Source organism: Mus caroli, unplaced genomic scaffold, assembly GCF_978045245.1.
Source record: "Mus caroli unplaced genomic scaffold, Mus_caroli_1 scaffold_4, whole genome shotgun sequence".
Classification (NCBI taxonomy): Eukaryota; Metazoa; Chordata; class Mammalia; order Rodentia; family Muridae; genus Mus; species Mus caroli.
The window spans coordinates 93,244,479-93,388,657 of NW_028227259.1; the positions used below are offsets into that span (position 1 = coordinate 93,244,479).

Consider the following 144,179-nt stretch of genomic DNA (forward strand, 5'->3'; position numbering starts at 1 on the left):
TATGCATCCCCTCAACTTCTCCCACCTTCCCTCTCTTCTTCCCCTCTCCCCCCCCAATCACTACTTGCTGGACTGAGTCGGTGCTGACTGTATGTGCATGCATATAACTTGCCATCTGTTAGATAGACAACATAGTATCAAACTGCCTTCTAAATACTTCACCACACTCCTACAGATGTGTGCAACCCTCCTTCCTCATCAGAGATGCTTATTAATACAGCTGATTCCAGTTAAATACAGACTCAATCTAGTCAAAGCACAGTGACTGTGAGTATTCAGGCACACATTGAACATCTATATCATGCTCCACTGCCCCTTCCAGGGCTCAGGGAACATTGCAGAACCAGAGACAGAAAAACAGTAAGAACTGGAAGCCAGGGAAGATGGTAATGAGTGCTGTTTTCTAGACACAACAGGGCTGTTGCATTCATGAATGAAGTCACAGCAGCTGCACAAGATCAAACAATCAATCATGGAGACTGAAGGAGGTCACAAGGTGCCCTAGCTGAGGCTCGTAGGCAGCTGAGGGACATGGAAGGAAGGAGAGTCAGTTTTTCTTCAGTATTTTCATGACTTAAATGTGAAAGTCCTTGATGATAGACTCATGTGTTAGAGTACTTGGTCAGTTACTGGCACTATTTAAGCCATTGTGAAGTCTTTAGGAAGTGGGAAGCAGGACCTACTGGAATGTTACATCCACCCCAGTAGTGACTCCAGTGATAGGTCTAGAAACCTGGGCACAGTCCCGAGGTGAAAAGTTCACAGAAACTTAGTCTCCTGGAACCGTGGCATCCTGTATAACGAATGCTCCAATAATTTCCTTGCTTTAGTCGGTGAATGGATCTGTCTGCTTTCCCTCAGTATTGTTTTATTATAGGTGTCTCCAAGCAATGAGTTGCCAAATACCTAAGCAAAATTGAACTTTGCTTCCTGGCCTTCACCGATGCCCTAGGTAGTCCTTGAGCTGACCCTGAGCTTAGAATTCAGTAAGAATGTTGCCTATTCAGTGACATTCAGAATTGCCTCTAGTGTTATAAGAGAGATAGTGAAAGAAATCAGGCATTACTATCTACTACATAGAGTTAGAAATCTCAGGGCAAGCTTAGCAAAGTAAGTTTAGAATTCTTATTATAGTTATATATAACAGACTATATTACTTAAGAAGGAAGATTGTGATCTAAGAAGGAGCTAGAGTAAATACTCAGAACAATAGATAGCTGAGTCACTCCCATACACAGAAATTTACAATGGCCTAGGGGGGAAGGTGGACTATATAATAGACTAGAATTGGAACTATGGCAAGGGCATGAAGCCTTGGCTTCTGGCCTCTAAGATTAAGCTGACATTAGGTGGGGCAGCTTTTGATCCCAGTTAACATTGATTTTATCCCAGTTGGTTCCTGTTAGCTTTTATGTATGCATTCCTCTGTTTCGTTGTAAAAGTAATTTTGCATCAGATAACTTCAATGTACCTTGGATGCCATTAATGTATCACTTAACTTCTTTGTTTTCTGTAATATTTAAGACTGATGCTCACTTTGACACATTACATTCAGATACAGCACACTCCCTGTGTCCGTGTCTGTTACCCTTCTCGCTGACTCCCTGTTCACCTGTAACCGGAACCCTGATTTCTCCCACGGATTGAGGGGGGCCAACTGAGGCTGGTCCTTGGCACTGGAAGAATAGGTTACTTGGGGTATGACTTTGAAAGTTATACCCAGTCCCAACTCTCTCTTCCTCCCTCCTTCTCTCGCTGTCTCTGTCTCTGTCTTTCTCTTCCTCCCTCCCTTGCTCTGTCTCTGTCTCTCTCTCTGTTTCTCTCTGTCTCTCTCTGTCTCTCTCTGTTTCTCTGTCTCTGTCTCTTCCTGACTGCTGCGATCATTATTGATCTGTCATACCACACCAGTGATGATGGACTGAGTCCTCTGAAAACGTGTAGAAAATCTATCCTCCTCATGCTGTTTCGGCAGGTCATTAAATCAGACCAATGAGACCAAGGGCTAATATTGGCCTTCTTTTTATTTCTCATGTGGCAGAAACAGCAAGAGAAGTGTTGAATGTTTTCTATTTTTAATAAAGGTGCAGCCTCAGTCAGGGATGTTTGAAACAGCTTCCACCAGACTTTTGTTTGCTCCTTGTTTTTTGAGACTTTTGCTGTTACAAGCCTCCGTGATATTTAGGAGATTCCAAGAACCTTGTCCTTCTTAGCAGAGGGGAATTCCCTGCTGGCGGTTTGGAAGATGACCTGCTGCTACCAGCTGTAAACAGCAAGGTTGTCATTGGTCCAAATCAATGGCTGTGATTGGTCCAAATCCTTGAATTACATAAACAAGCTACTCAGGCTTATTGGGTTGCTGGTAGGCACTCTCCTGCATCTCCTCCCGTGATGTTCCAACTCAGCACAATCAAAGGCTCTCTCCAATGTTTTCCACCACTTTTCGTAGTTATGGCCGATCTTGTAATCCAAAGAAAGAAATCACAGGAAGTTGTGGCTGTGGTGACAGCAGAGGGTGTATAGAGGGAGCAGGCCTTGAGCAGTAAGCAAGCAGAGCTGTAAAAGCAGTAAGGCAGCCAGCTGCTAAAAGTGGAAGAAGCCCCCAAACAGTTCAGCAGCACCTGGAGATGATCTTTACAAGAGAGGATGGAGAACTGAAGCCAAAGAAGGATAAAAGTCTATAACAGAACCAGAGAAAAGAAAAATGCAGGTCCTGGTCACCCAAAGTTATAAAATGTAGTCAAGTTTGCCATGCCAAGGGTCTGGTTCTGGGCTGAGTTTTAAAGGCAGTTGCTGCCTGTTCTAAGGATCCTGATACCCAAGTCTGGCTGCAGAGAGTAACACTTGTAGGAATAAAAATTATAAGAGGGGGTTGGGGATTTAGCTCAGTGGTAGAGCGCTTGCCTAGCAAGCGCAAGGCCCTGGGTTCGGTCCTCAGCTCTGGAAAAAAAAAAAATTATAAGAGGAGAAGTCTGCAGGAGGGCGGGCACCCTAGAGGGAGCTCCTTGCTGTTGCTTCTATCTGCCTATCTGCCTATCTGCCTAGATGCCATTCCAAGCTGCTAACAAAAGCTGCCTGAAACCAGCACTTAATGGGCTTCTCCTCTTCCCCTCTGCAAGGCTCTAATTTCTGCCCATATATCACAAAAACCATTCAGGCAGCTGGGGGGTGGTGTGCTGAGTCTCTCCAGTGTTCTGTGTCAGGCTTAGCGAACAGGTACTTTCATAGAGTATAGCATACTGAAGCATCAGTCATGAGTGCATCCATTAGCAAAATGGGTTAGAGAGGATCTTCTGCCCTTCTTGCACTCATATATTTAATTTTGTGTGAGTGGATTTTGTCCTAAGCCACTTACTGCCCCCCCCCTTGCCCACAATTAATAATACCTTACTCTGTGCTAAGCAACACACTCATGGTTCAATAGTAACCATTTATTTTTAAAAAGCAACATTGTTTGCCATAGTAGAATAGAGATGACATCAAAGTATTCTAAAAATAAGATTTCCTTGAGGGAAATCTTAACCTCAACAGGGTTACTTGTAAAATGTCACTCCAAATTTTAAATATGATAGCAGATACATTATTAAGACAAATGGACTAGAGGTGACAAGTTCATAACCAAGACTAACTTCTACGTGTGCAGGTAGACAGTGGCCACCAAAATACAATATTTGTCCAATGTCTACCCTAATAGGCTTGTTTGTTGGCTCTAGAAACATCTTACTCTCTATTTTTTTTTTTTTTCAGAACGGCAGGCCTAGGAAGCTGTGAAGTTGCTATACTCCCTGTATCTGTAATGCTATCCTCTGGATACATCCCTCTGAAGAGTTCATGGGGCAGGCTCTGTGGATATCCGTCTTAATCCAAACTGGTTAAGCTAACTTTGTTTCTTCATTACATTAATTTCTTTCTTCTGAAAAACAAAAGACTTAAAAAAATTGTGTATGAGTTTCTTTTCTATTTTTAAAATAGAATTGTTTCATATGCTATATTCTGATTATGCATTCTCCTTACCCCAACTCCTCCTAAGTCCTCCCATCTCCCGAATCCACACCCTTTCTATCTCTCTTTAGAAAACAAACAGGCATCTAAGTAATAATAGTCAAGTCAAATAAAACAAAAGACAAACAAACTGGGAAATAGGACAAAGCAAACAAATAAAAAGAAGAAAAAGAAACCAAACACAAGAAACCCATATAGACGCAAAGATACACACAGTCATGCACACAGGAATCCCATAGAAACATAAACCTGGAAGCCAAAGGACCTGAAAGGTAAAGGGGGAAAATAAAACCTGCCAAAAGATTATGAGACAAAGTACCTCCAAAGATGCCACTGAGTTTATTTTGCATTGGCCATTTGGGACACAGGGCTTGCCCCTAAGAGTAGGATGTATACCCAATGAGACTCCAATTGGAGAGAACTAATGTTTAATTTGCAAGTAGTTATCAGTGGGCTATAGCTTCTGGGTTAGGGATGTGTCCATTTCTCCCCGCAGCAATAGGACCTCAGAGTGCAGACCTCTGCAGACCCTGCACATTCTGTCTCTGTGAGTGCATATATACAATGGTCCTGCTGTGTCCAGAAGGCCTGTTTCCTTGGTGTCCTCCATCCCCTCTGGTTCCTACACTCTTTCCTGATTATTCTTCCACAGTGTTTCCTGAGCCCTGAGGGAAGGGACTTGCTGGAAACATCCCATTGAGGGAAAAGTATTCCACTGTCTCTCTTTGTGTACATTGTCCCGCAGACTCACACTGCAAGTCTTCATGTTTGTTTCCTTGGTGAGAGGAAGCTTCTGTGATGATGGCTGAGTAAGATCCTGGTCTACTTGGATAGAAGTCAGTTTATGGCTACATTCTTTCATCAGAGCAGTAGTATTTGGTATTCCCTAGGGTCCCGACCTCTCCGGTCTCAGGTACCATGCCATCTGAGCCGTATCACAGATCTCTATCTCACTCGTGGAATGTGCCTTAAATCCCATCAGATACTGGTTGGCTATTCCCACAAGCTTTGTGCCCCCACTGTAGAGCAGCTCATCTTTGTAGACTGAAGAGTCTGTAGCTGGGTTGGTGTTTACATTAATTTCTGTAGCTTTTGAGAAGCAATTATTACTCACAAAAAAGATTTTAGAGTATAACTAGATAGACTGTCTTCATGCTCTTTATAGCAAAGGTGGTATAGTTTTAGCTTTTCTATTTTACTAAATCTATGACTGTAGACCTAAGATTCAAACCAAGGTGGTTTCTGTGCCTTTACACATAATTGTCTGTTGATCTATAACAAATGGTACTCCTGTTCAAAGCTAAGCCATTTTCAAAATTCCTGACACTAATTTAGCATTTAGCACATATTAGTGCCATTATTTATTTTCTTCCCTTGTGTTCCTGTAAATAAGTGGTTCTGTTGATGTGAACTACTCAACGACATCCAACATCAATGTTGCTTGATGCACTAAGTGCTCAGATAACAAAACAGTCCTCAGAGTGGCACCTCTGGGGAGTCTTCCCTGGAAGAACCTTGCTAAGTACTTCCAGAGTGCCTCAATTATGTCTGAGAGGGTTAGAGTTACTCACTGCTGCCATCTTAGCACTAAGGGGGAAATCTCATCATGCTCACTATATCCTGTAAAACCCAATAAATGTTCAATAGTTCTTGCTGAGTGAACAATACTGACAGTTTGAGGAGTCAACCATTGTTGGCTTAGCTGCTGTTTACCCACTAATTCCTGATAACTCCTCAAACTACTTTTAAGATGAGCAAAGAATCAGACATCTTTGTCTATATGCTTATTCATTGACCACGTATGTACGTACAGAGATTATGTTGCTGCCTGGCACTTTGCTAGATTTCAGGGATTAAAAACAAGAGTTTTAAAGTCAGAATTTAATGTGCCAATCAATACTGTTTGCCCCTCAAATAAGGCCTTAACTATTTTTTCAATAAAGAAAAATCTAGTTAAATCTCACAAATCCTTGAAAATGTTGTGAATCTGCAAACAAGCACACAATGTTTAGTTCCCCACATATCTATAAAGCCTTAAGTAGCTAAGTTACCCCTTCCTTGTTCTACCTATGTGAGCTAACTTCTTTTGGTCTATGTAGAGCTAGGTAAGCATAATGGACCATCCCAAAGGATTAGGGCTCAAGCAGATCTGAAGGAATGAAGTTGTGTGGCTTTGAGGAATTACCAACTTCTAAAAGAAGTTGTTACTTAAAATGCAATCAATAGACCAGTGGTTTGTGTTACTTTTGAGTTTATAAAAGACAAAGGCGGTTCACATACCACAGAAATACTGAGAAATCTTGCACTAAAATGGCCTTAAAATTTGAGAATCATTACTACAAACCATAGTTTTTCATCTGTAAAAAATAATGTAATAGGAGGTTTAAAAAGAATCCATTTTAGGGCTTTTATTAAGATTGAATGGGGGAAATGATTATAAGGGGCTCAACATAGCTCAGGAAAGAAACAGCCAAAATTAATAATTAGTAATAATTTTCAAAAACACCTTTTATGCTTGTCCCAGTGTAATAAATATTACTTCTATTTTAAGAAAAATATGTGTTAGTAAGCTTGACAAATTCTTATGATCTAGTAACTGAAGCCACCAGGGCATCAGCCCAACAGCCCAATTACATGCTTATACAGTAACTGATTCCCAATAGCACAGTTACATGCTTACATAGTAACAGATGGACAAGACAATATTGCCCTCTGGTCTATGACTGGTAGGCAGTCCTTCATAATAGGAGGGGCTAGAGAGACAAAGCCTGGCTCCCGAGTTTTCATAACACGGAAGTCTAGTTTTGTTTGAATAAATCAAAGCATTGTGTTCAATGTGTTTTTCTCACACTCCTGCTTCCAGCTATGATACTATCTTGCATTTTGAGATCAAAGGAGAAATCTCTCTCTTCCAGCCAATGAGGATTAGTTCTGCTACTGTTAGCAAAAACCAACCTCTGGTGGCCTGTTAGAGGAGTACATCAACCCCTGTGGCCAAGTCCTCTGGCTGTGTAACTCTTAGAAGCCTTATCCTCACCTAGGTATTCAGAACCTCTACCTTTGCCCAGGGAGATTATGGATTAATTTCATTTTGCTTCATCCCACGCACAGCTTTTAGGGAATGAGGCACAAGACTCAGCTGAGCAGCTCAGTTCCTCGAGGGTGGTGTTGGTTGCTGGGAGCTTTTCATTCAATGCACCGAGAGTTCCTGACAAGGAAGTGCAGAAGCTCCTCATGTTGCTGATGTGAAGATAGTTGTAGATCAGTTACGCTACATTGTTTCCTAGTGGTAACAAGTCTTCAAATCCTAAAACTTTCTTCTGTCTTATATAGTTGCTGCGTTTGCCAAGCTAAGCAAAGAACTGTTTCCACACAAACCTCAGTGTTCCCTAGCTCCATATTTTCCTGCAGCATATCTTTTGCCTAAATTACATCACCCACTGTCTGACAGGCCCAAATGTTCCTTATTATTTAAGTAACAAAAACAACAACTGAAATACCTTGTCCTTGTTCTTTTTTGGAAGTAATATTTCTGTATTGATCGTAACTTTTGGATGTGGACTTTGTAGTAGAGTCCTAATAGAGAGAATTAAATGAAGGTAATGATTGTAAAGGGCTTTATGTTTTACAAACCAAACTCAACACTTTCCTTCCAAGCACTTTGAAGTGCTGAGCATGGCTGTACATCCCCACAATCCTAACACTCAGGAGACAGAGGCAGGAGATCTTGAATTCAAGGCCAGCTTAAACCTGAGAGTTAGACACAAAGACCATGTCTCAAGATAACTGAAGAATTTAAAGTGGGAAAAATACTACTAAAGAATGGAGGACGAGTCTTCTAGTCCATGGCTACCACCCTCTCTATCAAATCTTTCCCAATGGCAGTGAGTGAACATCACTAACTAAACTATTCACACACAGAGAGACTACAAATCGGTGGATGGAAAAATGGAAGAAGATGATTTGCTAAACATAGTAAAACATGAACTGAATACTTTGTTACACTTAAAAAATGGAGGCTCATGAAAGTAAAGGATCATAACAGGTAAGAATGAGTAGACGTTAGAATAATAATTATTATTATTTATAAACAACCATCAAACTTGAGTTAAAAGAACGACACTGGATAAGAAATGACCACAAATATGGTTATGGTTCTTTCTGCTCTTCCCTTCCATTGCTCTTTCCTCCATCTGTCAAAGCATCCCTATGTGGGTTACAATCTTCTCTCTTTTCTTCTGGGCCTCATTACATAAGTTCATCTTATATGACTTAGGAAATGCTCCCCAAATTGAAGTACCATCACTGTAATATAAGAAAACTTAAAATGTAATATGGACAAATGCTTCAGGAAATTTATAACATCTCTATTTTAATATCTATTAATAATCCATTTTGCTTTTGTACCAAACATTACTGACTTTCCACTTATATGAGGAATACAGATAGATGTTTGCCATTCAAACAGATTTAGAAAATAGCATTGCTAGGTAATTGAGGGGACTACCTTAGAGTGCACAGAAATAAATTTAGACAGTCTAGGTCAGTCTGTGGCATGTCCCTTGATCCACTCAAGAGAAGACATAAACCTGAGCTAAATGAGACTACTGTCACTGAAGCATTGGAGAGTTTTACACTATACTTTTTAATAAGTAGAAGGAATAAACTCTAGTAACAAGCAATATGATATGATAGTTAATACATAAACCAGGAACATAAGTGTCCATTTTGCCAATTTCCTGTGCTATATGTAATTGTGTACACTATTTAAGAGCCTGGCAGCAGAGTGGATTTATTTATACCAGCTCTACCACAGGCATATCAGTAATGTACTGTGTTGTCACAATGGAAGAGAAATCAAACAATGTGACATTTTCAGTTCCATTATACTCTGATGGATTACAGTCCCTTATTGATCAAAATGTCTTTATTAAATAGACATGGGCACCATTTCTAAACACTGGGCTTCCCCCCTAGAAGTGTAAGGTCCAGGCAGAACCAGAGAAGCTGTCAATGACTGAGTTCCCCCTTGTCCTGCTTCTTTCTCTTCCATTGTTAGTGCCTGTTGTAGAGCCTACATTATGCTCTCATTTGGTGATTTAGGTCTCACCATAATTAACCTAGCACTGAGCAGAGCAGATAGTAAGATCACGAAAGAGCTGTTAAATGAGCTTTGTGAAGGCTGTGAGCTGGTGTTTACATGTGCTGAATTTGGGGTGATGTTGAGCTAGACTTTGGCCATGTCAAGAAAAGACCATGTGCAGAATAGATGTCCTTTACAGAGAGGTACGGTGGTGAGATCCGTGCATGCTTTCATATGCTTACTGGAGGCTACTGATACAATGAGAATGGTCAGAAAGTTAGTATAGAATTAGGAGAGAGAGAAGCAAGTCTGGCATCCCACCGGGCTGTAAAGGAACTTTTGGATTACAAAAAGGTCATGAAGGAAACAGCAAAAAACACCAAAGGATAGAAATGGAGTTTTCAGAGATTCAGAGTAAATAGTCAAGCAAAACAGGGCAGTATTGTGAAACTGATGCCAAGAGTAAAAAACTCTTTGGAAAATCAAACTGGCCTGAAGTGAAAAATGTCCATTGCATTTATCAACAATTGAGCTAAGTGATCATTCCCACAGGATCGTTCCTTAGAGGTTCAAGATTTTGGCTGGAGCAGGTGGGTGACAAGGGAGTGAGGTAAGGAACCATGACTCACAGAATAGACTGTGCTTACAGAGGGGCGAGGAGGGGAGAAACTAGGAGCAAAGCTGGAAGCCCTGGAGATGGGGAGGCAAAGTGGTTAAAGTGGCCAGTGGGGTGCATAGGATGGCACAGCCAGGGATGTTTTCATCACAGACCTGCCTGCTTCTCGGACATGCTCTATGGTTTCCAGTGTGGGGGTTCCTGGGGCACAGCTTGTACTGCATTGCTGTATAAAATATACACAAGCTGACTCACTGCTGATCTGATTATTATGTACGGTGTACAGTTTTTACAGTTTGAAATGAAATTCCTGGAAGCTAAACATTACTCACAGTCTTATCAAAACCTGGTTGTTGGTGCGGTTCACTTTGGGGGAGCTTCAGTTTTCGGCAGTACAGGGATTTGTGTGGAATGGCCCACCTTTTCCTCCAGTTTATCACTTTTTATATCTCAGCATTCTCAGACTGACAAATCATCTCTCCAGTTTCATTCCTTTTCAATGTTAACTCTCCAGAGACCTGCCTCCTCTCAGCTATCTATCTGCCTTTTAGTCCTGGTAGAGATGCCAGTTCCTCCATAGCTTTTAAATTCTCTCAGACCCTGATCTTGAACTTGTAAAGAATTACTTATTTCTACCTGGACTCTCAATTTACTTACAACTGGGATGTAAACACACACACACACACACACACACACACACACACACACTGCATGCAAAGAGAGAGCTGCGAGGGGGGAGACAAAGAGGGAGGGAGGGAGGGAAGGAGGGAAGGGAAGGAAGGGAGGGAGGCAGGGCTTCTCAAAGCTGTTAGTGTCTTACCCACCAGACTCGCACCCTTGATCCCCTTGATCGTACCCCTGCTACTCCTTGAAAGAGCCTTTAACTTTTTCATTCACCCTGTGAATCTCTGAATTAATACATCCTATTTTAAGCGTGACTTCTCTTAGCCATTTGCAACTTCGCAGAAATTGTGTTAGTGTCACCGCAGGGCTCTCCTTGTCTCTCCCTATTGGTGGCTATGAGGATTCACACTTCCAGAATCTCAGCGAGATCTTTCAAGCTATGAGGACCAAGAGAGCAGTGGAGGTGAGGATTCATTTGTAATCTAAAATGGAATTCTCGCTGTTATGAGGACTTAACAAAAATTAGCGAATGATTAATATGTACCATGACCATTCTGGCATACTTAAGGGTGGCTACCCGTTTAGTTCTTAAAGAACCTACTAAGATTATCACCAGTTCTCTTTTTGCAGCAAAAAGAAACAGACACCTAGAGGATTAAACAAGGCAAGCCTTCCCAGGAGGCAGTAATCAGAGCGGCTTCCCTTCTTTCTCAGCGGTGCAGCAGAGATTCTGAATTCACAAGCTACCCAGCCGCCCCTAAGCAGGCTGTGAGTAGCTGCGTTGTGACTAACCAGCAGCTGACCGACCAGTGCAGTTCTGAGAGTGAAGCCCTGAGCAAGAGCCTAGAGTGCAGAGCCCGCCAGCGCCGCCAGCCCCGCTGCAGAGGGAAGTGGCTAGCCAGTCGCACCTAGGTCACCTGGTAGAGCAGAGCCCGCGAACCAGACAGAACCTGTTGCTCAGGCTCCGCTTGGCTTCTGCTTTCAACAGGGTTGGGACTCTGTCCTTGCCCAGGAACAGGTGAGGGCATGGGGGAGACTGCCTGGGCTCTTGGCATGGGTGGGATTTCCCTTCTCAGGGTCACCACTAGTCTCCGTGACACATGATAGCATGTGGCCTTTCCCTAGAGCCTTTAGGCTCCTTGAGCTCTCTGAATACTATCCCAGGAGCTTTGGTGTGGTCCCAGGCCAAAGTTTATCCTGGGGGTTTCCCTGCGCTGCTCCGCCCTTCCCCCTGGGCGTCTGAGTTCTTCAGAGAGAAGGGACCTGACTAGGATGGCGGTTCTTTCTCATCCTCGAAGTTCCCCAACCCCTCTGCAGGTGAACACTGGCAAACTTGTTGAATCTCCTTAGGAAGGTAAGTGGATCTCCTTGGAGATGCTAACAAAAATGCCCTTCGCGGTTCGTTTGCTTCACCAGGATGATGCTTAGCAGTGGTCTTTATGGACCAGGCTTGGTTTGTGTGGCTGGGTTCGCCAGGAAGACTATAATATACGCAGGACAACACACGGGGCTAAGTGAAGACATGTGTCAGATCAGCAAACAGTGCCAGTGCAGTCCTGGGACATTGAGGGATCTGGTAATGAAGTAGAGGAAAACACTCTCCTGTAATTAGAACCAAGGCACAAAAATACATTTACTTCCCATTTCTCTACAGCCAGGATGGCGGTATTTCAAACATTCATTTTAAACAATATTAAATATAACGTGAACAATGAAAGGGTTTCTTTTAAATCAAGATATTCAAATTTCTTTGAGCGGAGTATCTGAATTTTCTTTACAGCACATATCTAAGCCATTTGCAATTGATAAGAAGGAGAAAGGATGAACAAATCAATGTGTGAAGAGCTGTGGAGGGTATATTTTTGTTTCTTGCTTGAACCAATTGAAAATAAGTTGGGTAAAAGTAATAACATCATGAGTTACAGCTGAATCTGCAACATTTCCATAGAATGCTCAAAGATAAGATTTATCAATAGCACAATTGAGTGACCACTGTGCAAACTTTAAGTTTTCCTCTTAAGAACTGTTGCAAGCCGGGCATGATGGTGCACACCTTTAATCCCAGCAGTTGGGAGGCAGAGGCAAGTGGATTTCTGAGTTCGAGGCCAGCCTGGTCTACAAAGTGAGTTCCAAGACAGCCAGGGCTATACAGAGAAACCCTGTCTCGAAAAGCCAAAACAAACAAACAAAACAAACAAACAAAAAAAGATGCCTGGTTTAATAAAATATCGCCATCACTGCTCACTCTTGAAAGGCATGTGTTACTATTAAAACATGGGTGTTATTAACCTGAAATGTGTAGAGTATACAGATTCAAATTCACCAGACACAAATTCACTCTAAGCCAGCAAGCAGTTTGTGCCTGGAGAACTTACTGCAGTTTGCTGGCTGCAGTTGCTATTGAACTTGGATTCTGGAGTGGGGTTGGGGAGGCAAGCTTGCAAATGCCTCTGCATCGAAATAAGGATTTCCAGCTGCATTTCAGACACCGACTAAGAACTTAGTTTCTATAAGCCCCAGAAACCAGCAATTATTTATTTTGTAGCATGCCTCTTTAATTGAGAGGTGGAATTGATTTTGGGTGAACACTGTCATGCATGTTTGAAAACATTAAATAGCATTAGTAATCTTAGCAGATTATCCCCTGGACAATTCCATGCTTAATAATAATTTGATAATAACAGCTGATTTTTTTCTTTTCTGTTTGTGTTTGCTTTTTAAACTCTAGCATTGTGGGATTAAAAATGGCTCTTGAGAGACTTTTTTTCTAGCTGCCCTGAAATTGAATATTAAAGACTCAAGAAACCCCTCAACCCTTGCCATGGGTTACAGGGGTCGCAGAAGATAGTTTCACATCCTTCCTGTGGCTTGTAGAGCCTGAAGCACACACTTCCAAGCCTAGAGACAAGCTCTCTCACTTCAGTCTCACACTGCCCCTGCCCTGCCCCCTGCCCATTACTTTCTGCCTCAAGCAAGTAATTTGCTGTCTCTAATGCTGTTTAAAACACACAAGGAGGTTAGACTCAGACCACTACAGTCCTTTTAGGCTTTAGAAATCCTTGGTTTTCCATGGGAGAAAGGCAGAGATTATAGAATAAGAGGGCTCCTCTGACCTTGCCTTGCCACTGAAGAGGCAATGCCCTCGGGAAGGTCCTAGAAGTCATTAGTTTCTTTATAGAATGGTCCGTTGGGAAGATCTAATGGAGTGATCTATCTGGCTATGCTGGTTGCAGCCTCTGGTACAAGTCAGATGCATTGTGATCTTCTCCAGAGAGCCAATCTCTGACAAATCAGAGGAGATCTCAGCCTCTGGCAAAATGGAGAGGTATTCTTCCAGGTACTGGAGGCTCATGACCAGGACAGCCACTACCATAGAGTGTGCCCAGAAAAGAGCGAGCCAGAGCCTCTTTGTGTTGAGTGTGTATTTATTAACACCTTGCCCAGGAGTTTCTCCCCCACCTTCCACAAATAAAAAAGCACCATGGCTCTGGAAAGCACACATATTAAATGTATTTCACTGATACACAAAACTGAGAAAACATATCTTTGTTTGTTTGTTTGTTTGTTTTTTGGTTTTTCGAGACAGGGTTTCTCTGTATAGCCCTGGCTGTCCTGGAACTCACTCTGTAGACCAGGCTGGCCTCGAACTCAGAAATCCACTTGCCTCTGCCTCTGCCTCCTGAGTGCTGGGATTAAAGGTGTGCGCCACCACACCCGGCTTGAGAAAACATATCTTAAGTCAGCTTCTCATATCAAGTTCAGCTTCTTTTCCTCTAAGCAAACCAGATAGGATCAATAATAGCCATCAGGAATAACCACGGTCCAAACCACATAAACCCACAATTGAAACTGTGCCAACGGTCTTAAAAAAACAAAAACAGCAAAAACGTTTCCTTTAAGTAATTGTTGCCACATAAAACTTTAATTTCTAAATATTATCAAGGCATGTCCTCATTTATTTTCTCCTTGGGCTACAGAAGGGGCACCTACTTTTGTGTCTGGGCTGTTTCCCCCCCCCCCCACGCCCCAATCTCTGGACCAAAGCACTTTCCATTTGAACGAAGGCTCCTTTCTTCTATCTCTCACTCTAATTGCTCTGTTTTTAGATCTCCAGAGGATTAACCAAGCAGACCCATGCATTTCCAGCTGTTAGAAGTCTCTCCAGGGTCAGAAAACACTAGCAATTGCCCAAAGTCAAATGAAGTAGTACTAGTCAACCTTAGGGAATAACTCCCTGTCTATGATCCCATTTCACCTTCATGATTTTAGAGATTGGAAAGAAACACAGTTCTTAATTTGTTGGATGAAGGTGTCAAAGATTGCCCAAAGTAAACACATTTCCTGGCATAAGGACCAGGATTAATGAAGTCATGATCTCTTCCAGCCACATTTAAATTCTACACTGCAGAGTTTACAGCAGTTTCGGGTTTATAATTCAAGTACCGACTTCTGTATGTGTCTGGCAGGCATTTCCATGTTCTTGTTAACCAAAGAGTCCTTTGTGCAGTCTTTGCACACACTCGGCTCAGACTAGGATCGAGTGGGCCAGAAGCTGGGATTGAGCTTATGTATGCCCATGATCTTCCAACAGGGAAAAAATAACAGTCCCAGTTCATACTGATAATTCGTAGCAGTCCACAGAGTGTCTGGTAGTGATATTCTGTGGGAAGTCTTGGGTATGGATTGGGCATACACAACAGACCCACAACAGACTAAAGCAATTATCCAGTTCAATCATAATAACTAGGGTTTGTTGATTGTAGAAAGTCCTCTGCCAGGTGAGTATGCGCTAAACAAGTAGGTTAGTTGTAATCAATTAGCTGGTTGATTGACTAGGCTGCAGCCAACGAAATGATTTTCTGTGTGATCTACTTGTCTTTTTACAAATGTTGTCTGATGCCTTTGGCTGGAACTGCCTCAAGGGCTCTTGTTCTAGGAGGTACCTGACTCATGAACTGTTTTGTTTTGCTCAAGTAAGCTTTACAAATTTAATTGGTATAAGGATTTTTTTTTCCTTCTAACATAGGATGTTTATTTAGAGGAAAGCTAAAGAAACAAGATTTTTGTAATTTAGCCTTACCAGAAAGCCAGTAAAATCCAATAGCTGTCTATATTAGAGTTTACCCCCTGAGAACCAAAATTCAATGAGGAAAACTTTCAAATTAAGTTTGCTCATGACCTCGTGATTCTTGTGTCCTGGGGATCGAGTAGGGAGCGACTCTTAACTGATTATACTTTCAGAGACTGCTCTCAATCACCTTGTTAAATATAGACAACAAAACGTGTGCCCAAAGCACTCAGAATTTCTCAGAAAATTTCCACTTAATTTTTCCCTTAAAGTAGAGACTTTTTTTTTATTGAAGTTTTTGCTTCATTTAACGCTCTCCTCTCCCTTTCCCTTTCTTAGTTTTGCATAGTTAGTGCACACTGCCACTAGAGTAGATTGGAGCTCTTTCTGGTAAGAACTCCTTGTAAAGCAAGTACGTTACCAGTAATGGGCAGCTCCCTCAGCCTTTCCCTTGTGGTCTTGCCACTCACATTAAACAGGAGTTTTATCTGGAACCTGTGTACCACAGGTCTACAGGGGAATTTGTCTCTGGGCTGCCTCTTCATCTTATCATGGTTCTCCTTCATGCTTTAAAGTCAACTTCCCTCAAGTGGAAAAGCTTCCTTAAATATTTTCTGAACTACACAGTGTTCCCCGCTTCCTTATACAGCAGCAGCCCTGGGCTTGACCCAAGTACTGAAGGAACTCAGGAGCCTGGATTCAACCAGGCACCCTGAGCTTGTTTTCCTGTGGAGATTTAGCAATTCTTCTAGTTTGCAATATTGTACAAAATCATTGCTGGCTGATACTCCCACAGCACTCAAGGGCCTGCAAGCTCAGGACCCATCCTTAGCTATCTCTTTGTGGTATTTTTCTTCCTCAATCAACCCAGGCCATTCCTACTTACAGCTTTTGCATTTACTGTGTTTCCAGCCTGGAAATCTAGCCCTCAGGCAAGAGTCTCTCATTCTGGCATTTGGTGTAGGTTATCACAGTATTATCTGATGGTAAAAGATCATTGCAACTGCCTCCAAAATGGGTTGACTTGTTTTTGGTTTTCCTCTCCCAAGTGAGACTCCAAAGAGATGGTACTGTGTGCTTCCATGTTAGCTGCTCCCAGCCTCAGTGCTTCGAGGATTCTGGTGCAAAAACAGCAACTCAGCAAAAAGCCACCAGAAAGCAAGCCACTTCTATCCCATCAGTCACTTTTGTCCTTCCACATCCAGACCTGATGCTAAGGCTTAATCTGTTTGCATCCTTCCTTTCGGCTTTCCCCCCTTCTTTTCTATCAATCCTATCACAATGTAAAACCCAGTTAGTATTTACTCTTTCCATTGTGTGGAAGAAGTGCTTGTTTATTGCTAACCATACTCTGTTATTGCATGTTCTGTAGTGCCTGTGTCTGGTGAACAAGAAAAGGCTGTCCAAGCTCTAGGAAAAGCTAAATAAATGGCTACAACAGTCACATTTAATAATGCTAAATCTGTCTAGTCTATTATTTTCATTAATTGGAATTTTCATCTTTAATAGCACCCACAAGTGCTTAAACTAAATTATAGCGTGTTATTTGAGAAATAATTTTAAATTATATCTACTTTTGGTGTACGTAGATGTATAGTTATTTTGTATGCGTTCATGTGCACACATATGGAGGTCAGGTACAATTTGTGGGAGCTGGTGCTAACTTCTACCATGTGGGTACCCCAGGATCAGATTTGGCAGCATGTACCTTTGTTCACTGCCAGTCCATTATTTTTAATTTGTTCTTTTTTTCTTAGTTGTCACTACTTACTTCTTCATCATTCTGTTTCTATGTCACAGACAATGCATATTAGTGGGCTCCACTATTTTATATCCCTCCCTGCTCTAAGAGCTATTTATACACATATGGCTACTCCTGTGCATGTGAGTGTCAGTGCACTGATAGCATTCAAAGAAGAGTCTTGCATCCTTACTCATCGCCAACTTCTAAAAGGCCTTGGTGTCATCTGCTCTATAAATGATGGTATAGCTATATACTAGTCTATAATATGAATAGTAATGCATAACACATTTAGCTATTCTCTGTCTGGTAACTACTTACTTTGAAAGTTTTTGATTTGGTTGAGTCACTTAGCAATACTTAGCTGGGTGCGGTGGCACACGCCTGTAGTCCCAGCTACTCGGGAGGCTGAGACAGGAGGATGGCTTGAGTCCAAGAGTTCTGGGCTGTAGTGTGCTATGTCGATCAGGTGTCCACACTAAGTTCAGCGTCAATATGGTGACCTCCCAGAAGCAGAGTGGGGGACCATTAGGTTGCCTAAGGAGGGATGAACCAGCCTAGGTTGGGAACAATACTTAGCAAATGTGTATGTGCATGTGTGTGTATGTATGTGTGTGTATGTCATATATATATATATGCATAAATACACACATAGATACATGTTTGTGTGTATATATATATACATATATATATATAAATAAATCTGAAAAACAAAAATTACTTCCAAATTTCAATATCTTTTCATAATGCTTCCAAAATAATACAAACAAATATGTTTGCCAGAAAACTGTAAGATAATTTAAGTTCCTATAACCACCAGTGTTAAGACTCTGTTTGCAGTTGTTATAGTAATTTGAATCACAGACCTTTCCATGTTTGGGCTTACTTTCATGTCTTCTTTAACAACTACAATCTTCATTTCTGCTGTCACTTATCTTCTCTGGTAAATTTGTGTTCTTATGCATATTGCCTATATTTATTCTGATGTAGACAGTTACTTATTTGTCATATTTTCTATAACTTGCTATACACATTCAAACTATTTTCATGACCAATATTCCTAGTTTTAATTTGATTGGGGATTGTAGCATTAATTTGAACTTTGTACTTTTATTGGATATGTAGTATCCTAGATTATTTTGAAAGTCTTCAGATCCTAGAGTGGCTAACTCAAACATGTACCTATGTGTGTATTTATGCATATATATTTACATACCAGTTCACCTTTTTAGTTACTTAGGTAGATTTTTTTTTTTTGACAGGGTTTCTCTGTATAGCCCTGGCTGTCCTGGAACTCACTCTGTAGATCAGACTGGCCTTGAACTCAGAAATCCACCTGCCGCTGCCTCCCAACTGCTAGGATTAAAGGCGTGTGCCACCACTGCCTGGTTTAGGTAGATCTTTATCTAGAAGTGTCTGTGTGGGATTATTAGCTTCATTTCTGTTTTATAACTTTTAAAATTTACTGGTAAGTTTCAAATGTATTCAAATAAATACTAAGCTCTATTAGTTTAAAATAAGATTCATAAGTTAAAACTGCACATGTTGTTTGAGAGATATTCCATATTTTCTTTAACTTTGATGTTCTCGATTTATTTCTTACTTTAAATAATTTCATGTTTTCTTTTTTGATATTGTATTTGGTCAAAGGTTGATTTTAAAGAGTCTTGCTGATTTATAAGTTTTAGGATATGCTATTTTATATTTTTGTTATTTAGTTCTTTGATTATCAAATGACCAATGTGAAAAATGAGAGAAGCATCCAACCATTTAAATTAAAACAAGGTGGTGTTGGAAAATCTCTTAGAAAGTCTAGTCTGGCCAAGTGACAGTGTAGAACATATTGAACTTAGTCAGTGTGCTCCCTGTGGAATGAAAACCTATACTGAATGATTAAAATTGATATGACATACATGCTCCATAAAACATTATTTCTAACACGATAATGAAAGCAATTAGTTAAGGGCAGGACACTTCCTGTGTGGCCGTTAAGTGATGAGTATTGCATCTCATTGTTGAAGGCTGTTATCCTGCATGCTAGGAATAGAAAGTCCTTGGATGATCTTATACCATGTTATAGCTTTCAGCAATTATTTATCCCTTCTTGTTTTCTGTTTTTGTAACATGTAGCTAATAATGCTTTCAGAGATTGACTACAGACAAAATTAATACACATAAAATGTTTAGAAGTATGGCTCAGCTGTCACCCAGGGCAAACTCACAGGATGCTGGATGCCAATTATTATTCCCGAGAATAAGACTATATTCTGTCTGTACCAATTCAAGAATTTTAATAAAAGAGCTTTAAAATATTAGTAAAGGAGCAGTCACTTTATCAATAATCATATGCGCATTCTTTGGTATGAAAAACCTCAAAATCATTGACCTCTCAAGTAATTAATTTAAAAAATTGATACAAATGAGTATGTTTAAGCATGCCTATAATCCCCAGACTCACAGGTGGGACAAAACTGATAACAAGATTTAAGGTACACTGATGCTTCCAGGTAAAATTCAAAGACCCGGGAATTCCATGAACAGAAACATCTAACATTATTCCTTACAAACACATATCTGACAGGCATTGCAAAGGAGCAGGATGAATCTAGTTGCTTTGTCTTTGCCATATTTTTATGTTATTTTTCAATCTAATAACATTGTTGCCTCCTATTCACAAGAGCACCATGATTAAAAAAAAAAAAATTGAATTTGAGTAGGGCCTGAGTAAAAATAGTTGCTAAAGGATTGCCCAAGAATGGTGATCTACATTAGCATGCCAGGACTCTAATTTGGTTGTGCAGATAACATTGGGTATATCTGAGCCCAGAAATAACAAGTATAACTAACAGCAGGAAGGTAGTAGTTCAGTGAATATCTCTTATGTCTGAGCACAAAATGACATTTATGTCATTGCCGTCAAGTTAATATGTGCTGAATTAGAAAACCTCCATGAACAGTATATTCAGTCTTGTTCACACAAATTTAAAGTTCATTGCCCACAGGATACTGTCAGGAGCCATCTAGGAGAGGCTAAATGGTAACAGGCATCTTCCAGAGACTTTTCACTCTGGAGCTATGATGAATGAGGCCTTGGAGGTGAGGCCCAAAGGACAAATCTTAGTTAGGATTTGATTCCTGCAGCTGATAGGCCTTTCCTGTCCTTATAAAATTAATATATAATCCCCAGTTATTAGCCCAACCTCTTGGGCAGATTTTCTGCAGATCAGCAAAGATACACTGTCTTGTAGTGATGCAATACAGACACATAGATGGTTTCTTAATTCCTTTTTTAAAAATTTTTAATATTTTTTATTACATATTTTCCTCAATTACATTTCCAATGCTATCCCAAAAGTCCCCCATAGCGCCCCCCCACTTCCCTACCCACCCATTCCCATTCTTTTGGCCCTGGCATTCCCCTATATTGGGGCATATAAAGTTTGCAAGTCCAATGGGCCTCTCTTTCCAGTGATGGCCGACTAGGCCATCTTTCGATACATATGCAGCTAGAGACAAGAGCTCCGGGGTACTGGTTAGTTCATCATGTTGTTCCAACTATAGGGTTGCAGATCCCTTTAGCTCCTTGGGTACTTTCTCTAGCTTCTCCATTGGGAGCCCTGTGATACATCCAATAGCTGACTGTGAGCATCCACTCCTGTGTTTGCTAGGCCCCGGCATCGTCTCACAAGAGACAGCTATATTTGGGTCCTTTCAGCAAAATCTTGCTAGTGTATGCAATGGTGTCAGCGTTTAGAAGCTGCTTATGGGATGGATCCCTGGATACGGCAGTCTCTAGATGGTCCATCCTTTCATCACAGCTCCAAACTTTGTCTCTGTAACTCCTTCCATGGGTGTTTTGTTCCCAATTCTAAGAAGGGGCACAGTGTCCACATTTTGGTCTTCATTCTTCTTGAGTTTCATGCATTTAGCAAATTGTATTTTATATCTTGGGTATCCTAAGTTTTGGGCTAATATCCACTTATCAGGACTTTTTAGAGTTCAATGAAAATGAAGCCACAACATACCCAAACTTATGGGACGCAATGAAAGCATTTCTAAGAGGAAAACTCATAGCTCTGAGTGCCTCCAAAAAGAAACTAGAGAGAGCACACATTAGCAACTTGACAACACACCTAAAAGCACTAGAACAAAAGGAAGCAAACTCACCCAAGAGGAGTAGACGGCAGGAAATAATCAAACTCAGGGGCGAAATAAACCAAGTGGTTTCTTAATTCCTAATGATGATTCTGTAAGAATTCCTAAAATTATCCTAGCAATTATTAAGTCCTTTATAATTAGGGATGCAACCAGAACTTTCCCTGATATAAAAACTGTAAGTAGAACTCTGCCAGTCTTCACATCACGTGAGTTAAATGATTCTGAGATGGAAAACAGACATTCATACAAATTTGTGATTTAGGAATAACTAACTTCTTTAGAGCTGTAAGACAATTATCCAAAAGTCATAAAATGGAACAAATGACTTATTATAGGTGCAAGGACAGAAGATAAAATATTGACTGGGTTTATCTATACACAACTTCAATGTTAACTTAGACACAAAAATTATAGTTTTAGACTCTCAGTGAACCCGTGGAGCTAGTGACAGATAATAAGTATCTAACTAGATAACTAGTCTTAATGAGAATACATGTAAACATCTCTGTTGTAAACTTCGTATTCAGTTTATGATTTTGATTTATGTTTAAACTTATGGTGAACTTTTGAAAAAGATACCATGTGATGTATTCTCCTAAAAAAAAGTACAAAAAATTAAGAACAATGACATTAGGGGAGAGAGGAGAGTTAGGAGGAAGAAGAGAGCAGCATGCAGAAAGGAGGAGCTGCAGAGAGAGTAGAAAAACAGGCAGGCTTCTCTTTACCATGGGATGGAACAGGGTTTTTCTTACCAGCAAGGCAGGCTTAGCATACAGAAGACAACATCTTTTCCTTATAGTCTTGGGTTGAATTCATTTAGTAATAGAAGGGTAGCTTTTTCTTTCTCTATGCAATAAAGGTTGAAGCTTATTTTTCATCCAGAATGAGTGAGTTCTTTATACACTGGCACTTGAGTTTTTGCTCCAAGTGCATGTGTAGGGATGTGTGTAACTATGTAAATATAAGTAGCTGAGCCCAACATGAGTGTATGAAGTATGTGTGCATGAATGAGTATATGAATGTATGTGTTTATGCATATTTGCCTGTGTAAAAGTTTTTCCTTCTGTGAGTGTGATAAAACAAAAGTTAAATGAAAGTTTATTACTCCAAATCTCCCTCCTGCCTGGCAAGCAAGAGGCAAGAGGTGCAGCTTCTGGGCAAGAGAGAAAGAAGTCCTAGCAATTAATCCTTTACTTAATCCCCTGCTGTGAAGCAAGAGGTGTTAATCTCGAAAACCAGAAGTTTTTAATCCCAGAATAAGCAAGAAAGTTTTTAGAATTTTTAAAGAAACCATCAGCTTCAGCATCCAGCATAGTTAGAGAGTTTAAAAGCCAGAGATGATCAGTCTTTAGTCCTGTGTCTAACACTGTGTCCTGCTTCAGTGTATCTCAGGCCACACAGGCTCCTGGCAGGATACCATCCTGATCTTATACTAGCTTAAAATGCACTTTTCAGTTTGGTCAATACTTACATTCTAGCCTTCCTTTCGGCACACTGTGAACTGTCTATCCCCAGGCTGTAGCCACTGTGGACCTCTGCCAGGCTCCTAGCTTGCTGCATGAAAATGCTCATAGTCCTCACTAACCTCCTCTCCCAACCTGTTCCCACTAGGCCTCCACCCAATTAGTCCTTCCATTTAACTTTCACTCCTGAACCCTACAAATCTGTGTTAAAACTTTTAAATATACTTTGTTCCCCCACTGTCCAGTTTTGCCAATCGTAGCTTGTCTTCCTTATAAACGTAAATTTTTTTTAACAAGGTTGTTAACCTGAGCTTAAGTCAAGTCAGTGAACTTGAGTGTTGTGTTAAATTCACACCAAAAAAATACTGAATGAGTGAGTGAATGAATAAATAAAACTCAAAGATGCATGCATATCACATGAATAGTAGTTTGTCTTGTAATTAAAGTTGTGTCCTTCCCATCCCCCAACTTTGGAACTCCCCAGAGATAGGTACACTTAGAAAGATGCACATCTAGAGACATCAAAATGCCACCTTTATTACTAACAAACTGCCATTGAAAGGGTGACTGGGAGCTATGGGCAGGAGGACCTGCAGCTATGTCATTTCTATGCTGGGCAGAGTTTCCTGCATGATCTCAGGGTTACAAGGAGGCACTGAGTTCTTGCTCCGTTTTGAAGTGATTAGATTAGAAAGTAAATGAACTTTATAAGCAGACGGCTATAAAAGGAACGATGCAACAAAGTTCAGTTTCTTCTCTCACAGAGACAGAGAAGAGAGAATGCAGAACCAGGGTGGTTAACTTAAGCTGTCTCACTGTGGAAATAGTAGGAGTAGGGAACGTGTTCTCTCTAGAGGTAGTCATTTGGGTGTTAAATTTCATTTCCAAAGGCTACATTTTCCAATAATTATGTTCTATCTTAAAAAAAATTCATTACCAAATAATGTTGGAACTACATTTTTCTTAACTATTCCTGTTGTCACAAGTATTAATTGTGCCAATTTGTAATAGATAGACATCCATATCAAATTCTTATTCCACATGAGGGAAACAAATAACTAATAGAATTGAAAACGAATAAGGTGTTTAAAATAAGTAAAAATATTACATTAAGTATTTGTAACTACCTAGAAATGACCACTTGAATGAGAAAGTGGTGGTTTAGATGAAGGGACTGGAATACAAAGTTTTGAGTACCAAGGCTCCTTTACGATATTTTAATAATATGACTGGAATGGGAAAAATGAATCTTTGTCTTTATTGCTGTTTTTGCAGGATTTTTATGTTAACAGTTAGTCAAGAGTTTTGTTAGCATTATTGTAAATGTTTAGAGCTGGAAGGAACAGAAAATGTTTCCTTCTAATGACCATCCAGAAACTACCCCATGTGGGGATCCATCCCATAAACAACCACCAAACCCAGACACTATGGCAGATGCCAACAAGAGCTTGCTGACAGGAGCCTGATATAGCTGTCTCCTAGAGGCTATGCCAGTGCCCGACAAATACAGAAGCGGATGCTCACAGTCATTCATTAGATGGAGCTCAGGGCCCCCAATGAAGGAGCTAGAGAAAGTACCCAAGGAGCTGAAGGGGTTTGCAGCCCCCTAGAAGGAACAACAATATGAATTAACCAGTAACCCCAGAGATTCCTGGGACCAAAGCACCAATCAAAGAAAACACATGGAAGGACTTGTGGCTCTAGCTGCATATGTAGCAGAGGCTGGCCTAGTTGGTCATCAATGGGAGGAGAGGCTCTTAGTTCTGTGAATGTTCTATGTCCCAGTATAGAGGAATACCAGGGCCAGGAAGTGGGAGTAGGTGGGTTGGGGAGCAGGAGGAGAGGGGACAGAATAGGGGATTTTCAGAGGGGAAACTAGGAAAGGGGAAAGCATTTGAAATGTAAATAAAGAAAATACCTAATTAAAAACACTTAAAAATATATCCTTCTACCAAATTCAATAGATTATCAACAAAATGTACACAATCTGTCATGTGGCTCGGTAAGAGCCAACATAATGGGTCAAATTTCTTTCACACTTGATGTATTTGACCTTTAGAAAATTGCCAGCTATCATAATTCACAATGTTTGAAATGTTTGAAGATCCTGTAAAGAAAGAAACCTAAGAGAGTCTGTAACAACAACAGATACAGCAACAAAGAAAATGTTCGTCCTCCAAAAAAAAAAAAAAAAAAAAAAAAAAAACCCTCTAAGCAAAGCATCATGGGTAGCAGCTTCTCGGGGCTGAGTTACTTGCTCTCTGTGGAGCATGTTTCTAATGTTGAAAACAGTTACCTATTCTGTTCAAATATTTTAGAAATCTGTCTTTTCAACCTAGTATTCAACAGTTTCTGTGCTCTATTGCATACCCGAATTGCTTTATTTTGTATATAAGCAGGTAGAATGAATAAAACTTTACAAAACAGGAGCGCTGGAACTCAGAGTGCATCCTCTTAAAAGTATTATTTGGATTATAGGACACAAAGCACATTTATCACATGAAATAGTTTGAACTCAATTTCAAGGCTGAGTTGGAGTTTTAATTTAGCATCCCCATAAAAACAGTCCATGTATTTCAATTTATCCTGTTTGAGCAGAATTTTTATCGCCTCAAGATTATAGTGCAATGTGACTTTTTACTTTTTTTTTTATTTATTTTATTTTTTTGAGGATGGTTGTTTTGTTGAAAGTTTATAAAAGGAGCCCGAAAGTGCTTGTCATACTGGAGAAACTCATGAGTTTCGTCTTTGGATCCATGTAACATCAGGCAGAGCCACACGTGCCTAGAATCTCAGACCTGAGAGCAGAGACAGGCAGATCCTGGGGTCTCGCTTGCCAACTAGTATAGTGGCCAGAGAATGCCAATTGCAGTGGGAGCCCTGACCCAAATATACGGTGATGGAGGACACCCAAGTGCTGCGCTCTGGCTGCCCCATGCAAGTGGGCACATGATCACACCCAACTCAATGCAGACACACTCCTCTAACCCAAGCAAAGTTTATTTAAAGGACGAAGAGATGACCTTCAAACTGGAAAACTGAGTGTTGTGATCTCACGTAATGCATTTAGCTCCCCATCCCGATTCTTGCCTCCCCTGCTTCCGGTTAACTGGAGTCAACTATGCTCCATGAGCAGTCAGGGGAAAATTGAAAAAAAAAAACATGAACTTTTAAATAAATTTATACTTTGTTTTAATTTTTTTATTGTCACTTATCCCTCATTTTTTTTTTTACATATAAATTGAGCACTACACTAGGTGTGTGTTTAAAAAACAAGAGATTGTACATTCATTCCAGGGCACATACAGGAGATTTTCTAAGACATCTGGCAAATGCTAAAGTCTACATATGCTCAAATCTCTACTATAAAATGGTGTATTACATGTAGTAATATCTTCCCATATACTTTACACCATCTGTAGTTTACTTATATATAATACAATGTAAATAATTTGAAACAACCGTTACACTATATTATCTAGGGAATAATGATACCAACAAAAGCCCTTACATGTCTAGTGCAGGCAATTATTTTTCAAATATTTTATTTAGATCCATGACTGGTTGAACCTGTAAGTGAGGAATCTGAAGATATGAAGTGCCAATCATTCATGAATATGAGCAATTTATCACACATACAGTTACAAATCAGTGTTTTACACGAAAATTATACCTAAATGGAATTTTCAAAATGCAATTAGTTGTAGTTGAATAAGCTGTAAATCCAAACCAGAAATATCCTTCCTTTGGTAGATGTCAGTTTATAAGTACAGAAAAAAATGTGGAATTAAACATTTACCATTTTGTTGCTAATATAATTGGCTCAGGTGAGGAACATTAGTGAAGTCTGAAGTGTTTTGCTGACTTAACACATCCTAGCCCTGGGATAACAAACATGGAGGCTTTGAAAAGCAAGCTGAAAGCTATTTTTCCATAGTCTGGAGTCAGAAATCTCATCAGAAGGTACAGACATGCCTGCAGTGCCCCCAGAAACCACTGGAGGGAACCCTTCTTATGCCACCCATTGTGAGTCTACTCATTTCTGTGGCTTTGCTGGCAGAAAGAACTCTAGCCTCTGTCTGGTTCTCCATTCAGGTTTTCTTCCCTTGTGCCTGTGTCTGAGTTCCATCCACCCTTCCCTTAATTCCCTTGTCCTTATATTTAGGGCTTTACCCTAAAAACGAGATGACTTTACTTTTGGATCCTTATTCTTTTTTTGGGGGGGGGGGCGGGTTTATATATATTTTATTACATATTGTCCTCAATTACATTTCCAATGCTATCCCAAAAGTACCCCATACCCTCCCCCCCACTTCCCTACCCACCCATTCCCATTTTTTTTGGCCCTGGCGTTCCTTATTCTTGTTTTCAAAGATTCTCTTAATAAATAAGGTCACATCCCCTGTCTTCAATATGTTAAGGTAACTCTTTCTCTGAGTTAATTTAACCCACTACAATGAAAATCAGATATATTATCTTAAAGCATATCTTAAAAGATGCATATTAAATAACAAGGGAAAACTAGAAACTTCACAGAGATGTAGGAAAACAGGGCCACTGTCATTTCACAGTACACTCTAGACATTTCAATACTTTTATACTCTGGGGAGTACACACTGAAGGACTTAGGGTCACAGGAGCCTTATATCAGTAACTTATTGTCTTTGGAAACTGCTACTACAGCTATAAAGATAAAAATTTGTTGAAGTATGGTATTTGGAGAATGCTATGAGATTCTATTAGAATAGCATCTGATAGCTCTGTGTATCGCTGCTTTATAATTTCTGTAGGTCTGAAATTACTACAAGGTAGTAAGTTTCTGGAGAGATGGATCAATGGTTAAGAGTGTGTGATGCTCTTCCAAGGATCCAAATTCAGTTCTCAGAATGTCCATGCATCTTTACACACATGCGCACACCCACACGCACATGCAGACACACAAGCACATGAACATATATTGGATGTTTCACAACTGCCTGTAACTCTAGCCCTTTTCTGATGCCATCTTCTGGCATCTGCAGGTACCTGAACATACATGGCAAACACACACATACAATCAACAGAAGTCAAAATAAATCTAAGCAAAAATAAGTTAGAAAATAAAAGCTGTGGAGAAAAACATTTTCTTATCCCAGGGAGTCAGAGCTTAGGATGTTGCTGTGACTGGGATACTGGTGATTTTATCTATGTACACTGGCCTCTGACTGTAGATTTATTGATTTAACAGTTTCTAAAGTAGCAGTGGCTAGAAAAATTTATAATTATATTTCTTTGTTAGCCTGTGAATAAGTTTAGGACAAAACTTTAAACCAAACTTTTGGACTGTTTATTACTTTACTTGTGTTATTTGAGTTTTCTATTCAGAGTTTCACCAATTTGATAAAGATTAACTCTACAATGCAGTTAAACTTGATTACTTCAGAGTTCAAGGACCAAATCAATAGAACAACATGTCTGTTGGTGGCTTATCACATGAATCACAGAGACCTGACATTTCAGTAACTGAAAATGGCTAGCTGGGCATGAGGTTCATCTTACTTCACATCATTAGTGTTATTTCTGAAGATACCTTGTAGTCTGAGTTGTAGAGTTACATGCATGTAATGTATAAACAAAGATGGTGTCTTGTGGCTCCCTGGAAAAAGTGTCTGTGGGATATGTAGAGCCATGTTCTTAGCATCATCCTGACTAGCAGTGGCTTTAGGCATCTGGAACCCTGAGGTAACTTAGGATTTTCATAGGCATAATTTGGATAGGATGCAATTCCCAGATAAAGGTTGGGGAAGTTCTATGGGAAGGCACATAAGGCTAAAAGAACTAGATTTTGGGAGTGTGTGGTGTTGCTGTATTGAAAGCTACTAAAGTCCTGGGTAATTGTTTTTGTCCCCTTTGTAGCCCTGCATCCTGTATACAAACGGGAAAATTCAGGGAAAAAAATGTCCATTACAAAGTTAGTTCATTTGTATAAAGCTTTGAAAAATCGTATTTCTTCTCCTGTCACTTTATGCTTTGCAAGGGATAAGTAGATTGTAGCCCAGTAAAGTTCAGTGCCCCACTCTCATGGACCTGCAGAGGGGTCTCTCTATCACTGACAGGACCAAAGGTCAACCTGATGTCAAAATGCTATCATTGAAAAAATTTTTCAACTAAAATTGAATCAGGTTTTCTGCAAAGACAGTCTCCTATTCATATAAATAATGAATAAAACCTGGCTTGCTCTCACTCTCTTGGAAGAAGAACAAAATGCATTTTTAATTTTAAGAAACGAACCAAGGTATTTGTCTTTAATGTCACAAGTGATTAAGGTGTTTTCTTACATCAGGAGCTAGCCATAATAGGAAATTACAAATGTAATTTTAAAAATTTGAATAAGGTAATAGTTCTTAGCCTGAATTATCCTTCTTCCTTTGTTCATATGATATATAAAAGAGAAAAGGTTGGGAGAATATCCAGAGACTGAGAGAGAGCTATTAGATGGCTCTGCTAATTATCAGCAATTTATGCTTCTCATGCTCACTCTTCAGGCTGGATCTGAAGAACTGGACACATTCTAAAGGCTCTTTTCATGCTTTATTGATAAAACACATTTAGTTGGAGGAAGGAAATAGTGTGTTAATGTAAAATATGAGTAGCAGAGGGCTGTGCTGAATATAAGCTTTGACTACTAACAAGTGACTTTAGCAAGACACAGTCAGTTGTAGCGACAAGAGACAAATTGATGTACATCAAAGATTGGATGGAGACTGAGGACAGGAAAGGAGGCAAGCTTGAGGGTGACCAGGCCACGTGGCATAAACTCAGGATAGTGTGGACAAGTCATAAGAACGTGATGGTTCACGTGCTAGTCACCCTTCATGGTTGGCCTGGCATCTCTCACGTTGTGCTGCACAATGAGTGCATATGTAATATGGTGCTACAAGATAGTTGAAGAATATGTCTATGTAACTATAGTGTGCAATATCATAATGATTAGTGTCGACAGCCATAACACTTTCCAAAGAGTGGTAAAAAATTATTCTTTTTATTTGTGAAATAAACTATTCAAATGCATTTTTGCCATCTGTTACTCAAAATTAGACTTCTCTTTGGCTGATAACAACTCAGGTATTCAGGATAAAATACTGTTAAAATATCTGTTGTGGCCCATGTCATGGCTCATGCTTGCAATCCCAGAATTCAGGAGGTTAAGACAGGAATATTGTCATGAGTTTGAGACCAATTTGGACCACATAATAGGACTGTGTCTCAAAAATATGCTGGTATTTTCTACCATGATATTGATGCTCATGATTCAACTTGCTTCCTCAACCTCCCGCATGTCAGGCATCCTCCAGGGTAATCTGTAACCAGGTAACCTGTACATGTTAGTCCAGTGCTCTGTGCGTGTTGGTATTTGTTAGGTGGCACAAACTCATCAGAAGTAAATGTCCTTACGTTACTATTATAGAAATACTTGGTGCCACCTCCATCCACTTTTTCAGAGCTGTGGGTTGATCAGGGAAGAAACAAGTCAACCACTAATTCTAATGAAAGGTAGAGTTAAATATAAGAAGGCACATGTAACCACTCTGCTACAGATCTGAAGTTTCTTGTTTCCTTTCCTTCAGATGACCTGAAAATGAAGGGAATGCAGAGTGTCTACCTCATTCATAAGCAAGTTCCAGCCTAAAGAAGTCTTATGAACTCTGTAAATTTTGATAAGAGTTTTATAGAAGAGTCTAACAGTTTATAAGCAACCTTTAAAGACCCTTTAAAACACCATTTAAAGAACATTGAGTTTTCTGTCTTTACTGAAATTAGAATTATTACAAATCTTGATAGGCACTGGCCTTAAACTCATTGCTCATCAAACACAAACCCCATCAAACTCTAAGGTGGGTCTTGTTTTTTACAGCAAACTTTCCCCAGGGTTTTAGTTTTCCTTGAATGTACTTGTCTCTCCTGTTGTATCCACTCTCAGATGCTTTGGCTAGTAGGGGTTAGTATCAACTGTAAGATGCTCTTATAAACATTGGGTTTTTCTCAGAGATTTTTTTCTTTTTAACTTGGAGTGAATAGTAGGTTATTTTCCCAGTCCTCGTGTAGAGACTTTAAAGACTATGTTGTATGTACATGCTTTGGGCTAGGATTGTGAAACCATTTCCTGTTTGTATGTAGGCATGCGTATGTCTCTGTGTGTGCAAGTGTTCACAGAGGGCAGAAGGGAGTGTCACGTTCACTGAAGCTGGAGTTTCAGGTGGTTCTGTGACACCCTATGCTGATGCCAGGAGCCACACTAGTGTCTCCTGGAAGAGTGGGGAACACTCTTATGTACTGAGCAGCCCTCCAGCCCCAAGCCATGTCATTTTAATATTTTACATCCATAAATTTATGCATGTAACATTCTTACATAACAACAAAATATAATTACTGTCATCCTTAGAAGTTTACTTCCAAATACGTTCTCTTAATATCCCATTCACTTGTTCTATTGTATCTCCCTAATAATTCTTCAACTGTATTAAAGATCACAATCTAAACTTTACAACAAATAATGCTGAATTAGTATGCTGTAGATGAAGGAATAAAGCTCAGTCCATATTTAATAACTACTACAAAAAATTAATTCTAAATGTTTTCAGAGACTTTAATGTAAAACTTCCAACAGAAAGATGAAAAACCTTCATGACTTTAGTTAAGAAAAGATAGAACTGAGGTTTGTAGAGATGAAATGACTTAGCCATTAAATGCATTGACTGGTTGTATAGTGGACCGGGGATCAGTTCTTAGCACCCACATGGTGGTTTGCAACCTTGTAACTACAGTAACAGGGGATCTGACACCTTCTTCTGGCCTATGTAGGCACATTGTATACTTACATGCAAAAGCATATAAAATTAAGATAATAGGGCAAAAGAGATAACGTTCATGTCTAGTCGCTCCTAAAAGTAAAGCTATTTGATTTCTCCAAAGGTAGTGTTGAAAGAAGGGGGAAACCCTCAAATTAGGAGGTCTTCTCAGCTACACTTCTAAAAAATGGGAATGGTTAACTTGATCTTCAGGGAAATGAATGCCTGAAGATCTAAGCGCGGGGTCTTGAGAGAAGTAAAGCAAACACCTTCTCTCTTTGTGTTTTCATTCATTGCTGTTCACGGGATCTGAGACACTTTCCACAGGAATCCTCAGCTCACGGAAGATTTATTATCCAACAGTTGCATTGTGCTCAAACAAGTCTCTCTCTACCTCCAAGGCAGGTGGGGGCCTAAAGATAGAGAAGGCTAATTTATTTGCTAGACTGTCAACTTTATTAAACTGAGAACAGTTCTCCCAGACTCTCCTTAACCCTTAAATACCCAGTTGTGCATTGAATTAGAGAGAAAAAGCTCATGAAACAAATGGCGAGTGTTGCATTCACAGGGTCCTCAGGTCGAGACAGTGATGTACATGCGTGCAGCCCAGCCGGGTGCTCAGATTTACCTCATTTCTCATCTCATGGTCTTTTCCCCAGATGCTGACCCTAAAGACTGAGAGTGTTTCCTAGCCTGCCCCCAGATGCATTTCATAGGTAGTCATACTGAGACATCTTCTCCAGGCCCATCAGAGCTCTCTCTCTGTACCCCTTGTGAGCAAGGTAAACTTGCTGGCTTTTCCTGACGCCATCCACCAACTCAAAGCTGTCCTCTGAGCCAAGGCCTCAGAAGAGCTGTTTGTTTCTTTCCTGTTACCCATCCCCATATCCCTCTGGCAGTCCACTTCTTCAGAAGCTCGCACCATCAGGCTTAGTCCAAGTTTATTCAGCCTCCTATATGCCTCTTATTATTTCTCATAGTTCTAAGATCGCAGTCATCCCAGTTTGCTGCTGGCTACGGCTTCTTCTTGCACAACAGAAGCAGCGAGTTGTTTGTCAGACTGATCGGCCTGCAAATCTCTGATTTTTCACTTGACTCTTAACAGGAAAGGGTGTGGGCCTCTGGTGGAAAGTGTAACCCCAGTATCCCATTAGTGTCTTCCCTTCCTGACATGATGGCTAATAATTGATTTATTAATTGTAGTTCATCACACAGTACACACTGCTAGAAAGATCTAGGGAGATTGGTGTGATGAGTAAGGTGGAGATTTGGTGCAATTGCATGGGTACTTGCCTAGCATAGATGAAAACCTGGATCTGCTCTCTAGTACCACATAAAACAGGGTGTGGTGGCATGCACCTCTAATCCCAGCACTCAACAAAGGGCAGGGAGAGTCAAGAGGGTCAAGGTTGTCTTCCCATTATATCATGAATTTAAGGCCAGCCTAAGACCTTGCCAAACAAAACAAAAGAAAACAAAAGCAACAACAAAAATCCTAAAAGAACAACAATAAAAATGACTGTAGTGAATAATTGGAATGCAACAGGTAGATTGTACCTAATTACAGGTCTACTGTGTGGGTGCAGAAGGGCTTTGAGAAGGCCACCATACATCAGGGTATATAGTCTTGCAAGTGACTCAGAGTTGAGGAGAAGAGCCTGGCTGCTATTGACAATGGCAGCAAGGTAGATGACTTTGTGCTTGGAAAGTGACTGTACCCGCACCATGAGGTCAGAAAAGAGACACTGGGAGGTCAGTCTCCAACCTGACCTAGAGACAACAGCATCACTTGATAAATAGCAACGATCACTTCCAAAGCAACTTTACACGGGCAGCAAAGTACAGAGCATGACTCCTGAAGTTCAGACCAATCAGGCATTCCTCCGAACTACTCTTACCGTTAGTTGTTCATCTTGTCACTATAGCAAAATACCCAACAGATTCAGTTAAAAGAAGGAAGGGTTTAATTTAGCCCCCAGTTTTAGGGGACATGGCTATCATAGTGGAGGAGTCATGGCAGCAGAAGCATAAGACACACTGTGTTTGTAGTCAGGTGCCAAAGAAAGTCGGGTGCTGGCGCTCAGTTTGCATTCTCCCAACCCTCCCAACCCATTGAGCCTGGGATCCTGGCTCTTATATGAAGCTGTGCACACTGAGGTTCTTCCCTTCTCAGTTAAACTCTGTAAACAGCCTTGCAGACATATCCTGGAATTTTAAATCAAGTCAGGGTAATAATTTAAACTGACCAGCTCACTGGCAAAGATAAACTAGTCTACTGAGCCTAGATCCGGTGGCTCCCCTTAGTCCTCTCTTAATTTCTCAGCAGTATTTACATATTTGACATAGTTGACTACTGCTTGGAATCTCCTATGCTTTCAGTAACACTAGCTTCTCTTTTGATTTTGTTACATCACTAACTTCTTTTCAGTCTCCTTGGATGGTTCTCTATCCTCCACCTAACTCTACAAGTCAGAGGACCCTGAGCTTGAGTCTACTATATACAGTAATCCTGTATGCCTACCTGTTTCTATACCTTAAAATACCACCTGCAAGCTAGTATTTCCTAAACTGTTTGCATTAACCTTTGTCTTTTCTCCCTGCCCCCATTCATAAACCCAAGTGGTTGACAGCTCTATTCAGCCATCTAAAAGGCATCATATTGTGTACTTATATGCATGTATACATATTCATACAACTTACAACAGTATTACTAAATTAGTAAATGTTGCTATATCTCATTTAGTTCTCATACCCCAATAGAGTTTATTTCTTTTCTTTTTTTTGGACCCTTATTAAATCACACCCCCAATGCATTAGCAAGTGAAGTTCATGGGGCCATTGCTTTAAGTGCCCAGAGCATTGGTCTCTCTGCATTCACAGCACCATCCCTGACTCTAAGTGATTGCCATCTTTCCTGTGGGTTACTAGACAAACCACAAAGTGAACTTTCCACTTCTGCTCTTAGCACCAACCCCCTCTGCTCACTTTAGTCTAAATTAAACCACCAGGAAAATACTAAAATATAGAGCAGAAAACACTCTCATTTCAAATATTTTCTGTTAGAATAAAATTTACTCTTTTAAGTATGGCATATAGGAATCTATCTGATTTTGATTTTTACTTCAATTCCAGTCTGATCAGGAACCTGTGTTATGGAGAGGAAAAGAGGCTTCAGGGTGGCTGAGGACAAGGGCCAGCGTTTGAAGATGTGAAGGAGGAGACTAGGAAGTTTCATCTAAAACTAAAACTGAGTTTCATCTTAAAAACCCAAAACTAGGAAGGATCAAACTCAGAAGGCCCAAGAACTGGAAGCTTGGATGGTTATCAAAGCGTTTGACTAATAAGATGTCTAGATCAAAGGGTACATAAGTATTGCAAAAGGCAGTGGGTTGTAAGAACACTTAGCTTTGCCTCTGTTAATGATATTTTAAACATAGCTGAGGTTCCTTTCATCAGTGGATATTTCGGGTGACCTACTCCTCTCGTGAAGTCTTACGCTTTCATCAGAGCTACTGTGGGCCATGAAGTAACCCAAGGGCAGCAGCAGCTCCTGTGTCAAAGGCAACTTAGTGCTTCCTTCTTTCGGGGTTTTCCTAGAAGGTACAGATCTCTGATCCTGAAATTCAGATGGGTGTCACAGTCATTGGGTGGGTGTGCTTGTCTCATGCTAGGTATCGTCTTGAGGTGTTTACACAGAAGCCCTCTGTGCCCATCTCCATTTTATTCCTTCACATGTACGTGACACTTTTTGGATTCTTTCATCATAGAACTTCTCAAATACACTATTGGCACCAAACTCCTTGCTTTATAGTCTCTCTTAAAGGTGGAATTTAAAACTGATAATCATTTGTTCCTTTATTCAAATTTATTAAGAACACCATACAATGTGCCAAAATAGAGTCTTCAAGACATTTCAAGATAAGGATGAAAGGCTGGGTTTGAACACAGGATGTGATCATGTGCACACACATGTGCAGCCACACACACACACATACACACATGTGAAGACACACACACACACACACACACTCAAAACTCAGTCATTTCATGATGAAAAAGAGGGATTAAAATCTGAGAAGGACAATTAGAAATCTGTGAGAAAGATAATGATACCAACAATTATAGATACTTTCTACACTCTACAGACATGGCATTCATTTACTTATTATAAACAATAAGAGGTGACTCTCTGGGAAACTGCAGAGTTGATAACATGATTTGACCTTATCCTTCTTGCCATTGCTATCTCAAGCTTCTTTGAAATAATATTCATTTGGGAGAAGAGGGAAAGTCTATTAGAACCATGGACTAAAGACGTGGGAACTTGATTATTTTCATGTTATATATCTGTCTTAGTTTGCCTTTTCCTTCCTGTGATGAAATATCCCACTAGAAAAAACCTGAGGAGAGAGAACTTGTCTTGTGTTATGGATCCAGATATAGTTCAGCATGGTGAAGATATGGCAGCAGGCATGGATGGCATAGTGGCAGGAATAGTCACATCAAATCCACACCCAGGAATTAGAGAATGAAAAGAAATGGGGGTCAGGCTACAAAACCTCAAGGTGTGACCCTATGACTCACTACCCCCAGCAAGGCTCTAACGCAAGGTTCCACAGTCTTTCCTGCACAACACCACCAGCTGGGGCCAATTGCCAAGTGTTCTTACATATAAGCCCCTAGGGGCTACTTCAATTTAAATCATAGCAGACCTTAATCTATATTTTTTCCTTTTATTTGACTAAACCTGTAGGTTTTCAAATTCATCACATCACAGTGCATTTCATTTTAGAGTCACTCTTGGGAAACTGCCCAAGAAAGCAATTATTCATGATCAAGTTCTTTCTGTTTGTATTGGCATTGTTGGTGATTAAGGAGGGAAATTATTGATATCTCATGTGATTAATTAGGTTACTGTTCGGGGGAGAAAATTCAAATATAGACATATGGAAATGTCTAATTTAAAAAGCCACTGAACGTTTTGTTGATTACCATGCCGCTCACTCTGAAATCTGTCACTTTTCAGAAAACCAAATTTGTGAAATGAAACTAATATGTAAAGTGTAAATGGTCTTTTGGTAATTCTACTGTTACAAGTTTGTTACATACATTTTGCAATAATGCAAACTCCAAAGTCAGCAATGAAATATGGGAATGCAGATTTTTTTCTCATCTTATAGACTGAAAGATTCAGAGCTGTAACATACTTTGCTTGATACATTCTATGAAGATGCTCTGCTGCTTCTGTCCTTAGTGCTGTGCTCTGATAAGGTCACTGTGGGCAGTTTTCTTATTAAATTCTGTGTATGAAAATACTCTGGGCCAAGCACATAGTTGAAATAAATATGTTTTCCTTAACGTCCTCTGTTCTTGCTTAATGATCCACTGAGCAATCATTGGCCCCTATCTGAAACTAAAAATACCTTTAAAATAACCTAAGAACTAGTTCAAGCAGGAGATAAAAAGGCTTTAATTTTTTAGCTTTATGCTGTGATACACGTTTCAGCTTTGTGAAGTCCTCAGTGTCCTTAGTAGGTCATAGCCTGATTATCTACAACATGGATACTATTCATGATCCTGTGTTTCTAGGCAGAAACTATATTATCTATCCTATTTTGCCATCTACAGTGTTGTATATGTCAACTTATAGCAATCCTTTAACACCTATCCCCCCCACAGCAAATAAACAATCCAGAAAAACAAAAACAAAAAAACCCAAAAAGCAAAAAAACAAAACAAAAAAATAAAAACAATTCAAGTTGTCTTCTAACAGAGCCTGTAGGAATTGTTTTTCAAAAGCCTGGTTGTGTGATAATATGCTAACTTGCTGGAATGTAAACCCAAAGAAAACATCCAGAAAGACATATCCACAACTCCCAGTGCTTTCTCTGGAAGTGTGGGCACACAGCCTTCCATGGCTCATGTACAGAGATAGATATAAGAAAGGAACACCAGGCTAAAATCATTATACAAAGAAGACCCCCAATTTGGAACTCTGCCAGTTGTTTGAGTTGGCCAGGATTGTGAATACTGTAGACCATTGGACTATATGGCTCGTATCTCTTCAGGTGATGAGTGTCTGTCTACCTTGTGAAGGATGTAGTCCTTCAGTGAAGTAGGCTACCTTTATGAGTAACATATTTATAGGAAGCTGAAAATTCCCCAGACAAGGCTGAGAGTTCAGATGTATATTTCACACGGACAAGAACTGGTGGAAGAAGAGAAGACTGAGATTGGTTTCTGAGTAAAACCTCATTTATGGTACATTCAAAATTTGTAAATATATTAATAAATTGAGTGAACTAAGACCTGTGATCTATATATACAAGATTTGACTCATTATTTCTTCTCCAATTCCCAGATTGACAAGCTTAATTAGAATCATATATTTCTAAGAGATGACAACTTTCTTGATTTTGCTTTGACTTTTTATATTAAAAATAACTGACCCAAGAATTTTAATTAATTATACTTTTTAAAACTTTGTAACATCAACAACTACTTATATCAATCAATTACAATGTGTATATAATTTTATATTAGCTCATCATTATTTTCTAAGTATCTATAGTATATTTGAACACTTATATAATGAATGTATATTATAAATGAGGCATACAGTATTGCTGTAGAATGTAAAAGCTGACCATAATCCTATATCAACATTTGAATTTCCAAGTGCTGTTTCTCCATTGTATACATGGTTGTATACAATGCATGGTATAAGTTGTACACTTGCATTTCTTAGCAGCATGTTAGGCCCAGGTGTTCCCTCGTGACAGTCCCCTGGCTTCCTGCCTTTGTACGTGAGTCAGCATTTAACACTTTCCTATCCCTTCCTTTATTCTCAGGCTTTCCAGTAACCTATTCCCAGTCCTTGGATGACTCTACCTCATCTGCTTCCCTTCCTAAGACTATAATCTAGTGGAGACTAACTCACAATGTGACTGAGGTAATTGGAATATGAGATTAATAAGTTACATCTGACTGAAGGTGGAAGACAGATTTGTATAATAAAATCTTAGCCTTTTGGCTTTATTCCTTTCCTTTCTGCTCCTCAGTTTTTGGATTGAAGTTGATCTCTGCATTTTTACATTTAAATAGCGACTTCTTACCTTGAAATAAAATCCCATTTATAAATGACATACAATGTTAGGACAATAAAGCCTTAACATGGAGAAGAACAAAATGCATCTCTAATGCAGAGCCCCGATGCATCTCTAATAGGTACTTAGTTCACAAAGGCTGTGTAAAATATATAGCTCCCTCAGATATACATGTGGGAATTGCACTTTCAAATTGCATTACTCTCTGTTTGTTGGGGATCACTTATGATCCCCAATAAAGCGTTAGGGTTATCCCCAAAGTGTATCAACAACTGATACTGCCATAAGTCATTTCTCAACTTTCAGATAGAGCTAACAATTATTTTTTATATTCTTCCTAACCTTTGATTTATGACAGTCCCATTTCTTTGTTACTTATATTTGTGTGTGTTTGTATAATGCATATATTATGTACATTATACATATTAATATGTATTATTCGTAAAAGTGTGTGATTTGTTTATTAATTCCAAGTAAGCCAACTAACATAAAGGAGGGGCTTAATTGTTTTGTATTGAATAGATGAATATTTCCTTTATAATAGGGGAGATTATCTGTATTGTGTCAAATCTAGGGATGAATTTAAGTAAATAAGACACATTTGTGTGTTGAAGACCACAAATATAAGTATGATATAAGCTTTTACTGTAAAAATTAAACAAAGCAAAAAGAAAGAAAGGAAGAAAGAAAGAAAGAAAGAAAGAAAGAAAGAAAGAAAGAAAGAGAGAAAGAAAGAAAAGAAAAGAAAAGAAAATCTACATTGTGTGTGATCGCTTTCCATTGCTTTGACAAAATGCCCAAGGCAAACCACCTAAAGGAGGAAAATGAGTTTTGCTCACAATTTCAGCCTGTAGGCATATGGTTCTGCTGATGGCTAAGAAGCAAAGACAAAACCAGGAAGGAGCTTAAATTCCCAATACTGCCTTCAACAGTGTAGCCTGATGGTGTCAGCATAATGACACCCACTAGCCCTCATTTCATAATGTTCCACAGCTGCCCAGTGCTGCCACAGGCCTTTAGAATATGGTCTTTATAGTGATGCTGACAAGCCAAACCATGACCATATGGAAAGAGAGATGAGGTGGTAAACATTAGTTTAGTAAACTGTAGTTCTGTACCAGCGGGTAGGCCAGTATGTGTAAGAAGCTCATCCTCCGACTTCCCAGCTTTTGGGCTTCGTTTCCTACTTTCTCATGTTTGATGTGGGTCTAGCAACTTTATTTACTCTCACCGAACATGACCCAGGAGACCTGGCTTAGTCTTTATGTGTCAGCTACTCAGAGACTTTGGGTTGTTTCTAGAGAGGGATGGGAGGGAGGATGTGTGTGTGTGTGTGTGTGTGTGTGTGTGTGTGTGTGTGTGTGAGTGAGTGGGTGGGTGAGTGAGGCCACACTTTGAAAGGTATGTTTACTCTTATAGCAACATTCCTTCTACCAATGTCTTACTTCTCTCTCTAGATACATGAGTTTCTAAGTTCATTCATCCTCCCTACCTAGAAAAAGGCAAAAGTGATCTTATCATGTTAGCATATTAGCACAGTAGCCAGGGAATAAGAAATAAATCAGTGTGTAGGTAATTCAAAATATTTCATTTGTGTTGCACCTCAAGTTATTTTCTTCATTATATTTAAAAGTGTTGATTTTGTCAGTAAATTTATTAAAGATTACTTTTGTATAAGAGAACATACTCTGTTGTGAACTGGCCAGGGGCTCACATGAACTGGGTTTCACCTAGGAGGCAAAGTGGGGCTGAAAGAGAGGAAAACTAGGTGGACAAGAGAGAGAAATGGAACCAAGACAGTATTCTGATCAAGGCTCAAATGTTTAATGGCGGACACACTTCATAAAGGAGCGGGGAGGCCCATTCCTGACAATTCATCCTTGGAGCCCAGCTGCAGGTGACCATGTGCAGGATAGGATGTAGTCTCCGGAATAGCTAGGCCAACTCCCAGCAGGTAGCAGCAGCAACACTGTCTGAAAAATAGAATGATCTAGGGAGGAAGTCTCCACCCTAGGTAATCTCCTTAGTGGCAGCAAAGTCAAGGTCTGGCTCAGCCTGCTTCAGGCTTGTGGGAGGTTACAATACTCTACTAAATAGACATGTCTCAGTCCTGCTGATCTCATTGTCTCCTCTCTGCATCAGTCTATATCTGAAAAGCCTATCAATGTCTGTTGACATGGAACAACCTATTCATAATAGTATTCAGAAGAAAACACATGCAGCCACTGAGCTGTCAGAGGCTTACATGATCCTGTTCTTTGCCTACCATTATTAATAGACTGATTAGTAACACAGTACCAAAACTGACATAACTTTTTGAATGTGGTTGAAAGATAATAATAAAAAGTGTCCTCTGAGCCCAGCACAGGTAATGTTATTGGAGACATCCAAAGCTAAAAGGTGATGTCACTGGGCACATCCAAAGCTAAAAGATAAAAATGAGGTAGTCTTTGAAAATTTCATTTTAAAAAATACCCACTTTTGAATAAATGACTAGCAAGAAGAAGTTGATTTATTTAAGGATTCTTATCCTTCCAAAGCACCTTGGTAGAAGAAGGACTAAGGACTATCTTTGTATTCTTCATGATGTAATTTCATAGTGAGAGAAATAACTCTCTCTTCTTGGTGTGATGCTGGCCACTTTCTAGAATGTAATTTACTTGAAAAGCAGTTTGAATTAATTCTCACTTTAGAGGGAAAAGAGCTATGCTATTTATATTTACATACTAAAAATAAAAATTTTGTTTCTAACTTCAAATACTCGGTTGTGAAAATATATCTTCGTTTCTGCTTCTTATTCCATTCTTTCTTCATTTTGAGACAAAGCCTTGCTCGGTAAGAGGCCCAGGCTGCACTGGACTCAGTAAACCTCCGCTCCAGGCTTTTGATGGTGATATCACAAGCTTGCTCCATTGTAGCCAGTCTTGACCTATCTAGGTATCTTGCATACTATACAATTCATTTGTTTCTATATGAACACTGCTCCTTAAACAGTATATACTTAAACCTACAACTCCTTGGCCCTAAAATAAGATCAAAATCAGACACAAAGTATGCATGGAAGACTAGACTAGGTCTAGTGTTCTGAGGGTAACGGTGGTTTGAATAGGAACGGCATAGGTTCCTGAAATGCTGTATGCCCATGCACTTAGGATTTCGTAAATGTGATCTCTGCTTTTGAAAATCTTAGGTCATTATGAATTGACATCTCTGTGCCAATTGATAGTCCTTTTACTCCTTTCTTCCAGCTCAAGTGGGTACAGATTCATTTTCCTTAGCCATTTGAGTCTTCACAGAAAAAGCTGAGCATCACAAATTGAAGGAGCTAAATGGATGAGTTCAACTGGGTTCCATCTGTGGAAAAGCTTGAGTATCAGGCTAATGAGTTTGGATAGCATGGTAGCAGAGAAAGGTCTTTGAATAGTCCTTATGACTGAAAAATACAAATATATGTATATATATATGTATATATATATATAATTTTATATTATATATATGTGGAAGTTGATAGACTGAAGCCAGTTCAGATATCTGGATAAGCAATTACTTAGGCAATTGTGCCAGTTCTGTACTGCGATCCCCCAAAATGTTTAGGCTCTCTCCTTCTTTGCTATTTCTTAAAATGCAGAGGACTCACTTCTGTAGACCTCACAATGATTATTTTAAAAATCTCAAAATTATAGTCAAAGAAAAACATCGGTGTTGTCTGTAGGAACTAGGGAAATATAAAGGACACTAAATAAGAAGGACCTTGCCACACAACTTCTAAATTATGATAATCAATAATATTGTCTAGTACAGTATATCTTTTGGCTTGTTCCCATCAGAAAAATGCACCTTACAAATACATCTTATTGAAATCATTCAAGGAATGCAGTGACTTTTATATAAGAAATTAAGTCAGACAAAGCTTTTGTAAGTATTAAATGTTAAGCAAAGCATCACACAGTGTTATGAAATTGTTCTCGAATAGTTAATACATAGCCCAAAAGGTGATAATGTTTTGGGGGATTAGCATTCTTGATGGAATTTTTAATGAACAGCTAGGTTGCATTTCCCTGGGAAGATAAAAAGGCTTAGGAATGCTAAATACTGTAGGAATAATGAAGAGGCTTGGAGTGATAAATACTGTGCCTCCAGTAACTCTCAAGGATGCCCATGCTAGAGCCCTCAGTGAAAGGCAAGTGAAAGAGGTGGGGGTGGCAATTCTGACTTGCTGGAGCAGGAACTGGAAGATTTCCCAAAACTGCTTGGTCCATGGAACACTCCTGCCAACATGAGAGGAAGAATCCAGACTTTCAAGTTTCTGCCTTAAGTGGTTCTTCTGTAACTCTAAAAGAAGGATATTTGTGTCCTTGGGCAGCAGAAAAGCAAACAGGCAATTTAAATTTAATTTTATATGGAGACTGATCCTATTTATAAATGCTTCATGTTGACTTATCACCTTCACAAGACTCCTTAATACTCCACGCATTTGGGAGCTAGGTTTCAATATAGGGATTTGAGGGGTCTCATAATGCATTCAGGTCATGGCAGTATTTATTGGTAACTATGAGCTTTATAACAGGTTTCAGCAGCTAATTAATTTTGTGTAATAGAACAGTTCACATATTCCAGTCCTTTCTTGCTCGAAGTAAGCCCTGTTCTGTTTTCCATTTCTGTGAGTTTAGGTATTTCACATATTTTGTGTAAGTTAAGTCACGTAGTCTCTGTCCCTTTGTAGCATATTTCACTTAGCATAGTATCTGTCTTGCAATAGCCCAATTTTTACAGCCGAGTTTGAGGGATTCTTTTCCTTGTGGTGTCCCTTCTTGTCCCATTAATCCAACAATACAATCTTGATGGTCTATATGACTACTCTCTGCAGGAGCTAAATAATGAGTTCTAGAAATCTGGCTAAAGCATGTGCCTTATTGTTGTAAACCTAGTCTTAGGTGGCAATTGGTTGTGACAGACAATCATGTACATAATATAGTTTAAGTCCAAATTCTCATGAGAACTCTTTTCAATGAATACCCACTTCCTTGAATATATAGCAAGGCCACTGGCTGTAGATGAAGGGTATTTGAGAGGATTCTATTTAAGCTTTTCTCAAGTGCACCGTATATCATGAATGACTTACTAGCAATAACAGGTCCAGAAATGTTCAACAAGCCATTTGGCTTCTTGTAGTCAGCTGTGAGCTCATTTTTAGGCAAAAATCATGCACAAATGGGATCAGAGAGGTCCTCTGGATGTTTCATTGTTGATCCTATAGTCCTTGAAGCAAGCCTGCTCTTGTATGTAGTGATGGCCTTCCACGAACTTGCTCATCCCTGTGTTACCCAGTGCATTACTCTTTAATTCATGAATAACTTGAGCTATAAGCTTGATTAATAGTTGAATGCCTCTGACTTTACCTTGGTGTCCTAGCTCCAGAATTGCCCCATATTCTTCTAAGTTATGGGCTAGGCCAGTACACAGATAGATGACAGCAAATGACTTCCAACCCTTTATGAGGAATAGAACTTTTAGATGATTTTTGTGCTCAGGCATAAGAACTAGTTGTTAGTTATAGTGTATATTTCTGGTCTCAGATATATCTAATGTTATATGAGCACAGAGATATCCAATGTTAAATGAGCAAGCAAATTAGAATCGTAAGATGCCATTGTAGATCACCATTCTTTGACAGTCATTTAACAAATGTTTCCACTTAGTCCCCTACTCAAATTCAAATATTTTTGGTCATGCTTTGGTGACTAGGAGTCAATATGACTCTTAGATTAAAAAATAATAGACGCCATGGCAAAGTGAAAGCATCCAGATCCATCCTGCTCGTTGGAAGTGCCTGTAGGATGTGTATTTGTTTGGTTTGGGGAATGACGTTCATTGCTCCAGTCCATGTAATTCCCAGGTCTTGGAATTTTAGCTGGAACTAGTAGGTTGCCTCTGTCTGTCACATGAGCCGCTGTAATACTTAACACCTCTGACCTTCTCCTCAATTGAGGAACTCTGATAATAAAGTCAAAGCAATCTACTACCCTGCTTTGAATGTTTATTGAATCAAAGTCTCATCTCATGAAACTACAGCAGTTATGTTGGCAAATTCAAGTTGACTATGGCAGTGTAGTAGATTTGCACTGATAGTGCAAATTATGTCCACTTGTTCATGGAAATTATCACGAAAAGGAAGGCTATAGCTTAGTTTGTGACAAGGGGTCCCCTCCGGCCTGGGGTACTTCCCTACAGGAAAGACATCCTGTAATGATCCTTCCATCTCTCACCCTGCTTCTCACCTTTGGCCCTTCCACATGGCATCTTCCAGGCTTCTTAGTTTCCCTGTGGCCATCTCAGAACATCACTGTCTCCAATGAGTGCTCCAGAACATGGAATACTTCTCTCCAGTATAGTAATTCTAGGGAACTATGCCAGCTGGTCCCAACTTGTTACCCAAATACACTCACAGAGCCCTGGGTCTTGCTTTAGCAGTTTTAGCATCGTTCATTTGATCTCATTCATGCATTTTTGTTTTTATCCATGGCAATAGATTCAGGCTGGTGCTCAAGTACTTCTGTTTGTAACTTTTCTAATTTGATTAGATTTTTTTTTTCCAGACTACAGCCCTTATAAACTTTTTGGTGACTGTTCAAGAGAGATGGGAAGTTCAAAACAATACCTCACCCTCCAAGTGTTAATATTACTGCACCATTTCTTCCTGGAGCTGCACTTGACACACTGGGGTTGCAGCTCAGCATTCCTCTAGGAGTCTAAGGTGAAAAAAAAAGTATTAAGTTGAAAAGAGAGAGAAGATCAAGGGATTGGGGAGGGTATGGAGGAACGGTTCAGACTATGTTTAATACCATTTATATTACAGAATGGATGGATAGGTGATGATCCCTTCCTTTATCCCCATTTCTCTCCTCACATCCTTCTCTCTCTCTCTCTCTCTCTCTCTCTCTCTCTCTCTCTCTCTCTCTCTCTCTCTCGTTTTGTTCTGACCATTTGTTATTATGTAACACCTTATGTTTATTTGGAGCCTGTAATTTCATTTGTGTCTCCTGAATATTATTTTTTCTTGTCTTCCCAGGAGCTAGATTATGTAAGAGGCCAGGAGAAGTAGTTCCTTCTGATTACAGCATCTTCTCTCATCCTAATCAGAAACAGTAAGAGAAGTATTTCCCTAGTCTTCAAAAAGCCTATAGCCCCAAAACTTCAAAACTACCATTAGCCCCAGGGCTGAGGCATTTGTGAGACACAGAGAGCATGCAGCTAAAATGCATTAGAGATTCCCTGTGTTCAAACCAGCCACTGAAGTTGATCATTGTAGTATGGGATAAATCTCAATATCTGTAGGGGCAATGCAGTTATAATATTCCAATAATAAATAATTACTGTATTGAGTTTATTTGAAAATTTATTAAATATGAATGAAATAACAGTAGAGTGGAACATTCATAGCAATGTATTTTTTTCTACTGACTTCGTTTCTGTTTTGGAATCACTCACTTGCTAAGTGTGTGGAGACACAAAGCATAGCTTTCACCTTAAAGGGAATATAGAGAGAGAGTTTATATTGGAGCCAAATTTGAGTAACCATGGCCTCAGAAACAGAATGTTGGGTTATCTCAAATTCATTGTCCCAATGTGGAGATCCATAGAGGTTTATAGTATTAATAATACAGAACAAAATAAGAAATCAATAAACATTGGTGGGCACATCAGAAAAGTGAGTACAGCAAATTGGAGGTGCAACTGTTGCTCTCGATGCTGTCCTCAGTGGAAAAGATGTGGAATTTGAGTGGAAAGAACAGTCTGCATCCTCCAAAAGTGTTTCAATTTTTGCGTTTATGGGGGAGGTAGCCACAGCTACAAAATATAAAGAAAATAAGAAAGAGCCTAAAATATTAGAAAAAAGGAGGAAATAAAAAAGTACCGTTAATACATGGTTTTAAAATTATTCCCCTCTTTCAACTATTTTAATGTCTCAGTATCTAGTTACTTTCCATTATATTAAAAAATGTAACCATGAAAAAAATTGCATTTTTTTTTATAACTTAAGAGTGGGGATGCAAAGGCAAGTTGCTGGGGCAAATGAAAAAGTTTATTTTAAAAACTGAGGATGATAAAGACTCGTTAGCAGATGCCATCTTGTCTTTAGGTTGCAGGCACAGGGTCAGCATTGGGAGCTGTGGGGGAAGTATGTCAGAGAGGAAGGCGCCACTGCAACTTACAGATGTCATGCTTTCTGTCTTTCTGTGGCTTGAGCTGTTATCTGAAGCTTATAGAACAGTAGGGGTCTGTAAATCTAAAAGAAAATGACTGTGAGGGTGGGGATGGGGTGAAGAACTCTGGGAGAGGGGACCAGGAGGGGGCATGTAAATAAATATAATAACTAATATCAAAACAAGAGAGAGAAAGAAGAGAAAAAAGGAAGAGAGAGGGGGGAGAGAGGGAGAGAGGGATAGAGGGAGAGAGGGAGAGAGACTAATAGGTTCTACACAGGCGGCTTTTCTGGGAGGAAGGCCAGTACTACATGGAATTAAAATGACTTTCAGAGCCTCTGTGAGAGTTTCTTGAATCACATTTTATTTTCATTTTAAAACCCAATCCTCCTCCATTTATATGTTAAATTGAAATAGAACACAGGAATCAACTAGACCTCCAGTTCATATTGTAGTTTTTGATAAAGCATCTTTAAAACAAATAAAAAAATATGAATTAGATGTAATGTGTTCATGTCGGACTCTCTGAACTGGACTAAGTGTAACTCAGTGCACAGGTTTTATGCCTAGGTGCTCGATAAAATATGGATAAAACTCTAGCTGTGTGTAATCCAAAGCCAAGGCACATCTGCCAAATACAGGTATTAAGGAAGTGCTCATTTAAGTAGTGAGGTATCATTTTCTTTTCCTAATCTGAGTGTGAAGTATTGGGGTGACTTTTCTTCACATCGTGGGGAGGTGTGTCTTTGTATTTTCAATTGTTAATTCTGTATCAGCAGAGAACTAAATGCTGGCAGGGTTTTGGTATTGTAATTCCTATGACTGACTCATCATTGGGTTTTTACTTCTGTAAATATTCGTTCTTCCTCAACTGCCTAAGGCAATCTATAATTATATCAGAGGTTGTCTCGCCACTGAGTGGTTAGAATAAGGAGCGGACGGGCAATAGCTGGACAGGAAGGGGAGGGTAGAACTTCTGGGCAGAGAGAATGAAGATGATGTAGGGAAAGAAAGCTGAAGCTGGAGATTCAGAAGTAAGACACAGAGGGGAACAGGCATGGACTGCAGAGGAACAGAGAAAGGCATAGAGCTAGCTAGCCATGTAGACAAGATAGTCACAGTTGGGTAAAAATAAATGAGGTAGCTGGAGATTGTCCCATCTAAAGGCCTAAGCTTTAAACCATATAAATAAATAATAAATAAATAAATAAGCAAATAAATAAATAAATACTGTCATAGCTAATGTATTTGAGTTCTTTTCCTAAGACTAGTTTATTATACATTCAAATGTTAGTTTATTTATTTACAAATGCATCCTTTTTCTGAGGAAAATGCCACAAAAATGCTACATCTCTTTTGCATGACCAAGGAAATAGAGTAACAGGATCTCACCCATTCAATGATTTCATTCAGAAGTATCATCTGTAACACAGCTCCATTGAGAAATTAATAATAACTTATTCATTTAAGTTATGTGTGACTCTCAAATTAGTATTGGTTCAGAGTTAGGTAGAAGCAAGTGAAAGTAGAGGATTACTAAGTCAATATATAAACAAAAGAAATAGCATCCAAAATCAAGCATCAGATATGTAATACATAACTCAGTTCCTACTGTAATATTTACAGGACAAACATGTCTCACCCAACAATACATGTATACTTGCCAAATGTCCAGAAGAGATTGTGAAAATCACTAATTGCCTCAAAGGTTTTCAGAGTGTGATCTTATCAGTTAGTAGTTGATCCACTCAAACTTACATCTACCAACTTAAACTTCCTAACATTTCTCTTAAATGTGAATATAGGAATTTGATTTTATCAGTTTGTTTAAAAACCAGAATACCGAGGAGGTTTTGCATTTTCAAAACACACATAGAAATAGTCCCGTGTCAGATTACTAGACAACATAGAGGCTCTTCCGATGTCCACCTGTCTTACAAGAACAAGTGGGTTTTGACAGATAAACTATGTTCAGAAGTGAAATATAAACTATAACAGGGAATCAACTCTAATGATTGTTATGTATGGCATAAGGGAGTAATTTCAAATACTTCCAGTTAAAATCCTAACAAGATAAATACCATACTTATAATTCAGGTCCATATAAAACTGATAGATTACTGAGAGCTCATTGGAAAATTCAGTGATGTTGAGAAAATGTTTCTCTTATTAAACTTAAACACAGATGTTACATTCTACCAAAATTGTACTAATCTTTTTTTTTCCATCTTCTCCTTTGTTAAGGTCCACCATGAGTGAGAAATGGGACTCAAACTCTTCAGAAAGCTGGAATCACATCTGGAGTGGCAATGATACACAGCATCACTGGTATTCAGATATCAACATTACCTATGTGAACTACTATCTCCACCAGCCCCAAGTGGCAGCTGTCTTCATCAGTTCCTACTTCCTGATCTTTGTCTTGTGCATGGTGGGAAATACTGTCGTTTGCTTTATTGTGATAAGGAATAGACACATGCACACAGTCACTAATTTCTTCATCTTAAACCTTGCCATAAGTGATTTACTGGTTGGAATATTCTGTATGCCTATCACATTGCTGGACAACATCATAGCAGGTATGTTGGCTTGTGTGCTGTATAATGGTGATCTGAGAAAAGTTTCCACACATACCTAGAGTCCGAGCAGAGTCATTCGTTCATTGGCACATACTGATTGATGTCCCAGAAGTGTTCCAAGTATCGGTCTTCACAAGATGAACATTCTAAACAAAACATGTAATAAACAAATAGATATAGTTTGAGAATAAGAACTTCTCTCTGACATGTCTGGGCCCAGGTTATCACTTTGCTGGTACCACCTTACATTTCTAGAGGTGCAGGGCAGTGCATTTCCTAATCCCAGTAAGGTGTTCATTCAGAGTGTTGATTTAATACTGTGCTATGAATTGAGAAATAACATTTGAAATGTTCATCCCTATCTATATAAGAAAATAATTAAGTCATCTCAGCATATTAGAGTTATCCAAAGTAGGACAAGCTATATTGAGGTCCATATCTGCTCATGTCACTCAGTTTTCTGCCATAACTATTTTAACTTAAATGGCTACTTTACTATTTTGCACATAAATGACCGCAGTGTGCCGTTGATTTTGCTTCCCAATGGTTAGCGTCTTGGAGAATCTCCTGTCTTTAGTTTTGGTAATTATGACCGTATATCTAAGTAATATGCAACTAATGTAATTTTTTGTTTTTCAGCTGCATAAGACATAAATTTCATTTTGGTAATCCACCATACAGACACAAACTTGCATTGATGTGCTTCACCACCCCTATTGGCCCAGGCTAGGACTAGCTTGGCAATTGCTAGGTCTCCCCACTAATGCTCTCTCAGGGCTCTCCCCTACTCTTTGTCTTTGGTCCTCTGTTTTCTGGATGCACAACTTCATCTACTTTATTCCTTCCTAAGAAATAGTACATTGTGATTGAAACATTTCTGAGAACTTACATGTCCGTAAATGTCTTTCCTTCACCCACAATCAATTATAGTTAGCTATGTGAACAATTCTGGACTGAACTTTTTTCTCTCAGAATTTTAAAGGAATTGCTCTCTTAATGCTTCTGGGAAATGTTTGAAAAATTTGACTCTTGCTGTCTTTTATTTAAGTTGTATATATATATATTTTTTTGCCCTGAGAGCTTTTTCAGTTTTCTTTATCCCTCAGTGTTCTGAATTTTATAAAATTAGGGTTGGGAGTTGCTTTCTATAGTTTGTTTATTGCACTGGATTCAAACTACTGCTTTCAATCTGGAAACAAATGTGCTTCATCCTGGAGAATTTTCTTGGCAAAGTCTTTTCCCTTCTTAGGATATATTCTTTGCATGAAAGAGGTCAGGGGTCCCCTTTCCATTATGTCTCTTGTTTTCAAAGACTTGTGTGTGTGTGTGTGTGTGTGTGTGTGTGTGTGTTGGGCTGGGGTATATACCTATAATATCAACATATTAGCAATCCAGGCATGGGGGCTAGAGGTTAAAGTTCAGTGTGGTCTACATAAAGCCACTGTACCCAAAATCCAAGAATTTGAGACTGAACAGATTGCTTAATGGTTAAGAGCAGTTCCAGAGGACCTTGTTTTAGTTCCCAGCACCCTGTGTTGGTTGGCTCAAAACTGCCTATGACTCTAGCTTCCAGGAGATTGGGAACCTTCTTCTGGCTTCTGTGGGCACCTGAACTCACCAGTGTATACCTACACATAGACACACTCATATTCATGATTTTAAAATTATAATAAGTCTTCCTTTTAATCCAAGAGCAAAGTATGTAGCTCAGTGTCAGCATGCTTGCCTAGCCTGTGTAGGGTCCTGGGGTCAATCCGGACACTGTGGGCAGAGAGGAGTTTCCTCAACTTTCACCTGAGTTCTTCTATTTTATTGTCTTAAATCACTTGCCCTTATTTTTGTTTGTTTTCTGTATGTATCTTTACTATCACTTTATATTTTTGAGATTACTGGTAACATCTTTATTCTGTTTTGTGTGTGTGTGTGTGATTTCTAGTTTTCTATATCACAGTCCTCTCTTACATTCCGTTAATTTATATTTGAGGCTTTTTTAGTATTAAAGACCATTTAGTGGGGATCCCTATGTATTCAATAGACTCACCGAGGAAGATAATTTTATGATCTAGACTGCCTGGGAGGCTGAAGTAGGGAGATGTGAGTTTGAAGCCGACCTAAGGAACATGGTGAGATCTTGTCTCTGAAAGCGAAGTGAAATAATCAGAAAAGGCAAATTCAAATAGGGCCACTGTTAAAATATGTACATTTGTTGTAATTGTGCTAATAGAGATTAGATATAGATAACATTTTTTTAAGAAACTATAAGTTTTTTGTTTTTGCTTTTTTAAGAAAATAGACTTTTAAGATCTAAAAACCAGAGTTTAGGAGAAGTTATGTTTTTTTTTTTTAATAGCTAATGAGTATTCAGAAGGTCAGACTGTTTTGATAGCTTTATTGATTTCTATTAGAAATGCCCTAGTCACTGAGGTTTAGGTAAGTAACTGAAATAGATGACTGCTATTCATGCCAAGGAGTCTCTGTTATTCTGACTGTGGTGTTAGTCACACACTGTGCATACTCGAATCATATGTAATTCCCAGTACCTCATAATCTATGGGGTGTATTTCCAAATAAGTAAATTAATATTCTGGCTATTTTATTCATTTAAAGCAATGCTTCTCAACCTGTTGATTGTGACCCCCTCCCCCACCCCCACCCAGGGGTCACCTAAGACCATTAGAAATATCAGATATTTACATTATAACTCCTAACAGTAACAAAATTAAGTTATGAAGTAGCAATGGAGATAATCTTATGGTTGGCTCACCACAGTGTAAGGGACTATTAAAGGGTCACAGAGTTAGGAAGGCTGAAACCACTGGTTTAAAGTACTGCAACATAAGGTTTGATAGCTTGCACTCTGGATACTTACCTAGGTTTAAATATTGTTAAGTCGTCTGGAGCAAGGTGTATAGTTGTGGTTTTTACCTCGTGTAGAGATGCCATGAGTTAGAGATGAGAGCATTCAGAATCTTCCCAGGGGATTAAATACGGTAGCAGGGCTAAAGTGCTTCTTATAGTACCAGGGATGTAAGCAGTACTGTATAAGGTCTTGCACTGAGGAAGCTCATTCTGTGTGAAGATATTACTGAAAATGCCGGCATACATTATTCTACGGAAACTTTCATTTCTTGACTTTTGTTAATATGTGCCATAATATGTGTTAATACGAGGTAAAATTATTGTCTCAACGTCTATTCTATTCCCCATCCAGGATGGCCATTCGGAAGCAGCATGTGCAAGATCAGTGGGCTGGTGCAAGGGATCTCAGTTGCGGCTTCCGTCTTCACCTTGGTTGCAATAGCTGTGGACAGGTAAGTCAGCTCCAAACCTTGAGTCCCAGAAAGAGTTAATGACGTAGTTCCTACACCTGGTTGCCACTACTAGATGGTACTGAATATACTCCTACAACTATGCACCTGCTTGCATTACTACAACCAAGGGATGCCACCCCCAAATTATTGCTTCACTGAATATACAAATTACATAATTCATGTAATTACATTATTTTTTTCAGTTCTTAAAGGGTCAATGTTTTCCATGCAGTTACAGCTTGGGAATATGAAGCAAGTAGGTATTTAATTTTAGAATCATTGATATATTGTTTTTCCTCTTTGCAAAAATTATATAACAAGGCCAGTTGGACCTTCCATGTTTGTCCTTATAAACCACATCACTTTTTTAGTAAGAAATATGTGATTTTTGTGTGTATACTGACTCACAATATATATCACATTCCTAAGAAACACATTAAAAACAAGGGTGTCCTACAAATGAATGTTATATAATAAGCAGGGATCTCTACAGTGAATGAAAGCTGTATTATCAATTGATATTTCTACTTCATCCGTAAGTTTAAAAAGTTTACTTCTACCTACAGTTAGTACTTAAATGTCCTTAAATGCTTTTGAGCAATATTTCTGATATGACACTTGAAAAAAATTAAAGCATTGGCCCTCTTTATTTTTCTTTTTATTATTATTATTTTTTTAATTATGTATTTTCTTCATTTACATTTTCAATGCTATCCCAAAAGTCCCCCATCCCTTCCCCACATCCCCTACTCACCCACTCCCACTTCTTGGCCCTGGTGTTCCCCTGTACTGAGGCATATAAAGTTTGCAAGACCAATGAGCCTCTCTTTTCACTGATGGCCAACTAGGCCATCTTCTAATACATATGCAGCTAGAGACACGAGCTCTGGTGGGTACTGGTTAGTTCATATTGTTGTTCCACCTAAACGGTTGCAGATTCCTTTAGCTCCTTGGGTACTATATCTAGCTCCTCCATTGGGAGCCATGTGATCCATCCAAAAGATGACTGTGAGCATCTACTTTTGTGTTTGCTAGGCCCTGGCATAGCCTCACAAGAGACAGCTATATCAGGGTCCTTTCAACAAAATCCTGCTAGTGTATGCAATGGTGTCAGCGTTTGGAGGCTGAATATGGGATCAATCCCCGGGTATGGCAGTCTCTAGGTGGTCTCAGCTCCAAACTTTGTCTCTGCACTCCTTCCATGGGTGTTTTGTTCCCAATTCTAAGAAGGGGCAAAGTGTCCACACTTTGGTCTTCGTTCTTCTTGAGTTTCATGTGTTTTGTAAATTGTATCTTGTATCTTGGGTATTCTATATTTCTGGGTATTCTAAGATAATATCCACTTATAAGTGAGTATGTATCATGTGAGTTCTTTTGTGATTGGGTTACCTCACTCAGGATGATGCCCTCCAGGTCCATCCATTTGCCTAGGAATTTCATAAATTCATTCTTTTTAATAGCTGAGTAGTATTCCATTGTGTGAATGTACCACGTTTTCTGTATTCGTTCCTCTGTTGAGGGGCATCTGGGTTCTTTCCAGCTTCTGGCTATTATAAATAAGGCTGCTATGAACATAGTGGAGCATATCCTTCTTACCAGTTGGAACATCTTCTGCATTTATGCCCAGGAAAGGTATTGCTGGGTCTTTTAGTAGTACTATGTCCAATTTTCTGAGGAACTGCCAGACTGATTTCCAGAGTGGTTGTACAAGCTTGCAATCCCACCAACAATGGAGGAGTGTTCCTCTTTCTCCACATACTTACCAGCATCTGCTGTCACCTGAATTTTTGATCTTAGCCATGCTAACTGGTCTGAGGTAGAATCTCAGAGTTGTTTTGATTTTCATTTCCCTGATGATGAAGGATGCTGAACATTTATTCAGGTGCTTCTCTGCCATTCGGTATTCCTCAGGTGAGAATTCTTTGTTTAGTGCTGAGCCCCATTATTTAATGGGGTTATTTGATTTTCTGGAGCCCACCTTCTTGAGTTAGGATAGGTAAAGATCCTTTCCCAATCTGTTGGTGGCCTTTTTGTCTTATTGATGGTGTCTTTTGCCTTACAGAAGCTTTGCAGTTTCATTAGGTCCCATTTGTCAATTCTCGATCTTACAGCACAAGCCATTACTGTTCTATTCAGAAAAATTTCCCCTGTGCCCATATCTTTGAGGCTTTCCCCCACTTTCTCCTCTATAAGTTTCACTGTCTCTGGTTTTATGTGGAGTTCCTTGATCCACTTAGATTTGACCTTAGTACAAGGAGATAGGAATGGATCAATTTGCATTCTTCTACATGATAACCACCAGTTGCGCCAGCACCATTTGTTGAAAAGGCTGTCTTTTTTCCACTGGATGGTTTTAGCTCCCTTGTCAAAGATCAAGCGACCATAGGTGTGTGGGTTCATTTCTGGGTCTTCAATTCTATTCCATTGGTCTACTTGTCTGTTACTATACCAGTACCATGCAGTTTTTATCACTATTGCTCTGTAGTACAGCTTTAGGTCAGGCATGGTGATTCCACCAGAGGTTCTTTTATCCTTGAGAAGAGTTTTTGCTATCCTAGGTTTTTTGTTATTCCAGATGAATTTGCAGATTGCACTTTCTAATTCCTTGAAGAATTGAGTTGGAATTTTGATGGGGATTGCATTGAATCTGTAGATTGCTTTTGGCAAGATAGCGATAATATATTGACCCTGCCAATCTATGAGCATGGGAGATATTTCCATCTTCAGAGATCTTCTTTAATTTCTTTCTTCAGAGACTTGAAGTTCTTATCATACAGATCTTTCACTTCCTTAGTTAGAGTCACACCAAGATATTTTATATTATTTATGACTATTGAGAAGGGTGCTGTTTCCCTAATTTCTTTCTCAGCCTGTTTATCCTTTGTGTAGAGAAAGGCCATTGACTTGTTTGAGTTAATTTTATATCCAGCTACTTCACTGAAGTGTTTATCAGGTTTAGGAGTTCTCCGGTGGAATTTTTAGGGTCACTTATATATACTATCATATCATCTGCAAAAAGTGATATTTTGACTACTTCCTTTCCAATTTGTATCCACTTGATCTCCTTTTGTTGTCGAATTGCTCTGGCTATGACTTCAAGTACAATGCTGAATAGGTAGGGAGAAAGTGGGCAGCCTTGTCTAGTCCCTGATTTTAGTGGGATTGCTTCCAGCTTCTTACCATTTACTTTGATGTTGGCTACTGATTTGCTGTAGATTGCTTTTATCATATTTAGGTATGGGCCTTGAATTCCTGATCTTCCCAAGACTTTTATCATGAATGAGTGTTGGATTTTGTCAAATGCTTTCTCCGAGTCTAACAAGATGATCATGTGGTTTTTGTCTTTGAGTTTATTTATATAATGGATTACATTGAAGGATTTCCCTATATTAAACCATCCCTGGAATGAAACCTACTTGGTTAGGGTGGGTGATTGTTTTGATGTGTTCTTGGATTCTGTTTGCGAGGATTTTATTGAGTATTTTTGTATCGATATTCATAAGGGAAATTGGTTTGAAGTTCTCTATATTTGTTGGGTCTTTATGTGGTTTAGGTATCAGAGTAATTGTGACTTCATAGAATGAATTGGGTAGGGTACCTTCTGCTTCTATTTTGTGGAATAGTTTGTGAAGAACTGGAAGTAGATCTTCTTTGAAGGTCTGGTAGAATTCTGCACTAAACCCATCTGGTCCTAGGCTTTTTTTGGTTGGGAGAGTATTAATGACTCCTTTTATTTCTTTAGGGGATATAAGACTGTTAGATCATTAACCTGATCCTGATTTAACATTCAAACCTGGTATCTGTCTAGAAATTTGTCCATTTCCTGGATGTTTTGAGTTAGGATCTTTTTGCATTTTGTATTTTCTTTGATTGTTGTGCGATGTTCTCTATGGAATCATTTGCACCTGAGCTTCTCGCTTCCATCTCTTGTATTCTGCTGCTGATGCTCGCATCTATGGTTTCAGTTTTCTTTCCCAGGGTTTCTATTTCCAGCTTTGCCTCACTTTGGGTTTTCTTTATTGTGTCTACTTCCCTTTTTAGGTCTAGTATGGTTTTGTTCATTTCCATCACCTGTTTGGATGTGTTTTCCTGTTTTTCTTTAAGGACTTGTAACTCTTTAGCAGTGTTCTCCTGTATTTCTTTAATTGAGTTATTAAAGTCCTTCTTGATGTCCTCTACCATCATCATGAGATATGCTTTTAAATCCGGGTCTAGCTTTTCGGGTGTGTTGGGGTGCCCAGGAACGGCTGAGGTGGGAGTGCTGGGTTCTGATGATGGTGAGTGGTCTTGGTTTCTGTTAGTAAGATTCTTACGTTTGCCTTTCGCCATCTGGTAATCTCTGGAGTTAGTTGTTATAGTTGTCTCTGGTTAGAGCATGTTCCTCTTGTGATACTGTTAGCCTCTATCAGCAGACCTGGGAGACTATCCCTCTCCTGAATTTCAGTGGTCAGAGCACTCTCTGCAGGCAAGATCTCCTCTTGCAGGGAAGGTGCACAGATATCTGGTGTTCAGACCTGCCTACTGGCAGAAGATGAAGGCCCGAAACAGGGCCTGTCCCAGAAGCTGTTAACTTTTGTAGTCCATATTCTCACCTGTGTAGACTAGTCTTGGCAGAATCTGGGAACCAAGATGGCTCTCCTGGGTGCTCCAGCAATGCCCTCCTGGGTGGGGCAGACACCTCTCCTCTGGCAGGGAAGGTACCCGGATGTCTGGAGCCTGAAATGGGGTCTGCCTCAGAAGCTCTGTGGCTTCTGCCTGTCCCAGAACTGTTAGCTTCAGTAGTCAACACTCACCTATGCAGACTAGTCTCAGTGGGATCCAGGCCCTCTTTTTTTTCCAAGGTAAATGACATTAAAATCAAGCAATTTATGCTGTTTTTTAGTGGTTAATGTTTGATTAAAATGAATGATGCTGGACAGCATAAAAGTCCATAATTCGATTTGTGTACATTTCAAAACTGAATTCTGCTGGAGAGATTGCATAATTGTACACACAATATGTGAAATCTAAAAACCTCCAGATGCTGGAAAAGCAGAAATGCATACACAGGAGGAGTGACTAGCAACTTCAGAATGTCTCTGCAAACAGCTGGAAAAGCAGAAATGCATACACAGGAGGGGTGACTAGCAACTTCAGAATGTCCCTGCAAGCAGGAAGATAAAGGCATCTGGGGAGCTGCCAAGAGGACTGCAGCTTCAGCTGTAATGTTTCCTGTGAGAGTGCATGCTGTAGGGAAAGAGAGATAGCATTCCTTTGGTCTGGAAAACAATGACACTGAAGGACATCATGTATTTTCTTCTACTTTTCATGCTTGAAATTTTAATTAGGTTATTTAACAAATGAATGCAAAGTTGTTTTATTCTTTTGCGTGGTACAATGCCTTGATCTTCAGCAGGTTATTGACTTTTTGATTGTATATTTTACATATATCCTGTGTAGTGCTTTGTCAACCTTATACAAGCTAACAAGCTAGAGTCATCTGAGAGGAAGGAGTTTCAACTGAAAAAAAAATGCCTCCATAAACCCAGCCTGTAGGCAAGTCTGTGTGAGGGGGTTCTTGATTAATAATTGATGTGTGTTGGGGGTTGCAGGTCATTAGGGGTGGTACTATCCCTGAGTGGGTAATCCTGGGATAATTAAGAAAAAAAATTGTTCAAGCTAGTATGCAGCACTATTCCATGGTCTGTGCCTCCTGGGTTCCTGTCCTGACTTCCCTCAGTGGTGGAGTGTGACATGAGAATTATAGAAATAAATCCTTCCTCCCAAATTGATTTTGGTTGTGATCTTTTGTCTGCTGTTTTATTTTTTGAGACAGAGTTTCAGTAGGTAGCCTTGGCTGGACCAGAATTAACTATGTAGACCAGGCCAGTCTCAGACTCAAAGAGATTCATCTGTTGCAGCATTTTGAGTTCTGGGAATAAAGACCTGCACCACCATACGCTGTCTTGGTCATCATCTTTATCATGGCAATAGACACCCTAACTAAGACAACATTATTGCGTGAAATATTAAAAGTGATCTCCTGCCCTGCCATGCCATGTTTCCGCTCTAATACTGGCACTGGTGGGCCACAACACTATGTCCCAGTGTTCTCGCTGCCAATCTATTGTCTCCCAGCTAAGCCCCACAACACTTGTCCCATCACTACTATTTCTTACTCAGCCATAACCCATGTAGATGGCGATCCTACATTTCAATAACTAAATGTATCTGCCAACCTAGCAGTTGCATCTCACAGCACCCAGTATCCTGGTAGAATCACGATTCCCAATGCTTAATTAACCAATCAGATTTATGTATCAATAATATCACAATTTACATGATGCCAATATAATAATTTCAGAGACCATTAATAGTAATTAAAGCTCTATCCCAATATTTCTAACCTTGTGAAATCATAGCTAGTTGTGGCTGATAAATGCCACACACATACATCTCCTAAGCCATCTTGATTCTTCCCCCTACCCTCTGGCAAGCTCCCTTTCTCTGCAACTCTTAGCTCTGCCCCCTTTTCCCTGTCCAATCACAGACCTCCTCTGCACTAATATAATTGGACAGGGAAACTCCTGTGACACAGCATTTGTTGGAAGTTTTTTTCACAGTTATAACTTTAGTTTCATTTATTTCATTTTTAATAATCCAGAGAAGGGACCAACATTACATAATAATATCAAACTATCACTCTTATTTTATTAATACATTTTATTCTTTGACAATCTCTTGCATGTATGTGATTCATTCTGATGACTCTCTCACAGCCTCTCTTATCTCTGCTCCCACCACTGCCAGCATCCCTTCCTTCTTTCCTACAAATCTCTTCCCCATACTTATGACATGCTATTTTGTTTTGTGTCACATAGAGTTTAATGAGACTGTTTACCTAACCATGGCTTTGCAACTATCTTAGAGCCTTCTGGGCTCACCAGTGGGTACACAGTAGATGCCAATTCTCAACCACTTTCAGAATGTGTTAGCAGAATATATTCAGCAGTAAGTCACATGGCTCCATGAGCCCCATCTCCATGCACAGCTCACTGCTTGATGGGCTAAACTTGTATAGGCCCAATACTGCTAGATATAGCTGCTGTGAGCTCATGATTGTAGTAGCCATATCACAGCCTTTCTCTTTTGAAGGTAACATTTCACAGCCTTTCTCTCTGGCTCCTGAGCTTTAAGGAGATAAAGCATATGTTTTCTTAGGTTCTGAGTCTTCAACTCTCAATTATTCTTAACATCTTGTGAAGCTATGGCTATCTGCATTCATCAACATTCGTTGAAGAGGACCTTCTCTAAAGTTAAGGTTGAGCATAGCTGTCATCTGTGGTTGTAAATTAAGGTATTCAAAAGTACGATTGATGCTATTTCACTTTAGCTAAGTGGCAGTAAAAGATTCCTCCCTTGAGCCGGAAATCTCTTGAATCAGGGTATTTGACTTGGTGTAGAGTACTAGGCAAAGTTCCGTCTTGTGGAGCAGACTCAGAGTCAGTTCCTTAGGGGAACTGGTTTCACCCCTAATAGCTGTGTCAGTTTCCCCAATGAGCACATCTTGCCTGGGAGACTGGTTAATAAGGTTCACAGCTGAGTAAGAACATTTATATCCTAACTGCCTCTGGTACCCTTCAGAGCACCATCTGGCACTATGTAAGCTAGTCAGAAGGGAGAAAGCTTCCAGCTCAGTTCTTGCTTCATTTCTCTGTATCTTGCATGTAAGGTATGTGGCATCTTCAGCAACAGAGTCTTATCGCATCTTTGTTTAGTTACAATGTGTCACAGAAGTTAATTTGGAAGTTCTATTCAGCCATTACTTTCTTTATCTGCATATCTGTTTACCACAGAATAAAATCTGCTTTAGAATCTCACAAAAACAAAACATATATTAAATAGATGATAATACCTAAAATGATCATATTGCATAAGAGCACATACATATTACATTTATTATAGTGCACGTCAAATAATAAGAATCACAATGACAAAAGCGGTAAAAGTCCTTAACGGAGTTTGAATCACCATGCTCAACAGGGAATGGAGAAGGAGTCTTCATCAGATTTCATAATGGTGCTTCTCAGATCCATATAATTGTGAAATATCTAAAACCACCTTTTGTTGTAAGGTGTTAATAATTTATTACTCTGGTGATTCTGTGGGCTGAGTGAGCACCGCTCTCAGTCTCCTGCTGCCTGGATCACTCACGCTGCAGTGTTACTCTCAATTAAATTGAGACTGATGTATCTAATGTTCCCTGGGGCCTTTTCCCATGTGCTTCTCATCCAATTTAAGTTTCCTGGAACCCAGAAGCTGCATTTTCAGAAGAAGCATCCAAAAGGGCATTCCTGATGTACATTCTTGTTAATGTCTACTAGCCAGAGCCCATTCCATGGCCAAGCACAGAAATGAAATATTGGGAACATTAAGAACCTGAGGGGGAATTGGTTCATGGATTGCTACTGGTGAGCTCTCTCCTGCAGTACAGAGATCTGGCTGTCTACTGAACCTACTGTTCTGCAATCCAGCTGCTTGGGTTGAAATAACGCATAACAATAAATACGATTGTAACATTTCCTGAATCTTCATATTTAGAAGGATATCTCATGCAAGGCCATGGGACTAAGAGTTCTAAGGGACTGTCTATAGATGAATAGAAAATATTCAATATATTCTAATGTGAAATGATTACCACCTTTTCTCATTAATAGCATCTGAATGGCTATGTGCATTCATGAGATCGCATGAAATGAAACAGCATTCATTTACTTTGAATTAAAGCATATCTTCTGTCAGTTCCATAAGTCAGCGAGCCATACTGCATTACCACAGGTGCTCACTTTCTGTGTTTTCAAAGAAAATGTAGATGGATGCCCTCACCCTTGTTGACACAGTGCCGCACTCATCTGTACCTCTCCTTGCAGATTCCGCTGTGTGGTCTACCCCTTTAAGCCAAAGCTCACTGTCAAGACAGCCTTTGTCACGATTGTGATCATCTGGGGCCTGGCCATCGCCATTATGACTCCATCTGCAATAATGTTACATGTACAAGAAGAAAAATACTACCGTGTGAGACTCAGCTCCCACAATAAAACCAGCACAGTCTACTGGTGTCGGGAGGACTGGCCAAGACATGAAATGAGGAGGATCTATACCACAGTGCTATTTGTCACCATCTATCTTGCGCCTCTCTCACTCATTGTTATCATGTATGCAAGGATTGGGGCTTCCCTCTTCAAGACGGCAGCACACTGCACAGGCAAGCAGCGTCCAGAGCAGTGGCATGTATCCAAGAAGAAACAGAAGGTCATCAAGATGCTGCTGACTGTGGCCCTCCTTTTCATCCTTTCCTGGCTTCCCCTGTGGACCCTGATGATGCTCTCAGACTATACTGACCTGTCTCCTAACAAACTGCGTATCATCAACATCTACATCTACCCTTTTGCCCACTGGCTCGCCTTCTGCAACAGCAGTGTCAACCCTATTATTTATGGATTCTTTAATGAAAATTTTCGCAATGGTTTCCAAGATGCTTTCCAGATCTGCCAAAAGAAAGCCAAACCCCAGGAAGCCTATTCCCTGAGAGCTAAACGCAACATGGTCATAAACACATCTGGCCTGCTGGTACAGGAACTGGTGTCTCAAAACCCAGGTGGGGAAAATTTGGGATGTGGAAAAAGTGCAGACAATCCCACACAGGAATCCTTGATAGAGGAAATGGGAGAAGCTACTAACAGTACTGTGGCTTAAAAAGATAGTGTGGACCCCAGTACTACCTGATGTCATATAGTATTAAATATTGCTGCTTGTTGTGGCTTTTCATTTCTTATAGTCTGATGAGAACATTTACTGAAAGCCCTCTTTGTCAAAAATAAAAGTATGAAAGTGGTCTTTCTAGCCAGGCTTATGGTACATGAAATATTCAGTGACTTTCATGTTTGCCTGAAGTGTTTCAAAAGTCTGACTGTTCCCATTTTAACCATTTATTTTATATGATTCAAGTAAATCAAGCATGTGTGTCTTTCTCTGTCTGTCTCTCTACCCATCTATCTTTCCTTCTGTCATCCATCCTCTACCTATCTAGAACAGGAGCTCTCAACTTGTGGGTCACGACCACTTTGGAGATCAAACGATCCTTTCACAGGGGTCACCTAAAACCATCAGAAAATGCATGCATTTACATTATACTCATAACAGTAGCAAAATTGCTGTTGTGAAGTTGCAATGAAAATGATTCAATAGTTGGAGGTCACCACAGCATGAGGAACTGTATTAATGAGTAACAGCATTAGGAATGTTGGGAACCAGTGATTCAGGACACACATCTCCCTAAATTATGCTGGATATACTTTGCATGGAAGTACATTTTTGTCAATTATAATTGATTTTGTATTTGAAATTAATGTGCTCTGATTTTGAAATGGGCTCAGCCTTTGAAGGAAACTATTGCATTACCTGAGGTCTTTGCTACTGATTTCTCATTCCTGTTGATAAATCTGGGTTACTCTTAAAGCAAGATGCTGCAAGCCCCTGCATCAGTAATGATGCCCCTGGCCACTTCACTTTATGTGTTAGAACTGCAGTACCAAGGAAGGGGAATTGTATTTTTTACAATTTAAAAGATTTGTTTTTCTGTTGAAAACTATAAAGTTAAAGAAGTCATAATACTCAATAGCAGTTACTGCTAGGGCTAGAGAGATGGCTCAGAAGTCAAGCCCATTCATGACTCTTGATGAATGACTACTATTACCCACCTGATGGTGGTTCATGACCATCCATTGCCTAAGTCCCAGGGTATCTAAAACCTTTGCTGACTTCTCCAGATATCAGGCACAGATGTGGGGCAGATACGCCCACACAGGCACACATCTTATACACATAAATATTAAATACATCTAGGAAAGTTCTCTTTTTTGTTTGGTTTAGAGCTTTATTATAGAAAGGCAGGGGGAAGGAGAGAAGGTAGAAAGAGGGAGACCACCAGCCATGGCCACATGGAGAGAGGGGGAAAGGGAGAGAGAGGAGGATGGCTAGAGAAGAGAGTAAGAAAGGTGAGAGCTTAAAGAGAAGAAAGTTCTTAAAATGACTGTTGACTTCTTAATAATTCCATAGGTTAAGATCTGCATTTTAACAGAATGTCCAAGCAAAAGACAAAATCCTTACATAGTGCAGCAGTTGGCAGGGAGCATCACTTTCCTCTTCTCTTTTAAAAAGGGACATCAGAGCTGCTCGGCTGTTATCCTAAGAGTTCCCTGGCATATAGACAGAGCAAGGACTCTTTTTCAAACTTTCTCCTAGAACCAATATTTGAAAATGTCACACATAGATTACTAGGTTAGGACCTAGGTGTAAGATCTGATAAACCCCTGTTGCCTCCATCATTATAGCAGCAGAGTAACGTCTTCAAGTGGCAAGCCTATCTGAGTTCAGACAAGTTCCCAGAAAGCAGGGCATTACAACACAATGGTTTGCTTGGCAAAGGAAAATAACTTCTGGATATTGAAAGAGCACGTTCTTACAGTCATTCATTGCTGTAGTTCAAGTTGAAAGGTTTCCAACAGTCTGGCAAGAGTTTATTGAAGTTTGATCTGAACCGAATGATGGCATGTTCCTTCCTGTCATCAGGGTGGCCCATCCTTTGAATCTTTAGGTTAGGAATTTCTCCCTTTCTTCTTGATTTATTGAAAGTCAGCTTATGGTTGCTGAAACTGAACATTACAAATTATTCACTAGGGACTATGCCTTGCTCACTGTGACCTGGACACTGTGACATTTGGCTGGCTGGTACTCAGAACACTCCAAAGCCCTCGGCTCCCATCTTCCCGCACGTCTGCGGCTACTTTTCCTCATTGGCTTTTCCTTAATCGTTGTGTTACTCATGGCTGAATTATGTTCTGCTGTGGTTTTGGCACTTTCATCTCTTTCTACAGTTGGCGGAATCATCTTCCTTAAGTAGATAGCTAATTTGTCCTCCACTCTAAAATGATTTGGGACACTCCATTTAAATATGTACAGGCCCCAGGCTAGCCCATGTCTGACCCACATCTACTTTCTGTGCCTCTGATAAAGAATATTTCATAAACTCTTATCAAGCTGAGGTGCTCAGCCTAGATTGTTGCGTGATTTTTATTTTCTGTATTTTTCGATTTCGACTTCCCGTGTCACCATTCTTTAACATCTGTTTGAAAGGGCCCCCTTAAGTCTATCTGCATTCTTAGTGCAAGTAGTTCCATCATCATTCCAGCACATTGATGATGTCCAGGTGAGAGTAAATGGGAGCAACAAAGGGAAGGATGGAGACCACTAAAACGTCGAGACGTTTTTACTATTTGGAGTATGGAGTATTAGCAGGGTATGATTACATCTGCCAGGGTGACACTGCAGGCAAGTACATTTCCTATAGCTAAAGTTTTTTGCCTGTGCAAGACTTCAATCACAGTGGTTCTATGCATTTGCTCTTCTGTGACTATCAAGTGATGGGAGAGACAAGCTTATAAAATAAAAAGCAGAGTGGTTATCACTTACTATGGGGAAACCATTTTTATTTTGATTATATTATAGTTATAACATAAATAGTACAATAGTATAATAATCTTAATATCATGTGAAGCAATTTTCAAAATGAATGCTAATCCTCCCAAAGTACTCTGAGGAATATGGTGTCTCCATTTTTCAGAGGGCAGCAATGAGTTCTGGTTCTCTCAAATTCTTTTTCCTAAAAATATGCATATGCTTGAACGTCTGTAGGAGGGGCATGATACATGTATGTAGTGCCTGCATTGAGCCCAAAAGAGGTTGTCGGACCCCCAAAGTTTCAGTTAATATGTGGTTACAGACCACCTGATGTAGATGATGAGACCAAAACTCAGGTTCACTGGAAAAGCAGAAAGCTCTCTTAACTACTGAACTATTTCTACAACCCATGTTCCTAAAATTCCCCCCCCCCAAAAAAAAAACAAGTTGGGAAGTCAATAGATATAATTCAAAAAATTATATATTTTTCCCCAGTGTTAACTCATCTCTGTGTTCTTGTGAATTTGTTTTGAACTACTTTTTCAATAGCTATTCTTTTGATTGTGCAATGAACAGCTGTTATTTGTTGAATTTTGGAGAATTGCAGGTGGTAAATAGAACAGAATAATTTCCATGACTTTCCTCTCATAAAGGAAAACCACTGTCTTAAAGACTTATTTTAACCAGCTCCAGGCTCAGCATGTCCATCAAAGAGGACACCTCACACCCTTGAGAAATGACGAGGTGGACAATTATAATAGAAGTGACGAGTTGGACACACTTGAGATACTTTTGGCTTTTACTATGGTTTTGTCACAAAGTAATCTGTGCACAGCCCATGCTGTCATGGCTCTCTCAGAGCAGCCTCTGTGGACACTCAATTGTTTGCCTCAACTTAGTTACCCTAAGAAGTGAGAACACATTTGAATTCACTGCTTTGCTTACTAGCCAGTGCAGTTGAACATTGCTCTTTGTTTCTAACTCATTTATATCTCTTCTTCTGACTTTTGGATCTACTTACCCAGGTAGTTTTGTCTTTCTGTTTATTTCTTCATACCTTTTATGTTTTAGCTACATCAGTCCTCAATAGCAGGAGATATTTTATTTTATTTTTTAAAGACAGTATCACTTCATGGCTGCAGAAATATCAAGTTTATTTTTTAATATTGTTGATACTTTTAACGTGAAAGAGACCCAAGTGTTTACAAACACTTATGTGTCTACTTTTTCTGTCCTTACCAACTTCTCTGGAAACCAGCAGGCATCGCCCTGGCTGCCTGGCTAGCTTCTCTCTCCTCAAGTCCTCTGTGGTTCCTGGTTTCCTCACCTGTCTTCTTCCAGATGTATTCATCTCATTTCCCTTCACCCGCTGGCTCCTTCTCTCCCTGCGGGACTCAGCTCAAATCTCTCCTGCTCATTTTCCCCATTAAATCTCATTATCTCTAATTGTCTTGAAATTTTACCTCTATACTTATCTAATATCACTTTGGTAGAGTGTATGGTACACTCCACCAAACAATAAATGTAAGGCTAAGATTTTTATCTCACACCTCACTTTATTTCTGGTCCTTAAGCGAGTATTTGGCACAAAATAGATACATGATAAATATTTGTGGAGAAATAAATTGAACAGTTACAAACACCTTATGGGTTTTGTTCATTATTTATGAACAAGTCATATTTTCTTTTCCTTGGTAAAAGAAAATCAAGAATGCAATAGAAATATTAGGTAATCCTGAAATGCAAATTAAGTAAAATGAGAGTCATTCCTTATGTTACTTTCATGTCGCAATCACTGTTCTGTCACTCTGGGGCATGTGCATGCTTTCATTAATAAGGATATGATTCTGTGACATGTTTTATACCTGGTTTATTAGTTAAATGTATCATAGATATGTTTCCATGTTGTTTAAGAGCTTCCCGAATACTTAATTTCAATGCCATTCTACTATCTATTAAGCGTCTCTGTAGCTGGAAATGTCACCAAAGTCTTAATTTGTAAAGTCTGTAATTATATAAAAATCTCACAACAACAAGAATATTGCAGCATCCCAGAATAGACCTAGAAGAAATGAAATTGCTTGGCTAAAATGCATTTCTTAATGCTTTAATGTTGATTATAAAATATCGTTTAATTCTTTAGAAACATTCTATACTCATCTGTGGTATAAGGTAATCTGTTCACATGTGCTCTCAAATATTGTAAATACTTTTCTTTCTAATCGATTTGGTGACACTGTATTACCTCATGCATTATGGGGTGAGGGGTTAATGTTTCCCACAGGCTTATGTGTTTGAATACTTGGTCCCACAAAGCTGTGTATGATGACTTGTTAAGTTTAGAGAGTTTTCAGGCTGTAGGCTATGTAGCAGATGTAGGTCACTGAGAAGAAGCCATGAAGATGGTATCCACTTCTGTTTCTTGCCCTGTGCTCTCTGCTGCCTGATCCAACAAGGTGTCAACAAACACCGCAGGAAGGTCCTGCTACTGTGGACTAAGCATTTCTAGGCGTCATGTCTTTCCTACCATGATGAACTATAACCTTTGGAACTGTGAGCCAAAAAAGAAGACTTTTTTTTTTATCTTAAGATGCACTATTAGGTACTTTAATCACAATGATGACAAAGGCACCTGATACACAAAATGGTACTGAGAAGTGGGGCAATTTCTATGATAAATCTGCCCGTGTGGTTTTAAGCCTTTGGAACTGGTATGTAAAAGGAATATGGAGCAGCTTGGAGCTTTCCATGTCTTGTGTAGCTTAGATCCTAGAACTCTGACTACAGATATGGAGGAAGGAAGACAGGACAGACACATGAATACAGGCACAGTAAAGCCAGGATCAGGTGGGCTTCTCTAACAGCTGCAACCTGAAACCTCAACATAGTGTTGACTAGTCTCAGTAGAAGAGACTGTAGGTAAGCAATCTCTGGCTACAAACAGAGGAAGCTGCAGTTATCAGCTCTTTGCACAATGATCAGTTGTTCATGGACACTCAGACTCCCAAGGAGAACCTTACTACCCCTCTTCAGCCTATCCCATATAAGGAACTGTCTGGCTTTGCCAACATGGGTTTGAGCCCTGGAGTCCTGAAAAGGGCAATGCCCACATCAAATATGCATTCATGCAGGACTTCATACACCCAGGGTTTCCTCTGCTCCCTACAGAAGCTATGGATTAAAAAATACCTAGAATGTTGAGAGCAGAGTATAAAAGAGTCATTTTGATGAATGCGTGAAAGACCAGAATGCTGAGGAAAACGCAGACAGACTGTGACTAAGAGGTTTCAGAGAGGAACAGGACTGTATTGGGAGCTCTGTTAATGGGATGTCTTAATGTAACACTAAGACATTAGTGTTACATTATGCCCATTATTGTGGCTCCTTTCTGTGCATACCCTCAAAATAACCCTCAAGCCCTGGTATAGTTGTTTTGCAGTGCTATTAGCTGTATGCATAGTGAGAATCTAGCACAGAGAGCAGAACGGGATGCATGAGAATGGAAGGTACATTTGATAAATGGGGAATGTGCATACTAAATGTGGAAAGCTGAAGGAAGCAGATTGCCATGGGGTCAGGCTCATTATTAGCTACATTGTCTGCTCCAGGCCACCTAAGCTACAGGGGGAGGCTTCATCTGAAATCAATAAATAAATGAAGTCAAGTTGTGGACAAAGTAGATACAGAGAACTATCTATGGGGGTTTAAGAGTTCAGTGCCACTACTGGGAAATTGCTCCTTTCAAATGAAGATAATAGCATGCCTTGAGAACAAGACTCCACTTGGGAAGCTCCAGCCTACAGAAATGAAAGCCCATTTAAAAGACATTCATTTCAATATAAAATGGCAATACAGAGTATGCCGCTTGGACAAGTCCACCAAAAAAGAAATGATTTTTCAAGTCATCCAACTAGGCATTCAGAGGCCACTGTGGCTGTGTTGGAGGAGGGAAAGCTGTATTTCAAGCAGGCAGAAGATTCTGGTCTCCAACAGGACCACACCTCCTAACCCTTCTAAATAGTTAATCAGCTGGGGACAAAGAATGCAAATGTGTGAGTCTATGAGGCACATTCCCATTCCAGGGACCACGACAAGAAAGTATGTTTCTCTGCAGCTTCCAGAAAGGAAAACAGCCTTATAAATTTCTTGGCTTTAGCCCAGTCAAATCTTTGTTGGATTTAAAACCTACAGGTTAGTAAAATTAATGCATTCATTAAGCCACTAAACTAGTGGAAATTGGTTATGTCCACAATAGAAATACTGTCAATTCTATGTGGGAGGAAGAAGGAAATGGCCACCATAGTAGAGACAACTATATGTATCACCTTGAAACATGTGCATTGCCATAAATGTTAGTTGGTTAAAACCAAATCTGGTTATAAGAAGCACTATTCCTAGAGGCTCAGAAGGAAATAAAGAACAGTTACAGTAAATTGGAGGAAAGATCTTTGGTACATGGTGGCACAGTTTGGTAGGATTATCTCCTGTTTTGAGAAATACATCAATAACAATGAACTTGTACATTCAGCAGAGGGCTTTTGCAGTTACTGAGGACTGAAGGGCTTGGCTGGTGCTAGCCAGTAGGCAGAGGGTATTTTTGAGAATGGTGTTATTAGTATACTTGATGGTTTATAGATCCTTCATGTAAAAATCTGAAGTAAAGAAGCCAAAAAGTGACAATGACAAAACAGAACCATATCGTGATGATTTGGGAAATTTGGAGGCTGTACAAATCACAAATTCAGGATTTGCCCTTCATTGCTAGCTGCTTGGTTTCATAAAAAACCCCAAATCTCCATAAAATCAAGGATTCACTGCTTGTTACCAGCTGCATGGCTATGTGTGAGCGACTCAGTCTCCCCATCAAATTCAAGATTGTGTGGTTGTTGCCAACTGCATAATTGTGTAAGGAACTTACTCTCTCCATCAAATTCAGGATCTATTGCTCATTGCTAGTTGCATGGTTTTGTGTGAGAGGATTAGCCTCTGTAGGCATCTGTGAAAAATATAAGAGCATGCATTCACAGATGGCATCTATGCCATACAGCACGGGGCAATGTTTAGTCTTCTTACAGTAATCTCAGTAACTTGCCTCATGTACCATATATTTTGAGAGGACAAGTCTATTTTTTCAAAACAATTTCAAAACCATACTCTAATATGCTTATTGCACCTTGGGTAAAAATTATGATACATGCTTGTGAATTAGAGTGGATATAAATAAAAATACTTTCCAAATAAAAGTTTCTGGTTTTCCTGTGAAGTGTTTCTTACGAATAACTACACTATGGTAGTGAAGGCCTTATGGAGGTACTTTTGCTTGTTTTTATCTATGTGTATTTGTGTGTGCTTTCCTGTCTGGATGGTACTATATGTGTGCAGTGTCTGAGAAAACTTGAAGCTGGAGTCAGATCTCCTGGAACGGAAGTTACACAGTGTGAGGGGTGTGATATGGGTGCTGGGATGGAAATCTTGTCCTCTGCGAGGGTAGCTCTTAGATGCTCACTTATCTCTATGATCCCGCTTCTTTTATTTACTCTCCCCAAATCCAAAATATCATGAATGTGAGTAAGATTTCAGGTGAAGCACTTTATCAAGGTTTTTATTACTTAGCATTTTCCTTTAGTAATTATTGCATGGAACTTAAAATCACTTAAACATTCCTGGTATTTGCATTTTGTTGATTGGACATAATTTTATAGTTTTATTGAGGTATATATTTGTTAATCACAAACATACATATATTTGCTAAAGGGAAAGCTGTGGGTAGTGAAGGTTGAGCTTGAACACAAGCATCTGTGAATCCCTCACCTCCATCTAAGGCCTTCTGATGTTTACTTGTGTTCCTTTCTATGTGCCCTTCACTTGTAGGAAAATGCAACACAAGAGCTCTTCCCTTTTAGGATTTTCAGTACACAATATCATATTGTTAATTATAAGTACTATGTTATATAGCATTCGTTGAGTGTATTCACCTACTATGGCCTTCTCTGTGCTTTTAGACTTCAGTATTGCATGTAATTACCACAAAGGCACTTTTTTTTTGTCCTATCAGGTCTCATTAGCGAAACTGAATTCAGCTCAATTCTATGCAGTTCTGGTTAGAGTGCTTTAGCTCTCTCCATCTACCCCAGCATTTTTCAACCTGTGAGTCTTGACCCTTTCAGGGGTGTAAATGACCATTTTACAGGAGTAACCTAAGACTATCTGCATATCAGGTATTTACATTATGATTCATAACAGTAACAAAATTACAGTTATGAAGTAGCAACAAAGTAATTTATGGTTGGGGATCAGCACAACATGTGGAGCTATATTAGGGGTTGAAGAATTAGGAAGGTTGAGAATGACTGTTCTAGCCTGTAAGAGTTTGCTCTCCTCTCTACACCATTCTGGCCATCTTATCATGAAGACATAATTATGATGGAAATAAAATAGGAAGTGGCAACAATAATAATGAGGTCCACACATGCTTATGTATCAATGGCTAAGAGAACATGGGGTTCCTAGGCACAAGTTAGATGAGAAGACAATAAAGGTTTTGCTTGACTCCTATAATCAAGAGAAAGATATTTCTATGGACAAAAGGCTATAGTACTCTCCTCAAATTGAAATTATTACTTGCCTTCCAGATAAAGTTATGAGACAGTTCTCAGAGGCAAAGTTTATGAATTGAAGACCAGGTCCTCTTGAAGAATTATTTAGCACTACTAAATATGCATGTGTGAAAAATGATATGCAATTTCTTTTCAAAGACTTGTAGCCAGAGAGTAAATTTCCATTGTGGGAAAGAGTATGTCTAGATTTATGCACTGTGCAATATAGACTTTAAACTGGCATTGTTCTGAGGGTGGGGGCAGAAATATGATTACAGCTCCTAATTAACACTGAAGCAAATGTAGCCAAAGTGATTAACAAAGAACTGATCATAATGGGTCCAAGTAATTACTCTGCAGTTGTCTTTATAGTTTTAATCCCTCAGTGTATTTTTTAGGATTGAAATATTTAGCAATTGGCAGATTCCTTCTCTCAGTTTCCAAATTTACAAAGTCAAGTGCATTTTTGCAGGAAAAGGTGCCACTTTGCAAACCTTGGAAGGCACTGTGCCTTTGGTGTCTAAAGTCTAATAATAAGTGTAAAGCTTAATTTCCATCTAATAGTTACTTCTTAGAATAAACTTTTCTCTCCAAAATTTTTAGAATATTATATTTAACTTTCCCTAGAAATGGTGGATAAGTTGGCTTCATTCATTCTTCCCTATTCTTGTTAATATTTTTCTATGATTTTATCTTCTTGGGTATAAATAGGACCTATGACTTTCTTCTAACCAAAACAGTATAGCAAAGGTGACCAAGCATTGCCCTGTGTTCTCACACTTAAAAGAGTTTCTGCCATGACAGTAGACCTATGGCACCATTTCTTGCTACCTGTGAAGTTGTAGCTGCCTTGACTTCTCCTGTCTCAAGGAACCAAGACTTTTAGAAAAAGCTGATTCAAATAAGACACGGCGATGTATGTAATGCCATTTGTAGCAGCATACTTATGATCAAATTATGTAAAAGAGCTGCTTTTCTCTATCTTATTAGTAAACAGTGTGAATGTTCCAGATTCTCTGTTTAATCATGTCTGTTTCATGTTCACAAGATGGCTTCCAAGAGCCCTAAACTCACTTCTTCATGGGTTAGAATGGTAGAAGTTTAACATACATCCAGAGACAAATCACATGTACCTCACTGAAGGAAGTGACCACATCTGAAAAAAAAAAAAAGGATTTGTCTCATACACACCACAAGAGCCAGATAAGGGGTTCCAAAGAGTAAACAGAAGTATTGTTGGCCTGTTATAGAAAGAAGAAAAATAGATTTCCGAAAAGAAAGGCAAATTTGTACAATTGCCTCATATGTCATTGCTATGCAACAAAACAAACCTCTTTCCTAATACTATATTTTTGAAAATTCCTCCACCTCATAAAACACACTTTTCACACATACTTAAGGCATCTTCAAAACACTTCTAAAACAAGACAATGCAAATTCATGTTCTGCTATAGTTACCTGAGCATCCCCAGACAAGACAGCGAGACCTATGGGTTGGTAAAGGGAGCAGAGAGAAACCCCTCTGGAGACAGTGTTAGGAAACAGCATCTACTTTATTGTATGTGGGCAACCACTTGTATGGTAGAAGCCCATGACTGTGATTGGTTAGCACATTATCCCAGAATGGATAGTGAGCACTCATACCATCAGGGTCTCTGTGTGGAAGGAGAAGTGGAGAATGCAGACTCATCTGCTGGCCAGCTATTGGTTTCGCATGCTCCTTCAGAATTCAATGTTCTTACTTCAGGGGCATTGTGTGCCATACTTATTATTTAGAAGCACAGTGTGCCAAGCAGGCTGGCTTCCACATTGTGCCTGCATTTTCTTCTACAGTGCTCAGCTGCTGAATTGACTACCAAGTCACAATGATGTTACTAATTGTGATCATGGATCTTGATAGTATATAACCATTGGCAAGCGATAACTTGAATCATTCTTCAAACAGCACAGCAAAGTATCTGCTGTAACAGAATCACTACATGGATAAGGTAAAAAAGCATACAGTAATCTCTGATCTTCACTCTAGTCCCTAGCTAATCTGGAGGATTCTACTTTTTAAAAGGGGGATATGTGAAGAAAAACTGCCCAGCTCTTGTGTGCATGGCTATGGAAACTGTACGGAAAAACTTTCAGGCAGTAGCAATTTCTGGCATCTCTTTATTTGGCAGGAGATTTTCATCTGCTCATATTCTTAAAGTCCATAGACTAGTTATCAAAGACTTGGGTGTATCAAGTCAAGATTCTTGGTCCTGTTGCTTTATATCAGGCTCTCTCTATTCTGTCTCTGAGCTCAATGAACCACTTGCTACACTGCACTTCTGTCAAGGTGTTACATAGCTGTGGGAATGTGAAAGGCAGCCCGTTTTCTGGTTGAGTTAGGTTTAAACCCTGGAGACTCAGCAGGTATTCCTGCAAGGAATGGAAGGCATTTGCCATGCTCCCAGACACTAGGCTCATGAGAGCTACACCTTAGCTCTCCATAATTCTGTGGCCATCAGTCACATAGGGTGACACCCCAAGCCCCTCCACAGGTAGAGGATGTGACTACAGATCACATCGCCTCAAGACAGATCTCCATTTTAATGAGGCACCTAAAGTCCTGAAGGGCTTAGCCAATTAAGCTCTCCTTCCCAGACACTCCTCCTTGCAAAAGGTATTTAACCTCAGGCCCAATAAGAAAGGGGTGTGGTTTCACTCATCGCAACTCTCCACCATGACAATCAATGCCTTTAAACCATGGGCTGCCTCTTCTCATCAAGACTCCAGCATAGAGAACAATGGAGCAGGTCTTCCCTCTAATCTCCTGCTGGGGGCCTCTCTGAGTTCTCAGCCACGGTCTCCACCAAGCCAAGCCACCTGCCCAAGCAAGCCAAGGACACTCTTGTGCCTGTGTGACCCAGCTGGAGCTCTCTGCTCCCCCTCTTTACCCTTTGGCCCCAGGCTAGTGCCCACCTGTGGGCCCACACATCATTCTCAGCTCTTCTGCCTCACCCAGTGGAGTCTGCGGTGCCCAAGAGTGAGAACTTGCTGTCCCTGGTTTCCATATGGCCTAGGGACCCCTGATCCTGACTCCAGCAGTTCCCCTGGGGACCTCAGACTTCACTTCCCCACCTCTGGAGTGGTGTCCTGTGGCTTCTCACACAGCCTGACACCCACCCAGTGAAGGCATGGGGTACACACAGTCAAACTTCCTGTGTCTGCATCCACGAGGGGCTCTAGCCCTGTGGTGGACTAGACTCAAGACACCATTTTAGCCCACACACAGCTGCATCTCCTTAGGTTGCAAGAGATGGGAACTGACTTAAACTTACAATAGAAGCATACTTATTTTTAGTTCTATGTGTATATATGTCTTGCTTTATGTATATAAGTGCACCATGTGAGTACAGTGCATTTAAAGGCCAGAAGAGAGTATTAGATCCAAAGGAATTGGAGTTACAGTAGATTCTTAGCAGCCATGTGGGTACTAGAGTCAATTCTGGATCATCTCAACCTCTTAGCCACGTCTCCAGCCCTTGCTTTTTATTTATTTTTATTACTATATTTCTTAAAGTGCTATAATCTATCTATCTATCTATCTATCTATCTATCTATCTATCTATCTATCTATCTATCTATCTATATCTCTATCTATCTACCTATGTATTTATTTATTGGGTTTTTAATGTTTTGTCTCTTTTTGTGTGTGATTAATTTATTTATTACTTTGCATCCCAGTCATAGCTTCCCTTCCCTCCTCTCATGCCAGTCCCTCCCTCTCACCTCACCTCCACACCATCCTCCTATCAGCCTCCTCCCTTTCTCCTCAGAAAAGCCTTGGGAAAGGGAACCCTCCAATGGCTATAAACCCACCTTGACATACCAAGTAGCAATAGGACTAGGCACATCTCTGTTTGTGGCCAGACAAGGCAGCCCAGTTAAGAGAAAGGGATCCAAAGGCAGGCAACAGAGTCAGAGACAGCTCCTGCTGTTAGGGGTCCCACATTAAGACCAAGCTGCACATTTGTTACATATGTACAGGGGGCCTAGAGACCTAGGCCCATGTATGATCTCCTTTTCAGTGGTTCAGTCTCATTGGGCCCCTTTGGGCCCAGATTACTTGATTCTGTAGGTTTTCTTATGGTGTCTTTGGCCTCTCCGGGTGTTTCAATCCTTTGTCCCCCTCTTCCATAGACTTCTCCAAGCTCCACCCACTGTTTGGAATACTCTGCATCTGTTTCTATCAGCTGCTGGGTGAAGCCTCTCAGATGACAGCTAAGCTAGGCACATTTTGAGAAGGATAGTAGAACATCTTAACAATGTCAGGGGTGGGCTTTTTCTCATGACATGGGTGTCAGGCTGGGTCAGTCACTGGTTGGCTAGTCCTTCAAGTCTGCTTCATCTTTACCCCTGCACAGGAGAAACTGTGGGTCTTTGATGTTGTGGCTGGGTTGGTGTCTCAGTCCCTTTGTTGGAAGTCTTTTCTGGTTACAGGCAGTGGCCATTTCAGGTTCCATATTCCCCACTGCTATGAGTCTTAGTTATTCTCAGATTCCTGCAAGTTTCCATTGTACTAGGTTTTTAGCTTGTCCCAGAGTTGGTCCCTGACTGATTGCAGTTTTCTCTCCCCTTACTCTCTCCCTCTGTCCTCTCCTTACTTGATCCCCCCTGCTCCCCTTTCTTACTTGCTTTCTACATGAAAAAAAATTATTAATTCTACATTCTAAGTAGTCTCTCTTTGCTAATGGAGGTATAATTGTACCCATGTGCTCAAAGATTGGACTCTATCCTCTTTGATCTTTCAACTCTAGTTACTCCTAGGTTGGCTGAATTCCCAGGCATAATCTCTTGTAAAATCTAAGACTCATATCTTAAAAGCTTGGGAAAAATTAGCATGTTCTTCAAATAGGTTTGTTTGTTTGCTTTAATATTATTCATTCTATGAGAGTTTTGTACATGTTCATATTCACCCTTTCCATCCTCCTTCCCCTCCTTCCCCACACTCCTTCCCCCCAGCTCTTCCCAAATCCACCCCCCCTTGCTACCACACAACTTTGTGTCCTTTTTATTTTAGCTCTTCAAGGAATTAACTGTCCAAATGTTCTTGGTTTGTGACCTATCTCTGGAACATGGTCAACTTACTGGGGATCCACACTTAGAGAAAACTGGCTCTTCTCCTTCTGGCAGCTAACAGTTGCCTATGGTTCCATAGCTTGGGTGAGATTATATGACCAACTCTCAACTTTATTTTGGCATTTGTTCTTTCAGTGTGGGGAGTTGTACAGATTTTATACATGATATTGAAATTTTCTGTGAGTTTTTGTGCAGCTGTCTTGCTGTGTCCAAAAGATTTCCTTGAAGTCATCTACCACCTCTGACTCTTATAATCTCCTCTTCCACAATGATGCCTGAACACACATGCGCGTGCGCGCACAAACACACACACACACACTCCCTTTGTGACTGAGCTTTATACAGACTCTGGATGCTCGCTGTGTCTACCATAGTCACTATCTATTGCATATAGAAGCCTCTCACATCAGGGTTGAAAGAAGGATTGATCTATAAGGATAAGAATAAGTAATTAGAAATTGGTTGATTACTGTGTCACTTTAGCAGAATAATAATAGGAGGTTCTCCTCTAGTGCCTGTGACATGTCTAGCCATAGGTTCTTGCCTCAATAATGGTGCCAGTTATGGACTTCACCTCATGTAAGAACTGAAATCTAATCATAACATTGTTGGTAACTCCCACTATTGTACCAGTAGGCATGACTTACGAGGCAAGAAGTTATTGAAGCTTTCAGAGTTCACAGCTTAGCATGATAGATGATTATCTGCTCTTCTGACAGCATGCATAGCACCTATGGCATTATGAAAGTTAAGTAGAGGCAAAGCTTAAAGGTCCATGCTAGTTAGATTTTACCATGTTCTGTGACTTGGGTATGTGGTGTATTCAGCAACAGGTTCTTACTATCAAGCTCTGGATGATAACCAAGAACAACAGCAATAGCCTGTAATATGTGGATGTCTATGGGATGTTACTTAACAATACCTCTAAAAGAGGAAACCCATTCCAGGCAGTGGCCCTTTTGGTTACTCTGTGTTCTCTAGGAACATTTTTATAAGGCAAATCCACTTTATCTCTCTCTCTCTCTCTCTCTCTCTCTCTCTCTCTCTCTCTCTCTCTCTCTCTCTTTATGTATGTGTATGTGTTTTATGTGTGTGTATATATGCATGTATGTATATAAGCTTCTATATGTAAGTTTCCATGTATGTTTTGAAAATTCTTTAGTGTTATTTATCCTTCCCTCCTTATACATCTTCAAATAATTTTAATTGGGTCTCATTGTACCTGTATACTATTTATACAGCTTCTCCTCAACTTCTCTGAGGAGATAAAGTATATTGAAATCCCAGTCCACAGCTTCATTCCTAATTCTTAATAGCCTCATGTCAATTTTACAACCTTAAAATTGAAACACATAAACACACACCAAATTTATAACTTACTTGTAGGAAGTTAGATGTTCATGTTCATGGTGATCAGAGGCAAATGCAAGGTGACTTTGACATATAAATTTTTCAGTGTGTGATATAATTTCCTCCTTGGAATAATAGTGGTTTGTGGATGAAAGTGAAGATGGTAAATAACACTCTACCATATAAAATAGCAATGTTTGATGCATTTACCTACAAACTATGCAGTATTTTATCTTCTAGTTACTTAAACAATCATGGTGACATAGTTTTATGATATGACACCTGCCTGACTTCACATTTCCAGCAGAAATGGCATTTGCGATGGTACTTGTGCAGCAGACAAGTGTCCACAGTCTAATTTTGCTCTTTCCCAAATCATATAGATTTGGGGAAAATAAATATTTGAATTTTACAATTCAGTCTTGTAACATAAAGATAGCAAAATCTGAAATGCCAGACAAAGCCTCATGAGCCCAGTGGCTCTGATAATCTGCTCCGGGTTCCCTGAAGATATCAATTAATAACCAAATCATTCATAATCCTATGATTGCCTCAAAGCTTCTGACTTAAGCCCTTTATAAGATTTATCTTGCTATGCAGTATAACCCTCAAGGAACTAAGTAACATTGTACAATCAGCTGATCCTTTGTCTTCTTGGACTGAGTATATTGAATGTCATTTGATCAATATTCTTTTTTTCTTTTTAACAATTTTTGTTAGATATTTTCTTCCTTTACATTTCAAATGCTATCCCCAAAGTCTCCTATACTCTCCCCCCACCCTGCTCCCCAAGCCACCCACTCCCACTTCCTGGCCCTAGCATTCCACTGGACTTGGGGTATATGATATTTGCAAGACCAAGGGCCTCTCCTCCCATTGATGGCCTACTAGGCCGTCTTCTGGTACATATGCAGCTAGAGACACAAGCTCAGGCGGTACTGGTTAGTTCATATTGCTGTTCTTCCTATAGGGTTACAGACCCCTTCAGCTCCTTGGGTGCTTTCTCTAGCTCCTCCATTGGGGGCCCTGTATTCCATCCAATAGATGACTGTGAGCATCCACTACTATATTTGCCAGGCACCAGCAGAGCCTCATAAGAGACAGCTGTATCAGGGTCATGTCAGCAACATCTTGCTGGCATTTGCAATAGTGTCTGTGTTTGGGGGCTGATTATAGTATGGATCCCCAGGTTGGGCAGTCTCTGGATGGTCCTTCCTTCTGTCTCAGCTCCAAACTTTGTCTCTGTAACTCCTTCCATTGGTATTTTGTTCCCTAGTCTAAGGAGGAATGAAGTATCCACACATTGGTCTTCCTTCTTCTTAAGTTTCATGTGTTTTGCAAATTGTATCTTGGGTATTCTAAGTTTCTGGGCTAATATCCACTTATCAATGAGTGCATATCATGTGAGTTCTTTTGTATTTGGGTTATCTCACTCAGGATTACATCCTCCAGACCAATCCATTTGCCTAAGAATTTCATAAATCCATTGTTTTTAATAGCTGAGTAGAACTCCATTGTGTAAATATACTACATTTTCTGTATCCATTCCTCTTTTGAGGGACATCTGGGTTCTTACCAGCTTCTGGCTATTATAAATAAGGCTGCTATGAATATAGTAGAACATGTGTCCTTATTACAAGTTGGAACATCTTCTGGGTATATGCTCAGGAGAGGTGTTGCTAGATCTTTCAATAGTACTATGTCCAATTTTCTGAGGAATCACCAAACTGACTTCCAGAGTGGTTGTACAAGCTTGCAATCCCACCAGCAATGGAGGAGTGTTCCTCTTTCTCCACATCCTCGCCAGCATCTGCTGTCACCTAAATTTTTGATCTTAGCCATTCTGACTGGTGTGAGATGGAATCTCAAGGTTGTTTTGATTTGAATTTCCCTGGTGATTAAGGATGTTGAACATTTTTTCAGTTGCTTCTCAGCCATTCGGTATTCCTAAGTTGAGAATTCTTAGTTTAGTTCTGTGCCCCATTTTTAAATGGGGTTATTCAATTTTCTTGAGTCCAGCTTCTTGAGTTCTTTGTATATATTGGATATTAGACTCCTATCAAATTTAGGATTGATAAAGATCCTTTCCCAATCTGTTGGTGGCCTTTTTGTCTTATTGACAGTGTCATTTGCCTTACAGAAGCTTTGCAGTTTTATGAGGTCCCATTTGTCAATTCTCAATCTTACAGCACAAGCATTGCTGTTTTGTTCAGGAATTTTTCCCCTGTGCCCATATCTTCGAGGCTTTCCCCCACTCCTTTATAAGTTTTAGTGTCTCTGGTTTTATGTGGAGTTCCTTGATCCACTTAGACTTGAGCTTTGTACAAGGAGATTAGAATGGATAAATTAGCATTCTTCTACATGATACCCGCAAGTTGTGCCAGCACCAATTGTTGAAAATGCTGTCTTTTTTCAACTGGATAGTTTTAGCTCCTTTGTCAAAGATTAAGTGACCATAGCAGTATGGATTCATTTCTGGGTCATCAATTCTATTCCATTGATTTACCTGTCGGTCGCTGTACCAGTACCATGCAGTTTTTACCACAATTGCTATGTAGTACATGTTGAGGTCAGGCATGGTGATTCCCCCAGAGGTTCTTTTATTGTTGAGAATAGTTTTTGCTATCCTAGGTTTCTTGTTATTCCAGCTGAATTTGCAAATTTCCCTTTCTAACTCAGTGAAGAATTGAGTTGGAATTTTGATGGGGATTGCATTCAATCTGTACATTGCTTTTGGCAAGATAGCCATTTTTACTATATAAATCCTGCCAATCCATGAGCATGGGAGATCTTTCCATCTCCTGAGATATTCGATTTCTTTCTTCAGACACTTGAAGTTCTTATCATACAGATCTTTGACTTCCTTAGTTAGAGTCACACCAAGGTATTTTATATTATTTGTGACTATTGTGAAGGGTGTTTTTTCCCTAATTTCTTTCTCAGACTGTTTACCCTTTGTGTAGAGAAAGGCCACTGATTTGTTTGAGTTAATTTTATATCCAGCTACTACACTGAAGCTCTTTATCAGGTTTAGGAGTTCTCTGGAGGAAATTTTAGGGTCACTTATTATACTATCATATCATCTGCAAATAGTGATATTGTAACTTCTTCCTTTCCAATTTGTTTTCCTTGATCTCCTTTTATTGTCGAATTGTTCTGGCTAGGACTTCAAGTACAATGTTAAATAGGTAGGGAGAAAGTGGGCAGCCTTGTCTAGTCCCTGATTTTAGTGGGATTGCTTTCAGTTTTTCACCTTTACTTTGATGTTGGCTACTGATTTGCTGTAGATTGCTTTTATCATGTTTAGGTATGGGCCTTGAATTCCTTATCTTTCCAAGACTTTTATCCTGAATGGGTGTTGGATTTTGTCAAATGCTCCTCAGCATCTAACGAGATGATCATGTGGTTTTTGTCTTTGAGTTTGTTTATATACTGGATTACATTGATGGATTTCTGTATATTAAACAATCCCTGTATCCCTGGCATGAAGCCTACTTGATCATGATGGATGATCATTTTGATGTGTTCTTGTATTCAGTTTGTGAGAATTTTATTGAGTATTTTTGCATCGATATTCATAAGGGAAATTGGTCTGAAGTTCTCTTTCTTTTTTTGGTCTTTATATAGTTTAGGCATCAGAGTGTGGCTTCCTAGAATGAATTTGGTAGAGTACCTTCTGTTTCTATTTTTTGGAATTGTTTGAGGAGAATTGGAATTAGGTCTTCTTTGAAGGTCTGATAGAACTCTGCACTAAACCCATCTGGTCCTGGGCTGTTTTTGGCTGGGAGACTATCAATGACTGCTTCTGTTTCCTTAGGGGAAATGAGACTGTTTAGATCTTTAATCTGATCCTGATTTAATTTTGGTCCCTGGTATCTGTCTAGGAAATTGTCCATTTCATTCAGGTTTTCCAGTTTTGTTGAGAATATCTCCTTGTAGTAGGATCTGATGATGTTTTGGATTTCGTCAGGTTCTGTTGTTATGTCTCCTTTTTCATTTCTGATTTTGTTAATTAGGATACTTTCCTTGTGCCCTCTAGTGAGTCTGGCTAAGCATTTATCTATCTTGTTGATTTTCTCAAAGAACCAGCTCCTTGTTTGGTTGGTTCTTTGTGTAGTTTTTTTTGTTTCCACTTGCTTGATTTCAGGCATAATTTTGCTTATTTCCTGCCCTCTACTCCTCTTGAGTGAATTTGCTTCCTTTTGTTCTAGAACTTCTAGGTGTGCTGTCAGGGTACTAGTGTATGCTCTCTCTCTAGTTTCTTTCTGGAGGCACTCAGAGCTATGAATTTTCCTCTTAGGAATGCTTTCTTTGTGTCCCATAAGTTTGGGAATGTTGTGGCTTCGTTTTCATTAAACGCTAAAAAGTCTTTAATCTGTTTCTTTATTTCTTCTTTGACTAAGGTATCATTGAGGAGAGTGTTTTTCAGCTTCCACGTGAATGTTGGCTTTCTATTATTTATATTGTTATTGAAGATCAGCCTTAAGTCCATAGTGATCTGATAGGATGCATGGGACAATTTCAATATTTTTGTATCTGTTGAGGCCTGTTTTATGACCAATTATATGGTCAATTTTAGAGAAGGTACCATGAGGTTCTGAGAAGAAGGTATATCCTTTTGTTTTAGGATAAATGTTCTGTAGAAATCTGTTAAATCCATTTGTTTCATAACTTCTGTTACTTTCAATGTGTCTCTGTTTAGTTTCTGTTTCCAGGATCTGTCCATTGATGAAAGTGGGATGTTGAAGTCTCCCACTATTATTGTGTGAGGTACAATGTGTGCTTTGATCCTTACTAAAGTTTCCTTAATGAATGTGGATGCCCTTGCATTTGGAGCATAGATATTCAGAATTGAGAGTTCATCTTGGAAGATTTTACCTTTGATGAGTATGAAGTGCCCCTCCTTGTCTTTTTTGATAACTTTGGGTTGGAAGTACATTTTATTTGATATTAGAATGACTACTCCAGCTTGTTTCTTTAGACCACTTGCTTGGAAAATTGTTTTCCAGCCTTTTACTCTGAGGTACTGTCTGTCTTTGTCCTTGAGGTGGGTTTCCTGTATGTAGCAAAATGTTGGGTCCTGTTTATGTAGCCAGTCTGTTAATTTATGTCTTTTTATTGGGGAATTGAGTCCATTGACATTAATAGATATTAAGGAAAAGTAATTATTGCTTCCTGTTATTTTTGTTGTTGGAGTTGGGGTTCTATTCTTGCGGCTGTCTTCTTTTAGGTTTGTTGAAGGATTAATTTCTTGCTTTTTCTACAGCAGAATTTCCCTCCTTGTGTTGGAGTTCTCCCTTTATTATCCTTTGAAGGGCTGTATTTGTGGAAAGATTTTGTGTGAATTTGGTTTTGTCATGGAATACCTTGGTTTCCCCATCTATGGTAATTGAGAGTTTTGTTGGGTATAGTAGCCTGGGCTGTCATTTGTGTTCTCTTAGTGTCTGTATAAAATCTGTCCAGGATCTTCTGGCTTTCATAGTCTCTGGTGAGAAGTCTGGTGTAATTCCAATTGGACTGCCTTTATATGTTACTTCACCCTTTTCCCTTACTGCTTTTAATAGTCTACCTTTATTTAGTGCATTTGTTGTTCTGATTATTATGTGTCGATGGGGAATTTCTTTTCTGGTCCAGTCTATTTGGAGTTCTGTGGGCTTCTTGAATGTTCATGGACATCTCTTTCTTTAGATTTGGGAAGTTTTCTTATATAATTTTGTTGAAGATATTTACTGTCCCTTTAAGTTGAAAATCTTCATTCTCATCTATACCTATTATCCTTAAGTTTGGTCTTCTGATTGTGTCCTGGATTTTCTGGATGTTTTGAGTTATGATCTTTTTGGATTCTGCATTTTCTTTGATTGTTGTGCTGATGTTCTCTATGGAACCTTCTACCCCTGAGATTCTCTATTCCATCTCTTGTATTCTGTTGCTGATGCTCACATCTATGGTTCCTGATTTATTTCCTAGGATTTCTATCTCCAGAGTTGTCTCCCTTTGGGTTTTCTTTATTGTTTCTACTTCCATTTTTAGATCTTGGATGGCTTTGTTCAATTTCATCACCTGTTTGGTTGTGTTTTCCTGTAATTCTTTAAGGGATTTTTGTGTTTCCTCTTTAAGGACTTCTACCTATTTAGAAGTTTTTTCCCTGTAATTCTTTAAGGACTTCTACCTGTTTAGCAGTGTTCTCCTGTATTTCTTTAAGTGTGTTATTTCTTAAAATCCTCTACCAGCATCATGAGATATGATTTTAAATCTGAGTCTTGCCTTTTGGGTGTGTTGGGCTATCCAGGACTCATTGTGGTGGGTGTACTGAGTTCTGATGATGCCCAGTGGTCTTGGTTTCTGTTGGTAAGATTCTTACGTTTGCCTTTCACCATCTGTTAATCTCTGGTGTTAGATGTTCTAGCTGTCTCTGGCTGGAGCTTGTTCCTCCTGTGATTCTGTTAGCTTCTGTCAGTACTCCTGAGAGTCCAACTCTCTCCTGAGTCCCAGTAGTCAGAGCACTGACTGCAGGCAAGCTCTCCTCTTGCAGGAAAGGTGCTCAGAAGTCTGGAGCTCAGATCCACCTCCTGAGTCCCGGAGTCAAGAGCCCTCCCTGTAGGCCGACTCTCTTCTGGCAAGGAAGGTGCCCCAAGTTCTGGGTCTCAGCTCTGCCTCCTTGCTGAGGATGAAGGCCGGAAGGTGCCCTGTTCTAGAAGCTCTGTTGCTTCTGCTGCCCATGTGCTCTCCTGTGTAGACTGGTCTCAGTGATCCCAAGATCCTGGGTATGCTAGGGTCTGCCCAGTTTGTGCCCAAGATGGTGCAAGCTGGCCCCGACCAGAATGAATCCCAGTCAATGGTTGGGGGGTTCCTTTGTCCTTGTTCCTTTCTCTCAAGACCCTCAGGGATTCTTTGGAACAGATGTTGTGTTCCACTCACGGGTGATCCCAAGATCCTGGGTGTACTAGGGCACCTGAAGTGTGGAGAGTCCTCTGGGGTCCTAGAGACCCTCTGCCGGGTTCGCACTGAAGATCTCAATATTCTTTATAAAGAGTGTTTTACAGAAGCCCACAAAGTATTATTACTTGAGTAACTATAGAACTATGAAAGTATTTTGACACCAAAAGTTAAAGTATAAAACTACTGTAATTCAGAATTCTGAAATAATGAAAACCATCTTTAGTATCTTTAAAGAAAAGGTTATTGATATTAAAATTAGAAAGTATGAATGTATTCACCTCTCAGGGGAACTATGTGATATCAAACTTAATTCAACCATTCCATGATTGAATGTGCTACCATATAATTCATAATTAATCCATTTGGCAGTATTTACTTTCAGTTTCATTATTGTATAATTCCAAATGATTACAGTTTTTTGAGGCAAAATGTAATTTTAAATGTCAAATGTATTTAGAAATATTCACTTGAAGTTAGAAAAAAATGGTTAGGTCATCATTTTCACCACAATGCGTAACAACTAGGAAGAAATTAGAGTAAAATGGTTTGAACAATAGAAATCCTAATGACAATGTCTCGTGAGTATAATTTATAAATTATTTGCAATATAAATTATAGTAAATATAGTAAATTATAGTAAATATAGTAAATTATAGTAAATATATAGAATATATAATAAATATATGTAATAACTAGTAAATCTATGACTTCAGAAGTCACTTTTGTCAGTATAATTACATAAATTTTGCCGGATTTATTTGGTTCTTCTGGTGTGTTTTTCAGAGTTATAAATAATCAGACAAAACCTCAGTGTCTGAATATTGAAACTGAGTCACAAAATATAAGTGTTGAAGCAATTTTTAAGATCTCCAAGTAGTCACCCCATCCCTTTAAAAGAAAATAATTTCTACTTCATTTTTAAGGACCACAATTCTAAGCATAATTATGTTTCCACAGCATAGTGTTAATATTTGTAGTATTTTGTTTTACTCATTATCACTAATAAAAGCACATATATATTTTTTGGGGGGTAAAGTGGTTGTGATCTTAAATCAGGAAATAAAGTGATAGAGATGAGTAAAAATGAAAGTATAAAAGTGTTCTAAAGCAAATGTTCCAAAAATTAAAAGTATTTTTAAAATGAAGTTTAGTCTTTGACAATCTCACACATCATGCAAATGCTTACTCTGTCTTCCCTTATTCCCTTATCTGCCTTCCACCCCCATCAGTGCCATGCCCACCTCCCTACCTATGGGTAAAATGGTGGCCCACATCTGGTCTACCATAGGCCACTTATGGAGGCAGATGCAGGAAGTTTGACTGCACTTATCCCACACCACCTCCAGGCAGGCAACAGGCTGTGAGAAGCTTCAGGACCCAGGTCCAGAGTAGGGAGGCACAGTCTGAGGTCCCCACACAAGTGCCACAATTGGCTCGGGGTCCCAGAACCCGAGGATGACAGGTTCTCAGGCTCTTGGATACTGCAAATGCTGCTGGATGTCACAGAAGAGCTGAGAACAGAGTGGGGCCACTGGGGCTAGTGGGGCTGTCTCTGGCCTGGGGCCAAAGGGAAAAGGGCAGGGTGTGGGAGAGAGTGCTGGCTGGTTCTCATGGAGAGGAGAATGTCCTTGGCTTGTTCATGGGGTGGCTTAGGTTGGTTGAGACTGTGGCTGAGAATGCAGAGAGGTCTCCTGTGGGAGATTAGATGAGAGGCTCTTTAGAGGAAGATCTGCTCCATTGCTCTGGCATGACAGATCTCGATGAGAAGAGGTAGTCCATGGTTTTAAGGCACTGATTGTAGAAAGGCAGAGAGAAGGAGAGAGTAGGGAAGTAGAGGCCAGCCATGGTCACATGGAGAGAGGGGGAAAGGAAATGAGGAGAAAGGGGGTGCAAGGGAGAGAGAGAGAGGCAAGAATAAGAGAGTAAGAGGAGGAGGGGGCAAACAGCCCCTTTTATAGGGGGCCTATCTGGCTGTTGCCAGGTAACTGTGGGGAAGAGCATATCTGGGCATTGCCAGGTAACTGTAGGGGTGGGGTCAAGACAAAATACCAGTAGCTTGGGGCATTGCCTACGTGACTGATGACCACACATCTCTCTGTGGGAAGAGGGGTATTGGGGGCTGTGGGAGGCTGTAGCTTCAACAGGAGACAGGAGCCCGAGGGTCATGGCTGAACACCTGTGGTTCCTTGCAGGCAACAGTCACCGTCCAGGTCATTGGAGTTCTAAGTCTGAGCTTGACTGGGGACCAAGCTGCCTATCACAGCTCACCATCCCATACCTACCTATCCCCATCAGTGCCATGCCCATCCCTACCCATCCTTTTCTAAGATATGAGACTTTTGGTTTGCTTTGTGACCCACTTAGCTTAACCTATCATCTTTGTGAACTTTGGGTTGTAATTGTCCATTAAAATCTGGTAGAGTCACTAGTGGGCATACAATTTCAGGAAGCAGAGGTATATTAGAACACAGGTCATATGATGGGGAAGATAGGGATAGTGTGGCAAGGCATGTCTGTTGTAAGAAGGGAAGAAGGTAGGGCAAAGGTAGGAAGGTAGGGCTAGGAGACAGGGTAATTAACACTAAGGAGATTTGAAAAACTATTTTTTTAACTTGGTTACAGAATAATAGGTGTCCATATGGGGTTTCCATATGAAAAAGTGAAACATAAAAACATAAAAACTAGGCCTTTAGCCCCAGGCTTGAGAATGTGACCTTTGTGGCTCAATCCCCCCAAGGTATGCTAATCATAAAACAGATAGCAACATTCCTCCACCCACTCGCTTTCTGGGTTCGGGGAGTGTTTGTTCTAAAAGGACCACTCTGACGATTCATGGAACCCGCTATGCAAATGTGCTATTGTTAGAAGCTCATAGAAACTGTCTTGAGAAATAACCTCACAATTATCAGGTATTTTTCCTTGTGACTTGTGACTTCCTCTTGACTCTTAACTGGTATTTTTGGTATTTTCCAACAATTCCCTCCCCAGCCCCTTGAGTTGTGGTTTCTTCCTTTAAATACCCCCTCTCCCAGGTACTCGGGGCATCATGGTCCTCTACCCCTGTATGGTGTATGACTGTGGGCCCGAGAGAGCTCTTGAAATAAAAGTCCTCTTGCAGTTTGCATCAAGACCATTTCTCGTGAGTGATTTGGGGTGTCGCCTCTCCTGAGTCAGAATGTGAGGGAGTCCTCACGATGTGGCTCTTTCACATATCTTGGGAACACATAGTTTTCTGTTATACATAGAGATTGGTTGAATCAGTACTGTCCTTTCTGCATCGCTAGCCACAAAGTACCTCACAAATGATTTCAACAATGACACAGGTAGCCTAATTGCTAAAGGGAAAAGTGGAGGCAGGGATCCTCAGCTGTATTTCTCATCCCAAGGACAAAGTTCATGGCAGATACAACCTAAGAGAATAAGGATTTATTCTGGCTGGGGATTTAAGATGGGATGCAGTATATAATGGTGAGACACAGGGCTGCAGGGGCCTGAATAGGCTGGTCACTACACACCACAGTCAGGATGCAGAAAGAGAAAGGGTTATGCAAGGCTTGCCTATTCTTTGCATCTTTCTTTCTTATCCAGTATAAGACTCCATTCCACAGGTAGTGTCACCGACATTTGCGGGGGGGGGGGGGGGTGTCTTCCCGTCAAAGTTAGAGATCTCTGGAAACAACTACATCTGTGTCTCCCAGACGATTCTAAATCCAGTTAAACTGACCATAAAACTTAATCATCATCACAGGAGAGATGCATTGTTTGAAGAAACCCATGTAAGCCATGATGGAACACAGGAAACAGGTAAAAGAGAACTAGTGTGTCAAGAAGATGGAGAAATTAGGGCTGGTGAGATGGCTCAGCAGTTAAGAGCACTGACTGCTCTTCCAAAGGTCCTGAGTTCAAATCTTAGTACCCACATGGTGGTTCACAACCATCTGTAATGAGATCTGATGCTCTCTTCTGGTGTGTCTGAAGACAGCTATGGTATGCTTATATATAATAATAATAATAAATACATCTTTTTTAAAAAATCAAAAGTTTTAAAAAACAAAAGATAGAGAAACTACTATAAAGAAGTTGGAGTCATTAGAATGGTCTTCTGTCTACTCTTTTTAAAAATTATAGCTTTTCCTGGTATGAGTCAGTTATACTATTTTATTATTATTATTATTATTACACATCCTGAGTCCTTTTCTCTTGAGACTTTCAGGAAAAAAAAAAAAAAAAAAAAAAAGCTTGGCCTCCTTGTTCAAAGTGATCTGTTTCTTTGCTGAAGTTAAATTTGGTTAAGCAAAAACCCTTGCTTCCTTTACAAGGCCACCCATGATGACTTCCTTTTGGATTTTGTGACTCATCTCATTACAGAGCTGATCACCAGCTTCTGTACCAAGTAGGGACAGTCAGAAGGAAACAGCTTTAATTACTGAGCTGAGCTTGGCAGGGGAGGGAGGGCAAACAAAAGAAATCCTGTTTGCTTTCCCAGTGTTGTCTTGATTCAGCCTCTTTGCTAGCAAATGTCTCTAGGAGGTGAAACGTTCCGTCTAGCAGGTTCTCAGCTAATAAATGATCTGTAATTTGGGGTATGACTGTATTAATCCAACCCAGTATAAATGTAAACTCCTTTGAGATTAAGCCACTGCTTTTTCCTACACAGACATATTAAGGGCAGAGAAACCAGTAGCCAAAGAAGCCTGATTAGCCTCTCAATTTCTCTCATGGCTGGTAATTCAGGCTCATTAAAAAGGTGAAGAGGCTAGACTGGGCTGTAGAGAAAGAAAAAAAAAAAAAAACCTGGACAAGAAATTCCCTCCCTCTCTCCCTTCCCCCTCCCTCCTCCCCTCCCTCTCTCCCTCATCTTCCTCCTGCTCCTTCTTTTTGTTTTTGTTCTGTTTTGTTTTGTTCTGTTTAATTTTCAAGACAGACTTTCTCTGTGTAGCCCTGGCTGTCCTGGAATTGTCCAGACCATACTGGTTTAGAACTCAGAGATCTGCCAGCCTCTACCTCCTGAGTTGCTGGGATTAAACGTGTGCACCACCACTGCCTGGCAAAGGAGACATTTCTCATTGAATGGCACTTTGCCTAGTCCTAAGGGAGCTGGACGGTCACTGGCTAACCCACGCTCATTATGCTCCCTGGCTCAAGTGATGCCTTGTCTCTCAGCCATTCTCATCCTTCGAGACCCTCTGTCCCAAACCTCTTCTTTATATTCTAAGGTCCCCTGGTTCCGAGCTGGATGTCCTCTTTAGCAGGATTCCAATTAACAGCTCCTGGCAGAGTCAAATCATAACAAATTTCCTCACACAAAGCTTGCAACCCAAAGTGTGTATTTATGGACTGAGAAGACATTCTGGAAAGAAGAAACATCCCACACACCTGCTCGCTTTTCTGCTAGGCCTCTCCCTCTGAGCTTCAGGGCTTGTCCCAGGCTTTTATAAAAATTTCCACCTTCAGTAGCTCTTTCTTAGGTGCTTTCTGCAGGATTCCTTGTCATTCCTATGTTCCTAACCATCTAAGGATGCTGAAAGAGAGAGAATCTCTGAGGGACCTGGTATGTCAGCCTTTAACTAAACTTGGGTTCCAACCTGTGACCTAGGTGTTAATCATCCTAGGTGTTTTGTATTGAAAGGATGAGGATGTAGGGTAATATCCACCCAGCTCAACCGATCCACAGCCAGCTTTTACAAATGATTTTCATCAGAATACAGCCCACTCATTGTGTTTCATAGTGTATAGCTTTTCATATTGCTTTTATACTTGAGGGCAGAGTCAAATAGATGCTGAAGAGACTGTGCAATAAAATGCAGAGAACACATTTTCTGACCCCTTAAAGAAAAAGCTTGCTTTGTAGAAATGAAGGAGTAGCAGCTACAAACATTGCAAGGAACCTCAGAATCTTTAGATTGATCCAGAAATATGAAGCAAAATTATATGAGGTATGTAAGTCCATTCATTTACAATTCAAGAAAATTTAAACAGCAAAAGTAATCCTCTAGAATCATCTGGATGCTGGTTACTGGGGAAAGAATATTTAGAAATGACTGTGGACGTGCTGAGTAGTTCCTGAATACTGAGAGAATTTCATTTCTTTTTCTAGATATTGAGCATGTAAAGGCTTTCATTTTTGTGGCAATCAGTTGAATTGTTCGTGTATAATATATACTGTTTTGGTATGGTATACGAAGCTCCAATAGTGAACTTATATAAAAAAAAAAAAACAATTATTGGTGTCAGGTCCCAAAGAAACACAGGACAAAGTTCATTCAGTACTTGTGGCTCTGTCCAACTTCTCTCATCGTGTTCTCCACCCTAAACCTCTCCCCTCCAGGGATATCCCTTTGCCCAGCTTCTGAGTCCTATGTAAACCATTTCAGCCCTGTGGTCTCTTAGATCTTGGCTCCTCTCTTGGTTCTCAGCTCCTCCCTTGGTCTGCTAACCCTCTCTCCTCTTCCTCCCTTGCTCTCTGTGACTCTCTCTTCTGTCATGGTCCTGTTCAGTCTAGACTCTTCCAGATCCTTCTCCTCAACCACACCTTGGAACAGTCCTGCCATCATTTTCACTCAACTGGTATACATAGAATACAGAGTAAGAGAACAGAACATGTACGGCTTGGAGCAGGATGCTCAGACACATGCCCATATCGTTACATTTGCTTGAATAATTCCATTTCTAGTGGTCGTCAATAAACCATTTCCTGTTTCTTCTTCATATTTTCAATTCTTTCTGTACCTATGCAGTTTCTCCTGTCAGTTTTGCCTTCTGATGGGTAAGTTGAAAGGTTCAGATCTGATCTCCCACATGTGATTGCCACAGTCCAGAGGACAGAACTTCCATCACGTTTCCTACAGTTCAATCAGAGGTAAAGATGAAAGACAGGGGGACCAGCCAGGATGGAAGCGGATTGTCCCTGGTTAGAATACTAACCAGCAGATGTCTCTCTACCTGGATAGAGACTCTACACCACCTTGAGGGTTTTATAAAGAAGAAAAGGAAACTTTTGGAGTAGAATTTTTCATCTGTACATTGTTCCCAGCTGCTTGGTGTTGTAAAGACCAAGGGGACAGGGGTTCTTATAAATACCTTAACTTTCTTGTCAGAGACTGTCAGCTCCCAAATACCTGTAGATATTATCACCAGTTAAGCTTTCCTGTTGGGAGTTTCTCAGGTTGTTTGAAGCTGTTGGGTCATTAACTCTTCATGGCCTCTGCCAGAGCTTTCCTGCTGAGACTCTACCTCATTTTCAGGGCAAGCTTCCACCCTCTTCTTTATTGAACTCTGTGTCCTAGGCATGCCACAAAATCCCCAATCCTAAAACTCCAGACAGAAATGTGCTCATGACCTCTCATCTCCTTTCACATTCATCTGTTTCACCTTATAGCTAAACCCTTGGATTTTTTCCAAAGTAAAGGTTTCCACTGCCCCTGGCATTTCATGAGTAATTGATTTGTGAGGACCAGTGATCAAAGGGAGTGATTGTCTGGTCAGTTATGAGACTTTTAAAAGACAAGCAACAAAGGGTCAGAGCAGGATGAGAGAAACAGTTTATGACTGATGTGGGGTGGGTGTCATTAAAACGAAGAGACAACACATGAACTACAGGAAAAGTACTGAAGATTTGGAGGTCAAAAGGCAGAGTAAAAAAAATGACTCAAAATACTTAAATCAAGACTTAAAAAATAATGAGACTAATCTGAATACTTCCTCTTATTCTAGATAGTTTTAGGTGTGCTTTGTTATTTAAATATAATATTCAACTTTTAAAAACAATGTTCTAAGAAAATTATTGTTTAGGAAAAAAATCTCATGGTCATGACTGTAACTTGTTTAAGGTAACTTGTGGTCTGGGGTGCTTTTGATGATGTTCCTTGTGATAAATTCAATGAAAAGAGAAGCAAGTACATTTTCCTGAAACCAAGATGGCTGCCCTGCTTTTCCTTGCTTACAAAGACTGTGCATCTGGGCTCCTTTCTACTATGTTCATTTTAGGCCTTCAGGACAGTGGTAGATTGGGCATTTCTAGCTGGGCTATCTCAGTCATCTCCCACATTAGAAGGAGCTCCAGGGTGACGGCACAGCTTCAGCTGTTCATTTTAGTTTTCAGAAGGATGTGACTACTTAGATTCAATCACAAAAACCTCTGGATTAGAAGAAAAGAAAAAGAAAGAAAAGGAAAGAAAAGAAAAAGTCAGCTGACAGAAAGAACTGTGTAATCAACAGAAGGAAACAGACCAAAGGTTATTGCAAAAATGACAGTGTGTCCTACCAGTCTAGAGTGAAGTCATGTATCTGAGTATTTAGTTACATTGTAAACACCAAAATTACGTAATTTTCTGAAACAAAGAAACAAACCTGTTTCTAATTGTGATGTGACTCAGCCCTTCACTGGCTGGAATACAGACACATTCTTAGTACACACCTTTAACTCCAAAAATGAAGGTAAAATTAGTTTGTAGAAGAAGCACCCATGTTTGAAAATGATGTCTAATTGAGTGGCAGACAAAGTGATGAGTCAGAGAAAGATTTGACAGAATAGGATCTGCCTAACTCTGATGAGAAAAGACAGGAAAGGGAAGCTACTTAAGAGACAGTGCAGAGAGAGGAGCAGGTTTACTTGAAGAGTTGCGAAAAGACAGGTTCCAAAGAGAGTGCAAGCTAGACACAGGTGAAGGCAGAAAGAGTCAGAGAATGAGAAGAAGCCAGAAGATCAGAACAGGCTATCAGAGCTAGTTCGAGACCAAGAAGAACAATTCAGGAAAAACTGAGAGAAGCCAAATTGAATCAGTCAGCTAGGAGAGGAGTTTGAGTCAGAACAGCTGAGTTGAACCAGGCAGCTAGAGATCAGAAAGAACAAGAAAGGGTGAGCTTGTTTAACAGCAAGTCTCAGAGATGGAAAACATTCGATTGTACAGGGGCCAGAAGCTTCTAGGACTAGGTCTAGATTAGCAGACTAAGACAGTTAGCTTCAGAGATGACAATTACTTCAGGAGAATAAAAGTACTTTTCAGTGATGTAATCATTCCTTACTTTTCCACAACATGTCCCTGCTCCTTAGGAGAGTTTTAAGAACAAGAATATTGAGGATAGCAAGTGTGTACCAATACACAGTGTCTTAGGCATTCTTAAAGTGAAACAACAACAACCACATAAAACAAAGAAACAAACAAACAAAACAAAATGCAGCAGCCATATACACATCTTCAGCTTTCCCCACTCTCCATGTGGTTGTGTGTGGTACAGACAAATGTTTTTAATCTCTCAGGCCCATGGCCAGCATATGCCCCAGCTGGGCCTCAGCACAACCTAATAGTTAACACCAGATTCAAAAACGTAAGCTCCTCCTCTTATAGATTTCCCTCCTTAGCTCCCAGCCCAGGTCCGAGGGACTGTGTGCATGGATCCTCCTGAAGACACACCTTCTGAGATCACACTCAGTCCCCTGACTGAGTGACCAGCCACTTGCTTGCCTACTTCCTATAGTTCTTCCATGTGCGTCGATCCAGGGCAGGTGAGTAGCATTTGTTGCTGATTTTTAAATTTTATTTCTATTTATTGCTGCAGTCTCTGGTCAGTACACCCAAATCCAACTTCCCCCTTCTCTTAGACAGTGGCTCTCCTGGCTTACAGTCATTATTATGGAACAAAGGTAAAACCACAACAGTGAGGTCCCACTTAGCTGTGCTTCTGTCTTGGCTAGTTACCATCACATTGGGAGTTAGAACAATTTTTTTATTGGTTATTTTATTTATTTACATTTCAAATGTTATCATCCTTCTTGGTTTTCCCTCTGCAAACTCCCTATCTCATCCCCCCTCACCCCTGCTTCTATGAGGGTGCTCCCCCACCCACCCACTCCTGCTCACCACCCTAGCATTCCCCTATATTGTGGCATCAAACCTCCACAGGACCAAGGGTCTCCCCTTCCAGTGATGCCTGATAAAGCAATATTCTGTTACAGTGTGTACTCTTTGGTTGGCGGTTTAGTCCCTGGGAGCTCTGGGAGTCTGGTTGGTTGATATTGTTGTTCTTTCATCCTATGGGGTTGCAAACCCCTTCATCTCCTTCAGTCCTTCCCCTAACTCCTCCATTAGGGTCCCCATGCTCAATCCAATGGTTTGCTTCGAGCATCTGCATCTGTATTGATCAGACTCTGGCAGAATCTCCCAAGAAATAGATATATCAGGCTCCTGTCAGCAAGGACTTCTTGGTATCAGCAATGTCTGTGTTTGCTGGCTGCATATGGGATAGATCCCCAGGTGGGGCAGTCTCTGGATGGCCTTTCCTTCAATCTCTGCTCTACTCATTGTCACTGCATTTTCTTTAGACAGGAGCCATGCTGGGTTAATATTTTTGTGATGGGTGGGTGGCTCCATGCCTCAACCAGGGGCCATGCCTAAACCTCTATTATCATCCCCACTAGGTCCTTGGAGCCTCTTGCTTTCCTGGCATCTGGGACTTTTTAGAGGCTATACCAGTTCCCCATCCCCCACTGCTACACACTTCCATTCAATTTCCTGACACTCTGCACTTCTACCTTGTTTCCTCCCATCTCCTTCCACACCTGATCCTGACCCCTTTTCCCCTCCCACTCTCCTCTCCCTCACATGTCTCTCCCTCTATGAAAAGTACCCACTCCTTAGCATGCTTTCCATTCATAGCCCTATGCACAGGGAACTCAGCAATTTGAAGCTGTAATGGACGTTGGTTCTTTGATGGGACAAGCATGCTGGGTTAGGAAGACTGCTGTATCATTGCTATGACAGTACACTCTTATAAGATTAGGCAGATTATTCACCAATCAAGAGAGGCTGTGAATAGCCATGCTTCAAGACTTTTGTTCTGTAGGTGAGGCAGCAGTTTTAGCAATGTGTGCCCAGGAAATGGGTAATTCATCCACTCACTGATCCTTTAGTTTGTTGATTTTTTTCAAATAGTATAAGCCAAGGACAGGTTAGCATTGTTTTGGGGCTATTACCCACTTTTGTCTTAACTCTAACTAACCATAAAATTTCAAATAGTGAAAAAGGTGATAGATCATCATGGAAACTCTCACTCACATCCTAACATCAGTGAGTTTGGGGGCCATGTAGAGAAATGTGAGGAAGAACTTGAAAACTACTGTGTTAACAACTATATTAGAAATGCTTATCTAAATGAAATCATCCTTACTCTGGAAAACATACAAAAGAGAAAAACAGGAGATGCATCATTATTACAGGGAGCTGGGTCATTGGAAGAGAAAGATGTAGAAAGTCTATAAGATGCCTAAAGTATAAGGAAAGAGGAAACAACTTTGGAGACTGGAGAGTATAAAGCTCCTAGTTAGAAATTTGCAAATGGCCACAAATTAACAGGTTGAGAGAATTATTGCAGGTGTGGAGAATGAGTGGATGGCACATTCTTTAGGAACCTTTGCTCAGGCTAATGTGTCCTTAACCTGCTCTGATAGACACTCATATTTCTCCTATTTATTCTGAGTCTTGGAATCTCTTGCTTTGAATTTTATCGTAGATCAACATGGTTGTTAGCACTGGGAACTAGGTGTCCCCTTTCTTTTCCTTCATGGTTCCCATGTGTGTATGTCTGTCATCTTGCTGGGGAACACCTGTTCTTTAACCTGGTTCTTTTAGAGAGACTCCTGTGTAACTTCAATGCTGCTATATTTTGTGTTCTAGATGGAGGCCCTGTGGAGCTTGGGGATAAGAAATGGGTGCGAAATTAAGGATGTTTAATTGATTTTGCTTCTGAAGAAGTCTAGTGTTCATGTCAAAGGGTTCTTTAAAGGTCTCCTGGCACTTTATGCTTTTAGTCATTAAAAAGTTGAGGAATAGGCTAGAGAAAGAGCTGTGGTTAAAAGCAGGAAGGAGCCGGGCGTGGTGGCGCACACCTTTAATCCCAGCACTCGGGAGGCAGAGGCAGGCAGATTTCTGAGTTCGAGGCCAGCCTGGTCTACAAAGTGAATTCCAGGACAGCCAGGGCTATACAGAGAAACCCTGTCTAGAAAAACAATAAATAAATAAATAAATAAATAAATAAATAAATAAATAAAAGCAGGAAGGAAGTAAGGAAGTAAGTAAAAAGGAAGTCAAGGAATTTGTCCCAATAAAGGGTCCATAGTTTCTGATTGCTGGTAGCCTCAGACCTAGAGAACAATGCAGGTTCATAACCATCTTTCAGTTCCTTGCTTCACAGGGTCTCTTATGATCTTGCTTAAAGAGGTATTTAGCGCACTTTCTGCCAACTGTGGACCATAGAATGATAACAATATATGACTCAGCCCCCTTTGCACAGAGTAACCTGTAAAAAACTATTTGGTGGGACTAGTAAAGAGCCTTAGACAGCAAACGGCAAGGTTTGCAAAATGTCTGAGCATTGTGAAGAGAGTTTTGAACAGCGCACATCGCCTATAGCCTTTTCTCCCACTTCAGTGATTCATGTGTTCGTATTGCATATGCAATCCTATGTCTGGTGCTTTATGTGCTTGTGGTTAAGGAGGCCACCTGAGGTTTCCTGTGCTATGGCCGGTTAGGTGGTGGCATTAAATCTCAGACTTGTCAAAGCTACAGTTCTGGCTTCTACATTTAAATGTTTGTGTATAGATATATGTGGTAATAATAAATATGTTTTTGACATCTGTCATATAATAAAGAATTTTTTATTTTTTAAGTAGAAAATATTTACTTCCCTGAGACCTAAAAGAATCTCCCAGAAGATGACCTCCTGGCCTCAGGCGTGTTGTAACTGGTGGTGGAGGTACATTTGCTGATGCTGCAAATGCTGAATGAAAATGTAGTGACTCCAACTTCCAGAAGCCCCACATGAGTGCAGCAAGGGGTGGGTTTTGTAAATTTAAACAAAACTATGCAATTGGACAGATGGATTACAAAGGGGACTAAAAATATATTCTTTGATTTTGGGAATTGCCTACCAAAGTAATTTCTGCATTCTCTGTTTGCTAGTGTTGCGACATCTGCCTTCAGCAATGACCTGGTTATAAGAGGGATTTTTAACAATGTAACTAGTAGCTTTCTCAATAGCATGAGAACAGCTCAGAAATTCAGTTGTTTGATGGAGAATGTCCGTATCTCACAATACCTAGGAGATGCCAGGAGTCTGTTTCTGTCAGGAGAATCCCAGCTCTAAAAACTTGCCATAGTAAGAAGATTTGTTTTTAATTATTGTTGTTTATTTGGTTTTCTTTTGAATAAAGCTATTTAACTGGCATAGGTGGCCATAAAATTACCAAGTAAATTCAAGATGAACTGTCAGTAACAAAATGTGTTTAAAAGTCCTCTACTATTGAGACATTTCATGTTTATCTTGAGGATATGTCCAGAAAAATATGTACAGGTTTTATATATTTATTTCATATATGTAATATACAATATAAATGTTAATATGAATGATATATAGTATATAGTATATAATATATATGTTTGCTATATAATATATAGTATACATAAAATATATAAAACTATGAAGCAGTATGGGTCAGAGAGAACCTAGAATCACCGAATGCAACCCCACTAGATTTCTTGCTATTGCTCCCACTCATGTTTGAGTTGAAGTTTAAAAGCAGTTTTTGTAGCTAAAATAACAGAAGAGCCCTGTAGATCTCCTGATGTCTCAGTTTATACTCAATTTTCATATACGATGTAACATTAGCTACAGGCCATGTTTCATAAATTCGTGGTATCTGGGTTAACATAGAGTAAACAATCCCTGACCACCAAGTATATTCTGGTATAATAATCAATAATTTTTTTTTATTGAATTCTAAATAAGTTTTTCTGTTGGCTCTTCCTTTGCTACCGCATTGAGAACATACATGCCATTGTCATGTTCTCAATGGAAGATGTGGTTGCCTTCCTTGTTCCCTTCCCCACTGTGTTGCCTTAAAACTAACAAAGGATGGATAACAAATTAGTTGCTTACCCATATCTGTCTTTAATACAAGTCTATGATTCTAAATGTATGGTTAGAATAAGATGACATATACATCCATTTTAGTTAGTTGATATCATCAGTCCTATTTGTATATAGGACAGTTAATTTGAATCACTAAAAAGATGTACACATCTCAAGGTTGTAAAAATCAGTGAGTTTGGTCATGCAATACACTAAGACAGTTTTTTTTTCCTTTTTTAAAATTAATCATTCTGTCCATTTACATCTCAGATAATATCCCACTTATCGATTTTCTCCACAAGCTGCCCCCCCCATCCCATAACCTCCCTCTCCTCCTCCCCTTTGCCTCTATCAGGGTGCTTACCCACCCAACTACACTCTCCTGCCTAGTATCTCCCTAGCCTGGGACATCAGACCTCCACAGGACCAAGGGCCTCTCCTCCCATTAATGTCAGACAAGGCCATGCTCTGCTACCTATGTCTCTGGAGTCATGGATCCCTCCCTGTACTCTCCTTCTTGTTGGTCTAGTCCCTGGGAGCACTGGGTGGTCCAGCCAGCAGATGTTATTCTTCCTATGGGGTTGCAATCCCCCTTTGCTCTTCCAGTCCTTCTGCCAGCTCCCCCACCATGGTCCCTGAGCTCAGTCTGATGGTTGGCTCCAAGCATCCACATCTGCATTGGTCAGTTGCTGGCTGGACCTCCCTAGGAGCAGTCATACCAGGTTCCTGTCAGCAAGTGCCTCTTGGCAACTGCAACAGTGTTGGGTTTGGTGTCTACAGAGATGATGGATCTTAAGGTAGGGCAGTCATCAGATTGCCCGTCCTTCAGTCTCTGCTCCATTTTTATTTGTCCCTGTTCTTCCTTTGGACAGGAACATTTCTGGGTTAAGAACTTTGAGATGGCTATGTGGCCCCTTCTCACAACCAGGTGTCTATCTACTGGAGGTGGTCTCTGCAGGTTCTATCTCCCTTTCTCTGTTAAAATCATCCCAATTGGGTCCTGGGAGCCCCTTCTTTCTCTGGAGTCTGGGACTCCCCCCGCCTGTGGCTATTCCACTTCCCCCACTGTTGCATATTTTTATTCAATTTTCTGACCCTCTGTACCTCTTCCCATCCTTTCCAGTACCTGATATTGTCCCATTATTTCCTCCCCTTCCTCTTTCCTTCCCAGGCCCCCACCTCCCTCCACCACCTGCGATCATTCTATTCCCCTCTCAATACAGGACTGAATCATCCACAGCCTGGTCTTCCTTCCCTTTGAGCTCCATATGGTCTGTGGGTTGTGTCATGGGCATTGTGACTTTTGGGGCTAATATCCACTTATCAGTGAGTACATATCATGCGCATTCTTTTGTGTCTGGGTTACCTCACTCAGCATGATATTTTCTAGTTCCATCCACTTGTCTACGAATTTCATGAAGTCATTTTTTTTAATAGCTGAGTAGTACTCCATTGTGTAAATGTACCACATTTTCTGTATCCATTCCTCTGTTGAGGGACATCTGAGTTCTTTCCAGCTTCTGGCTATTACAAATAAGGCTGCTATAAACATGGTGAGCATGTGCCCTTGCTGTATTTGGGGGTATATGCCCAGTAGTGGTTTAGGTGGGTCTTCAGGTAGAACTATTTCCCATTTTCTGAGGAATCATCAGAATGATTTCTAGAGTGTTAGTACCAGCTTGCAATCGCACCAGCAATGGAGGAGTGTTCCTCTTTCTCCACATTCTTGCCAACATCTGCTGTCACCTGAGTTTTTTATCTCAAGCATTCTGACTGGTATGAATCTCAGGGTTATTTTGATTTGCATTTCCTTGATGACTAAGGACGTTGAACATTTCTGTAAGTGCTTCTCAGCCATGTGAGATTCCTCAGGTAAGAATTATGTTTAGTCCTGTACCCCATTTTCAATAGGGTTATTTGGTTTTCTGGAGTCCAACTTCTTGAGTTCTTTCTATATTTTGGATATTAGCCCTCTGTCAGATGTAGGATTGGTAAAGATCTTCTCCCAATCTGAGGGTTGCCATTTTGTCCTATTAACAGTGTCCTTTGCCTTACAAAAGCTTTGCATTTTTTTGAGGTACCATGTGTCAATTTTTGATCTTAGGGCATAAGCCGTTGGTGTTCTGTTCAGGACATTTCCCCCATGTGCCCATGTGTTCAAGGCTCTTCCCCACTTTCTCTTCTATTAGTTTCAGTGTATGTGGTTTTATGCGGAGCTCCTTGATCTACTTCGACTTGAGCTTTGTACAAGGAGATAAGAATGGATCAATTTCTATTCTTGTACATGCAGTACATGCAGACTGCCAGTTGAACCTGCAGCATTTGTTGAAAATGCTGTTTTATTTCCCACTGGATGGTTTTAGTTCCTTTGTCAAAGATCAAGTGACCATAGGTGTGTGGGTTCATTTCTGGGTCTTCAATTCTATTCCACTGATCTACTGTCTGACACTATACCAATACCCTGCAGTTTTTATCACTATTGCCCTATAGTACTGCTCGAGGTCAGTGATGGTGATTCCCCTAGAAGTTCTTTTATTGTCAAGAATAGTTTTTGCTCTCCTGGATTTTTTTTTGTTATTCCAAATGAATTTGTGAGCTACTCTTTCTAACTATATGAAAAGTATTAAGTTGTAATTTTGATGGGGATTACACTGAATCTGTAAATTGCTTTTGGTAAGATAGCCATGTTTCCTATATTAATCCTGCCAGTCCATAAACATGGGAGATCTTTCAATCTTCTGAGGTCTTCTTCCATTTCCTTCTTGAGAGGCTTGGGGTTATTGTCATACAGGTCTTTCACTTGTTTGGTTAGAATTACCCCAAGATATTTTATATTATTTGTGACTATTGTGAAAGGAGTTGTTTCTCTAATTTCTTTCTCAGCCTGTGTGTCATTTGTATAAAGGAAGGCTACTGATTTATTAGAGTTAATTTTATATCTGGCCACTTTGCTGAACTTGTTTATCAGCTGGAGAAGTTCTCTGATAGAATTTTGGGGGTTGCTTATGTATACTATTGTATCATCTGAAAAGAGTGATCCCTTCATTTCTTCTTTGCCTATTTGTATCCCTTGATGTCTTTTTGTTGTCTTATTGGTCTAGCTAGCACTCTGAGTACTATATTCAATAGATATGGGGACAGTGGGCATCCTTTTCTTGTCCCAGATTTTAGTGGAATTGCTTCATTTAATTTGATATTGGCTGTTGGTTTCTAGTAAATTGCTTTTATTATGTTTAGGTATGGGCCTTGAATTCCTGATCTCTCTGAGACTTTTAACATGAAGGGGTGTTGTATTTTGTCAAATGTTTTTTCATCTAAGGAGATGACCATGTGGTTTTTCTTTAAGTTTGTTTATATAGTGGATTATGCTAATGGATTTTCATATATTGAACCAAGCTTGCATCCCTGAGGTGAAGCTTACTTGATCATGGTGAATGATAGTTTTGATATGTTCTTGGATTCTATTTGCAAGAATTTGATTGAGTATTTTTGCATCAATATTCATAAGCAAGATTGGTCTGAAGTTTTCTTTTTTGGTTGGGTCCTTGTGTGATTTAGATATCAGAGTAATTATGGCTTCATAGAAAGAGTTAGGTAGTATTCCTTCTGTTTAGATTCTATGGAATAGTTTGAGGAATATTGGTATCAGGACTTTGAAGCTCTGGTAGAATTCTGCACTAGATCCATCTGGCCCTTGGCTTTTTTTTTTTTTGGTTGGGAGGATTTTAATGACTTCTCTATTTCCTTGTATGATATGGGCCTATATAGATAGTTTACCTGTTCTTTATTAAACTTTTATTTGTGGTATCTAAAATGGTAGATAAATATAAAAAAACCATCCATTTCATCGAGATTTTCTAGTTTTGTTGAATATAGGCTTTTGTAGTAGGATCCGATGATTCTTTTAATTTCCTCCATTTCTGTTGTTATGTCTCCCTTTTCATTTCTGATTTTGTTAATTTGGATACTGTCTTTGTGCCCTGTGGTTAGTCTGGCTAAGGGTTCATATATCTTGATGATTTTCTCAAAGAACCAGCTCCTGGTTTTGTTGATTCTTTGTATAGTTATTTTTGTTTCTAGTTGGTTGATTTTAGCCCTGAGTTTGATTATTTCCTGCTGTCTACTCCTCTTTGGTGTATTTACTTTTTTTTTGTTCTGGAATTTCAAGTGTGCTGTTAAATTGATAGTGTAAGATCTCTCCAGTTTCTTTACCAGGGTACTTAGTGTTATGAATTTTCCTCTTAGCACTGTTTTCATTGTGTCCTATAAGTTTCAGTATGATGTGTCAACATTTTCATTAAATTCCCAGAAGTCTTTAATTTCTATCTTTATTTCTTCCCTGATCAAGTTATCATTGATAAAATAAGTACGTACGATTTCTTTTGTTCATAAAATTATGTGAGGATCTGGAGAGATGGATTAGAGGGTAAGATCACATGATACTCTATCAGAACTGGAGTTCAGTTTCCAATGTCAGTCTCAGGTGGTTCACAATGGATTTTAACTCCAGCTCTGAGGGATCAGATGTGCAGCTTTGATCTCTGGAATGGCATGCAGGGAGATAACCTACTCACTTTACAGAAGATGATACATAACTTAGGGTATATGAATATGTTTTAGTACATCAGAAAAAATATAATCATAAAGCCTTTACATGAAAAATACTTAGTCCATTGAACTTCATTAATATAAGAACATACTAAAAATTTGTACTTCTCCTCAATGGCAAAAATAAAAGTCATGTTATTTTCTCTGCCTCACTGTTCTGAAGAAGTGGAAACGACTTTTTTCCTCTGACTTAGCACATTTGTCTTCTTTACTCTTTCTACTCTGCCTTGACTTGGATGTCCATCCCTTACACTCTCAGTCAAGTCTAGTAATGCAGGAGTTTGGAGAACACACCAGGGACTTGGTAGCTACACATGGCAAGAGCTTAAAGGAATAGGAATGGCAAGTGATGGGCAAATGAGCTAGATGGGCAAAGATCTCACCTTAGAAACAGGGAGACCACTCAAATAACAAAATATTTTGAGGAAGAAATGGTAAGAACTTGCTGACTTGTGAAGGAAATTGGCAAAGAAAGCACATAATGCCTATTTGTTGGAGTCTGCATTCCGTTCTTATCTAAGGAGTAGATGAGCACAATAAGAGTCCATGCCCATAGATTTCATTTAGCAAGAAAAATATATCTGAGGCTTTAGAACTCTTAGGAGAAATACAATATAGCTGTATATATGTTTAGGAATTGATGTTGCTATAGGTCATATGACAATGCTGAGTAGAACTTAGTATAGAAAATATCAAATGATAGAAAGTATTCTATATCTTTCCAAATTTGTCTGAAAACCATAATATATGCAAGTTTGACTTGTACCGTGCTGATGGATTGACGAGGGAGCTTAGTGAGTTTAGGGCCAAAACCACTTAATGTCTATTGATGGTATATTTACAGAGAAATATTCTAATTCATTATTGATTTCCATAATCAAATATCTTCAGTGATTCATAAAAAGCAGGTGTTTCTGTACCCTTGTTTTAGAGAAATCATTCCAAACCACGTTAACTATCTGGGATCCTTAAACCCTTACTCTTTGAATTCATTAGGCTGTATGTCAAGACTGTTAAGTACAATGCAACCTCATAGGCACATTAAATACATACTCATGGTGTACCCCCATGCACTTGTGCCACATTCATCCACAAGTATATTGTTGCCATGACTACGGGATTCTAATATATATATATATGTATGTGTATATATATACACACATACATATATACACATATATACATATATATACACATATACATATACACACATATATATATATACACACACACACACAAACACACATATATAACCTTACCAAATTTGTATTTTGTGTTTATATTTTTCCAATTCTATTTGGAGGTAAAAATATTAAAATATTGTGGTGTCTTATGGGAAAGGTAGCACATCTTTTGAAGCATCCATTCTAGTCCATAATTCAAATTTCTTCAAATATTTGCTACAGGTATAACCAATGACTGCCTGTTCTTATTTAGGGCCCTGTATTGCTAAATGTGATTGACTGGGCTCCACTCAGACACTCAATTCAGGGTAGATTAGTGTAGAGGGAAGAGACTGTGATATGTGAGGAATTTTTAGAATCTCATTATCAGCACAGTGGAGCAGAGAAAACTGAAAAAGGAAAAATGTGTGAACAACAGTAAGCAAAAGACAGATGCTCAGAAAGCAGATGATGAGGAAATGGGAATACTGCATTTTGCTTGCAAACTCTTCCTGGTCCTTGAGGTTTCAATGAGATACCAAGGTGTGCTTATTTATTATATAACACTCTTTGTTGAAGTAGGTTTATAGATTCTGAGGACCTCAACATGACCTGTATTTAGGGCCATTGGTCCAACCAACAGAGAGTGAGGAGGCCAAAGGCACAAGGACACAGTGAAATTTCCTATTTAATTACTGTTAGACTACTACTCAGATTGAACAAAATATCCTTTCATATGCCATTCCATTTCAGTCTTAGTTTTATTTTACTCTGAAAAAAATCTTTCCCTTGATATAATTTTTTTTAAATTTTTGGGGGAGGTAATCTATTTCTTTTTAAAAATTAGATATTTTCCTTATTTACATTCCAAATGTTATCCCCTTTCTTAGTTTCCCCTCAAAAATTCTCCTATCCTCTCCCCTCTTCCCCTGCTCCCCAACCCATTCAATCCTGCTTCCTGGCCCAAGCATTCCCCTATACTGGGGCATAGAACCTTCACAGGACCAAAAGCCTCTCCTCCCATTGATGACCAACTAGGCCATCCACTGATACATATGCTCCTCTGCTACATATGCAGATAAATACATGAGTCCCTCCATGTGTTTACTTTGATGGGTGCTTTAGTCCCAGGAAGCTCTGGGGATAGTGGTTAGTTCATATTGTTGTTCCTCCTATCTGACTGCAAACCCCTTCAGCTCCTTGGGTACTTTCTCTAGCTCCTTCACTGGGGACCCTGTGCTCCATCCAATGGATGACTGTGAGCATCCACTTCTGTATTTTCCAGGCACTGGCAGAGCCTCTCAGGAGACAGCTTTATCAGGCTCTGTCAGCAAGCTCTTGTGGGCATCTGCCATAGTGTCTGGGTTTGGCTGTTGTTTGTAGGATAGATTCCCAGGGGGGGCAGTTTCTGGATGGTCATTCTTTCAGTCTGTGCTCCAAACTTTGTCTCTGTAACTCGTTCCATGGGTATTTTGTTCCCCCTTCTAAGAAGGATCAAAGTATCCACACTTTGGTCTTCCTTCTTGAGTTTCATGTGTTTTGCAAATTGTATTTTAGTTATTCTGAGCTTCTGGTCTAATATCCACTTATCAGTGAGTGCACATCAAGTGACTTCTTTTGTGATTGGGTTACCTCAATCAGGATGATATCCTCCAGATCCATCCATTTGTATAAGAATTTCATGAATTCATTGTTTTTAATAGCTGTGTAATACTCCATTCTGTGAATGTACCACATTTTCTGTATCCATTCCTCTGTTGAGGGACAGCTGGGTTCTTTCCAGCTTCTGGCCATAGTGGAACATGTGTCCTTATCACAATTTGGAGCATCTTCTGGGTATATGCCCAGGAGAGAAATTGCTGGATCTTCCAGTAGCACTATGTCCAATTTTCTGAGGAACCGCCAAACTGATTTCCAGAGTGGTTGTACCAGCTTGCAATCACACCAAAATTAGAGGAATGTTCCTCTTTATCCACACCCTTGCCAGCATCTGCTGTCACCTGAGTTTTTGATCTTAGCCATTCTGACTGATGTGAGGTGGAATCTCAGGGTTGTTTTGATTTGCATTTCCATAATGCTTAAGAATGTTGAACTTTTTTTAGGTGCTTCTCAGCCATTTGGCATTCCTCTGTTGAGAAATGTTTAGCTCTGTACCCCATTTTTTAATAGGGTTATTTGGTTTTCTGCAGTCCAACTTCTTGAGTTCTCTATATATATTGGATAATAGCCCCCTGTTGGATTTAAGGTTGGTAAATATCCTTTCCCAATCTGTTGGTGGCCTTTTTGTGGAGAGATACTTTTTCCAACATTGTATTCATTTCTATTATTATTATTATTATTGGATATTTTCTTTATTTACATTTAAAATGCTATCCCCTTTCCTGGTTTTTCCCTCCTGGAAACCCCTTATCTCTTCCCCTGCTTCTATGAGGGTGTTCCTCCACTCACCCACCCACCCACTTCCACCTCCCCACCCTCGATTCCCCTACACTGGGGCCTCAAGCCTTCACAGGACCAAGGACCTCTCCTCCCTTTGATGCCTGACAAGGCCATCCTCTGCTACATATGCCACTGGAGCTGTAGGTCTCTCCATTTGTACTCCCTGGTTGGTAGTTTAGTCCCTGGGGCTCTGGGGGTGTGTGGTTGGTTGATACTGTTCTTCCTAGGGGGTTGCAAACCCCTTCAGCTCCTCAGTCCTTTCTCTAACTTCTATGTACTCAGTAGCAAGATTGATGAATCTATGGTAATTTCAAATTTAAGTTTGTTTGTTTGTTTTTTAAGACAGCAATAATGCTGTTTGCCATGAGTATATGGCCAAGTGTGAGCAGCTATTCTGTTATCTTTTTCATGTTCTCACCATTGTCTTCATTTGTTTTTCCTATTGTGGCCATTCTACTGAAGAAAAAAAAAAAGGAGGGGTGTGCTCTTGCAACTTTTAGTTTAACTTTTGTTATTTTTGAAGACAACATTGTAAATTGCTAGAGCCTTGAGTACATCACCCAATCATAACGGGCAAAGGAAGCTAAGGAGCGTCAACTTTCTCATAACAGGCTCCTCTGCGCTCAGGGCCTGCTGCCAGTTGCCTTTACATGTGTGTTTACACTTGAGTTTCCAAAAGCAAACTTGTGAGATTCATACCATCTGTCCCAGAGCATTCTTAGATGCAGTTTTCACAGCCAATTTATAATGAAACCGTCTCAGGCCAAGGGAATGAGAAGGGGTTCCTGGGTTTCTGTGTTTTCATGTGGGCCTGAAGAAATGTGGTATGTCTCAAAATCTAGTCAGTGTTTTTATAGGATTCCCACAGGATTACTCCCTGGTGCCTATAAACACAATCCTTCCCATCTCTCCTTATTACTATGTACAAATTAGTCATTACTACTCTACTGTATGATGTTGCAGAAGAATACCATTTTCCTTGAGCTGCAAGACACAGAAGAGAAACTACTTAAGAACCAGAACACACCGAACCACATTCTTTTAAGTGAAGGCCATTTTTCTTTTTCTCACTGCGAGTAGTTATCAGCCGTAAATGCATTTGTGGCCACTTCCACTTAATTTTTTATGGCTTAAGCTAATATTCAGATATACATGTGGGACTGTTAAATTTGGCAGGGCTGGACAGTTCATTATCACCTTGACTGGACTGTTCCAAATATTTTATACTCAAAATACAAGTGAAGCAGGTAAGGACTCTTCCTAATACTTTTCTCAAAGACCTTATTTGTTAAATTTCTTATGGTGAAACTGATTACCATTTTAACAAACAGTTCCATATTTTAGTATGACAAATTTATGACTAGCTATGGTAAAGAAAATTAGGGATAAATTGAATAATTTTACAAAAACTATGTGTCAAGAAGAAGCCACAGTAGCCCCTGCCAGTCTGTATTTTTAAAAGATGGACTAAAGATTTATAAAACTATATAATGCAATTCATTCAAATGTTGGGATAAAAACAAAGTTTGCTTTTTCCCATATGAGAAGAGTGCATATTACATTAAACATGTAACTCCATCCAGGATTTTGAATTTCAGCTTTCTCATAGGTTTTTACATATGCTTTACAAAGGTAGAAGCAAACAGGTATTAGTGTCTTCAATGATGATGAAGTTCAGATCTTTTAGTGGTTACCCAGAACTCTTGGGCTGACTCATTCTCTAGGTGATATTCATGAATACTAATGATTGAGAAGTTTATCTCAGCCAGTTTTGTGAAAATGGTTCTAGCTATTATTGGAAAGGAAAGACCTAAAGATGAAAATTCCCAGGGTACAGATCCCAAGGTACAGGTACAAAGAATCGAGTAGAGTTCTCCAGTGGGTGAAAGGCAGACTGTAGACCTTCAAGCAAGCAATGAGTTTGTCAAAAATGTTGGGATCTGATCATTCTGCTGCCATGAAAACTGTGTTTGGCATGCATGTGTAGTTTCCTTATGCTAGTCAGCCCTAAAGGGGTGCTCACACTAGGAAGGGAAGGGTCAGAGATTTCTAAGTACTTTTCTGGGACTGTATTGTGCAGCTGTTTTAAGAAAGTGATTTATTCTCCAGGTTTTTTTTTCTAGATTTTATCTGTGAGGCCCAGTAAGAATTACATTCATGGATGCATAGGATTTTAAAGATAGAATGCTCATTCAGCCTAGGTAACCTGGTATTTTGTCAACTCTGGGAAAGGGTGGTGTCAAGCTTAGACGTGAACAGTGGACAGTGGTCTGAGCCCAGACCTGTATAGCCTCACTATGAAGCAGTCTTTCTTTTACACTCTGAAGCCCCCAGCTCTCAGTATAACTCATTTGGTGCTACAGACATCAGGTAAGATAAGAGTTGTAAGTTACATTCCCCTTAGAATAAAGACCTTGGAAGGAAATTTCTGCCACATTCTAAAAATAAACAGATGTGATTGCTGATATTAAGTAGTCCTCATTAACATTGCATTTCACAAATTTGCAAATTTCTCCTTACAATGTCTAGAAGGTGAACTTGGGAGAAGCATGTTACTTCATTCCAGACTAAACCATTAGGCCCCTCTCCTACAATAGTTAAAGATATGAGTCCATAGGGCCCTCTGGCATCATCCCAGTCTTTCTTCCTGCTGCTGCCCCCTCCTTGAGAGGCAGAGTGAGTCTACAGTGGAAGACAGGAACTCACTTGGTCCAGCCATGGCTAGTGGGAAATGTTGAGAGAGAGCCATGAAGCCAACACAGTTGTTTGACATAGCTGAGCAGAGCTGAGCCAAAGACTGTTTTTGCCACTGTGCTGTCTCCCACTGGGGTTTCACATTTGTGGGGGACTTTTAAAGTTATGATTCATTTGTGTATTTTCCCAGAAAATTATTTCTGCTCTCAAAGAAGTAACCATATCTGGGTCTACTTTGGAGTCTTCCTAGCCACGGGGATTTTGAAAAACACAAAAATGTTGGACACCCCCCATATTTCTCTTGGCACAACTGCTCCTAAGCAAACTCAGAAACAATAGATAAAGGAACAGATTGGATTTTAGACTTCTTCCTATAGGTAGTCTATAGGACATTACCCCCAGAAAATAGAAAATGTAATAACATAGTTTGCCTAAAATGACCTTTGATAATATATAAAGAGTTGATATAAAATTTAAAAAATATAAGAATTTTCCAACTATGAGAAGACTGACTCACATTAAGTTACAGTGATTTTTTTTAAACTAAAAAACAAAGAGAAAACAAAAGAATAGGATAAGTCAGCCCTCAGCCTGGGAGAGCTTTCAAACTTTTAAGCCCGGCTAACTCATGAGTTGTATTTCAACCACTCTGCAGTGTTCAAGGCTTTGGAACTCGTCTAGACTGACTCAAATACTTTTCTATCCATTTAATGTTTCATTTTCATGAAGAACAGAATGTCATATGTCATAAATGCTCAGGTAGTCTAAAATGATTTGAGATTGATAATAACCTCGTCTCTCTGTACTTGTAATGCTTGTCCAGGGACAAAATGATATGATCTGTATTTCTTTTGAAATTGAACGTTTGCCCCTTTTATAGAATCTGTAGAAATAACCTGGTCCCTAGTCAGAAAAGCAAGAGTCTCTCAGCCATGGTCTCTGACTCAATCATCTGTGCACCCCTCTATCTGTTCCTTATCTCCTCTGTTGGGACCTGACGGACGCTGGGGCTGGCCCCTGGCAACCCATGGGATCCGAGTTTACACAGCTTGTAGATATTCTCAGGTTAAGCTGAAGTGGTCTTTGATGTGTTTTCACTTTAGCCCTTTCTAATCTGTCAACTTTAAATGAGAATGGCATCCTTCTTATAATTACCTGGAATGTTGCAAGAGGAGTGTAGCCAAATACTTAGAAATGGTGACCAGAATTCAGCTATGTGCACATTTTTGTAGCTGAAGTACTTTGCAAAGTCACCAGATTGTGTACGATAGACTCAAGTCTAGAAATGTTGTCTTTTACAATAAAATATATTTCTAGCCTAGAATAAGGCTAGCCTAGCCATAAAGAAAAAAATGCATGTCATTAAAAAAGAAAAACAAAACAAAACATGTTACTTACATGAAATAGCTTCTAATTTCAACTACTTTTTCCGTGTTTTAACTTCTGTTGTAATAGTTTAAGCAAGTGCCAATCATTCTTTCCATTACCTTTCTATTAATTAACTCAGGTGCAATATTCATTCTATACATAAAAAAATCATCAGATTAATGAGGCCAAGGGGAAATTAACTACTGCTCCCTGTTGTGCCTAAGAGTGTCTTCTGACAAATACTTAAAATATTTTCATTTTGCGATTTACTCTCCTTGTTCTTAAGTAATTTTAAGCTAGGTTTCAATTCAAGGACAGTGCCTATGGGGCTTTTAATAAGTATCTAGGGAATTCTTGCAGTGCTTCAGTGGGGATTTGTGTGTTTGCCCTATTGGATCACAGAATTCATTGTCAGATTGGCCTGTAGACAAATCTGTTAGGCATTTTCTTAATTTGTTAATTAATGGTTGATGTGAGTCAGCTCACCCAATAGGGGAGGTGTGTGTTCTAAGAAGGCAGACTGAGCAAACCACTAGAGAAGAAACTGGTATGTAGCAATATTCCTCTACCTCCAGTTCTTGCTTCTGAATTCTTGCCCTGACTTTTCATGATGATCTGTGTTTGGGACATGTAAACCAAAGAAGTCATTTTCCCCTAAGGTGCTTTTGGTCATAGAGCTTCATTCCAGCAAGGAAAGCAAACTAGAACTGTTCATTTAACTGTGCAATTATAGTGGATTCACATTTAGAGTCTATGATCTCTCCAACCACAGGTTCTTGATCCGTATAATGATGCCAGATCTGGGTTTCAACTTGTGAAACAGGCCTTAAACACAAGAAGGAAAAGTAGGGAAAAAAAGTAGAAAAGCGACTACTTTTTCTGTGTGTTAACTTCTGTTGTGATAGTTTATGCAAGTGTCAATCATTCTTTCAGTGACAGAATGGTCACTCCCTTGGATCTGTGCCACTACTGAATCAGTGAGCATGTCTGACTAGGATGCTTACTCATACAGCTTACAGGGCTCACAGCTTGGCAAAGTTGGTGATTCCTTTTCTCTTCTGGTAGTGTGTGCCTAGCATCTTCCAGCACTATGAAAACTATTGTCTTAGTCAGGGTTTCTATTCCTGAACAAAACATCATGACCAAGAAGCAGGTTGGAGAGGAAAGGATTTATTCAGTTTACACTTCCACATTGCCATTCACCACCAAAGGAAAACTCAGGACTGGAACTCAAACAGGTCAGGAAGCAGGAACTGATGCCGAGGCCATGGAAGGATGTTACTGGTTTGGTCCCCTGGCTTGCTCAGCTTGCTTTTTTGTGGAACCCAAGACTACCAGTCCAGGGATGGCATCACCCGCTATGGGCCCTCCTACCCTTGATCACTAATTGAGGAAATGTCTTAGAGCTGGATCTCATGGAGGCATTTCCTGAAGGGAGGCTCCTTTCTCTGTGATAACTCCAGCTTGTGTCAAGTTGACACACAAAACCAACCAGTACAGCTATCTATCTATGAAGCTTCAAGGTCAAAATCAGCTTGATTATATTATATGGCTCAAGTGTGTGGCACCTTCAGCCATAGGGTCTTAGTGGCAAGTTCTGGGAGGCAACTGGGAACATTGGCTATAGCCTGTAATGTTTGAGGGACTATGTTATTTGACTTAGTCAATATCACCAAAGAGGCAATCCATTCCTAACCCTTGGCTAATTTCTTAGCCTGTGGTGTCTAGTAGGGGTATTATTGTTCCCATTATAGATTAAATATAAAATCTGTAATACCTACCAAACTAATCGAACCATTGATTCTAGCTGTGAGTTTCTGATTATCACATTTTCATCAGCCAAGCAAAGTATAACTATATTTCAAAATTGCAATGTTTAATAAATATGTTGTTGATTGAGTAGCATTAATTTTGTGTCATCAGCACTATAACTCTTATATTATTATGTATTTTATATTTTAATACATAATATATATATATATGTGTGTGTATATATATATATATATGTTGTTGTTATTATTATCATTATTGCATGTATCTTTTTTTTCCCCTGGAAGTATTATCATAGCTCTCTGTGCGTAGTTTTGTATTTACTGAGACAAGGAGCTTAATTGACTAAACTTATATGAAAAAATGGAATATTTTGTTTTCCAATTGTAGAGGCTTTTTTCCATGGCTGCCCCATCTTGTCGCAAGGCAGTACTTCATTGTGAGAGTCGATACCACAGGATGATGCTCTTCTTCATGGGAGCCTGGAAATAAAGGGAGGAAGAAGGCAAGGGCCTCATTGATTCGTTGGTTTCACTCATGAAGGCCTTTGGAGGCCACAGAATATAAAGGAACAGGATTAAACAAACCCAGAGATGCTACTGGTGTGGCTTATGTGAGCTAAAATCATAGGCAGTGTAATTCCAATGACTCAAACTTTTCACTGTTTCTTCCTTAAATTACCACAAAACCCCCATGGGAATTGCTGTTGTGGCCATAGACAATTACATAAAGAAACATAATCCACCAATGATGACGGTTGGGTTTTTGCTGATTTTCACATTTTCTTTTCAATTGAATCTGTTATTTAATATAATTCCTTAAGTATGCTATTCTTCTCTCTGACTCACTTAAATTTTAATATGAAAAACTAGATCAATAAAACTTTCAGTGATTCTATTGTATGTTATTTCTCTATGCCAGCTGTTTGGATAAAGAAAATTTCCCATTTGACTCCCTTTTCTGCTAATCCTGAAAGAACACTGAGAAAACAGCCAGGACCCAAGGATCTGGCAGCATTGAACTGAACTGAACTCCTCCACAGAGTCATAGGAATTTAATTTTTTTTCTTTTAAAAGTCAAGAAGGAATATTTCTTAAAATGGCTTTAGCACCATAGCAGCCTTTCACAATTTCCATTTATAGCACAATTACCTTAGCAAACGGTTCTCATTTTAAAGTCAAAGGGTATGAGTTTTAGATTCAGAAGATTTTTGTTCCATTTAATACTACAGCAGGGACTGAGGACGTGGCCTGGCAGGTAAAGTGCTTGGGGTAAACAAGAGGATCTAAGTTTGATCCCAGGCATGAAGATGAAAAGATGTCAGGCATCCATGATCCTAGTGCCAGGGAAGGAGGCAGAGAGCCCAAACCATCGACAGAGCTCATTGGTCAGCTAGCACTGCCAATCTAGACTCAGAGACCCTGCCTCAAAAAATAAGGTAGAGAGGAGTGAAGACTCCTGACACTGACCTCCATCTTTGATGGCGTGCATTGCCTTCCTCCCAACACATACATACTCTGCCAGATGAAGCAATGTTACAGGTCTCTCAACCCACTTCTATGGTACAGATTAAATGGATTGTATCTTGCTTCTGCACTTTAACATCACATGTACTTATACACTTCTTGTTTACTCCTGGTAGGAAATATGTGTATAAATAGATGTGGTATTAAAAGGACTATTTTATTTACTTCGAAGCTCAGAAGGGTGTTGATGATCAGTGTGTATTTTTTTTTAATGAATGAATAAGTACTCTAAGTATTCTCATTTAGATAACATTTCCTGTATACCACATGTTCTTACATTTAATTTTGCCTTTAAAGACTGTTTTTTTTTGTTTTATTTATTTGCATATTTATTTAGCCAGTTGTTATTTATTTACTGGAGACTTTCTGGATAAAAGGTTGAGAAATCACTTTACTTCATGGCTCCTCATTAATAGCTATTTTTGGTCTAATTTAATGAATATTGAGTTCTACTGTATAATTACATCCAATCAAATTTCTTCTTTCCATGTCTGTAAAAGAAATTCTGCATATTTTTTAAATAACTTTACTTCATATTTTCATAAAGATGCCCAACTCTATGTGAAGGTGAAAAATAATTACTGTGAATTTATTTCAGATTTACAAATTCAAGATTGCCGGGAAGAATTAGCACAAAACAGTCTGGCTGTAGAAGTGATGGCTTTTTTTTCCCTATGCCACTAAATTTGAGGAACTACTTCAACTTCAAATATAATCATTAAAACCTTCTTCTCTGCCACAGACTATCCTCTTTTTTGGGTCTCCTGTCTGAGTGGATGGGTCTCTGGTGGCAAGTGGGCAAAGGAGTTGGCGAATGACAAACAGATACGACAGGAGAGAATGTGCTGAATCTGAGTGTATTGTCACAAAGTGAACACCAGCCTTATATAATACAGAAAACAAAGGGGTAGGATGTCACAGTAGGCAAAGTACATTGAAGTATCTGACACAAAACAAAGGAATGACTTCAAAGAACTTACAGGAACCAGGTAATATTTACAGTAAAGATAAAACAGCCCTGCCTAGGGTCAGCTAATGATAGGTAAGGATTTCACACCCTAGTCACAATTTGTGCTACTCCTTTGAGCCTTGTGAAAGTTAGAACCAGGGGGTTCTGCTCTAGCAGACCTTCTCTGGAATAATACAATACCACAACCCCTCCTCCCCCCCCCATTTCCTAGGCCTTGGTAAATTCTTGCATATGAAGGTAACTTGGCTGTACTTTTAAGTATTTGTAGGGAATCTCCATTTGTCAGAAGAATTCACCAACTTGCTTATAATATACAGTGTAGTTTGCAATACCTGGCTGTAATGAAGATTCTAAGTATACTTTGCTAAGCTTGCCCTGATATTTCTAACTCTTATCCAGTAAAATACTGTAAGAAAGCATGCAAGACCCTCTACAATATTGCAGGGACAAATCTAGGGCATTCTAGCTATGGGAATGCTAAGGTTCCAGGAGGCTGAGTTTCCTTGAAACTCTTTGCCTCAGGACTGTATCCAGGTTTCCAAACCTGTAATGTGAGTCACTACTGGAGTGGATGTAGCATTCTCCCCCTTTCTTTTATTATTTAGATGAAGTTTCAGAATGTCCCACCTTGCCATAGCTACAGATCTCAGAAGAACTCAAAAGATGAATGGAAACACAATGATTCAAAGTTTGCATTCTTGGATTTTTAAACCAAGGATCATATCCTATCTCTATAGGCAGCAAAACATAAGCAGGTCTCTTTAACAAACTCATAATAGCAGATTCCTTATCTAAATTAGGATCTACACAATTAGTTAATTGACAAGAATTACAATGAATATGATATATATATATAATATACACTATTAATATACAAATTAAAGCTTGATTATTCAACATTTTAAAACACCGTCTACAGCATACAATTTCATTATCTGTGCTGAAGCAGGAGGAAACTCAAAAGAATATACATGTGATCCAATTCACATATATTTTTCTCCCATAAAGGAGCTGTTTTTTAAATACAGTAAATGGGATGTATGCATGAATAAATTTATAGAAGATACAAAAGCATGCATAAAAACAATTTTAACTTATCTTTAGGATAATGATTATCAATTTTATCTAAAAATGATGGTACGCAAATAGGTTAAATTATCAATATTCTGCAATAACCAATTTGATTGCTGTTTGGAACAAGGAACAGACACTTTATCAGGTTTTGGTTTTTTTGGTTTTTTTTAATTAATTAATTAATTAATTAATTTTATTTTATTTTTTAATATTTTTTATTACGTATTTTCCTCAATTACATTTCCAATGTTATCCCAAAAGTCCCCCATACCCTCTCCGCCACTTCCCTACCCACCCATTCCCATTTTTTTGGCCCTGGTGTTCCCCTGTACTGGGGCATATACAGTTTGCATGTCCAATGGGCCTCTCTTTCCAGTGATGGCTGACTAGGCCATCTTTTGATACATATGCAGCTAGAGTCAAGAGCTCTGGGGTACTGGTTAGATCATAATGTTGTTGCACCTACAGGGTTGCAGATCTCTTTAGCTCCTTGGATACTTTCTCTAGCTCCTCCATTGGGGGCCCTGTGATCCATCCAATAGCTGACTGTGAGTATCCACTTTTGTGTTTGCTAGGCCCCGGCCTAGTCTCACAAGAGACAGCTATATCAGGGTCCTTTCAGCAAACGCTTGCTAGTGTATGCAATGGTGTCATTGTTTGGAGGCTAATTATGGGATGGATCCCTCTATACAGCACATTTATCAGGTTTTTAAGACACATTTTTTTGTTATAGTTTTTCTAAAATACATGAATTTACCTTATAATTCTTAATTAGAGCCACAGCAGCCTTATAATAGAATGTTAAAACTTTACTTAGAGAGGAAAAATGATTTTACATTAATGTTCAAAGAATTGCTGTGGGCTCATAACAATAACTAGAATAAGCAGCAAATATTTGATTACCATTGATTATAATTGATAACAATTGATCACAGAAGTTTCCTCTGCTTTCTGTAAAGCCTTTTTGTTTCTCACCAGTTAATTTGAATCTCACTTGATAGCACCTAACAAAGGCATAAGTTCTCTTGTGGTGAGTTTAAGGAGAGGTCTTAGCCAATTAACATTTCCTGGAAGCTTTTAAAAATAACAATTTTGAAGCAAATCAATTTTTCTTTCTTAAATTTTCTCTACCACAATTTTTTATTATAACTAAAATCTTAAGTATTAAAAAGATATTGCCTCTGAATCTTTTCTGGAGCAACAGCTACTCCCCAGAACTTTAAAGCTCATTGTGTGAGAGCAAAGATTTGAAATAAACTTCTCTAGGCACAGTTTGCAAAACAAAAGAAACACCACACTTAACTTTTCTCTTAAAAAAAAAAATGTGTATAGACACATGGCATCCAAATCCTTTGTTGAATTTGTTGACATTCAGTTTCCTCTTGCTACCTTTAAAGTGAGGTAAGCATGGGCTAAAGACTTAGTTCAGATGAATTTGCAAATTGCTCTTTCTAAATCTGTAAAGAATTGAGTTGGAATTTTGATGGGGGATTGCATTGAATCTGTAGATTGCTTTCAGCAAGACGACCATTTTTATTCTATTAATCCTGCCAATCGATGAGCATGGGAGGTCTTCTGAGATCTTCAATTTCTTTCTTCAGAGACTTGAAGTTCTTGTCATAAAGATCTTTCAATTGTTTAGTTAGAGTCAAACTAAGGTATTTTATGTTATTTGTGACTATTGTAAAGGGTGATGTTCCCCTAATTTCTTTCTCAGCCTGTTTACCCTTTGTGTAGAGAAAGGCCACTGATTTGTTTGAATTAGTTTTATATCTAGCTACTTTGCTGAAGTTGTTTATCCGGTTTAGCAGTTTTCTGGTGGAATTTTTTGGGTTGCCTAACTATACAATCATATCATCTGCAAATAGTGATATTTTGATTTCTTCCTTTCCAATTTGTATCTCTTTGATTTCCTTTTGTTATCTAATTGCTCTGGCTAGGACTTCAAGTACTATATTGAATAGGTAGGGAGAGAGTGGGCAGCCTTGTCTAGTCCTGATTTTAGTGGGATTGCTTCAAGTTTCTCTCCATTTAGTCTGATGTTGGCTACGGATTTGCTGTAGATTGCTTTTATTGTGTTTAGGTATGGGCCGTGAATTCCTGATCTTTCCAAGACTTTTATCATGAACTGGTATTGGATTTTGTCAAATGCTTTCTCAGCATCTAATAAGATGCTCATGTGGTTTTTTTCTTTGAGTTTGTTTATATAGTGGATTATTTTGATGGATTTCCATATATTGAACCATCCCTGCATCCCTGAGATGAAGCCTACTTGATCATGATCGATGATCATTTTGATGTGTTCTTGGATTCAGTTTTTGAGAATTTTATTGCGTATTTTTGCATCATTATTCATAAGGGAAATTGGTCTGAAGTTCTTGTTCTTTGTTGGGTCTTTGTGTGGTTTAGGAATACTCCTCCATTGATGGTGGTATTGCAAGCTGGTACAAGCACTCTGGAAATCAGTTTAGCGGTTCCTCAGAAAATTAGACATAGTACTACTATAGGATCCAGCAATATCACTCCTAGGCATATACCCAGAAGATGCTCCAACATGTAAAAAGGACACATACTCCACTATGTTAACAGTAGCCTTATTTATAATAGCCAGAATCTGGGAAGAACCCAGATGTCCCTCAACAGAGGAATGGATACAGAAAATGTGATACATTTACACAATGGAGTTCTACTCAGCTATTAAAACAATGAATTTATGAAATTCTTAGGCAAATGGATGGATCTGGAGGATATCATTCTAAGTGAGGTAACCCAATCACAAAAGAACATATATGATATACACTCACTGATGAGTGGATATTAGCCCAGAAGCTTGGAATACCCAAGATACAATTCACAAACCACATGAAACTCAAGAAGACGACCAAAGTGTGGATACTTTGATCCTTCTTAGAAGGGGGAACAAAATACCTGTGGAAGGAGTTAGAGACAAAGTGTGGAGTAGAGACTGAAGGAATGACCCTCCAGAAACTGACCCACATAGGGATCCATCCCATATTAAACCACCAAACCCAGACACTATTGTGTATGCCAACAAGTGCTTGCTGACAGGAGCCTTATATAGCTGTCTCCTGAGAGGCTCTACCAGTTCCTGACAAATACAGAAGTGGATACTCACAGCCATCCATTGGATGGAGCACAGGGTCCCCAATGACAGAGCTAGAGAACGTACTCAAAGAGCTGAAGTGCTTTGCAGTCCCATAGGAGGAACAACAATATGAACTAACCAGTACCCCCAGAGTTCCCAGGGACTAAGCCACCAATCAAAGAATACACATGGTAGGACTCATGGCTCCAACTGCATATGTAGCAGAGGATGGCCTAGTTGGTCATCAATGGGAGGAGAGGCCCTTGGTCCTGTGAAGGCTCTATGCCCCAGTTTAGGGGAAAGCCAGGACCAGGAACTGGGTGTAGTTGGGTTGGTGAGCAGGGGAGGGAATAGGGGGCTTTTGGAGGGGAAACCAGGAAAGGTGATAACATTTGAAATGCAAATAAAGAACATATTTTTTTTTTTTTATAAAAAAGAGTTAAGTGATTAAGAGTACTTGTTACTGTTGCAAAAGGCTCACATTGGATTCCTAGAACCTACTTTGATAGCTCACAAACATCTGTACATCCAGTCCCTGGGGATCCAATGCCCTCTTCAGCCATTTGTGGCTACCTGTACAGATGTGGCACACACGCATGCACAAATAAGTCTAAAAAAACCCTCACTTTGTACAATAAAGCTATCACAGACTCAAACCTAAGCCTGTTTTTGTTTTTATTTTGTCTACTTCTTCATATTTAGTCTTTAACAGTATCAAGAGCTATGGATGAGTTTTATAAATACAAAATAAACACAAAAATATTATTCCAAAAGAGGTCAGGTTTATGATACTCCCTGGGATATATTTTGTTCTACTGGAAAAGCTGTCCGTCTCCCTTATAGTTGCTTTATGCTCTCCTATGAGAAGCAAATGGCACACAATAGTAAATCCAGGCATGATGAGTAAGGTCGGTCCTTTATCCTCCATCAGTCCTATCCAGCTCCCAACACCTACATAATATTTCCATCTAGCAGTCATAGCTCTCTGAGCTCAACCTGTGATTCATGCACATAGAACACCCAGATGCTGAAATCCTATGTGCTACCTGCCTGAGCATCTAGTCAACCAGTCCCGATGTGATCATTAAAAACGTTCAACATGCAAGGCAAGTTTTTCAATGGAATTGTAAAACCCTGTCAGTGATTGATTTTCTTGTTTTTGTTTGTTTTTTTGTTTTTGTTCTTTTTGTTTTTTGTTTTTGTTTTTTTAATTATTTCTTTTATGTATGTGAGTACACTGTAGCTATCTTCAGACACACCAGAAGAGGACTTCGGATCCCATTACAGATGGTTGTGAGCCACCATGTTGTTGCTGGCAATTGAACTCAGGACCTCTGGAAGAGTAGTCGGTGTTCTTAACCACCTAGTCATCTCTCCAGCTCCCCCCTTTTTTTAAGGTTCCCCCACCCCCTGCAGTGATTGATTTAAAACAAACAAAAACTGATTTCAGTTTGCAACACATTCATGGGCATAGATTTGATCGAATTTGACAAAAAACAGTTGACAAGAAATCCTCTTACCAAACATGCATAAAACTTAAGATTGCATCTACAGTAAATATACAGTAGAAAAATAAAACTTTCACATAATTATAATATGGGACAAATCCATAGAAGAATATATATTATATATATGTATATATACACATAATATATGTATGTATATATATAATATATGTGTATATAAGTATATTTTCTGGAATATATATATTCCAGAAAATATATTTCAATTTTGGTCACGTGGAATGGGAGTTAGGAAGAGGTTTTTTCCTCCAATGAAATGGTAAATGAATCCAGTCTCTCAGCTAGAAGAAAGCAAAAGGCATATTTTGAAAACAGCAAACATTTTGGCTGATATAAATAGCCAGTGGGAAATCAATTTAGAAAGAACTCTGGAGACAGATGGTACAAGCATTGAAAGCTTGGCTAAGGATGTGACTGTGACCTCTCTTGCCTAATCCTGTGATTCACTCTTGTTATTTGAGACAGAGATGCTATCCTCAAGACTGTGCTTTGTACCAACCAATGGACTTCTAAAAGCAAAACAGAAGGATTCAGGGTAGAGATAATGAAGTCTTTGCTCTGTGGGATAGGGCAAAGTACTCAAATACCCATTACTGCTTAAGATCTAGTTCTTAGCTTCTTGGGGTTTAGACACAAACACTGTTTGTAGGATGACAGTCCAGAATAAAATGTACCAACTTACATAAAGGATTAAAACAGACATGTTTGTATTGTAGCAAAGACTACATTAGGAGCCTGAACTCTGAAATCATGGAACCATAATAGAATCTAAATGAGAAAGTCTATGTAGTGTCTATCATGTGGAACCCAGGATTAATTATCACATCACCTTAGTCTTTCTATAGTTATCATACCTCTTGCTTCTTATACATCTGAAAGCTTGAAGTGACTTTAAGAAACTTTGTTTGAAGGAGACAGCAAGGGACAGTGGCCTATCCATCAGCCCTCCTCAGAATGGTACTCTTATCGCCACTTGAGGATAGGAAAGAGGGAAGCTACATAAACCATGATACAAGTTAAGGGCCAATCAATCATGCTTTTATATTTTTATAATCTAAAATATAAAACAACAAACATGATACTGTGAAAGTTTGTGTTTCTAATATGAACAAAAATTCTTTTGTATCTAAGGAACTCTTTCTCCGGGAGGGAAGCAGAAAAGGGTGTAGACACTTGGCCTCCATTGAAGTTGGGAAGATGGTTGTTGTGGAATACACCCTGCTTCACCATGATTTAAGAACCACTGATTTCTCTCACGAGAACAAACCAGTTAACATATAGTCCCTAGATAAATCATTGTTCAGATGGGACCTTGGCAGCACACCCATCTCACTGAAAAGAGCCATTTATGAACACGTCTGGGTCAGGGTGTAATGGAAATACGAATAGCATGTTCAGTTTCCTTAACTTGTTCTATAATATCTAATATATGTCTTTCTTCTACATATATGTCAAAATCATAAAATAATTTGGAATATAAAATCAAAGAAAAAAATCTTAAATCTCAAATTGCTTCAAACCCATTTTGAAATGACAATATAAGGAAAACGATAGATTATTTTTTAGGTAGCTTCTCATTATTTTTTGACTTGGCAAATGCTGTACCATGCAGCTTATGTCACACTGCTGTGACCCTTAAGGAAAATGAAACTCTGGTGTTGACTTAGCACTGCATTTTTTTATTCCTTGTGCTTAGCTTGAGTTGGTAATTGTGTCCTTAACGGTTCTGTTCTTCTATGCCATGCCATTTGTAAGTTCCCTATTTCCAGAATCACTGCCATAGGTCTACTATTAATGCACATGTAAGTGTATATGCATTGTTCTACATGTGGCAATAGTTCTAGAGACTCTGCCTGCACAGTGATATTGTTATGATTTGGAAATGAAGTGTACCCTTAATAGGCCCCTGCATCAAATGCTTGTTCTCTAAACCAGCAATGTTCAAAGGTGAGGCTTTTGAGAAGAGATTGAATCATGAATGCTCTGACTTTGTGACTAGAGTTCTTCACTGATACATCCTTAATCTGGTGCATTATTGGCAGGTGATGGAAATCTGAGGAAGTGGAGCCTAGTTAGAGGACATATCTCACTGGGGATAGACATTAATCAGAGGATTGTCTGGCTCTCTGCTCTTCCAACTCTCTTGTCTCTCAGAGTTTTGTCCCCATACTCTAAGCAGGTTTGCTCTAACACACATTAACCCTCTCTAATGTTCAGTCCCGTATCAAGTCTATCACAATTCAAGAAACTGATATGCAATAAAACCAGAAGTCAAATATTTCTTCCAGCTAAGTTGACTTTTTTTTTCAAGTATTCTCCCAGTAATGGAAGTCTGAGTGATGTAGGTGTCGATGACCTAAGAATGCTCAAGCCCCTCATGTGCATGGCTCATTTACCTGTTCCTTCTTTAAACTGATGTTCTTTAAATCATCTCTCTATCTTCTTTTATACCTAATTCAATGTGAATCCTGTATCAATAATTGTTGCACTGTTGTTCAAGAATCAGTGACATGTTTAGTCCTGATGCGTTATTTTCTTCGACCATTTCAATCCATGCACTGTTAAATCCATAGCCCATAGATATAGAGAATATGTTGTAAATAATATAATATCAAAATAGAACACAAACTGAAAGTAAGAACTAAGAAAAGTCATGTGTAGAAGCTGATAAGCAGAGGTTGGAAAAGACATTTTGAATGAATATTAAATGTATTTGAGATTATCCTCACAGATGTTAAGAAATGAAGCAAAGTAATAGCATCACTTGTGCTTCTCACAAGAATCTTGAATAACATTCTTCAAGGGACTCAAGATGTTGCTTAATTATCTTTTACATGCATTCAAATGCCACAGAATAGGGCACCAGATCTCTCTTGAAATTGATATTACAGTTATGGTTATAAAGTGCTTTAGGAACAAGTTCCTTGTCCTCTACAGGAGCAAGTGCTCATCCCTGAGCCATTGCTCCAACCCCTGGACCACCTGGTGGTGGTCATCTCAGTGTAAGGCCAACAAGCAATGCGGTCAAGAGTGAAAGGATAAAGAAGGAATGTAGAATAATCTTAAGAAAAGGAAAGCAAATTGCAAGCATTTCAACCTTACTATTTTAGAATAGAATTTTCTCTAGCCTATTTAAACAGCTGAATAATTAAAATGGGAAGAATTGGTAGGATATGCTAGATCCTCATCTAAACCTACCAAGCAACTCATTCTCTTCCTTCTCATCCTTGGACACCAACGAGCCTAAAAACTGAAAGTCAAAGCTATGTTCATGGTAGAATTTGGGATATGGTAAAGTTTAAAATAATTTTAGAATTTAAAAATTGAAAACCCTCTTCTACAAAATCATAGACATTAGAAAAATCAGAATATCTTTAAGTAGGTCAACTTTTAAAGTGGAGGCATGGTTGTTGAACGAAATTCAGTTTCTATAAGAATAACACTCAGAATATCCTAGTTGGGATTAAGCTAATACAAAAAGTGACAGTCATTGTAAAGTTGATATGTTGGAGTTGAAAATGGATCCCTTAATAGAAAAAATGTCATATAGCCATAATAAGACTTCTGTGACATTTTATGCTTATGTGGAAGGATTGTAGCTAAGAGACTGATTACTTAGAAGCAGGGGGTTCTAGTTGTGCCTCAGTTATCAGAGTGTTTGCCCAGCATGCACAAAGCCCTGATTTGTATCCTCAGAACCATGTAATATTAGACATGATTGGCATGCCTGCAATCCTAGCACTCAAGCAGTAGAATCAGAAGGTCAGAAACCATCTTTAGCAACACAGTTCAAGGCCAACCTGTGCTACACAAGACATCTCAAACAAAACAAAACAAAACAAAACAAAACAAAGCATCTATTTATCTGCCTTCATGAAAAATTACAGAATAATTTTGGAGGTAAGAAAATAAAATCACTGGTCAAGGACTTCAAATCAGAATGGGTCAGGAAATCTCACTCAGGGTGACTACAGCTGCTATATTCGTGATAAATACAGTACAGAATGGAATCAGGAAAATACTTGGTGAAAAGTAATCCGGGAACGTGTAACAAAAGAGAAATGAATTCTGTAATTTCACATAGAGATTACACATAGCATATATTCACTGTAAGTCAGACAGTGTGTCTGCAGATTCCCTTTGATTTTGATCATTTTCGCAGTGAAAAGGAACAAGAGAATGTGGAAGAGTGGGCTTTGAGATTACCACATTAAAGGTGGCTAAGCTATACATACATTGCACTGTGTCACCTGAAGGTGACTCCGGTACACACAGTGCCATTCCTCCTGGGGACATGTTTCCCTTCTCTGAACTAGAAAAATAAAAATAGCCCTTAAATACGACAAAAGCAGTTTAAAATTTTTTTGAAAAACTGTCAGGCCTGTGGTAAGTTCAGGATCAGCCCTAGCTATATAAAGAGACTCTGTCTCCAAACACTGAAAAGTAATAGTGGATAAAGATGCAGTTCGAAGGCATCTCTAGGAAATACAGTCTGAAGAGTCTACCATTAGGACATTTTGTAACATTTTAGAGTTTTGTGGCCAAGAACCTAGAAATTCTGAATCTTGCTCTGTCAGTCAGCTGGCAGCTCATGGAGTTGTTATGATAGACTAGCTAAGGAGAGATCAGACATAATTAACTATAGTATTTTGTTTGGGATTTTTGCTGAATGATTAGACCATAGTCATTGTTGCCTTGAGAAGGCAGGCTGGAAGCAAGTAATTGTGAGGATCATGGATAGGTTAATTGGCTCCACTATAGTAGGCAGCTCACTCCAGCTAGCTTAGAACATCATGTGCTTTCCTGTAAAATACATAGTATGATTCAGTTATTATTTTTATTCAACATAATATTTTTATTGATTCTTTGGGAATTTCACATCATATACCTCGATCACGCTCCTTCCCAGTCCTTCCATTTCTCAACACCCCTTTGCCCTTGTCACCCTCCCAACAATTTTTTTTTTAAAGTCCAATTTGTGTTATCTGTGCACCCCCGCAGGAAGCTATCAGTTGTGGAGAGGTACACTTCACCATCCTTTTCTTGTTTGTTTGTGTAAGTGGTTTGTTTTTATTTTTGAGACAGGGTTTCTTTGCTTAGCTCTGGCTGTCCTGGAACTAGCTCTGTAGATCAGACAGATCTCGAACTCATAGATATTCACCTGCCTCTGCCTCTGGAGTGCTGGGATTAAAGGCATGTTCCAGGACCAGTTAGTTGCAGTATGATTTATTTTTAAATGCACTAAGGCTATATGAGACTACATCTAAAGATGACAGTCCCAAATCGGTCACATAACTTCCTATTTAATGTAAATTTTGATATTTTTTCCATTGAATTCAGAACTTTCAAGAATATTTGGGCGAGTTTAAGAGGAAACAGAAATAGAACCACAGAGGCTATGGGAACCTCACCCATAGACTGTTTTGACTTGGTCTCGTGGGAGATGACAGTTAAGCATCATAGAGCTTAGATTCACTGCTTTCAAATCATGACTAGCTGCATGCTCAAAGACTATCTGTGCCTTTAGCATGCTCCAGGCTCTCACTAGACAATTTATCACCTCTTTCCATGAGGACAAGCTAATGAGAAAGTTGGGAAGAGCAATGGATGATTTGTAGACTTCTGTTTTTCACAGTTAAATAGCTGTCATCTTGAAATTTAAAAAAAAAGTATCAAACCATCCAATTTCTTCATTGCATACTTCTTTAACACAGTCCAGTCAATATGACAGTATGTGGATACAGGATCAAAGAAGACTTTCAGACAAATATATTCATGTTCAAATATATCCATAAAGGTGTGTATATATATGTGTGTTTTGTTCCAGTATGGGGGTGGGGTTAACAGTACACCATAAAACTTCAAATAAATCAAGATCCTGTGATCACTTTGTTTAAAACATTTTTAGCTGAGAGGGAATGTAAGAGCTCAGAGGTTATAAGTCTGTCTAGGAAGGGATTGCTAAACCTAAAAACTCATTAATCTATCCAAAGCATAGGTAATTATCTTTTATAATATACTAGGCACCATTGAGGGCACTGAGAGTGTGGAGGAGATAACACTTCACAGAAAGTCATTTTGTTAATGAAACTTAGATCTTAGAGTGGCGTAGGCAGCAAACCTATTACTAAGCAATATTCAACCAGTAAATGAGTGTGTAAATAAAGCAGAACCATTCTCAGGAGAATGACCGAGTCACATTACACAAAGAGATGTCTCATGAAAGTGGGGTTGATATTCAAGGTAGCTTGGCACATATTTAGGGACCAGGTTGTTTTTTATTTTCTTATTTTTGCCCCTAAAAGACACTGATGAACCTCAGTGGCCCAGGAAGAGAAAAGAGACCAGAGCAATGAAGAAAACACATCTGGTTAAGTTGGATGAGCTGGCATAGAAGAAAAAAGGCAAGAAGAAAGAAAACGAGAAATTGAGACTGACTTTCAGAGTCAAAGCTATCATAACCGCATAAAGGGGATGGAAGCAGGTCATACTGGCTTGGGAATACTTTACAGTAGGAATCTAATGGCTCTTGTAAGCATCCACATTTTCTGGAATTAATGAGCTGTAAAAAGAACAAAAAAGTAACAGATTGTAGCAATAAAAGCACAACCAAGGTAACTATTGGAATGCTCTTTTTTAGTTTAACAAAATTGTTTTGTAATTAATTTGCCAGCATGAAGTCTTTCATTCCTGGACATGAAGCTAAATTGGACCAAAATAAAATATATGTCCTTTCATCAACTAGTCAAGGCTATCATAAAAAGTACTATATTCAAATTATATAAATATAACCCCAGGGTTATAAATGTGTGGAAATCACTATAGTTTCAGGTCTGCTAGCAGATGAGATAATTAAAGTGATGTCAGAAGACTCCATATTATTTTCTGGAAGAATTGGTTGTTTTTGTTTTTTTATTTTAAAGTGTTTTATTCATCTAAACAACTCTCCTTGTTTAAAAGTGAGTTAAAAATTGAGTCATACTAATGTTACAAGTTTTTACACGGTGGATTGACCAAAACTTGAGGACTACTGAGAATTTTAATGTATAGAGTCAACTCATTCAACATTATCTAAGTTAGCAAACATCATAAAACTGGTTCTCTCTGTCTCACCAGCCATTGACTGGCAGTAGCTCTTCATGTAGGAGTGAGATCTTGTAGCATTTCCTGCTTGGACATTGGCATGTTGACTGGTGCAATCACTGTGCAGGTCTACTTTAGGCAACTAGATTGTTCGGATTTCATGTGCAGCTTCCCTGTCCTATCTGGAAGACTGTTTACTCTGGCTTTAAAATCTTTCTTCCCTCATTTGATATTTCCCCTGAGCCTTAGGTGTGGTGTTTACATCTTAGATGTACCAATTGGGGTTGGACACTCCATAGTTGTGGATCTCTGTAATAACTTTTGTTAGCTGTAAAAATTAAGCATCTTCAATGAGGGTCAAAACCCACATTTATCTGTGAGTACAAGGATATTTAGGATACAGTTAGAAATTATACTGGTCTTGGAAAATGCCCATAGTAGGCTCTCCTCTCAAATCTCTCTAGCCACTGGTAGTTGGCTAGGTTCACAGTACCAGGCTGAATGTCCTCTTAATAGGGTAGGGTGGGGTGATAAGTCAAATTAGACAGCTGTTATTATCCCCAGAAAGAAGTACCACTATTGTACCACTGGGGATATCTTGCAGGCCAATGTCTGTATTATTGTGATTCATATGATTCATAGCTATGTAGAACTATGTTTTTTCTCCCTCTGCAGTTTGCATGGCACCTATAGATACTATTGTTTTCAGGGAGAAGATTTCCAGGTCAGTTCCAGCTCAATTTCTCCTGTGTCTGCAGTGTGGGGTATCTTCAGCAGCAGGTATGACTGAGAGAGGAGCAATTGAGTAGTCTATATTCGTTTGAGAGACTTTGGGGCTCCCTTAACTCACTACTTGGAAAAAAGAGTTCCCATGCCTGGCACTGGGATTTTTATTAGTATATGGTTCTTGGGGGAAACATTGTGACCCCATGTGCCTTAACTACATCAACACAGACACACACACACACACACACACACACACACACACACACACACACACATACACACACACTATTTTTGGGTAAACTTATAAACTGATCTATGTCTTTTCCAAACATCTTTAGTGTTATCCTTCTTCCTGTCTCTACCCTTCTCTACAATTTCTGTCCCTTGTTAAGGTATCTCCCATCTGTCCCCCTTCCCCATTCATACCACATATAGCCTACTATCACCCTTTCTAGAGCCCGTCTCCCTTCAGCCTCCCATGGTCCCTTGCTACTTTCTCAATCTTTACAGTTAATTCAGATTATATACTCAAATCAGATTTGCAGCTATGATTCACAAATAAGAGAACAGGTACCACATATTTTCCATCAGTTTACCTACAAATGTTGTGATTTCGATCTTCTTTACAACTAGCTAGAATTCCGTTGTGTATACTATGTACATTTTCATTATTGATTCACTAGTCAAAGCACATCTAGATTGTTTTTATTCCCTAGCTGTTGTGAATAGAATGTCTGTGAACATGGCTGAGCAAATAGTATGACATCCAGTTGGGTTTATGCCAAGGAGTGATATAGCTGCATTAATGGTAGACCTATTTTTAGCTTCTTGAGAATTCTATACACTGCTTTCCATAGTCCTATACCAGTTACAATCTTACCAACAGTGAATGAATATTCCCCCTTTCTACATCTTTACTAGCATTTGTCAGTTGTTTTCTTAAACTTAGCCACTCTTGCTAGAGTAAGATAAACTCTCAAAGTGGTATTATTTTACATTTTCCTAGTGACTAAAGATGTTGAACACTTTCTAAGATATTTCTTTAAAATTATTCTTTTTCTTTTGAAATCTCTGTTCAAATCCATCACCCATATTCAGTAAGCACATTTGTCCTATTGATGCTTTGTTTTATTCAATTCTTTATTCTGGACATTAGTCCTTTATAGCAATGGTTCTAAACCTCTGGGTCACAACCCTTTTGGCAGGGGCTGAACAACCCCTTTCACAGGGGTCACCTAAGATCATCAGAAACAGATTTTTAGATCACAATTCAAAACAGTATCAAAATTACAGTTATGAGATAGTAACAAAAGTAATGTTGTGGTTGGGGGTCACCGCAACATAAGGAACTATATTAAAGGGTCATAGCATTAGGAAGGTTGAGAACCATGCTCTACGGGCTATATAACTGCTATAAAGAGCCTCCCCTTCTCCGTGGACTTCCCACTAGGTTGATTTCTTTTTCCTTTTGATGTACATTTTTGTGTTAGGTACCATCCTTCAATTGTTGGCTTTAATTCCTAGCAAGCAATTCTAATTCAGAAAGTGCACTTATATCTTGTAAGGTGCTGCTTATGTTTCTTACATCCATTTCAGAATTTCAGATTTCAGATCGAAGTGACTTTGAAGTCCCTTTGAAGGTGACTTTTGTGTAGGGTTATAGAAGTGAATGTAGTTTCATTATTGTCCTATCTGTGGACATCTAGGTTTTCCAGCACCTTTGTTGTACTGAGTGTGCTTCTTTTTTATTTTGGCATCTTTGTCAAATATGAGATGGTTGGAGTTCTGTGCCTTCATGCTTGGATTTTCTCTCTTAGTCCATTAACCCTCCAGTATAGCTGAAAATCTCCTATGGTAATGCCCTTGGAGTTGTACTACTTTGGCTCAGGATTGTGTCAGCTATCTGAGGTATTTTAGATTTTTATAAGAATTTTAGTTTAGTTTATTTTTTTCTATTTTAGTACATCATGCCATGAAGATTTTGATCAGCACAGCACTGAATCTATAAATTGATTTTAGCACTGTAAATCTATAAATTGATTTTAGCCATTTTCACAATATTAATTCTACAAATCCATGAGTATGAGATGTTTTTCTTTGTTCTAGCCATCTTCCTCAATCTCTCTTGTCAGTAATTTAAACTCTTCATTGTAGATATCTTTTACCTTCTTGGTTAGGTTTATTCCTAAATGTTTTAATTTTTTAGAGGCTACTGTGAATGCAAATGTTGTCATGATCTCTTTCTCAGGATGTTTGTGTATAGAAAAGCTACTTATATTAGTAATTTGATTTTATATCCTGCAGCTTAGCTGAAGTGTTGATCTTTTCTAGAAGTCTTATGGTGGAGATTTTTTTGGGGGGAGATCTTTTATGTATAATGTATCATCTTAGATAAACAAAGATAATTGACTAATTTTCCTTCTTGTGTTGCTTTGATTTCTTTTCCATGCCTTATTACTCTAGCTAGTGTTTTGAACCTTATGTTGAAAAGGAGAGGGGATAGCAGACAGCCCAGTTTTATTTCTGATGTTAATGGAATTACTTCAAGTTTTTCTCCATTTAGGAAGATGCTAGTTGTAAATTCATTATATATAAACTTTATTAAAGTATGTTCTCTATCTTAGGAATCATGTCATTAAATCATCTTGAAATTTGTTAAAGGCTTTTTTATGATTATTGATATCATCATGTGAATTCTGTCATTAATTTCATTGATATGATTTAGTATATGTATCAGTCTGTGTATGTTCAACCATCCATGCATCTCCAGGATAAATGCAGATTCATTGTGGAGAATGGTGTTTTTGATAATATGCTTGATTTTGGCTTATAAGTATTTTAATGGGAATTTTTGTATTCCTTATGGATACTAGCATATAGTGTTCTCTCTCTCTCTCTCTCTCTCTCTCTCTCACACACACACACACACACACACACACATACACACACACACACACACACACATCTTTACCTTACATGGTAGTAGAGTAATACTGGCTTTTTGTAAATAAACTTTATGTTTCAATTTTTTAAATAATCTGAAAAATATAGCAATTTTTCTGTGAAAGTCTGGTAGAATTCTATCATTAATCCATCTGGATATGGGATGTTTTTAATTTAGAAGATTCTTTTTAAAAGGTATGTGTGTGTATGCACACACATGGGTATATGTATGTTTGTGTGTGTGTATGGTGTCGGTGTGTTTGTATGAATATGTGTTGCCACAAGTGTGTGAGACACTGAGTCAGAAGAGGACATTGGATACCTGGAAACTATAGTAGTAGATGGTTTTGAGCCTCCTGATATGGATACTGGTAACTGACATTGGGTTCTCGGGAAGAGCAGTAAGTGCTCTTATCCACTGACCCATTTCTCCAATCCCTTTGAACTAGGTTTTCATTTTTTATTAATATGTGCTATAACATATTAATACAAATATAGAATTTATACATATTTACTCATTACACTCTTATATAATTTTTAATCCTCCTATTTTACATTCACGGTTTTTTTCTAGACTTTATATATGATGAAAATATATATCACTTGTCTAAGTCTGGTTTATGTCATCTAATATGATCTACAATTCTATCCATTTTCCTGAAAATGACATAATTTAATTCTTTGTGTGCACACAATACATTTTCCTCATCTATTAATCCACGGACAGGCACTTAAGGCTGATTCATTTATTTATCCATTGTAGATGACAATACAATAAACATCACTACACAGTCACATATCTTATATCCTGACACTGATTCTCTTAAGTGTGTACTGAATGACAGTATAGATGTATCATATGACAATTCTATTTTTCTTTGGAAAAGAGCCACCATACTAATTTTTCTGTTGGCTGCATTGATTCATATACTTGTCAATAATATATAAGCCCTCTTTCTTCACTGAATTCCCCCCACCAACATTCCTTATGTTTCATTTTCTCATTGATATTTCCGACATTATAAGATGAATTATCAATGTGGTTTAATACTGGTTTCCTAAGGACCAAAGAAGCTGGGCACTTTAATGTATTTACCGGCTACCTATGTCCTTTAAAAACTCATATCCTTAGTTTTTTTAAATTATTATTAAAATATATCACTTTTCCATTTCCTCTCTCCAACCCCTTTCATATACCCTTCTTGTTCCATTGTCTTTGTTACTGTTACATAAATATATGACTAAGTATATAAATATTGCCTAGTGAATCCATTTAGTGTTTACTGTATGCATTATGGTTTTAGGATTGACCACTTGATAATAGATAACTAATAAGTGGAATCTCTCTCTCTCTCTCTCTCTCTCTCTCTCTCTCTCTCTCTCTCTCTCTCTCTCTCTCTCTCTCAGCATTCCTTATTTTCCTGTAGTTTTCTGTCTAGGGATGGGGCCCCATGAACTATCTCTCTTCCATGTTAGCATGTCTATTGATGTTGTCCTTGTTTAGATCTTGTACCCACCACCATATTATTGGGTTATCATTAGTGAAGCATCAATGACATTCTAGGAGGCACAATCTCACAACAGATTTTCTGGTCATCTGGCTCTTACAATCTTTCTATCCAGTCATCTGCAATGTTCCTTGAGCCTTGGGTGGAGGTGCTGTGTTGTAAATGTATCCACTGGGAGTGTCTACCCCATGACCAAAAGATGAATTAACAGAACAGTATATATAATTATCAGTAAGCCACAAAGCTCTGATTCTTATTATTTCTTTCTTTCTTTCTTTCTTTCTTTCTCTCTTTCTTTCTTTCTTTCTCTCTTTCTTTCTTTCTTTCTTTCTTTCTTTCTTTCTTTCTTTCTTTCTTCTTTCTTTCTTTCTTTCTTTCTTTCTTTCTTTCTTTCTTTCTTTCTTTCTTTCTTTCTTTCTTTTGAGACAGGGTTTCTCTGTGTAGCCCTGGCTGTCCTGGAACTCACTCTGTAGACCAGGCTGGTCTTGAACTCAGAAACTCACCTGCCTCTGCCTCCCAAGGACTGGGATTAAAGGTATGCACCACTATGCCTGGCTTTGTTTTCTTTCCTAATCTCTAAACTCCCTTAGGAATTTTTGCAGATGGTTCCAAACTATACCTAAAACAGTTCCTTGTGAGTGATGTGCTGATTTACATAAGTGAGGCTGCATCTATAGATCATGTGGTTTCCACTCTTCCTTACTCTCATAAACTAGAGTGGAGAAAATCTACCCTGGGCTTGATGAGTCTGTGCATTGGCTTGCCTGGGAGTAGTGTGTTAGGTCAAAATGAATTTACACATGGAGTTCACTGAGGGTTCCAGACTGCTTTCTGCAAGGACTATGTTATGTGACACTGTCTCCAGGAGCACGTCCTGGTTCCTTGTTCCTCTTGTATATTAGCATTTTGATTATCTGTATTTGTAATTTTCTCCCGACATTAAGCATATGAAAATGGAGTTACTTTACTTTGGAATTAAAAGGAAAAAAGGGACACAGAAAATTAGAAAAGAACATGTTCAAGATCTGATAGGAATAGTAGTTAACAATTACTTAAAGAAATGGGAATATATGCTATCTTTATAATTGAGAATAATTTACATTGTAATCATATAACATGGTAATAGCTATATTAATATGATATGCTAACCTGGTGGTATTCAATTCAATAAATTTGTATAGGTTTTTTTTAATTCTATTTCATTTTGGTGAGATGTTTTGCAAGATAGGCTTGGATGACCTGTCTTGTTAAGTATTTCAGGCTAACTTTAACATTATGGCAGTGCCTCTGCTTTTTGGGAATTAGAATTATATTCACACACAAGCTTGTGTGGCTAATCTGGGTTGGTTTTTTTTTAAGTAAATGAAAATATGCATACTATAATTATTCATGTGAAAAACAATAGCTAGCAAAGATAAGGATGAATCATATGATTGAGAAAAAAATACTAAAGTGGCTTATAAACAACATAGAAATAGCTCTTTGATTATGTAGTACATTTATATAAGATCAAGGCAATCCTGCCTACCAAAGGAGGGAAAACCATTAGTAATATGAAAACACTTTAGTAATACATAAAGAGAGAGAGAGATGAAGGTATGGATGGAAGGATGAAGAAAGGGAAAAAGACGTGACAAGGGAGAGAGAGAGAAAGAGCAGGAGAAACATGGAAAAAGAGAGAAAGGTTTTGAGAAAGAGAGAGAGAGGAAGAGGGAGAGGAAGGAAAAGAGCTGTCATTTTATGATATATGCTTCTAGGATAGATAATCTGAGAAAAATGTCAGCTCTCTGTGGTATTATTAATAGCATTAAAGAAGGATGTGTTAGAAATCATTGGTAAAATGGGATCGATTTGATTACATCAAATTCAACAGCTTATGCCAATGATATATAATTGTAATATGCAGATGACAATGAGAAAATAGTCTTAAAACTGATAAGAGTGTACTACACTATTTAAATTGAAATTGTCTCTGTAACTCCTTCCATGGGTATTTTGTTCCCCATTCTACGAAGGAGCAAAGTATATGCCAGAAAAATTTTGCTGACAGGACCCTGACATAGCTCTCTCTTGTGAGTCTATGACAATGCCTGGCAAATACAGAAGTGGATGCTCACAGTCACAGGCCCCTAATGAAGGAGCTAGAGAAAGTACCCAAGGAGCTAAAGGGGTCTGCAACCCTGTAGGAGGAACAACGATATGAACTAACCAGTACCACCCAGAACTGTGTCTCTAGTTGCATATGTAGCAGAGGATGGCCTAGTCGGCTATCAATGGGAGGAGAGGCCCTTGGTATTGCGAAGATCATATGCCCCAGTACAGGGGAATGCCAGGGCCAGGAAGCGGGAGTGAGGAGCAGGGTGGGGGGTGGGTCTAGGGGGCTTTGGGGATAGCATTTGTAATGTAAATGAAGAAAATATCTAATAAAAAAGAAAAAATACAAAATAAAATAAAATAAATTTTATATTCATATCTGAAAAAATTTAAATTATCATTACTATTTAAATTGAGAAGATCAGCAGGGACATGTTGTCTGACATAGTAGGAGGCCCCTTCCATAGCATTCAGGTGACACAGAAGCAGTAATAAAATGAGCAAGGACAGGAATAGCTCTGAGAAAGAAACCTGCAAAGGTACTGCATCAGTACTGAAGATAATCAGATTCACTAGTAATAAGAAGAAGGGTGAAACAGCCGGTTGGCAAACAAATCTCATTAACTAAAACAGTCATTTAAAACACATTACCTTTAAAACTGAGTATAAGAAAGAATTTCCCAGCTGTGTATCACACTAAGTAGACTCACACTCATTAAGGGTCAAATTCATAATTTGCCTCAAAGTTACGTCACTTCCAGGCACTTGTTTGCAAGTCACTGCAGTGGCTACAGAAGCTGTTCTCAGAGGTAGAGTCACACAGAGGACATGCCTAGTGATAAAGGGAAGGATCTCAGAAGCAGGGTGCTGCCAGTCTGCCAACTCTGCCTTCTCCTATTGTCACTTCCCTGGTCTGACTGTAAGAAAGTTACTGTCTTCAAATCCCACTCACTGGCCTTATGAATGTATACAGTAATCATGGTATCCCCTCATAGTACTGTGATACCTAAGGAATGCATGAAAAAGACACCAGCAAAAGAGCCTACTGCCTAATTTAAGCTCCATAAATGTCACTTATAATGATGAGGTGGCATTTTTATTAAAATTCACATTATTCCAATTTCTAATTATGACAAGTTACAATGTAACAATATCTAGCCATAGAAAGTTAGCACATCTGATATAAATCAGAAGTGTGCTTAAATTTACCCTAAGGACCCCTTTCAAAACAAGATAAATTTCTAATTCTTTATCTTTTTTTTTTTTTTGGTTTTAGAAACTTACAGCAAAAAATCGAGATAGCACACAAATAATTTCTCACTCTATTCCTCCAAGTCTGAGTTTAAAACCCGGCAGAGCACATGTTTCAAACTCTGGCTCTGAAGGAAGGAATTAAAGGAGTCCAGTTGTAAGAGAAAGAAGGATGACACTCAAACCACCAACAGAAAGATAAGTGGCTTAAAGTCTTGCTTTACTCTGAACCCTTGCTTACATTTTCCTTGTTTCCATAATATTCTATGTCCCTGCGAAGACTCGTGGGCATCTCTATTGGTAAGGAAGGCACCTGCTTCTATCACATGTATACAGCTTTATGATCAGTTCACACAATAACTCCATGGGATCTCCCAGGGATGAGGCAGGACAGAAGAGAATGATGTACACTTTCGTGAGTGGAGCCTGAGTCTGGGAGAGCCCAATGTCCATGCTACATTTTCCCAGTGCTTCTCAACTGAAATTAGAATAGGAAGGGAAGGCATGTCAATGTTTAAATGTTTATCCCTGCAGGACACTGGGATATGAACTCTCCATTTATAAATACATACCTGACAGGCTTCATTGAACTTTGGGAAGCATCTCTCACTGTGAGCTACAAGACTAGCAAGAGTAGAAAGCAAAACAGTGGCCAACATAAGTTTAATATTTTTGCTCACTGTAGAGGCAGTTTTATCCAATGTCTATCTAAAGAAAAACAGTTATTTGCTAACAAAACAACAATAATAATAAATAATATTGTAAACAAATACAGAAAGCACTTTGAGCGCATTGAAGTCATCCTTGTTAAAGTATGCAAATCATTTCTATTAATTAGTTAATTGTATTTTCATGCTTAGTATTGGTTAATATCTAGTCAAGCTCTATTTTCTGCTGGGCTAAAACTGGCAATTATTTCATTTCTGATACTTAGAATTTGGAGTATTTTGTTTCTTCAAATACACAACTCAGTATCATCGGTACTTAGCTGTGTTTGTAGAAGCTGTATATAGAAACATATTGGTGCTTGGATCTAGATTTGCTTGTCTATTGCATCTGTTGAAAAGGAAAGGAAAAACTGAGAGTGTAGACTGAGTGGGTGTGCCCGACTAGCTTGGTAAAAGTCTCTGTCTGAACCACAGTTTACATAGTGCTTACCTTATCTAGAAACACATTTTACTTGGAAGCAAAGATGTAGTTTACTTCTTCCTGTTATAGGGAAGTGAAAAAGAAGGGGGTGGGGAGTTAACGAGGGTGGCTGTTAAGTTTTTTCAGAGACAAGGCTTTATGCATAAAGTCAGGCTCTCTTGACCAGTACAAGATTACTGGAAGTATCAGAACTTTAAAATATTGAGTCTATCTCATTCCCCCATTAAGCTTCAGATGTTTTTTATGTGTAGAAAGTTTTTTTTTTTTTAGAATACAATAGTAAACAAAGTTGGCATGAGATTTCATAGTCTTAACATACCTGTAATTCGAGCCCCACTAGCACTTCTGTTGTTTATGTAATACTACCCAAATGAAGACCATCTTGCTTCACTAACAAAAACCACATATCTGTTCCAGTTTGCATGTGTGTCACCTTTATAAAGATTACCAACTAAGTGCAGAAGTTAAAAATTAAAAAATGAGCAAAACAAATACCCTTTCTTGCCTCCCATGGAATATATTTATATAATCTCAGTGGCATAGAGATTATATAAATACATACTAAGGCAATAAACAAATAAGAGTACATTATAAATAATCTAAGAGGGAAGGCAGATCTCATTTAAATATGCTGAGGAGAGTCCTTTTGGTACAGCTAAGATGGTCCAGCTCTCATTCTGAAACCTATAGGAGAGGAAGGAAGCAAAGAGCCTTCCAAGCAGAAGGCAGCAGGTGCTGTGGCCCTCTGCTATAGGAAACTACTACACCAGGTATACTGGATTTAAAGAATGCTCAGGGTATAGACTGGTGGGAGAAAGGAGGAATCCCTCAATGAGAACATGGCAACATGAGTAGTAGCAAACCACTAAGGTCCTTGCAGGTCAGCCCCGGAGATTTAGCCATTCTAAATGCAGGGACAGGAGATAGGCACCATTGAAATGGTTGAGACTACTACCTCGATTTAGGATTTATTAAAAAAAAAACATTTGAAGTCCGCTGTAAGATGTGTATTATCAGGAAAATACTTATACTGTTGTATCACAATCCTGGAAAGTGGTATTGACAGCCAACACCCAGGGTGCCATGTAGCAACTAGTTCAATGAATGATGGGAAGGGAGCTGAGTGAATTATTGTTATGAATGAGTTTATTAGATTTTAAGGTTTCACTGGCACCCTCGGTGTTGAGTGACTTACTTGAGAACACAAATTTGGTTTATCCCAACTACCATGTTCAGTGTGGTAACACTTTGGTAAAGTTTTGTAGTTACAGAACAAATGAAAGTCATAAATCAAGGTATTTTAACAATACATTGGTGGGACAATGAGAAGGCTCAGGGCTAATGCTACTTGCCCTCAAATGACTATCTTAGTTTTATTCCTGGAACCCATACAGGGGAAAAGGAGAGCCTGTTCCCATAAATTGTCCTCTGACTTCTACACAAGCCTTGTGTTATGTCCCTTACCTCCCACTAAAATAAATACGTGTAAAAACTATGTACATTGATTGGTGATAATTCAGGTAGGCAGGTTACAGGCAAGTAGGAAATCTAAGTTCACTGGCTTCTGACACTGCCTCATGGTTTTCTTAGTCTGTGGATTGGCAGAAGCCAGTGATCTCTTGGGACATTCCAAGAGATTCACATAATAGGTCAGACACACAAGTGGGCAATGGCCGCATATTAAATTCACACATAAAATGTAAGGTTATTGGGAGGCAGAACTGAAACATTTCAGTTCTCCACAACTGTAGAATTTCTAGTCAGTCAACCAGTCTTGAAGAACCTTTAACACGGGAGCCTCTCCTCAGAATGTCAGTCCACAAATCCGCTGTCTGCCAAGCATCACATTTTTTCTCATATGTGTGACGACACAATCAGTTTTGATACTCTCAGTATATTTGGAGTAAGAAAAGTCAACTCTGGTCTTTGGCTATGCCTAGTAAGGGATGACGGTTCCTTTTAAGAAATAGTCCCTCCGTATTTAGGCTTCTCTCCTCTCACTTCAGCAACTACTACCTTAATCAGCAATCATCAATATCAATGCAGGATTCACTGAAATTCTGAATGATCTTTGTTTGATTGATATTTATTTATTGAGACAGGATCTCATTAGATATGTAGCTTAGCTGTCTTGGATCTTGTAATATAGATCAGGGTGACCTCAGACTCACAGAGATCTTCCTGCCTTTGCCTTCTGAGTACTGGGACTTAAAGTAGCACTTCTCAACCCATTGGTCACTTTCACTGGGGTCACATATCAGATACTTACAATAAAATGTATAAAAATACCAAAATGTACAGTTATGAAGTCGTAACAAAATAATTTTATGATTGGGAGTCACCACAACACGTGCAGCATTAATGAATTTGAGAACCACTGGACTGAAAACATATACTCCCACACCTGGCCCAGCAATTTATTAAGGATATGGTTTTGAAAATTTGGAATATATACATTATTTGAGAAATATTTCTATTGCACCCAAAATAAAAGTGTATAAACATTTATATGCATTAAGAAACGATGGCTTTCATTTGTCGTATGTTTGCATTGTTTGCTGTTTTGAGACACTCTGAAGTCATACCAGCATCTCCAAGCTGTTCCCATACAATGTTAAAGCTTTATACAATGCCAACTGAAGGAGTTCAAAATGCTGGACTGCAAAAGGAGGCAATAGATCAGGCTAAATGTTAAACAGAGGTAAATATTTTTACCTATTTTTTTTATTAACAGAAGCACAGTTTAACCATTTTAGCAAAGATTATTTTCTGTAGAGTGTGGAACAAGCAAGTTGCTGGAGTCTGGGAACTTAAGCAAGAGATGCAGAGACAGCTCTCAACCAAGCATTCTTGTGTGCTTCTCCTTTGTAACTTCCAGAGTAGGTAGCCTTTAATGTCAATTCTAATTTCAAATCTGTATTCATGACTAGAATTCCTCTAAAATTAACACATTCGAAGGGTAGTAGTATCAAAATCAGGAAATGTACACTCTGATCTTGAAAGTTTTGATGGCAAATTTTAACAGTCCCATCACCAGAGAGATGCTCTGAGTCTCTTTCCTGTATGTTTTATAGCACTCATGGGTGAGGTAGTATAGGAAAGAGAGGTCAGAGGTAAATAAGGGTTCAGATAAGTCACAAGAAGTTTATCTTTCATATGAGAAACCACACATTTACGGAGAACTACTGAAAACTTGTAGCCAGCCACCGTCAGTCTCAAGGACTTTTGCTCACTGTGGTGTGAATTCTGAAATCCATTTAGTTCCTTGGCCTTATGAAGAAGTAAAATTTATCTTCTAAATTTTAACTGTCACCTCATCTAGCACTCCCTGCCATCATCCCTGTCAGCATGCTATCCCTAATTACCATGATGTCTTTAAATGCTTAACTGTTGACAGCCCCTAGTGGTAGAATTGAAGACTCCCAAACAAGATAGATCCTTAGGAGAGTGCATTATGATGCCTTGCTGAGCTGCATGTCTGCCCACCACTGGGGTACCTGCAGCACTGCCTACATGCTGCTCAGGAGAGACAGAACAACAGTCTATGATGGGGCTCCCCAGTCCATGCTTTCCTAGGTGGGAAACAGCAGAGTCTGGCATGATTGCTGTGGTTCCCAATCTCCTGTGTACCCAGATGCCCCTGGGATAGTGTTGGGAGTTGGGAACATGGGTCCTGAGGGGTCTGTGCTCCCCCTCAGGACATCCTCATGGTCAAGCAGGAAAGAAAAGGCAGAGTCTAGGACAGGAAGAGCCTAGTTTGATTAAGTGCCAATAATACAGAGAGGCCAGAAGAAAGAAGGCCTTCTCTGGGAGATGTAGACATGGCTCTTTACAATGAATGCCTTCCCCTCCCTGCTTACTCCCTCCACCATCCCTTGGCCATTCTGATGAAGAGACAATCCTTGCTTGCTCAAGTCATTTTATCTGATGGTAGGTGTAAATCATACTTACTTAGGGTGATCCGGGGATTTAATACCTTTTTCGAGAAGGAATACACAGGAAGGGAAGCTCATTGGCCCAATATGCTGGGCATAGCTAGATACCTCATTAGCATGGAGAAGTCCAGGTCTTTATGTTATGTGACTTTCCGCAGGCAGAGGCAGAGTGTCGGGGGCTTAGAATCTTCTGGAACAGAGTCAGAGGAGGAGAAAACCTGCTAACAACGTAGTCTCCTATTTTGTGCCAAGCTCAGAGGCCATCTGGTCATGGTGAACTTTAACCTAATTTAACAGAGTGTTCCCACAATGCCTCTTGCTGAAGAAAAGAATTTGAACCTGGTGAGAGGGAATAAAAGGTTTGGGCTGGCACAATGACTGCAGGAAGCTGACTTTTGGTAAGGTTTCAGGGATAGATTTTTCTAGGGCATGTTAAGCTAACTTGTTATTTCCACCAGGATCTACCCTGCTTGCAACCACCCACAGACCCCTTCCTTGTTACCTCTACTACCCAACTCAGTACCCTAACTTCCCAACCTGAGGTAAACTAGGCATAGACCACAATGCTATAAAAGACAGACCAGATGTAGAAGACATTTTAGAAGGGAAAACCAGAGACCAAGGGAGCTGACCAAATATGCATAAGTGTTACAGACAAATGACAATGGAAAGAAAAGTGGCATGACCATTACTCTGTGAAGCAGAGACTTTCAAGGAATACAGAACACAAGACGCAGGCTTCAGGAAAGATGGGAACTGTGCCTTGAGAAATGCTGAAGTACAGCTATCAACAGAGCTAAGATGCCCAGGAAACACTATGGTATAGACTTGAAGGTGTATACACAGACAGAGAACTAACTCTGAAAGGGATCATTTGAGATAGAGGAGCCAACCAAGGTGACTGAGTGAGTGGGGCCAGAGGGGACTTCCCTGGATTGCTTTATACTCTTATGATTCACAAATTATATAAAACGTAAGTTATAATAACAAAGTCAAGGTGTAGTTATAATATTTGTTGTAGCACCTTTATACATTTTCAGGAGAATGAGCTCATTTGGTTCCACTCCAGATGTGAGCTAGAGTTGCGCAAGACCAGAAACTAAGAGAATTTAATCAAAGATAAACCTTATGATTATGAATAGAAAGTTTCAAACTCACACTGTCTGAAGCCAAATCCCAAACTCCTTCCTATGAAAGCCGTGGAGAACTTGGTAAACAAAATCAAGGCCAAATGTCCACACCAACCCATAAGCCCTATGTTACATTTGACTGGCTCCCTTTCCCCATAAAACACCCTCAACCCAGAGGTTTCTCTCTCTCAAGGCAAAGCCCAGCTGACTGAGAGAACCCATGACTTCTGAAACCCAGGCTCCATGCTCTTGTTGGAGATGTAAAGGCATCCTGCCAGAGTTCGTGCTGCTGTTTAAACCACCGTGTAACCTCTGAGACACATAAACAACAACCTCAAGCCAACAGCGTATGGTTTACACAGCTCTGCAAAGGCAAGAGGGAGGTGCCACATCTGAGTGTTCTCAGGTCCTGTCCAGTAACATGACCCAGAAGGAAGATGACTGAAAACATAAGAGAACCCAGTCAGAACTCCGAGGCATGTGTGTCCCAAAGCAGTCCTTAGGAACTCATGAGGTAGGCAGATAGTATGTGATAGACAAACTTGAGTGCCAGAGACCAGTGAGAAGCACCGAAGAGAGTTTTGTTTGTCTGAAGTCAAAACTGCAAGTTATATAAACTGTTCTTTTCAGGAATGTAAACAGCCAGGTCCCCCTTTTTGCATGCCAAGGAAAGTATGTCACCTCTAAAAAGGATTTGGTGACATTAAATTTGGGCACAATGTTTTGATACATGATACATCATAGGCAAGGGAAGATGCCTTGATGTTTTTAGTGATCCTCCCAAGTTATGTGAAAGAGAAGTGAAGCCTGCACGGTCCGTTCTCTCTCTGCCCATCTCTCTGCCCACAGGCTTCTGGCCATATGCTCTGGGGCAGAGAAGACAAATGGATTCCTAACTTTGGTTGTAAAGTAATCAAACTAAATAATCTGAGCTCTTGA

At 39.2% G+C, this 144,179-nt stretch overlaps 1 protein-coding gene across 2 annotated transcripts; it reads left to right on the forward strand.

Moving 5' to 3' along the window:
* The first annotated feature begins 11,188 nt into the window (after positions 1–11,188).
* On the forward strand, positions 11,189–67,868 carry Npffr2 (neuropeptide FF receptor 2). 2 transcript variants are annotated; one of them, XM_021163720.3, is made up of 4 exons: positions 11,189–11,340; positions 49,135–49,469; positions 52,681–52,780; positions 61,690–67,868. In XM_021163720.3, the coding sequence occupies exons 2-4, from the start codon at positions 49,142–49,144 to the stop codon at positions 62,513–62,515; spliced, it is 1,254 nt and encodes a 417-aa protein (XP_021019379.1). In that variant the 5' UTR covers positions 11,189–11,340; positions 49,135–49,141; the 3' UTR covers positions 62,516–67,868. The 2 variants fall into 2 exon arrangements, with proteins under 2 accessions (XP_021019379.1, XP_021019378.1); XM_021163719.3 differs by lacking the exon at positions 11,189–11,340 and adding an exon at positions 11,379–11,676.
* The last annotated feature ends 76,311 nt before the right edge of the window (positions 67,869–144,179 follow it).

Excerpts from the sequence above, each read along its gene's own strand:
- Npffr2 (XM_021163720.3), top strand. The coding sequence starts at position 49,142 with ATGAGTGAGAAATGGGACTCAAACTCTTCAGAAAGCTGGAATCACATC. Across the intron at positions 49,470-52,680 it reads GCTGGACAACATCATAGCAG|GATGGCCATTCGGAAGCAGC; the intron begins GTATGTTGGCTT and ends TTCCCCATCCAG. Across the intron at positions 52,781-61,689 it reads GTTGCAATAGCTGTGGACAG|ATTCCGCTGTGTGGTCTACC; the intron begins GTAAGTCAGCTC and ends CTCTCCTTGCAG.